This window comes from Aythya fuligula, chromosome 1 (assembly GCF_009819795.1).
Source record: "Aythya fuligula isolate bAytFul2 chromosome 1, bAytFul2.pri, whole genome shotgun sequence".
Lineage (NCBI taxonomy): Eukaryota > Metazoa > Chordata > Aves > Anseriformes > Anatidae > Aythya > Aythya fuligula.
This window is the reverse complement of record NC_045559.1, coordinates 82,245,266-82,389,444: the sequence shown is the minus strand read 5'-3', so window position 1 is coordinate 82,389,444 and position 144,179 is coordinate 82,245,266. Positions and strand designations below refer to the sequence as shown.

Below are 144,179 nucleotides of genomic sequence, written 5' to 3'. Positions count from 1 at the left end.
GTGCCCCTCCACGCTGCCTGCCTCTCTCACACAGCTCACAGTAACAGCTGCTTGGACAGCCTTGGTGCCGTGAACATCTGCCTACCCTTAAATCCACCCATGGCTGCTGGTAAGACCTACCTGCATGCTCAGTCCTAAGTGCTCCCACAGTTCAGTTCAGTATGGCGAGATACAGTTACCTGTAACAGTTTTTCCAGGCCACGAGTGTGTGACAACACAGAAAAATGTCAAGTCTGTGTTGCTGCACATTTTCCCCCTATGTTTGGGGCTGACAAGTTGCACGCACCTTGACAAATTGTTCTAGGCTCTTTAGAAGCAAGAGGCAGCAACAGTGAGCAGCAAAGAACTGAGCTAAGCATGCACCATATGATCCTGCATGGGAAAGGGACAAGAAAGAAGAGTAATAAAGTCTGTTCTTGATCCCTCTGATTGCTGGGAGTCAACTCCATCCAGCCTGCAGCTAGGGCTATCAAATCTATTAAAAAGACTTCTTGCCTTTCTTTAGAGACTTTCACAGATGAAGGCACTTAGATGTCTTGTGCTCCACGGTTTCGCTATGGCATAATGGACCACCCAGTATCATTCTACCAGAATTGGCTGTCTTATGTGCAGAACACCACAGTCGCAGTCATTTCTAATCATGATCCATACTGGGGTTAGCCAACACAGAGATTGTCTTGGGACACTGATTGCTTCATAAAATGTGCTGGCTTCACTACCAGCAGCTGCTGTCTCCCTGAACCCAAAGCAGCCCATTTCCCAGTATGCTATGTCACACTTAAGGCCCCTTGTGCTCAGGGCTGACTACATCCAGCAGCTGCCCCTGCTCATCCTCACTTCAATTTATCTGTCCACCCCCGCACAGATCAGACTGAGAAAGGCTGTCCTTGCTCAGTCCACTGCCCAGCCCTGCACTGCTGTTAATATCATCTAGACCTTACCAGGAACATGAAGCTTATGTGAGTCCTCTGGCACTGTTTGTAAAAGCTATTGGAAGAGGGAGTGTCAGACCAGCAGACCTAATCTTAGATCCTTCTCCTCCTCCTACGTTCCTTGAGGGGAGAGATTTTCTGCCTATTAACAGCAGTTAGATGACTCAAGTGGAACTGTGAAGAAAGATGTCCCCAAAGGATGCAGTGATGGTACTTGGTTGCCTAATACGTGGTTTCTCTCTAGCAGAGAGCAAAGTGTAGGACCAAGCAACACCTCACTCAGCAGCAGGGTCTCTTTCCAGAGGGTTGCATGGTGGGTCTGCCACCTGTTACATGCCCAGACAGCTTCCAGTTCTTTGGCCCCAAGACTGAACTTTCTAAAGCTCAGCTCCTTTCTTGAGTTAGTGGAAAAAAAAAGGAACACACGGAGGGAGAAAGCAGAATGTCATTTACCACCTATGCTGATAGAAAGCAGCTTAGCTTGAGCCACACAGGAGGCCCAGTAAAAGCTATTCCAGCATTGTGGTCTGACACACTGCACTTCCCCTGTTTGCCAACTTCCTTCCAACTGAAGAAGGAGTCAGAAAGAGAACTATAGAAGGAAAAAAAAAAAAAAAAAAAAGAGTCTGAACAGATTAAACAAATTTAGGAGTTGTTTTTATTTTCACTTTCTCTACAGGCTAATTCCAGAGAGTTCTCCCAGCCTGTCCCTGAACTACAAATGTTCGATGTGAGCAAAGTCCTATCAGCTATGCAAGCTGCAAGGTAGAGCCTGAAGAAAACCAGGATGGGGGAGGGGAGTATTCAGAGCTACAAGCTTTTTCCACATATGCTGGGCTTGTCTCCTCCCTGTGCAGAGGGAAAAAAAATCCCCAAAGCTATGCAAACATATTTAAAACGTTAGGAAGTTATGAATTTGCAATCACTTGCATCTTCACTTTCTCAGGGCACTCCCTGAGAGACAGAAGCTCATATATTAAACAAATTTAATGCGCCAAGAGTCCCAGATTCGTCTCTTAAACACATCTGGAAAAAGACTCCATAGGTGTCTCACTCTTCCATATGCACACAAAAGAGGGCTTGTCCCGACTGAAACCAGGCTACACCCCCCTCTCCCTTCCCCACTGCTAGAGTTATACAGGAGTATAGTTAAATGGAGTGTTCAGCTGACTCCATTTCACCAGGAGGGAAGAAAACTCACCAGATTCGCACACACACGAACCTCTTAAAATTGAACTGCTCCTATGCAGAGGAGGCACCCCCCCAAAAAAAAAAAAAAAAAAAAAAAAGGGAAAAGAAAAAAAGGGGGGGACCAAGACCTAAAGGAGCCAATCAGTCCTAAAGACACCAGGAGAATTCCCACAAGGCAAGCAACTCTCCCAGCCCAAGAGGGAGTGGGGGAAATCAGCATCCCCCAGACACCCACGAAACCCCCGGGGAGTGCCAGGAAACCAGCATCCCCCAGACACGCACGTCGCACACACGCTTCCTCGACGCCGGTTCACTCCTCCTGAGCGCAGAGCTGCTGGCAAAAGCTTCCCATTAAGCCGAGAGATGAGACTCACCTCTGGGGGAAGCGGGAAGGGGAAATTCCGGCCCAGGGCGAGGAGTCCCCGGGGACCGAGGGTGCGCAGCTGGGCGCTGCTGGAGGAGCCGGGGTCCGGCAGCTCCGTGACCGGCTCCTTGGCCCGCCCGGCAGGAAAGGCAGCAGAAATGAAAGGTGGGGGAGCTGCTGAGCCCAAACACTTCCTACCAACTCGCGAAAAAGGCCTCGCCCAGGCAAAGTTGTTTGACCATAAAAGGAGAGAGGCTGTGCGAACAGCTGAGCTCACTCGCTAGGGAATGTAGCAATGAGGTAACGGGGGAGTGAGCGCACCGAGACGGGGGCGGGTTTGCTCGGCAGCGGCGGGAGCCCCGCACTGACATCTTGTGTGCACGGAGAAGGGGCTTTATGTGCTTGCTTTGTCGGCGATGACGAAGAAGAAATGCTCGCTCGGGTGCCCCTTTCCGCTCCGCTCCCCTCCCGCCCCCTCGGGCGCCCACCCCGCGGCCCCTGCTCGCTTCCCTCCAGCCTGACAAAGGCCCGCTCAGCTCCGGAGCTGCCCCTGCCCGTGACCTCGCTTCCAGTCGCTGGGCTGGGGGTTAGGAAGAAATCCAGCAGCTCTGGTGAGGCAAGGTCCCCGCTGGGCTCTTCCGACCCAGCTGCGCGAGCATCTGACTCGCACTCTCCTTGTCTTCTAGAGATTAAAGCAAGATATCGGGTGACTGTACGGTACAGAAAAGGGACCCGTTCTTCTTGTACTGCCTGCAAGGCAAATACTAAACTTTTATATCAAAGACTAGCCAGTTGAATTGCTTTGTTGGATTGCCTGTGCTTTATTGCCATTGGCTTTATTTTTATCACAGTGCTGGCTGGGGAGTTCAGTCCTGCTTGATACTTGGGAGAGCCTGGCTTGGCGCAGCAAAGCATGCCCAAATCTTTTTTAATTCTCCTCACTTCAAAGCCCATTGGGAAAGAAGGATAGTAATGAAGACAGCATTCCTTTTTTTTTTTTTTTTTTCCCTTTTTTTTTTTTTTTCTTTTCAGTCATTATAATTTGTCTTTGGAATTCAGCCTTAATACTGGGGTTAATTCCTGTACTGTTGCAAATTCCTTGGAGAATTACAGTATTTTGTAATGCTCAGAAGATCTGAAGTTTGTCTGTTCCTAAGTGACCTACTAATAAAGATACCTTCCAGCATGGGTAATTCACTCACAGGTGGCTGAATAAGCCACAAGCCACACCAGCTGTACTCTGCCTGTGCATTACTGCAATATGCTCACATTAGAGAACTGTACAAAGAGATTCGACACGGCTTAAGAAATCCAGTGTAAACAAATCTTTAATTTTATAAGCAGGGTTTGCACAAAGAGGTAACATATTTTATTCAACTAGCTGATACTTTTGGAAAAAAATTGGCACTCTGTGAGCTTTTTCATTTTTACACACCATTTAAAAATCACCTATAGCAATGTATAGCACTGAGCATCTCACTGTTTCCATAGCTGCAACTGTTCACTATTGACTTATGACTGTTAAAAGCTTAGGGATATATAATTCTTACATGGGTGCAAAATACTGTTAGAATGCTACTTCAGTAGGCATGTCATCAGCCCTGTAACCTACCATGGTTAATACATGAAGTAATTGTGTAGTTTGAGGAAGGTTTCTCTGTGCTGTGCTGGATCTTCTAAGACTGTTACTTTTTTATTGCAGACAATCATTTCCCCTTTTGTTCAGGGAAAGATGTCAGTGCAGAACTAAAAAGATTTTGTTGTGGAATTGGTAACCAAATTCTGGAACATCACAGTACACCTAACAAGCAGCCTGACCTCAGAGAACTCTACCACTGTTCCCTGGGCTAGCCCCAACTCCAAAGAAAACAAAGAATGTCTCAGACTGAGATTAAAAAAGTGCTGAGGGAATATGAAAAAATTCTACCCTGTCATCGTTTCTGGTTACATCCCCATAAATCCAGATGCTTGTGTTTGATTGTCTCACCAATGCGGTGATGTTAAAAGCTCATGTAGGCAGATAAAGCGAAATGGGAATAAGAAAAAGAAAAGCAAGATGGCTTATTCATGTTGTGTTAACTCCTCACTATGAGGAAACAGATCTGAAACAGAGAAGTGTTTAGCAGGTTGGAGATGTGAAAGACAGAATTCTCAAATCTGAGTACATCAGAATACATAGAGAGAAACTTCAATCTGATTTCATGCTTGCCATATAGCTGATTTAAAGTTTGTGCTTCTGTAATCAGAAATGAAGCTTTCTCCAAAAATAAATAATTAAATAAATAAATCTTCTTATGCTAATAACATTCCTTCATGCAATTCTTTGCTTGGAAGAGTAGACATTTTTTCTGCTGCATATTCAAATTAGTGCCTTGAGATGTACACAGCTGCAGTAAATCTCATTACCTGAAGCAAAATATTAGTCCTGAACAGGAGTTTAGCTGCCTGGGTATAGACATGGATCAGCAGGTATACTCAGCTTGCTGTGCCAGAGGATATGTTTGACTTTCTCATTTTTGGAATTAGCATCAGTCCTCTGCATGTCCTTTGGCTGTCCTGTGCCATGAAAAATGCAATCTGGTGTTTTGGAATATATTGTGGTGTGAAAGCTAGTCTGCTCTGTAGATGTAGGGTGAAATGACAGCTGACTACAAAGCAGCTGTTGGAGGGATTTAGAGTATGCAGTTCTGGCAGGATGCTTCTTTGAGATCAGTGACAAGAAGCAAGGCCCAGTGTTGGCTGTCAAACCAAAGCTTAGAAATTCTCAGAGTTCAAGAAACCTACCTCAGAGAGACTAAGTTTTCATGGAAACAGACACAAAGAATCCTTACTGGCAATTTAGTTGTGCAATGCAGTGAGTAAGTAAAGATTAATGCAATACAGAACTGATGTGGCAAATTCATATACTGCACTGAAAAATGAGTATGCTGTCAGTGATTAGGTGGCTATAAAATGAAAACAATGTAAGAGAATAAAAAATAAGTTCCTGAATGCAAAAAGAAGGATTATTTTCAAGAACACTATTAGAGAATTAAACTCTCTTGGCAAAAAATCTTACCAAGATTCAAGAGGGTTCCAGGTAGCTGCATATCTTAGTATTAACAGCAGCTTAAAGGTCAGAGGAAAGCAATCTGGATGCTGGACAGGATGTATTAACTATGATAATAGTATTAAATATCTGAAGCTGTATTATTTTCATGCATATTTAAAGATCCAGTACTGCCGTTTTATTTTATCTCAGCATGAATTAGCCAACAATTAGTAGTGCTACTTAAAAGTCCATGTTTTTCTAACCAGTGAAAAATCCTGACTCATATCTGTGTTGCATCTCTGATACTTCTTTAATCATATAACTTCTGTTTAGTCTAAACACATTTTATTTATTTTTTCTAATCTAGTACTCATCAGCTTAGCCTGTGCTACGTTATCTTATTTAAATGCTGTGTCTGGACACTGAAAAATTGAAAATGTGTAATGGGTCCAATTTTCTCCCCAAGCCAAGAGGTACAGATGAAGTCAGGCCCACACTGTCCAGGACAGGCCACATGCATACAAACTAGTGCACATAATATAGCCTAGTAAGAGCTCTCATAGCACAGGCCCCCCCTAGTGTGTTCCCAACTCGCTCCCTCATGCACAGTGTGTGATAATCCCCCACTTAAAAGGTACATCTGACATCGGCTGACATCTGCTGTGGCATCGGGTTGGGCAAACTGCTACCACCACATAGGTGTAATTGTCCTGGCGGAGCCTGCCTCTATCTGCAGGAAAGGGAACAGGCATTGGCCAGGTCTCACTCTCCAAAAGGTAGTTTCAAGTTGGAACATCTCATTCTCATTGTGGGATGCATGTTGGCAGCTGGGTGCCAAAGGGTCAAATTCAGAGAGGTTCTGCTGCAGAGCCTCCACACCGTATGAGTCCAGTCATCCTCCTGCATCTGTGAAACTGGCATGCAGTCAGGAATGTTATTTGCAAAGGTCATGAATTCTTCCGGAGAAGTCCCTAAACAACAAACTACCCAGGACAGATAGTTAGTGTGTCTCTGCTGTTTCTCTTCAAAGCTGAGTGTCTGAGAGGAGGAAGCAATAAAGACATAGCCAGGCTATTTTCAGTGGTGCCCAGTGCCAGGACAAGAGGCAAAAGACACAAACAGGAACACAGGAGGTTCTGTCTAAACATCAGGAAGCACTTCTGTACTGTGTAGGTGATGGAGCACTGGCATGGGTTCCAGAGAGAGGCTGTGGAATCTCCTGCCTTGAAGATATTTAAAAGTTGCCTGGACATGGCAATTTTTTCACTATAAAAGCATTGCATGATACACACATATATGTACATACTTCAAAAGGACATTCTAACCATTAAGAAAGGTGTGTCACAAGCTGCTTGAGTGATCAGGCAGACAGGGGAGCAGGTGTCTGGGGTGGAGTCTGTACTGGGGAGAATTTCCATTTCCAGCAGAGCTTGCAGATCTTTCCTGGACAGAGTTGTGATAATGAGATTCAGCTCCCAAATAAGCTATCAGCCTCACTTCTGTTTCCTTGTCTCCTGACCCTAAGCCTTCCTGTTGAACTGCAGCCTCTCTCCCCTTCTTGTGAGGCTACAGGTGGCTGCCTTGGCCATAGGGGCCATGAGGTAGTTGTGTTTAAAATCTTTGTTGATAGGAGGAAAAATGCCACTAAAACTTCAACCCTGAATTGAGGGAGAGCAGACTTCAGATTGCTCAGGGAACTAGCCAGTAAGGTCCCCTGGGAAACTGCTTTTGGGGTCTAGCAGTGCTGGAGGGCACCACCTCCTAAGAGCATAGGAAACGGGCAGTTCCAAAATGTCGGAAGTCAGGCAGGAGGGTCAGAAGGCTGGCCTGGCTGAGCAGGGATCTTATTCAAGGGCTTAGGCTGAAAATGAAAGTGTGTGGTCACTGGAAGCAAGGTAGGGAGACATGGGAGGACTACAGGGACACTGCTCGCCTTTGTAGGGAGAGAATTCCTATGGCCAAGGCTCAATTAGAGTAGAAGCTGGCCAGCAGTGTGGGGGACAATAAAAAGACTTTTTAAAGTATGTTAACAGGAAAAGGTGGACCAGAGCAAACACTGGTCTGATACTTGATGAGCACAGTCATCTAACAGGCAGGGACATAGACAAAACAGAGATTAATGCATTTTTGCCTCTATCTTCAATGACAGTGATGGGCTCTGGAACCCCAGCTGCCCTGAGTTGGAGGACTGTGACTGCGGGAATAACTTCCCAGTTAGCCCCAAACTTGTGCAGGATTTGCTGCTCCACCTATAAGTCTATGGAGCCTGATGGGATTCATCCCAGGGTACTCAGAGAGCTGACTGATGTCACAGTGAGACCTCTCTCAATGATTTTTCAACAGTCTAGGGAATCTGGAGAGGTCCCAGTTGACTGGAAGCTGGCAAATATGGTCCCAGTTTTCAAGACGGGCAGGAAATAATATCCTGGCAATTACAGGCCTGTCAGTCTCACTTCAGTGCCTGGTAAAATTATGGAGAATATTATTCTGTGAGTTTTTGAAAAACACCTGAAGGACAATGCAATCATTGGTAACAGTGAACATGGGGTTGCAAGGGTATGATCATGTTTAACAAACTTAATTTCCTACTACAACAAGATAACCCATCTAGTTGACCAAAGGAAGCCAGGTGATGTGATCCTTCTGGATTTCAGCAAAGCTTGTGATACTGTCTCTCTCAGTATCCTTCTGGACAAAATGACCAGAATACAGTTAGATAAAAGCATAATAAGGTGGGTGAACAATTGGCTGACAGATTGGGCCCAAAGTGTTCTTGTAAATGGGGTTACATTGGGATGATGACCAGTAACTAGTGAGGTTCCGCAGGACTCCATTTTAAGACCTGTCCTCTTCGATGTTTTCATAAAGAATTTGGATGTAAGACTTGAAGGTGTTTTGAGCAAGTTCATGGAAATATCCAAATTGAGTGGAGCTGTTTACTCCATCGGGAGTCATGAGGCCTTGCAGAAAAATCTAGAAAAGCTAGAGAGCTGGGCGATCACCAACTGCATGAAGTTTAGCAGGAGCAAGTGTTGGATTCTGCATCTGGGAAGGGACAACCCTGGCTGTATGTACAGACTGGGGGATGAGATGCTGGAGAGCATCCCTGCAGAATGTGATCTGGGGGTTTTGGTTGACAGCAAGCTGAATATGAGCCAGCAGTGTGCTGTGGCAGCCAGGAAGGCTGACGTACCCTGGGGTGCATCAAGCACAGCATCGAGCACAGCATTGCTAGCCAGTCAAGGGAAGTGACTATCCAACTGTACTCTGCACTGCTGCAGCCTCACCTTGAGTACTGTGTGCAGGTTTGGGTGCCACAGTATAAAAAAGATATAAAACTATTTGCGAGTGTCCAAAGGAGGGCTATGAAGATGGTGAAGGGTCTGGAGGGCAAGATGTATAAGCAGTGGCTGAAGTCACTTGGTTTGTTCAGCCTGGAGAAGAGAAGAGTGATGGGAGGCCTCATCACGATCTACAGCTTCCTCAACAGGGAGAGTGGAGGGGTAGGCACTGATCTTCTCTCTGGTGACAGCAATAGGACCCAAGGAAACAGCTTGGAGCTACAACAGGGGAGGTTCAGGCTGGATATGAGGATAAGGTTCTTCACTGAGAGGTGGTAGGGCACTGGAATAGGCTCCCCAGGGAAGTCGTCACAGCACCAAGCCTGACAGAGTCAAGAAGCATTTGGACAATGCTCTCAGATACGTAGTCTGATTTTCTGAGTGGTCCTCTGGGGACCCAGGATTTGGACTCAACAATCCTTGGGGTTCCCTTCCAACTTGGGATACTCTATATTCTATGATACCTGGCAGGGCAGCAGACCTCCATGGCTCCAGCAACTCCATGGCTCCTGGGGCTTGCTTGCTGGCTTGCTTCCACACACTGCTCTCCCACACTGTCTCATTAATGCAGAGCTTGGTGCCTTAGAAGCAAACAGGCTGTCCTGGTGGAATATGAGCTGTTCTGTGACTCTGGAAAATCTCATCCAGTTACCTAAGGTCTAGAGAAGACAGTGGAATGCAGCTGAAACACGGATGAGTGACTGGGGCATGTCCATGTATGTGGTTGTATATGAATGTCTGCCAGAACCTTTCCTGCTTGGAAAGCAACAATACCCTTGCCATTTCCACAACCTTATGCCCCACCCTTTGCCACCAGCAAGAAAAACTCTGATGTGTTTGGTTACTCTGTGCAAATAGTGCTTGTCAGAACTGACTGTCAAAGACTCAGATGTGTCAGTCTGCTAATTAAGGAATCAACTCTTCCTGTGTGTGGTATAAGCCTCTTTCCGTACTGAATGCTGTACTCTAATAGTAGAAGCTTCCTTTCTTCTTTGTTACATAATGTTGCCTTGTAAGTATGGCATAAAAAAGCCATATTACTTCTTGAAAATGAGTGTGATCAAATAGATTTGTATACTCAACATTGTTGGGTCCACACCTTGTTGCACCCTTGACAAAAAACTTCAAGAAAGATTTAAGAATCTATATGTGTGTGTGGGGAGGGTGTCATGTCCTTGGAAGAGAGTTCCTCCCCTACATCTGTGGCATGGAGGGAAGAGTTCCTTCACCTCATCTGATCTCCTTCTCTGTGACAAAGCTAAAAGGCTAAAACAGGTCCTCAGCTCCCCTGGGTCACACTGAGCCTCCTAAGTCATATGATAGGAGAATTTCTGTGGTGACTTCCCAGAGAAGTATATGATGCTGCTCAGTGCTGCAGGGACAGCGATGCTGGTCTACAATCTCAGTCATATTATACTGGGAAAGGATCCTGCTCACTCCAGTTTCTGTTTCTACACCAGTGCCATTATTTTCAAGCATAAGAATTGAGAAGCCAAATCAGCAGGGTTGGCCTTTGGAGACTGATAAATTTGTCTTTTTGTAGCATGACTACAAATATGAGTCATGAATGTGCCAGGGCATGGCAAGAAAGTATATCAGGCTTGTGAGTACATTAGGGAAATAAGAAGATTGTTCTGGTAGGAAAAATGAAGCTTGGTGTAATCCACACCTGTATTACCTTTAGGGTGTGGATCTAGAAGCAAACTACTCTCTCTTTTGTGTCTCACAAAACTAAATAATTGTTTCAATCCAGATTGGAGTCCTGGCAAAAACTAATACATACACAGTGATCTACAGTGATTAAGAAACCAGGGCTCTGGATCAAAGTGATAAACAAACAAAATAGACAATGTAGGCATATGGTCCAACAGTCTGCTTGCAGACAATAATAGGCCAAATGCTATCTACAAACTGCACAGTAAAACCTAATTTGAGCACAGCTTTTATGTGGTGCTGCCCCTCAAGACCTTGCTTTCCCAAAGCAAAAAATATGGAGCTATGTAAGTTTTCTGCAGGTCCCAGCTTTAGTACATGTGGCTACTAGCATGTTTGCTAGTTATTTTATTGCCAGTATGAATAAGAGGATGATTACAAACCAGACAAAAATCCTTGACTGTTTCCTGGGGTAGTCAGGATAATTAGCAGGACCTTGCAGTGGAGCCAGTCCTCTCAGTAGCAGCTGGGAACGCGTGGCAAGTGACAATTTACTGGGAAAGAGCTGACTTTCAAGCCCAATATAACTTTCAATAGGTTAAAAATATAAAGGTGTGACAGGTGTTACTGAAGAGGTGTGCTAAGTACATTTTGTATCCAACAAAGTGGTGAAGCACTGTATGAGAGCCAATGACTGGGGGAATAGGACAGCAGTAGTAACAGGCCACCACTGACAGCGCTTTGTAGTTACGTGAAGTGATATTGAGAGATCAGTAGCCACAGCTATTGTTCAAAATGCCAAAAAGGTCCTAAAAAGTCTTTTATCTTGTATTACCAAGTCATTGACAATTTGCATGTCCAGTTCTCCAAAGGTATGCTGGGATGACAGAGGCACAGCCCAATTTCTGGATCAGTTGACTACCACCATTTTACACAGTTAGCTCTATTAACTATGAACCATCCCTGTCTCTCACTAGTTAGTGGTAAATGTGTTGGACAAGGGCTTAAGGGACAGCACTAGTGAACTCAGTGGTGGATGTACGTTTCTGGAGACACAATTGTTTCAACCAAGGCATTCTCGATTTGCCTTGTTGAAGGTGAAGATGATGACTATGTCCTAGGTACTTTGCAAAGCTCCTGACTCTTTACTTCCATGGCTCATAAAACAAGTTACTTGCAACCTTTATCCTTAACCAAAACACTTCAGTTTCCATATTGTGGTAGTTTAACCCCAGCATGCAGCTGAGCACCACACAGCCACTTTCTCTCTCCCCAGGTGGATGGGGGAGAGAATTGCAAGGGTAAAGGTGTGAAGACTCCTAAGATGAGGTAAAGAGAGTTTACTAGTGTCGTGGTTTAACCCGGCTGGCAGCTAAACACCACGCAGCCGTTCGCTCACCCTCCCCCCTCCCTCTCTGGGACGGGGGAGAGAAATGGAAAGTGAAGCCCGTGAGTTGAGATAAAGACAGTTTAATAAGACAGGAAAATAATAATAATAATAATAATAATGATGATACAATGGTGATAATACGAAAGTAATAATAGTATGTACAAACAAGTGATGCACAATGCAATTGCTCACCACCCGCTGACCGATGCCCAGCCTAACCCCGAGCAGTCCGGCCCCCTCCCCCCGGCTAGCCACCCCTATATATTGTTTAGCATGACGTCAGATGGTATGGAATACCCCTTTGGCTAGTTTGGGTCACCTGTCCTGGGTCTGTCCCCTCCCAGCTCTTACTGCACCCCCCAGCCTGCCCGTTGGCAGGACAGAGCAAAGGCTGAGATGTCCTTGGCTTAGTATAAGCACTGCTCTGCAACAATTAAAGCATCGGGGTGTTATCAGCACTCTTCTCATTCTAAGCCAAAACACAGCATTCCACCAGCTACTAGGAAGAAAATTAATTCTGTGCTAACTGAAACCAGGACAACTAGGTAAATCAAAAGCTGTGTGCCCAAACAAAGCAAAACAAGGAATTAATTTGCTACTTTCCATAGGCAGGCTGATGTTCATCCGTTTCAAGGAAAGCAGGGCTCATCATGTGTACAATTTCTTAGGAACACAAATGCCATCACTACAAAAGTTTCTCCTTCCCTCCTTCTTTACCCCAGCTTTTACTGCTAAGCATGACACCATGTGGTATGGACTATGTCCTTGGTCAGTCTAGATCTAGCTGTGATCCCTCCCAAATTCTTGTGCTTCCCAGCCTCTTCATTGACAGGGCAGCACAAGAAGTGGAAAAGTCCTTGACTCTGTGTAAGTATTGCTCTGCAACAACTGAAAGCATAGGTGTGTTATCACACTGATTTTCAATGACAATCCAAAACATAGCATCATACAAGCCTCTATGTAGAAAATTTACTCTATCTCTGCCAAAACCATGACACATGTAAACAGCTTTAAGTATGTGTTTGGTCAGTTGAAATCTACACGGAGATCATTTGTGTTCAGGCTTCGTATCGAAATACACTCTTTCACTGGGATTCTTGTGTCCCAGGTCATGTCTTCAACAGTGCTGGCTAATAGTTGGGACAAGCAGGTAGTGAAAGATGCTTGTGAAATTGAGCCAGCAGAATCTCCTGTCTGCTAATGAAAATAGGGTGGGTCAGGTTCCTAACCCTGAAAGCAATATTGAATCACTTTCTGCAGAGTAACTGATGGTTTCAGAGACATTATTGGACTTACTGCCGCCAAAAGAAGCAAATGTGATATTTAAAAATTTATTTCTCCAGATTGGGATTGTTTTTCCTAGGCCTTCCAACCAGGAAAACATGGGATTTCTTCCTGCCACTTTGGTACATGGTGTTCAACCTCATAAAAATAAATAAACAATAAATGAAATGCTGGGTCATACCAGCAATAATCCTTTTGCTTCTTGTTTGTTTGTCTTTTATGTTCTTAGTCACCAAAGCTGTGTCCTCCCAAGATGGTGTCCTGGTTTCAGTTAGCACAGAATTAATTTTCTTCCTAGTAGCTGGTGGAATGCTGTGTTTTGGCTTAGAATGAGAAGAGTGCTGATAACACCCCGATGCTTTAATTGTTGCAGAGCAGTGCTTATACTAAGCCAAGGACATCTCAGCCTTTGCTCTGTCCTGCCAACGGGCAGGCTGGGGGGTGCAGTAAGAGCTGGGAGGGGACAAACCCAGGACAGGTGACCCAAACTAGCCAAAGGGGTATTCCATACCATCTGACGTCATGCTAAACAATATATAGGGGTGGCTAGCCGGGGGGAGGGGGCCGGACTGCTCGGGGTTAGGCTGGGCATCGGTCAGCGGGTGGTGAGCAATTGCATTGTGCATCACTTGTTTGTACATACTATTATTACTTTCGTATTATCACCATTGTATCATCATTATTATTATTATTATTATTATTTTCCTGTCTTATTAAACTGTCTTTATCTCAACTCACGGGCTTCACTTTCCATTTCTCTCCCCCGTCCCAGAGAGGGAGGGGGGAGGGTGAGCGAACGGCTGCGTGGTGTTTAGCTGCCAGCCGGGTTAAACCACGACAGTCTTTTGGCGCCCAACGTGGGGCACGAAAGGTTGAGATAACGGCAGATCTGACCAGAGTGTGTTAAACTAAAATTGGTATAAGTATTAGACCTGCTTAATAGTCACTTGTCATAATGCTGATTGCTTTAATCTCAACTGTGCTGCGCCTGTTTTCCAAATTGAGTATTATAGCACGTTATTTTCCGTATGTGCTCTCTGTCATGTTGTTTATCCTCTCCGGGCCCTGGTTTCAGACCATTATGGTACTGTGTGTTGTATCAGTGGCTTATGAGATGATGAAATATCTGGCCATGACTCTAACCTGGTATTTGTACTCAGTAACATCTTCGATTCTATACTTTGGAAACTGTATTTTGGAAACTATTAGCAATTGTATCTGTTGCCTTTTTTCATTAGGGAGTCAATCTGTGGAGGGGAAAGGGGAAGATAATTTTTCTTACTTGATCACTCTCCCTTTCTCCTTCACCACCCCTGTACCCTCCTTGATCACTCTCCCTTCCTCCTTCACCACCCTCTTATCCTCCGAGTTTATTACAATAGCTCTCCAAGATATTGAATATCCTTGGGATACTCAGACCAGCATAGTCCTGTTGTTCTGCCTCCTGAATGCACTTCAGGTTCTGCTTAAAGTTAAACAACTACTTAGGAAGCTCATCCGGAGATCTGCCCGGAGGCCGTATAGTTGTGGGTGGCAGGGAGTATGGGAGGATATGGGCAGGCATCTAGACCAGTTGGCACCCCCAGTGTTTTGGAAATTCACCCCTGAACAAGTGCAAAATCCTCAAAAACTGGCAGAATGCTTGAATAAAAGGTGTCGCGATTCGGGAAGTTCCAAAGTAACACAAATCATTGTAACATGCTGGGGCCTGGCTTACGCCTATCGAGCTGCCATGGATACTGCTATCAACTTAGTGACAGACCCTGCGGCCACTCCAAGTCCCGTGACAGATCCAACGGCCACTGTGACCCCTACGGTGGACTCTGCAGCCGCTCCAGTCCCAGCTTCTGCAGATGCTCCAGTCCCAGCTCCTGCAGCCGCTCCAGTCCCAGCTCCTGCAGCCGCTCCAGTCCCAGCTCCTGCAGCCGCTCCAGTCCCAGCTCCTGCAGCCGCTCCAGTCCCAGCTCCTACAGCCGCTCCAGTCCCAGCTCCTGCAGCCGCTCCAGTCCCAGCTCCTGCAGCCGCTCCAGTCCCAGCTCCTGCAGCCGCCCCAGTCCCAGCTCCTGCAGCCGCCCCAGTCCCAGCTCCTGCAGTCGCTCCAGTTCCAGCTCCGGCCGCTACTCCAGTCCCAGTTCCTGCAACTGCTCCAGTCCCAGCTCCTGAAGCTGCTCCAGCTCCAGCTCCTGAAGCCGCTCCAGCTCCAGCTCCTGCAGCTGCTCCAGTCCCAGTTCCTGCAGTCGCTCCAGTTCCAGCTCCGGCCGCTACTCCAGTCCCAGTTCCTGCAACTGCTCCAGTCCCAGCTCCTGAAGTCGCTCCAGCTCCAGCTCCTGAAGCCGCTCCAGCTCCAGCTCCTACTGCTGCTCCAGTCCCAGCTCCTGCAACTGCTCCAGCTCCAACTCCAGCTCCTGTAGCCGCTACAGCTCCGGTTCCTGCAACTGCTCCAGCTCCAACTCCAGCTCCTGTAGCCGCTCCAGCTCCTGTGGCCGTGTCAGAGAAACGAGCTGTAGCAGTGCAAGTTGACCCTGCAGAGGGCATTCCAACCCCTGTGGCAGACCCTGTAACAAAGTCAGAGAAACGAGCAGTAGCAGTGCAAGCTGCCCCTGTAGAGAAGGTGAAAATATGGTACAGAAATTCAAGTCGTTTAGAACGCAGAGAGTCTTCTGCCAATCCAGGTAAGGCTTCTGCCAAAACTAAGTATAGAGATGACGAAGATGATGACGACGCTGGGCCGTCAAGGATTCAGGAGGAGGAAGATGAGGATGCCGAAAGAGCAACAGTAACTACCCGAAGCCTAAACGAGCGCGAGCTACGAGATGTGCGAAAAGATTTTGGTCGCTGTATAGGTGAGCAGCTTGTCACCTGGCTGCTCCGGTGCTGGGACTCTGGAGCCAATTGTGTGGAATTAGACGGCAGGGAAGCCAAGCGGCTGGGATCCCTTGCTCGAGACGCCGGCATTGACAAAGCAATTGCAGATGGAGCACGACCCACCAGCCTCTGGAGGCGTCTCCTCTCAGCTGTGAGGGAAAGGTATCCCTTCAAGGAAGATATTTTATGTCTACCAGGCAAGTGGACCACTATGGAGAAGGGAATCCAGTACCTGAGGGAATTAGCCGTACGGGAAGTGATTTATGAGGATCCAGACCTCAAACAAACATCCACAGATCCAGATGAAGTCAAGTGTACACGACCCATGTGGCGGAAGTTTGTACGGAGTGCACCATCATCATATGCCAGCTCATTGGCAATAATGGCCTGGAAAGAGGATGAGGAACCCACAGTGGGTGAAGCGGCTAAACAACTCCGGCAGTACGAAGAAAGTCTCTCCTCTTCCTTACAGGCCTGCGTCTCAGCTGTGGAGAAACTTTCTGAAAAGGTTCACCAACTTGAAGAGAATCTATTGTCCTCCCCACCTGAACCAACCAGTGCCCACCGACCAAAGGAGAACACTTGGGAGAAACTTTCTGAAAAGGTTCACCAACTTGAAGAGAGATTATTCTCCTTCGCACCTGTACAAAGCAGTGTCTCAGCTGTCAGGGGTAGGCGTTCACCCACACAAGGAAGACGATATGGTGGGTACTCACCCCGTGCCACCCTGTGGTTTTACTTACGAGACCATGGAGAGGACATGAGAAAGTGGGATGGAAAATCTACCGCGACCCTAGAGGCACGGGTACGTGAGTTGCAAAAGAAAACAATCAGGAAAAAGGGATTCTCCGAAAAGTTTGCTGCTCCAACTTCCAGCAGACAGTCCTTCAAACACAGAAACGAGGAAGATTCTGACCAGGATTAGGGGGGCCCTGCCTCCAGCCAGGGGGAGGAAAGGGACAATCGAGTTTATTGGACTGTGTGGATTCGATGGCCTGGCACATCACGCGCACAGAAGTATAAGGCTTTAGTAGACACCGGTGCACAATGTACTATAATGCCATCGAGCTATAAAGGACCAGAGCCCATCTATATTTGTGGAGTGACAGGGGGATCTCAGCAGTTGACTGTATTGGAGGCTGAAGTGAGTCTGACTGGGAATGAGTGGGAAAAGCACCGCATTGTGACTGGTCCGGATGCTCCATGTATCCTTGGCATAGACTATCTTAGAAGAGGATACTGCAAGGACCCAAAAGGGTTCCGGTGGGCTTTTGGTATTGCTGCCTTAGAGACAGAGGGCATTAAACAATTATCTACCTTGCCTGGTCTCTCAGAGGACCCTTCTGTTGTGGGGTTGCTGAGGGTCGAAGAACAGCAAGTGCCAATTGCTACCACAACTGTGCACCGGCGGCAATATCGCACCAACCGAGACTCCCTGATTCCCATCCATAAGCTAATTCGTCAATTGGAGAGCCAAGGAGTGATCAGCAAGACTCATTCACCTTTCAATAGTCCCATATGGCCAGTGCGAAAGTCTAATGGCGAGTGGAGACTAACAGTGGACTATCGCGGCCTGAACGAAGTCACGCCACCACTGAGTGCTGCAGTGCCGGACATGCTGGAACTTCAGTATGAACTTGAATCGAAGGCAGCCAAGTGGTACGCCACAATTGATATCGCTAATGCATTTTTCTCCATCCCTCTAGCAGCAGAGTGCAGGCCACAATTTGCCTTCACTTGGAGGGGAGTCCAATATACCTGGAATAGGCTGCCCCAGGGGTGGAAACACAGCCCTACCATTTGCCATGGGCTGATCCAGTCTGCACTAGAGCAGGGGGAAGCTCCTGAACACCTGCAGTACATCGATGACATTATTGTGTGGGGTGACACAGCAGAGGAAGTTTTCGAGAAAGGGAAGAAAATAGTCCAAATCCTTCTGAAAGCCGGTTTTGCCATAAAACAAAATAAAGTCAAAGGACCTGCACGGGAGATCCAGTTTTTAGGAATAAAATGGCAAGATGGACGTCGTCAAATCCCAATGGATGTGATCAACAAAATAACAGCTATGTCTCCACCAACTAACAAAAAAGAAACACAGACTTTCCTAGGTGTTGTGGGGTTTTGGAGAATGCACATCCCAAATTACAGTCTGATTGTAAACCCACTCTACCAAGTAACTCGTAAGAAGAATGAGTTTGAATGGGGCCCTGAACAACGACAAGCCTTTGAACAAATCAAGCAGGAAATAGTCCATGCAGTAGCCCTTGGGCCAGTTCGAACAGGACCAGATGTAAAGAATGTGCTCTACACTGCAGCCGGGGAGAACGGCCCCACCTGGAGCCTCTGGCAGAAAGAACCTGGGGAAACTCGAGGTCGGCCTCTGGGGTTTTGGAGTCGGGGATACAGAGGATCTGAGGCCCGCTATACTCCAACTGAAAAGGAGATATTAGCAGCATATGAAGGAGTTCGATCTGCTTCGGAGGTGGTCGGTACTGAAGCGCAGCTCCTCCTAGCACCCCGATTACCGGTACTAGGCTGGATGTTCAAGGGAAGGGTCCCCTCTACGCATCATGCAACTGATGCTACATGGAGCAAGTGGGTTGCACTGATTACTCAGCGGGCTCGAATAGGAAACCCCAGTCGCCCAGGAATATTGGAAGTGATCATGGACTGGCCAGAAGGCAAATACTTTGGGATATCATCAGAGGAGGAGGTGGGTCGTGCTGAAGAAGCCCCACTGTACAACCAGTTGCCAGAGAATGAAAAGAAATATGCCCTGTTCACTGATGGGTCCTGTCGTATTGTGGGGAAGCATCGGAGATGGAAGGCTGCTGTATGGAGTCCTACGCGACGAGTTGCAGAAGCTGCTGAGGGAGAAGGTGAATCGAGTCAGTTTGCAGAAGTGAAAGCCATTCAGCTGGCTTTAGACATTGCTGAACGAGAAAAATGGCCAGTTCTCTATCTCTACACCGATTCATGGATGGTAGCAAATGCCCTGTGGGGATGGTTACAGCAATGGAAGCAAAACAACTGGCAGCGTAGGGGCAAACCTATCTGGGCTGCTGCATTGTGGCAAGATATTGCTGCTCGGGTAGAGAACCTGGCTGTGAAAGTACGCCACGTAGATGCTCATGTGCCCAAGAATCGGGCTACTGAAGAACATCAAAACAACCAGCAGGTGGATCAGGCTGCTAAGATTGAAGTAGCTCAGGTGGACCTGGATTGGCAGCATAAAGGTGAATTATTTATAGCCCGATGGGCCCATGACACCTCAGGCCATCAAGGTAGAGATGCAACATACAGATGGGCTCGTGATCGAGGGGTGGACTTGACCATGGACGCTATAGCACAGGTTATTCATGACTGTGAAACATGTGCTGCAATCAAGCAAGCCAAACTGTCAAAGCCTCTTTGGTATGGAGGACGATGGCTGAAATATAAATATGGAGAGGCCTGGCAGATTGATTACATCACACTCCCTCAAACTCGCAATGGCAAGCGCCACGTACTTACAATGGTGGAAGCAACCACCGGATGGCTGGAAACATATCCTGTGCCTCATGCTACCGCCCGGAACACCATCCTGGGCCTTGAAAAGCAAGTCCTATGGCGACATGGCACCCCAGAAAGAATAGAATCAGACAATGGGACTCACTTCCGAAACAACCTTATAGACACTTGGGCCAAAGAACATGGTATTGAATGGGTGTATCACATCCCCTATCATGCACCAGCCTCCGGGAAAGTTGAACGATACAATGGCCTGTTAAAGACTACCTTGAAAGCAATGGGCGCTGGGACGTTCAAAAACTGGGATACGCATTTGGCAAAGGCCACCTGGTTAGTCAATACTAGGGGATCTACCAACCGAGCTGGACCTGCCCAATCAAACCTGTTACGTACTGTAGATGGGGATAAAGTTCCTGTAGTGCATGTAAAAAATATGCTGGGTAAAACAGTCTGGGCTGCTCCTGCCTCAGGAAAAGGCAAACCTATTCGTGGAATTGTTTTCGCTCAGGGACCTGGATATACTTGGTGGGTGATGCAAAAGAACGGAGAGGTCCGGTGTGTACCTCAAGGAGATTTAATACTGGGTGAGAATAGCCCATGAACTGAATTGCACCATGTTAAATAGTATATTATACTGTATGTTATCACTACCATGATTACTATAGGTGACTAATTAGAATGTATGGAAAAGAGTGTAACCTGAGCATGACATAAATGGTATGGAATAAGGGGTGGATAGATGTCCTGGTTTCAGTTAGCACAGAATTAATTTTCTTCCTAGTAGCTGGTGGAATGCTGTGTTTTGGCTTAGAATGAGAAGAGTGCTGATAACACCCCGATGCTTTAATTGTTGCAGAGCAGTGCTTATACTAAGCCAAGGACATCTCAGCCTTTGCTCTGTCCTGCCAACGGGCAGGCTGGGGGGTGCAGTAAGAGCTGGGAGGGGACAAACCCAGGACAGGTGACCCAAACTAGCCAAAGGGGTATTCCATACCATCTGACGTCATGCTAAACAATATATAGGGGTGGCTAGCCGGGGGGAGGGGGCCGGACTGCTCGGGGTTAGGCTGGGCATCGGTCAGCGGGTGGTGAGCAATTGCATTGTGCATCACTTGTTTGTACATACTATTATTACTTTCGTATTATCACCATTGTATCATCATTATTATTATTATTATTATTATTTTCCTGTCTTATTAAACTGTCTTTATCTCAACTCACGGGCTTCACTTTCCATTTCTCTCCCCCGTCCCAGAGAGGGAGGGGGGAGGGTGAGCGAACGGCTGCGTGGTGTTTAGCTGCCAGCCGGGTTAAACCACGACAATGGTCATCAAGACTCTCTTTTAATAATATAAAACGAAAATGAGATTTGATAAAAGAAAATAATATGTTTGTATTGAAAACAGGTTTTTGAAGTAATACAACAAAGATATGGATTTGTGCAAGGGTATGGTAAATTTAAAACAGTGCAAGAGCCACATATGGTATCCAAATAATGGCAGGCAGTGTATGGTAACATAACCACAGCATCTTCAAATGTAATGCCTTGAAAGGGAAGGAGCCCTCTTAGTTGTCTGCTTGCTTTGGAAAGCTGAACACAGCGATACAGTCTGCATTGCTCCAGTGCAGTCAAATAGCTGCAATTTTGAATGTATAAGTGAAATACAGTATCCATTCCCTCCTGAGTTAAAAAAAGGAGGCATTTAATTGCAGTGACACTACATACTGCAAATGAATCTACTTGAGGAACAGGACAGAGAAGGTACGGGACCTTGATTAGTACTGAGATGGAAAATGTTTTGAAGAACATGGACAAAGTTCTGGTCTGGTTTATGATTTTCATTCCATCTGACTCTTGAGACTTAGTATCACTGGAGACAAATATCTGAGCTCAGGTGCCAAAAGCTAAATTTAAATTTGTGAGTTTAGATTGTGGTCAAGATTAAAGGGACACTAAACTGTTGAATCTTTTTGACTCTTTCATGTTCCATATTTTCAGGCTCCTGGCTTGGTTCTGAGGCTGAAATGATTCCCTCAGACTCAGCATATGCTGCTGAAAGGCCTACAGTATGTTGCTTTGTTCTTTTACTGGTAGTTTGGTAGAGTCCATTTGTGTATGCTATTGACTCAAAAATTGCTCTTCACCAAATGCCTACACTGCCAAGCAAAGAATTCAAGTTATATAGTTGTTGCGCAGTGTCTGGTATTCCACTTTCCTAAACATAGCAATAATTTATCTGAGGGACCATGAGACCATAACTCATCTCATCTACTATTGTTTCAACTCTTTATTCTAGCTGACAGTAAACTGAAAAAGCAGTAGTAAATATGAAAGTATGATAAATATTCTCTTACATACTGCACATTAAAAAAAATAAATACAAAAATAAAAATAAATAAAAATTTGAGGAGATAGAAAGAACAACATTCTGTGGGAACAAAGAAAAGCTAATGTCCCTCAAAATTCAGAAGACAAGCTTTTGCATTAGCTGCATGTTATGCTTCATGGCCTGATTAGATGAGAATAGGCCTACTACATACAGAAATTTGAGAACTGGGAAGCTTTTTGAAACATCATGGTGGCTGATCACAGTATTACTCTGTGAGTAAAAATATATATATTGAATCAATATGTGTCTTGTTTCCATTTAAAACTGCTTTTCTATCTAAAAATACAGACAGGACAGGATTGGCTGAAGATTAAAGATGCTGAATAAGGACAAACAACCACCAGCAAGTACTTGCAGGCATTAAAAACACTATTGATTCATGGCAGCAGTACCCAATTGCAGTTACTGGCCAGCCACAGACTTAACCAGGTTTAAGAAAAAAAAACACATTACTGTCTGCCAGCATAAAGACACAGCAGTGTTAAAGAAAGCCCTCCTCAGCACTGGTCAGCAGTGCTGAGGAAGTCACATTGTTCTAAGGCAGCACTCCTTGATCGGTCTGAGAAGTGACAGGGTTATTGGCTAGTTTCTAGACATAACGTTGCCCCACATGGTGGCAATTGACCTTCCTGTACTTTTCTGTATATGGACTTCAGCGCCTTTGCCTTAGTCTGGTACTGATATATACGACTCCATACACTCTAAGGTGTGGTGGTAAACATTATTTGAGGTGTTTCTAGTAGTCTTCTCTTGAACTGCATTGGTGCCACAAAATACAGGAAGTCCAAGGATTTCTTCCAAGGGTCAGTTAGGATCACAATGGGTTGAGGACAGAATGCTCTCCTTTCCTGGTCGGCTTCTGGTTTGGAAGCACCTGAGGCACCAGAAGAACCTGAGCATCAGAAGCACCTGAGGGTATCATCTAAAGGTCTCACCAGTCTCTTCTATACCTGACAAAATCTTGTTCCTCAAATTTCAGTAGAGGACAAAGAAAGAAGAAAGGTCCAAATGTGATTATTAAGGAGATCATCAACAGATGAGTCACTGGACCTCAGAAGACTTGAAACACAGACAGGAATGGAAAGGTCACTTCCAAATCAGCACAGAGGCAAACATTCTGGATCCCATAAGATCTCTTATGGAGTACAGCATAGCAGAGAAGGAAGATTTGTTCAGAATCCACAGAAACAGCCACAGGCCTGACTTGATTCCAAAACCAGTTTGAGTCAATGTTGATGTGCCAGAGCCTACTCACAGCAGATGTGTGCTCAGTGTTATACGGCAGAGTTAAATGGCAGAAACTACTTTCTGGAGTTTGTTTATTTTTTAAAGATGAGGGCCATTCTATCATCATTAGTGAACAGTTTAAATTGATATTTTGCATTATACCATCATTAGTCCAGACATAACAATTTGGCAGTGAGGACAGAAACACTAGCTTTTAAAATAAGAATTACTTTCTTTGTTCTGACTCAGTTTTAAACCTTTGTGCATTTTTGTATGTTTTTATTAAGATTTGCATAACCATATTGCAGAAAAGCCCTTCCTTTTCAAGAGTTAAAATCTACAGTTTCTGAGAGCTTCTAGTTCCTCATTTCCAATAAACCAAAGGGACAGAGTGAGAAGATGACAACTGATATTTTGTAAGGCTAAAAATACTGCGCCTTTTTACATAACACTGGGAATTTAAAAAGCACATTTACTGCTCGCAGATTATTTTTAAAAATGCAGTTTGAGCAACACCACTAGTATAGATTCAACTGACATTTATGAGAAGTAGCTGCTGTATGTTTCACTGTTTGGGATGAGATATTCAGTAGAGAATGAAGTAAATGTTTTTAAAAAGGCCAAATAAGACTCAGACTGCATCAAAGATATTTGTATCTGGGTATACACCACATGTTTATGTCATTGGTGGTGTCTCTTCCTAGCACATACTGCATAGCCCTTTTGACCCTCCAGAGCTATTTCCTCTTACCTCCCTGCTTGGTACTAGCTACCTGATGGTGAGTGATGTGAGTTGCTCCATCAGTAACCATCAGTAACTACTACAGATTCACCAAGCTCCCTCTCTCTCACATTTCTGGAATTTTCTCTTTTTCTCTTCCCCTCTCCCCCAGCTCATTTATCCCTCCTGGGACACTCCATCAGTGTTCAGTTTCCAATAAATGATTCTAGGATATCCAAAGTGTGTGTCTTTACTCTGGCAGCATAGACCAATTTGAGAACTCACTGTGCAGAAGAAGGAGAAAAAATAATCTTTTAGCGCCACCATTATGTCTCTTCAACAATGTGGGAGAAAATAGTATTGAGCACCAGGAGGAATTTTTGATAAATACTAATGCTTTCTCATAAAGTTTTTTATGACTTCTAGGTGTAGGCAGAACAAGATGACATTTGCTTGGATGCGGATGTAGGTATGCATGAGCTTATATTGCAATATGTAATGCAAACATTACATGTGTAATGATTACATGATATCCTGTGTCTATACCTCCACCTATTGTTACTTCTAATCTTCAGCTGATTCACACAGCCTCAAATATTTTCCTAGCTTGAAAGGACCCAGCCTTCCATTTATGTCAGATATCATTCACCCCTCTCTGGTTCTGAACTATGCTGGTGCTTCTTTTTTTCATTTTTTTGAACCCCATAAGAAGTCTTTTTGTTTGTTTCCTGCACCGAAGGAGCTCTGAGCGAGAAGGGATGGTATGAGTCATTTTGTTATCTCATTTCCTTTTCAGTCCACATGAAAATCCTATCAGTAGCTAATACAGCTTGATGTAGAATTAACTCTTGTGGTATCTACTCCATTACTTCTGTGAAGCAATTACAGAGATCTCTGCCAGAAGAAGCATTTACTGGGGTATCCATGTTGTCAGTGGCAGAAGGCCAGCAGAGAAGCATATTGGAGCAACAGTTCCTGAAGGGCAATTCCTGTCTATATAGATCTAATACAGACACTATTTTTGTAAACATTTTCCACTCTAGAAGTTAGTAGGCCTCTGCACATTTTTCACAGCTGAATGCACATCTTGCAAGAAGCATGTATGAAGTTCCTCCATATCTTTCTGTGATCTAAGTTGGTCGTGACACAGGATTTTAAATAAGGATTTGAAAAAGGATCAGAGAAGGAAAGTGAGCAATCATTTTCCAGCCTTTTCATGGGAGGATTAGATGTGATTACCAGTGAGACCTTTGGAGATGGAAACTCATGTCAGGTTAAATGATAGAGAGAAGGAAAATATTTTGAATTATTTTGTGGTGTGCAATGTTTAGTTAAAAGTGGAACATTAGATGGCAAGATTTATATATATAATTTTTTTTTTCATTTGAACTGGTTTAAATGGCAGCTAAGGGAGAAGACAGGGGCACATTATTTATGGTAGTATAATCTGAATCCCTGATAACTAATTAATGAAATTAATACCTTTATTAAGCAGGTATGACAGTGACAATAGCTCTGTATTTTATGAACAGTATTTCTCAGGAAGATGCTGTTCCAGTATTTATAATTTACAAGATCATTATATTTTATTTATACAGAGCCATAGGGAACACATGGAAAAGTAGGTTTAATAGAAACAATTCATCAATGGCTCATAGGATGATAAACAATGCTAAGAGGCGTGTCTTAAAGAGCAAACACAAAATAATTAAGAAACAATTAACTGGAATAAGCTAGACTAGCCCAGAAGCTCTGCTTTGCAAACAGAAGTTCCTCAGGGCAACAACTGACATGGGAGCTAGAATATAGCAATGTTCTTCCTTCTGTGTTGCCTAGTGTGCCTCTTATAGCAGGGTATACGGAGGGGGAGGTCTTCAGCTCTACAAGAAACAGAGGGGCAGTTTCCTTCCAGTTTTGTGTCATCAGCAAACTTGCTGAGGGCATGCTCTACTCCATAAGCCAAATCATTCATGGAGACATTAAACAGGACTGGACCCTGGGGTACTCTGCTAGTTACTGGCAACCAACCAGACTTTGCACCACTGACTACTAGCCTCTCGCCCCATGCCTTCAGCCCATCTTCAACCCACCTGTTTTTCTCTCTAGATGCTTAAATGTCCCCATCTACAAACCCTGTGTGAACACTTAATGTTTATGAATACCTTTCAGATCAGCATTTAAATCAGCACTACACAAAACATATTTTGCATATGCTTTCCCACAAATTATAGCATTGTGGCATTAAGACATGTGAGACAGCTATGCAGCAGGCTAGTAGTTCTGTGGAGTGAAAGAACATACACACTGGTGCAATTTTGTGGGAGCAGTGGACATTCACCACCCTTGGAAGGGAGAGTTCCTCCTCTTTTCCAGTTCTTTCTCTGCTCTGTTTGCCTGACACTTACCTTGTAGCAGTGTAAGTGCTTGCCAGACCCCTGTGTAATCTACTACCACACTAAAGCAGAAGAAAACAAATCCATCAAGAACTAGAAAGCTGATTTTCAGGCAGGGTAAGCGCTAGGACTTGCTCACCTGCATGTGGAATCACAGCCTGAGGCAGAAGTCAGAACAGATTGATGTAGATTTTATTGTAGCTTAATGAAAGGAAAGACAAATGCACACTTATTAGGACCTGGGGTATGACACTGAGCTTGAGACAAAGTGATAGACAAGTTAAAGTGTTAAGGCCAGAGAATAAAATAAGGAGAGTCAATGTGACTCACCTGAAACCTTTACTGAAAAGGAACCAGTGCAGAGATCTCTCTCAGTACTGAAAGGAGGTTTGCGGAATACCAGCTTTATATTGGGGGTGGAGAGAAGGGGATTAAAATTAAAACATGAAACAGAGTAAAGACTTAAGAAATTGCCCACAGCTGTATTAGCAATACATCTCTATGCAAGGGTAGGACTGCAAAAACTGTTTGGTGGGGTTTGTGGTAAACCTCCTCAGGACAGCTATACTGATCAATCATAGAATTAGTAAGGTTGGAAAAGACCTCCATGAGACTGTGGAGGACAGTAGTTGGCTGGACAGTCACTAATTTAGAAAACACTTAGAGAAGCCTTGTTTCTTAATATACCATTTTTTTTCCCATTTCAATTTTCTTTCATTTCCCCTATTCTTGCATTTACACCAGGAAGTCAATATGGATCTCCTCTTCAGGGAGGCCTAAAGACCTCTGGGTAACATGAAGTTTCACAAGATCTATGGTTTCCCAGCATTTGTAAAACTTAGTTTTCAAGAGTTTGGACACATCAGGAAAATGTCTTTATGGAGTCATCCAAAACAATTCCAAGAAAGTTGACAGGTTTGGAAATATATGGGGGAGGGAGGAGAAAAATAGGGAAAGAATGCTGACTGTGGAGAAATTTCATCCTCAGCAAAGATATAATGTGCTGTATCCATTGAAGAACATTAAAGCACCAGATCATACTCCCAATGGCCTCAGGCACCCAGACAGGATGGGACTGCAATCTCTTATAATTCCTAAGAGTTATAGTTCACCATACTTGGTAAATCTTCAATACCATGGAATAGGGAAAAATAAATAATAGCTGCTTATATTCAAACATTGGCACTTTTTTTTTCTTCACTTTTTATTTTTATTTTTTTTTTCTGCACATGCCCTTTTTATTTAACTTTTACTTTGTAAGTTGACTTTGTGTAGGTAGATTTCCTTCTCTGAAGAGGCCCATGCAAAAACATAATCTTTTTGTATGAAATATTAAGCCTCCCCCCCCCCCCCCCTTTTCTTTCCTCCTCTTTCTTTAGGTTTAGTGTAAGCTGTATGTGGGAGAATGAGCTATTCCCCATTACTGCTGTTAATCGGGGCTGTTCAGCTGCTGTGAGCGACTTCTCAGCGATGTAGACAAAAAACTGAATTTCTCAAAGATGAGAACAAAATAATCCATTTGGGATCAGCAAAATTCAATTTTCTTTTAAGAGAGACTGGTGGAATGAAGCTGGTGAGATCAGAGAGGTTTTGGTGAAGGAAACACAAAGCAGCTGGGAGAAACCATGAGCATTTCAGAGCGTGCAGGTGGAAGGAGCAGAGTAGGGAGGGTCAGTGGTGCTGGGGAGGTGGGCTAGGGGGACACTGCCTGTTGTTATCAGGTGCAGACGAATTTGGGTTGTGAAAGGAGCCGACCTAACATCTTCATCTGGTGAGATGCGTCCCTGCGTCCCCCCCTGCCATGGTAGCAGGGAGCTTGAAGGAAAAGCCTTTTTATTCCACAGGGCTAAGCCTGCTCCTTTCACCGTTTCGCAGAGGGCTGGGAAGCGGGTACCGCTGCTGCAGATCTGCACCTGCACATCCACAGCCCTCCAGGGAGCCGCCGGCCGCTGGGGGGGGAGGAGAGCATCCTTTAATTGAATCAAACCTGCAAGTGTAGTTACCGGGAAACCGCGGCGAGCCGCCGAGGGCCCGTCCAGCCGCCTCCATCCACCCGCGGCATCTCCGCGCCCCTCGCTTCTCCTTCCGGGGGCGCTGCCGCTCCCCGCTCCCCCCCGCCCGCCGCTCACCTGTACCGGGCGCTGCCCCGGCAGCCAGGAGGGGCCCCCTCCGCCCACCCCTACTGCGGGCAGGCCCCGGTCCCACCCCGCCCCGCTCCGCCCCGCCGAGCCCGGTGCCGCTCTCCGCGGGGTGGACGCGCGGCCGCCCCCCGGCCCGGCTCGGCCCGGCACGGCCCGGCCCGGCTCGGCACGGCTCGGCACGGCCCTGCCTCCCCGGTCCTGCAGCCAATCGTTGCGGTGCTGCCGGGCCGGGGCTGTTTACCCAATCCGTCGGGGAGCGGGCGGAGGGGCGGCACGGCGGAGGCAGGCGCACGGCGGAGGCAGGGGCGCAGCCGCGGCGAGGGCTCGGCACGGGAAGCGGAGCCGGGGCAGATGACAGCCCGGCCGGCGGAGTCCCCTCCCGCCTGCGTCTCCCCGGCGGGGGCAGCCGGCGCTCGCACCTGACCATGACCCCGCGCCGGTCCCGGCTGGGCCGCCCCGGCGTTTGCCGCTGAAGGGACCGGCTCCTCTCCGACCTCCCCCGCCGCCTTCCTCCTCCTCCTCCACCTCCTTCTCCTCCTCCTCCCGGCTGCCGAGGCTGCCGCCTCTTCCCGGAGTGATGGGCTGCATCGGATCCCGCACCGTGGGTGAGGAAGGCGTTGGCGGGGACGGCGCTAGAGGATGCTCGGGCGGTCGCAGTCCCTCCCAGGTTATAACCGAGCGACGGTGGGACGCGGGTCGCCCTGCGCAGCGCCCATCCTGGCCGCCGAGGGCCCGCTCAGCGCCATTAGCTGCGCACGACGACCCCCCCCGCTCCCCCCTAGCCCGGTGCCCCGAGGGGCGAGGGGCGCCGCCGGCCTCGGTGCTGGGAGCGGGGCGAGCCCGGGGCTGCGGGGGCGGCGGGGGGCATCTCCCCGGTCACCCCCGGAGGAAGGTCGCGGAGCGTGCGGGGTCGGTGCGGTGCCCCCCAGGGGGTTGGGGGGGGTGCGGGGCGTGCCTCCCGACGCGGGATCAGGCAGCCGGAGGCTGCTTCCCTTGCACGGTAACGGGTTCTTGTTATCCGAGTGTACGTAACACTGCATGATCTGCACGTCTTCTCTCCCCCCCCCTTCCCCCTACGGAGACTTCAGTGGAGAACAGCAAACAAAACGGAATCCCTCCCTTCCTCCTTGCAGAGCCATGGCGAGGGGACACAGTGGGAGGAATAGCGTATTTCCACCCGGCCACGCTTATTTTTCAGGAGAGAATCCCAAGCCCTTAGGCTATGTAAACCTAGCTCTGTCTTCCTACACATATGTGAATACCAAAAAAATCCATGGATCTCTAAATGCAGGTCTCTGTAGATAAAAGCAGCGTCCAGTGGCACACTTTCCTCCCCACGGAAAAATTTCTTTCTATGCAAACCACATGTAAAGACATCAGACAGATGCATAGAGATATGCCATTTAACTCAACAAAACACTCTCTGAGACAAAAACAGCTCATTTGGTGGAAGACCTCAAGCCCATGAAGCACACAGGCACTGTGACATAAGTAGGAAAATGAAACTTTTGAGAGCAAACAAATTGAGCAAGATCCCCAAAATAAATCTGAGTGACTCTGTCAAAGCCTGATGCTGTGACACTTCTTGGATTGGTAGGAAAGTCCTCTGTGAGCACTTCCAGGGGGCCATATACTCCTCTAGAAGCAAACTTTAAACTAGAGACTACAGTTTCTACCTTGGGATATAATTCCCACATTTAGCCTATGTTTCTTACCGGTTGGATGTCCTCATGACCTGAAGAGATCTTTTATGTTTTCTGTAATGTTCACATGGCAAAGTTCACTGTTAAGATTTTTCAAAATCACCTGGGTCTGTATACTGTAATGTGTCAAAACATGTACTGCTTCCCTTTCCCATATCCTCTACATGTGCACACTGCTGAGGGTATTATTATCCTCTTGGCCAACAAATAATCTACACCACTTTTAACAGTGCATGTTGTACAGGTAGCTTTAATTCTTGGTCCATCTCCCCACAATGCTCTTCAAATAAATAATTAACACACAATCTGGTAGCATCCACTCAACTTCAGAATGATGCATGGCTTTCATACTTAACCATGAAGGTATTTGTTCCTGTGTGTGCCAGCATTTTTATGATTTCTGACCTGGTATCTGTTACACAAAGGCCGTATAACTAACCTATTTCAAGTATCATTCATATATATACATCGTAGATATATATTCATATATATCTTGTTGTAATCCTAGGATATGGTTGGAAAATAATGCCCTAGCATGAGTAGAACTTTGTGTTCTTGTTGTATGGTGTAACTGGTTAGATTTTTGCAGAACTAGTTTAATATACAAGCCCTGTATTGCCTTTCCAAGACCATGGAGATCCCAGAGGTAGGCGAAGCAAGGTACACTTCTGTTGGCTTTACCTTGGAATTTTCATGTAGCAGGTTTCTAATTCAGAATTAGTGCTAGAAAGCTCATAATCAGTCACATTTAGTTTATTCACCACATGGGGACCAGTGAAGGATTGTGCCCTGAGCTTGCTCTGGACCTTTTTCCGTTCCAGTTTTAAGCAAACCACATGATTTCTCTGTCTCCTGCAGGGACATATTGTTATGATCTAGCTACATGTCATAGTTTGCACATTTAATGATGTGAAACTTCATATTTTCTTTCCTAAACATGAGTTTTCCTGTTATTTCTCCCTGGGAAAAGTAATTGAGAGGTTCCTAGCAGAGCAGCTCCATACATATAAGACTGAAGTGGAAGTCATATAACATCTTTTAGTGTTATAGGGGACACCAGAAGTCACAAAGGTGATGATCAAATTTGGATTCCCTAAAGTATGAGGAAAGTTGAAAAGTCATCTTAAAGGCTAAGTGGATACCCATTCACCTTCTCCACAGATGCAGCCACTCACACACTGATGTCATACATGTGCTTTCTGTTACATGGCATTATGTCAACTACACAACAATCCAGAGCCCTTTTAAGCATCACAGTTGACTTCTGCCTCCGATATATGCCTCTGATATTCTGCCTCTGATACTGCCTAGAGGTCAGATCTGTATATTGGTGATAATTACTCGCTCCAGTGTAGTTCCCAGAGAGCTGCCTAGTGACTCTCACAATAACTGGGACTTAATTTCAGTGTATGTAAAAAAGGTTTTCACTGAGGTTGCTGGACAGTTAAAGTTGCAAAATCCAGCCAGAAACTTGTAGATATTTGAGTTCCAACTACATGCAAAGATCAGCTTGATTATTTTTAGTAACTGAATTAGATAAATGTAGGATATTTCAGACCTGAATGTCTGAATGTATTCCAATTCAATTCTGAATACATTGCAAGTGTACCTTTGACCATAGTTTAGACATTAAAAAAATTGATTGTTCTGACTAGTGTGACAAGATCTCTCTTATTTCCTTGAAGAGATTTAAATGAATGGAAAGCTCAAACCTATTATGCTCAGGAATACTCTCTGTTTTGCCCAGTGGTGTCTCTAATTTCTTTGACGTCTTTGAGTGAAAGCCTGCAACAAACATGTTTTGTGAAGTGACGTGAAATGGTGGAAAACTATTTAAAGAAATTAAAATCTAATAGTGCTTTTGGAGTGTGTGGGGAGAAAATAGAGATGCTCACACTGGATATCAGAAAACTTCTTGACCATGAAGAGTATCAAGCATAGGAACAGGTTTCCCAGATAGGTTGTGCAGTGTCCATTCTTTGAGGTTTTCAGACCAGATTGGGTAAAGCTCTGAGTAACCTGGCCTAAACTCATAGCTGACTCTGCTTTAAGCAGGAGTTTGTACCTCAAGAGGTGTCTTCTAATTGGAATTATCCCATGATCCTATGTTTAAGACTTAAAGCGTGGAGGGGTTGACTTTCTGAATCAGATTTGATCCAGTGCTTCAGTCATGTGCTGTCAGAGGACTGCAAGCTTCTACGTATTGTTAATACATTCCTACTATACTTTTCCCACCTATCACTGCTTTCCTTTAGCTGCTTAGAATACTATGTGACACAGACTCCCTTACCTCACTATAATAACCCCAGCTGTCGGCTGAAGTCCTCCCAATGTTTGCTTAGTATGGCAATTGTGCAAAAAAGCAGCTCGTGTTAGCTGGTTTAGGCTTGTGCACAGAGCATCAGTCAATGTATAGACCATGCAGATTGGAAAAGGTAGTGCTCTTAATTTGTTGGTCTCTGGGTCAAATCTGACATGCTAAATCTAGCTAGCTAGCTTGCTGCGCTTCCCTCTACACGGAAAGGTCAGTATACTGTCAGAGGGAGAAGCAATGCAGGTACTAGTTGAAGAAGCCTACACTTTTAACATTGCTTTCTCACTGGCTGTGCTGTACAAAGTGTAAATGAGTGGCTCATAGCATCCACGGTAGGAGAAATGAAGCCAAAGACCACACACTTCCAATCTGTCTACTTCAGATTCAGCAGAGTGGGAGCATGATAAGAGACTGACAAGAGTGGGGGTAAGCTGCTAGGGGAATCAGTGAACCCCCCCTTCATTTTCCTCCTCGTTCATCCCCCAACAGATCTGAAGGTTGTGTGGAGTGAGATCTGGTGTGGCAAGCGTAGTGTATACAGTACATATCAGGGAGAGCCAGTGTCTGGTTCCTTCGTCCTTCCTTCCCCTTCAACATACAAGTAAGCCAGCGAAAAGAAATAAAGAGAGGGAGAGGTCTAGGAGAGCAAAAGGTGATGCAGAAGGAAACTGAGTCATGACACTGGGGCAAAATACATTTGTTTACTTGCATGCAAAGAGGTGGAAGGAGCACAGGGCTCTGTGTAGAAACCTCTATATCAAAGGCAATGTGGTAAAAAGGGTGGGAATACATGAAGAAGGGCATCTGGGTATCTTGTTCCTCTCATAGCCAAGGGAGAGAAAAACAGAAAAGGGGGCAAAGGAACACCTTTCCTACCAGATCAGACTGCTTTGTGCTTGGTCTCACTTCATTAGTTCTGCTTCTTCCCAGTCTAACTTTTCTTCTTTTGAGCATTTCTCAATTTGATCACTGTAAAAAGTCAACCGAAGAGCTCTGGGATTAAGAGCTCATTTCTGCCAATAAGAATCTGAACAGAGACTCTGTCCCTGACCTAGCAGCCAGTTGTCATGATGTGTCTACAAAATGATCGTCTCTGAGACCTCTATCTCTCTTGTCAGGTTTAAGTTAGTGGTTTCAAAGTTGTTGGGAAAGAACTAACAAAGAGGCCAGTTGCATAAGACTAGTTTGAAAGCATTCTAAAGAACAAGTGTAAATTATATTTATCAGCAACAGTCACTAGTATAGGTAAACTGTATTCAGCATGTTGCTGATTGTCCTAAAACTCCTTTTGTGTGTGTGTGTGTGTGTATGTGTACAGTTCTACTGATGTGATCTTGGGGAGTAGAACTGAAGGACAACATACTGAGTCTGTTAACTCTTAGAGGCAGTAAGTTGGGAGAATTATGAGAGAAATTGCAAAGGAGCTGATGGGAAAACTGAAGTAATGAATTGTCTTGAGAGAGCTGGGAGTCAGTGACTTCTATAGACTGATGTGTATTGAAGCAGAAAAATTGACCCGCTCAATGCATATTTTTTGCCTGTTTTCTTGGGGCGAAGTAGGAGAAAAATAGTTTTCAGCTTATTTAATAAGTATGTTTTTCAACAACAAACAGTGATGATGTCAGACTGATACTTAAAACAGCTAGTTCTAGATAACTAGCACTTAAGAGTTTTTAGAGAGTCAAATAAAAAGGCAGAACTGTAGTATTTTTTTTTTCCTCCAATAAGTCTTGAAAGAGCGAGATAACCTAGGTACTTATTTTGTCAATCTGATATAATTCCCAGTAAAATATTAGAAGGACAACATGACAGACAAGAATGGCTTTATTCAAAACAGATCCCATTAAGCTGACTTTATATCATGACTTGTATGAGACTCTCTGCAGTCAAATACTCCAATGATAGAAGTAACTTCACCTATGATCATAGTAATAAATCTAAAATACTAGATTGGTAAAAGATAAAACAACGATCAGTTAGTAACCAACTTAGTACCGCATGATTCTTTTACTAATATTATATAAATGTGGTACATATGGTGCATCAAAATAGCAACAAATAATCATTTTTGAAAAAGTTGTGTTTCTTATGTGATTTTACATTTCTCAATATAGTTGTCAGTACCCTGTGATTTAACACAGAAATCTAAAATATTGATAAGCTTAACAGAATCTAAGAAGATTGGATGAATTGCCAAAAATACAAATACAAATGAAAAGGATAAATCACTGATATACATGTAGAACAGTTTAATTCATTTGTAATATCTTGACTAACAGTGTGCATTTGTCTGACTAAATATGAGTTCATACATCTATTGACAGAGTGTGAATAATATGTCCCGAACCAGAGCTCTATGTTAGAAAGCAGTCACACTGAAAAAAGATTAGAGATGTCTGAACAGATAATCAGTAGATCAACAGCTTCTATTGTGATGCTGCAGCCAAAGAAGCTAATGTGGTTCTTTGATCTATGAAGAGCTGAATATTGAACAGAAGAGAGAAAGTTATATTTTTTCTGTATTTGGCATTTGTGAAAAAAAAATCTAATTTCATTATTCTCACTTTGAGAAGTGCTGCAAAAATAATCATCAGAAAATAAATATGTGAGCCGTGAATAAAAACTTACAGGGGTAACTTGATGACAGTTTTTAAGTGTTTGAATGAAGAATAAGCATCAGAACAATGTGAGTCTTCAGCCTAGCAGAGAACAGTTAAGATGCAATGGAAAGACAGTGGACACATATAGACTGGAACTAAAGCAAAAAATCAAATAGTAAAAATACTTAACTATTGGAATAATTTACCAAGAATTGTGCTGAGTTCTCAGTCACCTAAACACATAAAAATAAAGACTTTTCTAATTTTTTTTTTACTGTATTTAAGTGCAGAAATGGAAAATATAATTAACAAAGGGAATACCTTTAGCCTCATTTACTTTAAGGAGGTCAGATTAGATACAGGGATGTTTCTTTGTGAGTTTAAGCTACAAGTTCTCAAGTCCAGGAGTGTACTAGATTTATGAAAGGACACATAGTTTCTATATCCTGGGAAGATGAGTTTGTAACTACAGATGCTGATCAGACAGTTTATGGGGAAAGTTGCAGTGCAAAAACTATTAGCTGAAGTAGAGAAAGTAATTTGGTGATCCAAATAGCTAGCATATGGATTAATGTTCCAGACCTAAATAGGGAAAAATAGTTTTAGGGATTGTACTACTAGCCACTTAATGTCACCGGTCAGGTTGGTGACAGGAAACAGTGACAGCTACAGGAAGATCAACGAGGCTGTCAAGGCAGTAAACTTAGTAGTAACATGGACTTCAGTTAACCATACATGTAGCCTGGTAAGAAATCTGAATGCGATGCAAAAATTAAATATTTGCTCTAGAAGCCAGTCAAAGAGCCTGTAAAAGTTAAGTAATTTGCCTTGTGCAATGATCAGTATTTAGTGCATAATGTTGTTACTAATGAGGCTTTAGGTGACTCAGAGAGATTAAGACCATAACAAAAAACAAGCATACAAATTAAAAAAAAAAAAAATCAAATAATACATATTTGCATCTGGTTGTTGTGGTGGAATTTATGGAGGCTTATCCTCTGGACTCTTTCCATGCTGCGGATACATCAGAAGATCAAATTGAAGCCTTGGTGAATATGGTTGTAAAGTAGGTAGACAAAAGAATAACAAGTCTTGGAGGAATTTGACTCCGAAAAAAGTGAACTACTGATTGTGATATGTAAAGTCTTGCAATTACTTTAGTACAAGAAGATTGGAAGTTAGGTGATGTGATGCCTGTTTGTAAACAGATTTTGAGATGTAGGAAACTATAAGCTAGTCAACAAGATATGCATGCCAGGCAAGCTAATAAATGTTGCTCTAAAGAACAGCACTAGTGCATGCATGGACAAGTAAGATATACTAAGGAAAAGCTAATGCTACTGTTGAGGCAAAACATGCCTTGTATGTCTTAGAAAGCCTCAACAAGCAATATATGTCTTAGAAAGCGTAAACAAAGGAGATCCAGTGGCTATAGTCTACTTGGATTTCCAAAGCACATTTGTAAGGGCTGCTAAAGACAGCCTTTCTGCTGTCGGATCAAAGGAAAGTTCCTAAACTTATTAATTACATGGGTAAAGATAGTATTAAAAAAAAAAAAAAAAAAGATTAGCAAGAAATGGCCAGTTTTCACAGGGATCTTTTTCAGATGTGCGTATCCATGAATGGTGTGAAACAGGGGGCAATTAATGAGATAAAATACCATAATGAGGGTAAATTATTTGGGGGAGCAATTGAAGCTGAGTGCAGAGATTTACAAAAGGATGTCACAATACTGAATAATTAGGGGTTAAAATTATGGGTGAAATTTGTTGTAGATGAATGTAAACTGATGCACAATAAAACAATTATAGTGTTACATTAGCAATGATGAAGGTTCTGAGTTGACTATTTCCATTCCAAAAAGAAATCTTGAAGTTATAATAGAAAACTTAATTCTTAGTAGCAGCGATAATGTCAATCAAATGTTAATAACTAGGAAAAAAGTAGAAAATAAAATGACAAACGGCATTATTCTACTATGTGTAAATCCATGCTGTGCCCATATTTTGAATACCATGTGTTGTTTTTGATTGTTCAATCCTGTTTCAGAAAGGATGTAACTGAACTGGAAAAGATTCAGAAAAGGCAGCAAAGACAATCAAGGTATGGTGTGGCTTATGTTTTGGGAGCCATATAGATAGGGATTTCTCAAGTCTGGAAAACAGATGATGAGGGCAAGTTATGACAGATATCTTTAAGGTCATGAATTTTCTCTACAATATGAATAACATGGAGAAAACAAACAGAGAAGAATATTTTATTATTCTTTTTAAAGATAGATACTACACATCAAATGAAACCAAAATGGCAAGTTTCAAACAAATAAGAGCTAGCATTTTTCACATAATGTATACTTAAAAAGAAGAACTATTGTTATAGGGTGCTATGGGTACAAAAAAGATTTCTTTGGTTTAGAAAATGAATAGATTAATAGAAGAAAAATCCCTTAAAGGTGACTAAATACAGAGACAAAATCTGTTTCAGGAACTACTGGAGGTATAAATTACTTGGAAGTTAAGAGAAGTATTGTAGGAAAAAATCACTACTGTTTCTCCTTTTCTTTTATTATTTCTTATATATCCACTCCCATCTGAGGGACGAACTAATACTGATACCAAACAATTACTAAATGCTTACTTTCCCCCCCTGATTCTCCTCCCCCCCCCAAAAAAAAAAAAAAAAAAATAAAGACAGTGAAGGAAAGAAACCAGGAGGAATAAAAAGAGAATTGTTGGTGGCAAAAAAGGAGGGATAAAATTAGAACAGAGTAAAGACTAACAGACTAAAAATAGAAAAATATAGAACCAGAGCAGAGCAATGAGTAGAGCTCTTCTGTACTTCCATGGTATACAGCGACTAGTGGATACTTCCTAGTGATGTCCTACCTAGAACAAGGGAATAGAAGTAGGACTCCTAGTTGCTCTAGTTGCTGGGGTCCTGGGTTTTCCTCCTCCTGCAGCTGCAGATAGCCAGCTTGGTGAGAAACAGAGGAAAGTTGATTAAGAAGGATCAGAATTCAGTATGGCTTGAGATGGGAGCTGTACAACAAATTTGTTAAGAAGAGCATCCAGAATCTAAGTAACAAGTTCTGGAGGGGTCCAAAGACTTACATGCCTGGTATACACTGGTGCCAGTCTGTCTCTCATTGCAGAAGAAACAGGAGGTGGGGGATCCTGTGAATAAACTTAGGTGCTTGATGCAGGGTGTTCCCTCTGATGTTCCAAGTGGGCCATAGAATTAGACAGACTAGAAACTAGCTACTGGGGTTTCTCATCCTCTCCTGACAAGGAGTTGTTCTACAACCATATATCTGTATGGGATGTGACAGTAAGAAAGTGAAGCAGTTGAAGCATGAATGCATAGAAGTGTTCTCAAGGGAGGTCATCTGGTTTTCAAAGCTTACTAGAGTGATGTGTAGGCTGGACAGGGAGTCAAGGGCCAAGGCTTCAGAAGGAGCTCGATGGAAGTAGGAGTTGGAGGGGGCTACCCTCCTGTGGGACTTGCCTGAGGTTGGAGTTGTTGATATAATCCGGGTGTTTGATGCCGCATACCAGGCAAACAATGTGGGGTTGACCCAGTCTCACTGACCATAGACCCAGTGCTCCTCAGTTTTGCTGATGCTGCAGGAGCCATGCTTCTATGCAGTGAGGAGGTTTCTGCCTACATGTGGAGGTGGGTTTTATGAAGCAGGGACTCAACAAAGACATTCCTCCTTGTTGGTGATCATGAGGGACCTGATTGCACCAGAGAGCTTCTGGGTTCTGAGGAGGGCCTTGTAAAAGTCAAGAAGGCTTTGCAAGAGGCCTCTTGTATCAGTGGTGTAGAATGACAGACATCTCAGTTGTATGCCAGCAAGTTCTGTAGAGAGAACTATGGTCCCTAGGTTACAGGGAAGCACTCTGCTGCCTGGCTCCCCTTCCCTCCTTGAACACGGTCCTCATTGATGAAGATGAGGTTGTTGTCTGCCATGGCAAGGGTCAGCTGCATCTTCTTCCTAGAGCAGTTAATCTTCAGCAGTTAGCAAAGGTAGTGGCTTGTTCCCCCACTGGCTAAGGATGCTAGATTCAGTGCTAACTGGAGTGACTGAAGATGCAAAGAGGGGGAACCATTCTGAGATCCTGTAGAAGGGCTGTCACAGAGGAATGACAGCAATGGCCTTGTTCACCTCAGCCAGCTGTGGCCAGCTCTGCCCTCTTGGCTGTCTTTGAGGGTCCAACTGTGACCTGAAGTGGCCTCCTCTGGAAGAGATCTGTCTCCTCTTAAGGGATGGGAGATATCAGGCCCACAGAGATACTATCCATATGCTTTTCCAGGCATTAAAGCACAGAGGTAGGCGGCATGAAAGGAAATGATTTTTCCCTGTAAACAACTCTCTGCCTCCCTGTGTGGGATTCCCCACAGCTAGAGTGGGTATCTGCTTATGTTGTGACCACTTCCATTTCTCACTGGCCAGTGATCCATTTCTGGGCCAGAAAGCAGCCAATGCATAAGTGTCCCAGGCTCTGCAGGGAAAGCCCTAAATGTCCCTGGAGGAGCTGTGGATGTACAAGAAGATTCCTGATGTTAAATGATAAAAGATTCTGCAGCTCTCCATCATGCCATGTCCAGCCACCAGCATCTGGATGGATCACTGGCAGAGAGAGATACCCTTTGCAGGAAGGGGCTGATGAGAAACACCACCTTCTTCAGGGCAAAGAATAGGAGCGTGAGGAGAGCAGCATTGGGAGGAGGGGAGAGACAAAGTTAGGATCACCTCTACACCCAGGATTTACAGAAGCTTGAGGAGGAAGAAGAGCCTCCAACTGAAGTCCTTTGCCTGTTGCTTCCCACAGAGTGGCTTCTGTTGGCAGAAAGAAAATCTGCTATGCTTTGGTGGCCATTGTCATGGCATGCCTGCCTCTAGCAACTCCCACACTTTGTTTTGGCAGGAGAGAGTGATAAGAGGGAGGCAGCAGTCTTCATGCCTCCTGTCTGTAGAAGGAAGTGGTTCTGACCAATACAGCTGTTCCAAAATGAGGTGGTTGATGAGGACTGTGGCTAAGTGTGTGGTGGCTGTGGTGGAGAAGGATGTAGCCACCTGGCTGTATACTTTGGAGTTTCCAAAGTGATACCCCCAAACTGAGCAGGGACAGGTAGGGAGAAAGGAGCCTGAAACTGTTAGGTGGCAGTTGCCCCTGTGTGCTGGTGTTTTAAGCAAACTCTTGTTCTGCTTCTTCATCTAACTTGTCTTGCTGACTGGAGAATGATAGTGGGCCTGAAGATTCAGCAGTGGAGTCTTGTCTTGGGCTTGTTGACATCATATTGGCAGTGGTGCTGCCTACCCCACCGGCTGAGGGGAAAAAGAAGGTCTGGGAGAAGTCCCTGGGGTCAACAACCACCCTTTCTCAGTCTGTCCTATCTTCTCCACACAGGCAGGGCAATGGGGTTGGGTATCTGGGTGTTTGTAATAATATTTGGGAGAGGGTCCAGAAGGGTGCAGAAAGGCTGGAAGTTGGGAAGAGAGGAGTGGACTGTGCAAGGGGAAAAGGCCTGGGCTCCACAGGTAGTGCTGGAGGGCAGAGCATGGATCAGGGCTGTCCTGGAGACAGGTAGGGGCAGAAAAACAGAACACAAAGAATGCACAGAGGTGCTAAGGAGGAAAAGAGAGCCTGGGGAAGGCTATGGTGTGAATGGGAGAGCCTATAGGAAAAGAAAGGGCAGGGGGGCTCACATGTGTTTTTCATATGTAAAATGGTAACATCAGGGTGAGGGGAGAAAAGGGTAAAGGGGACAGTTGGGTAGCGGAAAGGTTCTGTGCTGTCCCTTCTCCAAGTCCTTCTGTGTGTTGCAGAACCTGAGATGGTAGTGAAACCTTTCTTTCTCTTCCTGCTCCAGAGTGCAGGGAGAAAGGTGCATTGCGATTTGCCAGTTGACTCCTGGTGAGTAGCTGGGATGGTCCGTCTTTCTCACTGGTAGAGATGAAGCTACAGAACATAGATGTCACAACTAATGATATTCTTATTCTCTAAGACAGTGCTCAGTGTCATGTGACAATCACAGAGATTAAAATTTAAATACATAGGGAGAGCAAGATATGAAATTGCCTGCTGCATATTACTTCTGCAATGTTGGCTACAGGCCCGCCAAAAAAAAGAAAAAAATAAAAAAGGCTGTTACCTTTGTTCATATTGACGTTTTCATACTTACTGTGCTGAATGAGGCCCCTGGGGACACATTCTCTGCACTTCAGAGAAGCACTGAAGAATGAGGATAAATCCATCGCTGCTGTTCATGCTGGCTGATACTTGTTCTGCAAATGAGACAGGTCTTTGAGATTTTTTGTTGTTGTTGTGTTAATTGGATGTGTTCCATTTTGCAGTATCTCCTTAGCTTAAATGACATGACTGCTTCTCAGAACAGAGCTGTATGTGTGTAACATTAGGCTCAGTGTTCAGCTCTTTTTAGTTGCAAGGACATGGTGTACAGTAACCTTTAGAATTGGTTTGAAAATGCTTCCAGTCAAGAAGGAAAATGTTGGTCTTGGAGCTTTGTTCCTTAATTCTATTTCCTAAACAGCTCTGAAAAGGGACCTACCTGCAGAAGGAATCAGAATGGTCTGGGAAATAATTTAGGTTACCCAAATTCAAAGCAAAGATCCTGAAGAAGAACTGCCTGTCTGATGCCTAATCCTACAGACATCTCAGAACTGTAGATGTTTTCATTTTTGATCAAAAATTTCTGAGACATCTGTTTTGTGGAGACCAAGATGCTTTGAAGAGCACTACACTGCTCAACCCACTCTCATCCATGAAAACAGGCATTTTAATATTCACCTTCCACAAGTGGTTCAGTTGCTATCTACATTCTGAAAAAGCCAACAGCTAACCACTTTCTATGTTTCCTTATCCATGCTCATAGAGTTGTGCAAATAACTCAGTTTGATTTCTGAGCTTTATCTGGGAGAATCTGAATGCTTTCATCTGAGGTTCAGCTCAGGAACACTTCACTTGGCACAGAGGCTTATTCCTTTCCTCTATGTTGCCCTTTAGGCTAGCTTTCAACAGCTTTCTGTAAAGCACACAGGGAAGAAAAAGGGTCCTGTGATACACTATCTGTCCATCTGTCAGTACTTTCCAGTAGCTTCCACTTATTTCATTTCAACCACGTTTGACAGGACATGAAGGTGTTCTATTAGACAAAGATATTACACTTCCACGAGTATAATGAAAATTCAGAGAATCATAGAATATACTGAGTTGGAAGGGACCCACAGGGATCATGGAGTCTAGCTCCTGGCTCCACACAGGACCACCCAAAAATCAAACCATATGTCTGAGAGCATTGTCCAAATGATTCTTGAACTCTGACAGGCTTGCTGCTGTGACCACTTCCCAGGGGAGCCTGTTCCAGCATCCAACCACCCTCTCGGTGAAGAAACTTTTCCTGATATCCAGCCTGTTGCAGCTTGTTGTCATTCCCTCTGATCCTGTTGCTGGTCACCACAGAAAAGAGATTGCTGCCTGCCCCTCTGCTCCCCTCATGAGGAAAGCTGTAGGCCACCATGAAGTTGCCCCTCAGTCTCCTCTTCTATAGGCTGAACAAACCAAGTGACTTCTGCCACTCCTCATATGACTTGCCCTCCAGACCCTTCTCCAACTTCATAGCCTTCCTTTGGACACTCTCTAAGAGTTTTATGTATTATATTGTGGCACCCAAAACTGCACATGGTATTTGAGGTGAGGCTGCACCAGTGCAGAGTACAGCATGACAGTGACTTCCCTGAACCAGCTAGCAATGTCGTGCTTGATGGACCCCAGCATACACTGTTGACTCATATTCAACTTGCCATTGATCAAAACCCTCTGGTGGGGCTGCTCCCCAGCCTCTCATCTCCCAGTCTGTACTTATATCCAGGGTTGCTGAGTCCCATGTGCAGAATCTGTCACTTGCTTTTGTTAAACTCCATATTGCTGATGATTGCCCATCCCTCTAATTTGTCAAGATCTCTCTGCAAGGCCTCTGTACCCTCAAGGGAGTTAACAGCTCCTCCAAAATTGATATTGGGGAAAGTACAATTTAAATACTGATCATAATTACTGCAATTACATTTGTTGCTTTCTTAGTCATTCAGGGTAAAGAAAGGAGTGGAAAGAAATAATTGAACCATTTACTCTAAATATTGGTGTTTACCAACATTAAAGTTGCCTACCAATATCGAATGATAATGTTTCTGCTCTCTGCGGAAAGTAAAACTTGAAAAACAGAAGATGGTTTGCTAACAGTGGATAATAACAGCGCTGGAAACTCATTGTATAATTAATGTGTTTCTTATGTTAATTGACAACACATCTGAAAGCGATTGACACAAATATATGTTTAGTATATAGTGTGTATCTTCACCAGCATTGCATTGGAAAAAAAAGAAGAAAATTTAGGACTCTAAAGCTATATTGTTCTATTCAGTGCAAAACAAAACATAGAAGACAAATTAGAGATTTTGAGCATTCAACACAGAAGTTGCAACAAAATAGGTTATTAAAGGCTTCTGCATAGATGCAGGTGTGCAATTCAAGCAAGTACCTTGTTAAATGAACAAAATACAGGCATACATATCAAATACACTGTCAATGAATGCACAGTAGTAATAGGATTGAGAAATTGCAAAAGGAAACCCAAATATAATAGACTTTTTAACATTACAATAGATAAGTAATTCAAAACCAGATGAATTTCCTATGATCACAGAAATAAAAAGAAACTGAAATATGTTCAAGATATTTTATGTCTCCATGAGAAGTCGAAGTATTCATCAAAATGGGCTCCAAATAAGAAAAAAAAAAAAAAAAAAGTAATAATTAATATTACATCAGCAACGTGGGATACAGTCATCCAGATGGATTCTTGGAGTTTTCCAGTGCATTCTTAAAAATAGTTGCTATTTCATATTACTTGTGAATTTTAGAAAATACATTTTCTAATTTGTGAGTCCATAGTTACCATGCTTAAAAAAGCAGGGGGAGGCATCTTGGTATTTTGTTTCCCTCATCTATTTTTTTCCTTTTAAAATGTTTTTCATATTTATTATTTAGAAATGTCTGACTTAAAATTAAATCTTTATTTTTACTTAAGCAGTGCTGTAAAGAGCAGAGGGATTGTCTTTCCCCCAAAGGCTTAGAGGGCTAGAGTAGAAACATTTCTTCAGTTGTGATGGATACAGCTTTCTAGATATGCGTCTGTCAGATTTTTTTTAAATTAAATTTGTGTTAAAAATACAAAGCAACTTTGATCTGTAAACACTGTCACTTAGTATATTTATGTATTTCAACTGTGTTGGTTTCATTTTACTGCTTCTTATATTTAGCTTCCTACTTATTCTTCAGTCATCTACTGAGTCTTTCAGGGAAAAGATGGAATTTATGATGTTAAAAACAAAACAAAACAAAAAAAGCAACAACTTTTAAAAGTGCAAGGAAAAACAAAATTCCTCTGTGCTTTTTCTATACACACTGTACAAAAATGGAAACTATCAGTGTGCTACCAGTATTGAGATCAAAAATTGAATGTCTTTTGCCAAACTTTGCGGCTGTCGAGTTGCCTGTATTGAGCACCTGTCTGCCTGAGGTTAGTCTCTCTCTATCTCTGTGTCAAGGGGTCCTTGCAGAGCATTTTCAGAACAGTGCTGCAGCCTGTTTTACTCTGTGTGCCAGGATGTGTAGACTTACAGTAGTGTCACAGCACTATGTTCAGAAACAACTGAGAGTACAGGAATGAAACAGGATAAATGGAAATAAAACAGCTATGGCACTGCTGTTGAAGTCTGTAATGAAGGCTTCTGTACTTTTGCCTTCTGCTTTGGAGTGGTAGCACCTCTTCTGCCTCTCCAGCATCATTGTCTATATCAGCTCTGCAGCAGGAACGCCTCAGCTCTCCCCTTCTGGTGTGACAGAGAGTTATTGATGGAGTGAAGGAGCAGGAGCTGCCTCTACAACAAGAGGCAACCGAATCCCAATAAGCAGAAGTAGGCACCCACTCCTACACCTAACTCCAATTTCAACCTTCCACTGACCTCTGTTGAATTCATTGGCTCACTTTGATGACATTCAGCCCCCGCACTCCTTCCTTTATGTGCACTCTCCAGATTTGCACTTCCTTGTGGTTCCCCTTTCTTGCCCTCCACCAGCTTCTACCCTCTACCCTTTCCCAGCTCAAGGAAGATCAAATACATTTATTTTAAGCCAACAGCAAAACTTATAGCTGATGCACCTGGGACTCGCAGCTGGGCTTCTCAAGGCTCTATCAGAGACTTTCCTTTGCTAGAGATGTTTCTAGCTTTGATTTTAATGCCAAACCTAATAGCTCTTCAGCCACATTAGGAATGAGCAGCCCATGAGTGGGCCCACTATGGCCTTGTCCCTCTCACTTGAATCCAAGCACACACCAGAGCACCCTCTCTTGCTTTGACAAATTCAAGATTGCTCAGTCTTGCAGGGAGTAGTGCTGTCTGCCACAAAACAAAACAGAAAAATGAAACTGCTGCCAAATAGGAAGGACAAAGCATAATAAAAGCTTGTGTAGAAGGTAGCAATGATGTATCAAAGCTTTATGTAACGATACAAGAACTGACTGCTTGGGGTGAGCTAGTTGCAGCTGTACTCCACAGCCAGAGAAAAGTGAGGTAACTGTCCCATACAGGCACTGCACACCAGGATTTAGAGGAAGTTTTGGCAGCCTGGCCTTGGGGACCTGCCAAGGCCTGAGTGGAGATACCTCCAGATCCGCTGGAAAGCTCGTGCACAACCTCAAGTGCCCTTATAAATGGGCACTTGAAGCCCATGAGCAGAGATGAATCCAGTAGCGGCAAGGTTGCTGTAGCTCCATGTCACCAGCTGCAGTGAGTAGCAAGGCTGAGTAGCATACACACAAGCATGCATACGCAACATATATACATACATTCCTCCCCAAGCCACCTCGATCCCACGCTTTCCCTGCCATTGGTTCTACCCCTAAACATCTCATAAATCTACTGCAATCCTTAAATGCTCTTCTCCTACATCCAATAGTAGGTCCCATATTCCATGGCATATGAACACCTCCCTCAGTTTCAAAGTTGCTTTAGAGAACCTTTTCCCCTGCCTTATCTTCATGGGCACTGTTTCTGAACCATGGGGCTGAGGCTGTCTATGCAACAACCCTTGTGAGGGGTCCAGACAGGGTGTCCCTTCGTGTGAGTGCACAACTTGGGTTTCCACCTGCTGTTGTCACCCTATGAGCCTCTGGGTGTATTGAGACATGACTTTGATAGGATGATGGTTCCTGTTCTGTGCCTGGGAGCAGCCTGCCAGGGTACTATTTGGATCCCACCTTCTGCCATTGTCTCTCTGTGCTTCTTTGTGGGTGTGCAGATAAGCTTGTATCAAATGATGTGACATACCCTGCAAAGGAGGGAGGGTGACTGTGGATAGATGCTGAATGATCCAATCAGAATTGAAAACAATTTCAGCTGTATACTTCTAGCTCATGAATTGATCATGGTTAATGGTAATCACAATTAGAAGTAAATAATGGAGCTCAGTAAGGACAAATACATGCATGTACTTGATAGGAAAATCAGTCAAGATGATCACAACCTTGAAAGGTAGTCTTTGTCATGTTCATTAATGCCAAATCCTGCTACCTCCTGAAATCAGGCTATGTTTGACTTCTAATGCTTGGCTTTGTAGCAGACACTATGGATTTTTTTTTTCTTTTAAGTTCCATGAATAGTTTCTGTTTTACTTAGCCAATCAGAAGCACATTGGGGATGCTATTAAAGCACTCAGTTACAATTATCCCAATGAACAGAAACATATTTAATGTGTGGAGGAGAAAGTATGACTTGATCCTTTGAGAAGGAGATTTTCTTACACAGCAGAAAGTGATGAGGTGTGAAGATGTGGTGGACACTAAATCAAATAATACTTGCTTTCTGCTGTTTTCTGACTTACCAAGCTTAGCCTTTTTTAAAAGACCAAATTAACTTATTTGCATTTTGAATTCTAGCTGATGAATGCCTCAGGCTTCCCACCCATAAATGCCTACATGCCTCCTACAGGCCTGTGTAGGGCAGAGGATTGCACAATACCTCTTGCCTGTCAGAAAATCTCTACCCAGGTAGTGACAAACCAGTGTAAATGTGCCAGATGCTAGAAAAAGCAACAGGGTTTTCATGTGTCTGTGGCAAAGAAATTTGCGACAAAGAGCAAATAAAAAGCAAAATGCTAATGAAAATAGCACCATTCACATTTAGTAATATATATTTTAAATAGACTAGAGATTACACAATTGATCCAGGAATCAATGATCATTATTGGAGCTCTGTTTCTTGCTAGATTGCAAAAGGCTGTTTTAAGCACAGTATAACCTTCTCCTCCATGACATGGATGCAGAAATAAAATGTTTTTTAGTTTGAGATGGAACAAGGATTGAAGGCACAGTAAATAGCTATATGGACAGAGAGGTCATACAGAACAGTCTTGATACTTGGCTATATGAAGTTTGCATTTAGTTTCACTTATATTAAAATTTAGTATTAATCATTTTGGTTTTTATATTTATTCTTTCAATTTTATCATTCCTATTTTACGTTATTAACATTTATTTTTATTTAATCCTTTAAGTTGTATTAAAATGCATCTAAAATCAAACAGCACAGATTCTGCTTTTGAATGGGTGCCAATCCCAGAAAACTGTGCTGAATGCATAGGGATCTCAGTGAACAAACAGCTGAACATGAGAGTCTACTGCAAGGTTATGGCACAATGGGTTAATATGATGAGGAGCAGCCAGTCGTTTTTACCTTTATTAGCAGAATGGGTTATAGGAGTCCTGTATTACTATGCATGGTTTCATGTCTTCATTTTGAAGAACTAAAAAAATTTAGATGTCAAATTTAGATGTCTTTAAAAATAATAAACAATTTATTAAGGGGGATGGAAAAATGCTATACAATAAGAAACCTAAGGATCTCAGTCTATTTGATACGTCAAGAAGAAAGTCAAATGTATGAATAACTTTTCTGAAACGTAACAGCAGGTATTAAAAAACTCTTTAATCTTTCTGAGAAAGGCAAAGCAAGGACCAGCACCTCTAAGCTGAAGCCAAACCATTTCAAATTAAAAAGAAGAAATGCCTTTTAAGTAATGATGCTTAATATTGAACAGGATATCAAAAGAATTGGTTATTTCTGTCACACATCATGACTAGATTCTTTTCTTCTGGGAAGCTATGCTTTAGCCAAGCATACATTCTGCTTTAGAGCAACACAAATGACTGGTCTTCATATGGAGATATCCTTGTGAAATGTAACAGTTAATGATGTACAGATGGTTTGATAAAAATCAGGTTTGGTTTAAGGCCATTATGGCCTTAAAGTCAGTGATTCTTCTGTATGCTAAGCTGACTTGGCTTTTAAGACTCTTAAAACACATTTAAGTCAGTGGCATTTGGAAGCCTGACTAGATATGTTCCTGCAGGAAATGAGGTGATTGCAGTAGACTGGAAAGGACTGAAAGATGTGGACCAAATCAATATGGACAGCACCAGTTCACTGCATGGCAGCAGCTTCCACCGTCCTTCCACTGAGGTGAGTGCTTGTCCCAGACACACTTATCCAGGGGAATCAGAAATATATGATTCTTTCTGAGTTTAGAAATGCATGTTGTTTATCACTGGGGCATCATGTGGGAGGGGACTAGGATGTCAGTGTGCACCCAAGGATCAGACCTCCGTATCTGTGCAGTTTGGCTTGTGTTGAGTAGAGTTGAGTCACTCTTTTGAATATCCAGAGTGAGTAAGAGTTTGCACGTAAAGATGTTTTTAACCACTCACAACAGAGGCAGAACAGAACATGAATAAGACTGTGGCAGTTCTGACAAGCCTGTAGGTCTGCATTCCTTGAATAATGGATTCACTGAAATATCCAGCACTATGTCCCAGCTTCTGCAGTATAGCCATAGAATCTTCTGAAGAAACATTTGTCTCCATTTTGATTTTTAGGAATGCATTCACTAGTAACTCACTGCCAATTGATTTAGTGTTTAGTCAAGGGCTGATTCATTTCCTGCTCTGAATTATTGCAGTTTAGATACCTGAATTTTCAGCTTTGTAAGGTTCAGAATATGCAGTCCTGGTTAATAAAAATATCAACAAATAACATTTGGGAAATCACAAAGAATGTTCACAAATAACATACAATTTGCCTAATCTTACAAAGTACTAATGTATTGGTATTTTATTTCCTTTTAATACTTTATTTCCTTATTACACTTTGCTGGCTTGGCATGTAACTCTAAGAATCTTGGAGTTTCACAAAATCATGACAGAAATAGTGGAGCCTAACCTTGTATGAAAAACTCAGTTAAAATCAAATACAGATTTTAAAGCCAATGAGTATAAACCATATCTCATGAAACATTTTGATTTATGTAAATTACCATAGCTGTAATCAATTCATCTAAATTTTCCTGAGCGTTCACATCCCCAAGCCAAGATGTTGAGATGCGAGTCCTCCCAGCTGAAGGAAATGCACTATGAATTGTTGCTGTAATGACTGGTATGGGCAAGGGATCTGTTTTGCAAAGGGAAAGTGGGTCAGAGTGGACAAACTGAAAGACTACAAGCAAAAATAATTTTGGAAGAAAATCATTCTGTAACTTGCTATCATACAGTAAAAATAGATAGGTAGTGTAGCTCCTCCTTGTGTTAGCCTGAGGGATGCACCTCCCATACAGAGATTCCAGCTGCAGTATTTAGCAACGAAAAGTTGTAAGAAGGGGAGTCTTAAAGGTGTTTGTATTTCTCCCTCTCGTACTTTTTTATCTTCATATTTACTTGCATACTTCCAAATACCATTGTACCTACAGTCACCACATCCAGCAAAAGGGAATAAGCCAGCTTGAAAGACACAAGTTTTTTTAATCTATCAGCTAGAGTACCGGCTGTTGATTATGGCAAACTACTTGGAGAGATGCATAGCTGTTTGCAACTTGTTCATTACACTAACATCATGTCCATTTTTGGTTTCTTTAGCAAACACGGACAGATTTCTCCTGGGATGGTATCAATGTGAGTATGCACCACACTACTGTTCATATTCTAGTCATAGAAAGCCCAGGATTTGTCTTTTATTAGATATAGTGGCAATCAGAATGGAAACATGAATGAAAGTCTTCACTGCCACTGAAATTCTGAGCATTGTCTAAGATTCAGAGGATGCTGATGAATTTTGATGTGCTTCTGTCTCACAAGATATTTAGATCTGCAGGTGGCTTTTAAGTTGCCTTTATCCCTCTGGGATAAATGTGTGTAATTTCTGATATTTTCTTTGTGATATTTCTTGGCACTGTTAGATAAAGAAGAAGTATATCCAACAAGTTTAAAAAATCAGTAGTCTTTGATCTTTTCCAGGACTTTGGAAGAAATGTATCTTATAATTTTCAGCTACATACAGAAGTAAAGACATTTTTTACAGTCCCCTGAGGAAGATGGTCAGCACAACTTAACTTTAGCTAATAAGTGGAAGAAGAAACAAACAAATATTTTAATAACATATGTTCCTTGTTGCTCTTAACACCTATGCCATGATTTATTTTTTTTTTCCACTAGCGCAAAAAGAGTATCCTGAAAAGGGAATAATTTCTATTAGTGCTACCAAACTATTCTTTCTGGCCGAGATACTTAAGATACTTAAAAAAGATACTTAAAAGTATCTTCCCATAAATTAGTGTTGATAGTTTTATACATTTTGAAAGGTAGGATTAGAAGCCAAGTTTTTGGCAGTTGTAAGCAATTTCAGGTTTCAGATACTTTTTAAATGTGTGTCATTTTCTGGTTCTCTGTGATTTGAGAGCACTTGGGTCACTGAGTGCCGAGGGGATTTGCCTTTTTAACCAATTGTGGTGTTTTTACCCTGCTGAGCAGCTAAACTCCACCACAACTGCTCTCTCACTCCCCCTCCTTAAAAGAAGAGGGGGAGAAAATACAATAGAAAAGGGTTCAAGGATTGAGATTTTAGATTGCTCACTAATTTAGATTGCTCACTAATTACTGTCACTGGCAAAACAGACTCAACACAGGGAGATTAATATAACTTATTGCATATCACTAGCAGACTAGAACAGTGAGAAACTGAAAGCAAACTAAAAACAGCTTCCCACCCACTCCCATCAGCGCTCTTCTACCTCCTCCCCCTGAGTGGTGTAGGGGAAGAGGGAATGGGGCCTGTGGTCAGTCCATGACACTTCATCTCTGCCACTCCACTCCTTCAGGTCACTCTCTTCCCCTGCTGCAGTGTGGGGTCCCTCCCATGAGATACAGTCCTCTATGTGGGCATTCCACAGGCTTCAGCTCTTCAAGAACTGCTCCCATATGGGTCTGTACCATGGGGAGAGGTCCTTCAGGAGCAGAGTGCTCCAACACGGGTCCCCCATGGGTGGCAGCTCCCCCCAGACCCCCTGCTCCTGTGTGGGCTCCTCTCCACAGGTTGCCGCTCTGGCCCGGAGCCTGCTCCTGCGGAGGCTCTCCATGGGCCGCAGCTTCCTCCAGGCCACATCCACCTGCTCCACCAGGGGCTCCTCCATGGGCTGCAGAGGAACTTCTGCTATGACACCTGGAGCACCTCCTCCCCCTCCTTCACTGACCTTGGTGTCTGCAGGGCTGTTTCTCATTTCTCTCTCTCCCAGCTGCTGTTGTGCAGCAGTTTTTTTCCCCTTTCTTAAATATGCTCTCCCAGAGGCACAACTAGCATTGCTTGTGGGGTCAGCTCTGCCAGCAGCAGGTCCTTTTCAGAGCTGACTGCAACTGTCTTTTATCTAACACGGGGCAACTTTGGGGCTCTTCTTACAGATGTCACCCCTGTAACACCTCTGCTACCAAACCCTTGCCACATAAACCCAATACACCAACCCTTACTACTGACATCTCATCCATTGTGGCACTTATGGCTTGGGATGTTTTGCTTAGTCTCTTTTGCTTAGAGAAACACATTGAGCAGGAAAATTACACAGCATACAGCAGTTTACTAGAAGAACTTTACCACTTTTTTTTTTTTCCTCATTGCATTTCTGTCTACCTGAAAGCAAGGTACACAAGGTCATGTTTCCTTAAAGACAGTAGAAGATAGTTTTCTTACTTGCAATTTCCAATTTTCTAGCCCATTCTGAATCCGTCAAGTCCTTTCTCAATGTGTCTCTTTCTCTTTCTCAGTGTAATTCTGTATATCTTTGGCATCAATGCTGGCTCATGAATTTCCTTCTCTTCCTATTCATTCCTGCCTTTCTGCCATAGCTGTTCAGCCTTGGAGTGGCAGAGACCTCCTGCAGATGCTTTCTGTTCTAGGTCATTTTCATTAGGTTTATCATAGCAGAGTCCTCAGGCTGTTTTGATACAAATGGACAGATACTGAACAGCAGTGCCCAGGCAAGAATGACCAGTGGGGGCATAGACTGGCATTCTTTAACCAGCTTCATCATCAAAGGAAGTGCACAATGGAACAAGCTGTGTTCTAAGCTACACCTTACCTTTTTTATTGTTCTTCCCTGCTTTCTGATAGCTTCAGGTTATGTGTCACACACACTCATTCCTGGCTGCTAAGTTACAGAATGCCTCACTCACTACATTTACACTCAGTTTTCAGAGAAACTCATCTCTCTTAGATTGGCAATTGACTGGGATTATATGCAGTTTGATATCAATGCTTGTCTTTGCCTCCAATTATTTGACTGTCTGAGATTATTTGACTTCCTGCTCCTCTCAGCTTTCATGAGGTCTATACCTATGGCCAAATGGTTGCTTCAGATCAGGTTTTAAAATTTCCACTGTCATGGTCACTACTTTTGAGTATCTTTGTGTTTGGATGCTGAGTATGAACATGGTGGACTTGAGTTTTAGAGGCTGAAATGAAGAGCAAAAGCAATGCTTCTGTAGCCCTTATGAAAATTTAGCCTCAAATGCAATGCCTGGCATCTTTGAAGAAGCCTGATGAATTCATCTTGAGAAACTGTGTTTTATTGTGTTTATGACTGCTGCCTGTCCTTGTTATTCAGGGATTTAGGATGAAGAAAGAGAATAGAGTGAAATTTACTGGAATTGACCTCATTTCTTTACTAGTAGTTGTAGGTGCTTGAATGAAACAAGATGCACCACTGATATAGTCATGTTCATTTTAAGACCATGTAAAATATGAGAGGAAATTAACACCAAAAGCAACATATAAAATAATATCTGTAGTGCAATGCATATTGGTGTGTCTTGCCTATCACATTGTCAGCTCCTCACTGTAAGCTCCCTGGTTGTCCATCAGCCATGCTTTGCCTCTCTGACGAAGAGCAAGAACAGTGCAGCATGTCCATAGAGGACTGGCAGCAGCCAAAGGGAGGCCTCTCACAGCCTGCTTCTGTCTCTGCCACTGACCTTGCCTCACTCAGTCCCACAGCTATGCACTATCAAATGTTGGTTAAATAGCTTCTAATTTTTTCATCTCCTCTTTTGCCCTTTCTTGTTGCTTGCTTCTGCTCTTCATCTTCCCTCTACCTTCTGGAATTCTTAAACTGATATCTTACTTCCATTCACTTTCTTTTCATCTTCCTCTATATATTTCTTCATATTCTCTCTCTTTTCAGCTCTCCATGGAAGATACGACCTCCATCCTCCCCAAGCTGAAACGCAACTCCAATGCTTATGGGATTGGGGCTTTGGCTAAATCGTCTTTCTCTGGTGAGGTCCTTAAAACCTGGGTTTATCCTTGGCAGCTTCTTTCCACAAGCCTTCAAGGCCTCTTCTTATAGCTCCCTGTTGCTTTCCCAACTGCTCCCTTCTTACTCATGCCTTTTCTAGGCCTTAGAGCAGCCTCTACCACCATGGTTAGAGATATAGAAATCTCTTAGCTTTTGCACTTTCCAAGAAACAGATTTTGCTTCTCACCACGCACCCCAGCTCAGACATCCTCAATTGTTTCCCCTCAAACTGTCTTGGGTTTAACCCCATTTTCTATTTCTTAGTTTGTTCACTTCCAGGTTTCATCACTCATGCCCAACTCTGTCCCAAATGGATTCTAGGCAAGGAAGGAAATGGTCTTTCATATTTGGGGTTTCCTCTTTTTCCCCCTCCTGAGAACCAGTCCAAGGACAGATGGAGAAACTCTCCTGGAGAGGGATACAGTGAAAGGTGGGAGACGCCCAACCCAAGGCCTGAACCCTGTCAGGAAAGGAGGGGAGAAACCCCACTTCCAAGAGAGGTAAACAGAGAGGCAAACAACCTTGGAGCTGTGTAATAGCCCCTCCTTGTTTTCTAATGTCTGGCCCCTTAGGGATATCCCGCAGCATGAAGGACCATGTCACAAAGCCAACGGCTATGGGCCAAGGCCGTGTGGCTCACATGATTGAATGGCAAGGCTGGGGTAAAGGTAACAGCCAGCAGCAGCAGCACACGCATGAGACAGCACGCAAAGATGCTGATGCCTACTCAGACCTGAGTGACGGTGAAAAGGAGGCCCGATTCCTTGCAGGTAGTTCTGACTTTTTTGCATGTGAATTGGGTTGGTTGGGATGGCCCAGAGCAGAATCACTGGGATACCAATGTGCAGGATCCTCAAAAAACACACTTAGGAATGTCTCTGGGTGGTTCAGGTGGCAGAAGGAGATGAGAGACTGTGGTTGGAGTATTGTCAATGGCATGCAAAGTGTAGACAGCAAGGGCCAACTATGGGTGATGGGCATTGCTGATATTGGACCATAGTGGGACAGAGGGACCAAGAGGTAAGATTTAAGAGGGTGGTGAAAGGTGGAGGCATTCATGCATCACTGCTCCCCCTCCACGTCTCTTTTGGTACAGGAGTGATGGAGCAATTTGCTATATCAGAGGCGACTCTCATGGCCTGGTCCTCTATGGATGGTGAGGATGTGAGTGTAAACTCAAATCAGGAGAATCCAGCAGGCAACTACTCTGAGAACTATCAGGAGCTAATGGAGAGCCAAGGTGAGCTCCAGCACCTCTTGCTAATCTTGAAAGACCCCTTTTCTGCTCTTGGTGTCATGTCACTGTACTTCCATCTGCCCTGTTTTATTCTGCAGTGTCAAATTCCAGGGTTGGAATCTAGCAGAGGCATCACCTATTTGCACCCCAAGGAATCTGACATTAGCAGAGAGGCTCCAAAGCCCAGTTCCTTTGGCTTTTTGGGCACAACTGTGGAGAGCCACTAGCTCTTGCAGTTGCTTGTGGGTATAGTCATGTTCATATGCCTACTGCCTAGTACTGCCTCTCCTCTTCACCCTCCTCTCCTCAAAACGATTTATCAACCCTGTCCAATACAGTACCATTTACAGACATCCAAGCTATCTGAATGAACCAGCTTGGATTACCGTGTCTAACTGTCTGTTGTTTCCTTCCTTTTCCTGCAGAGCATATGGCCCAGACACAGTATGATAGCTGGCCTCATTCCTATGTCTCACAGGGCATGTATTGCTTAGGTTCATCTGATGCCTGGGAGACCAGTGACCAGTCCCTCATCGCTTCTCCAGCAACTGGCTCCTACCTAGGCCAGAATTTCGATGAGTCTCAGACAAACCTTCAGGAAAGTATTTTGATCCAGAGCGGTCTTCTCCAGCAGCAACAGCTGCAGCCACAGCAGCAGGAGCAAAACTTCATCCAGAGCACAGGGCTGGTCCATGTGTGGCCCCTGCAGACTGCTCAGGGTGGGGATGGGGCTGAGTCCAGCACCTACATGGAGGACCATGTTGAGGACGAAGGGCACCCACAGCTGGAGAAGGCTCCTCTCATAAACAAGAAGCCCTCTCCAGAGGAGGATGATGTAGTATGCCGGGACCTGGAATCTCTGTCTCCTCGAGAGGAGCTGGAACATGCTGCTCTGAGCCGCAAAGTCTCAGATGTCACCTCCTCTGGGGTTCAATCCTTTGATGAGGAAGAGGGAGAAACAAACAACTGATGCTTTTTGTGAAATTTTCATTAATGCTGAACAAAGAGATGGGTGACGAGGAATGAAACGACAGAAATTCTTCTCTCCAGCTCCCTGTACTTCCGAGCAGACACACCTTACATTCCTACATTTAATTATTTTTTTAAACAAAAGGAAAATCTCAGAGTGATTGACACATGAAGACCTTTCCCTCTGGTGTGGACATACATGTATATTTTCTATTTTCATTGCTCTGGGCAATGCACGTGAGGTGCTTGGAGAGATCTGGATTGGTAAATCATGTTTAAATGTTATAAATACAAAGTCTTGGCTCTGGATACAAACTTCTGGTACTGGGGATATGGCTGATAAGACAGGCTTGATATAGGGAGTGGCTATGGGGCTAGAATCCAGCCTGGCCAAATGGATGTTGCTTTGTGGACTTGATGCCCTTTGATAGAATATATGAATATAGACTGTTTTAAATGAAGATATGGCTTTACAAATATAGATTGCACTAGTATAGTGATTATGGCTGACGCAGAGAATAAGGCTGTATTCAATATAGACTGTACTGAGATGAAGGATTTGCTGTGTAACCAGATCCTCAATAGCACCTTGATATGAAATCGTAGGCTCAATGGATACAGACTGCGCTCCGTGGGCACACACTGTGTTGCAGTACAGATGGTGTGGATCTGTGGGCATGGCTCTACTGTGGCATGAAAGAATGGATGCAGATACGAATCTAACCCTGCTCTGAGATACTCACGCTTTGGTTTCTTTCTTTCTAGTCTTTCATTTATTTGTTTCTGTCTTTGACATTCCTACCTTCCTAGGAGCTGGCAAGAGTGGTGTGTCCTTTTGGCACTGAGCACTGGATGCCAGTGGAAAGAACATTTTCAGCTACGGAGACAGTCATAAAAAGCTGACTCTTGCAGAGGGCTTGAGAACATGTCCATCTTGGTGCTGCTGCTGCATCCTTCTGTCTTTTCCTTTGCCAGAAGCATGGGGAGGCAGCAGATCCAGGAATAGTGTGTACAACTATGAGATCACAGATATCCAGTTTACAGTGGAATTTTCAGTTGTTGCTTTTTTAAAAAACTTTTTATATTGCTGGTTAAGTGTTCCTAAAAAAGCAGTTAATAGTGGTAAAAGCCTGTACTCCAGTATCAGAAATACTGCACCTCTCCCATTTCTGCCACTCCTTCTGCAGTGCCAAATGTAGATGGAGGAAAGAGGCTAGAGAGGATGTTTCTTCCTCTTTCTTCTTCCTGACTATATTCCTGACTTCTTTTGTTTTCCTGCCCCCAAGAAATGTAAATAGTGCTCAACCCTTGATCTGTTTCTTTTCACATTCCATCTCTTTTTCAGGAGTGGAAAAAGCTGATTTTAGGAGTTTTTTCCTATTTGTATGGGTTACTTTTTTTTTGTTGTTGTTGTTGTTTTTGTTTTGTTCGTTTGTTTTGTTAAAAAAAATGGTTCATTGACTTGTGGGAGTTCAGTCTCTTGCAATTGCTCACCATGTTTCTACAGACCTCTTTTTGCAGGGGAGGGACTTTGAAAGGAAATTGAAAACCTGTCTCAAGGTAGAAATTTACCCTACCCTGAAACTGTCTCCTCTCAGGTGGAACTTTACCCTACTCAGCTTTCTCCCACTTACACAGGCAGCTGCATGAAGAGGGAACTCCTCTATGAACTCCCAAGTCTTTCTAGCCAAGACCATGTCAAGAAGATCTGTCTTCCCTCTCCATTGCTCCTCTAAAGGAAAAGACCTTTGGATATTAAAGTAAGATTGATAATTTGGTATAGGTAAGAGATAAAATCTTTTGTGACCTTTTTTCCTTTTTTTTTTTTTTTTTTTACCCATTTCCTTGGGCTTGCTTACATCTGTCTTAGGAGGTAGCTCTTCTCCTGAATGATGAACTTTCAGTATCTTTGTACAAATGTTTACACATTCAGGTGCTAACCTCTCCTGGGCAGCAGCACTTCATAAAGATGAATCTACAGGTTTTGCAGGATCAATGCTAGTTCATTTTCCTGAACTATCTTGAGCCTAGTCAGGGATCAGGGCCTATGAAACGACATAAACCAGAACAGGTGACAAGGCAAGTGCCAAGGACACTTAATCAGGTGTCAAATGAGCAAGTGTTAATTATTTCTGTTTCTAAAAACCTTCAGGGATACAGAATGGTCTAGTATGTTTCTTTGTGGGAGAAAATTTGGGTTTATTGCTTTTTTCTCACAGTTTTGTTCCCATGTGCCTCTCCAGGACCAATCTGGATGTTTATGGTAGCTTTCAGAATAGCTTCAAATGATCTCTCTGTGTTATTTATAGGACTAAGGTGAGAGGGCCAACTTGTCCAGGACTTTTTTCTTTTAATGTGGACATGTGATACACTTACTAAGGTGTTTGATCAATGTCTAAAAGATGTACATTTTCTCCATGCAAGGGAGTGAGAGGGAAAGATCTACACAGTAAAAAATGCAAAAAAATATATAAATATATATATATATAAAATATTGAATTTGTAGAAAAATTCTGTGGAGTTCAATACCAGGGGAAAACTTGTTGAGTTTTCCGGTTTTCTATGGAATGGGATAGAGAATCATACCCTGCTTTATAATTTCATAATCTTATGTCTAGCAACCTGTAGATACACTTATTCTCTGTGAAGTCTGACAGGTTTCAAGACTACTCTCTGTAAAAACTTTAAAGTTTTCTAAATTCTATAAAGCTTTTTCATAAAGACCATGACTTTCTGTGAATAAAATTTCATGACCTCTTCCACAATCCAAAAGAGAAATGTATCTTCCTCTCCAGTTGCAAGGAGCTTGACTAGAGATAGCAGGCCTACCCATAATCAGTTGCAACCTGAGTGAGCATCCAGAGCTGGACTGGAAAGGCAGTTTGAATATAATTTGAAAATGGTTTGTATAACCTGGCCTTTTCTTAGGTAACAAGCCTGCTGCTTCTGTGTATCCAGTATCAGAGAGAGGGACCTGGAACTTACTGTACATTTTCCAGAAAAGCCACTATTATATAGCTATACCTATTGAAGCATATGGAGGGCACAGGTGCTCTGTGAGAAAAATTTGGCCTGCAGTTCTTTATGCTGGTAAGGGTAAATGAGTTGGAGGGAGTCCAGCCAAATACTCAGAGTGCAAATTGAACCCATGAGGCTGAAAATAAGAAGGAGAGGTAAGCTGAGTATGCTTGATCTGGGGTTACTAAGAAACTGAGCTCTACTGTTTGTTTATACAGGTCCTTTTCAGACCAGAGCTGCACTACATAGTTTTTGGATATTTCTTGAAGCAGTAAAGATAGATTTTTTTTTTTTTTCTCCTTACCAGCATCTCAAAGCCTTTGACTTCAACAGGAGCTACTGCTGTTATTATAGTGAATATGAATGAAGGGTTAAACATGTGACCCTATCTGAAAGAAAACTCAGATTCCACTGTAAGAAAATTCTATCTTCCTTTTCCCTTGATTGCCTATTTTTGGCCAGCTATACTACTTCATTTAAACCCAGAGACTGGATTGGAGGAAGGAATAGGAAAATAAGATTGGCAAAATCTTGGCAGAAAATATGTTAAGATTTGGAGCAAGCACTGGGCCAGCACCTTTGGGCCAGCAGTTTGAGTATGCCCTAATAATGTATGGGTAATGATTGCCTCATAGCAGACTAAACATAGGACAGGAACATGTTTCATCTCTAAGGCATAGTGTCTAGCTTACCCAAATGTAGAGCAGCTGGGTGAGTTAGGGAATTGCTGAATGGCACATGAACATTGTATCCCACAGACCTTGATAAAAAAAAAAAATAAAAGAAAAAAGGGGCTAGGGAACTGTGGCATGTTAGGACCACCAAGACATTGGTTTGAGCCTCTGCTTATCTACCAGTAGCTGTAACTCTTTCCTGTATGACCATTTATGTAATTTGATGAATATCAAATGATTGTTTAATTGCCCCCCTTGCTCTTTTTCCAGTGCTGGTGTTAGGAATGTCACAGTGCTAGTGCTTCTGTTGCTGTGGTTGTATGACTTAGGGGGAGGGCAGATCTTATTTTCTCCACTTAAAATCCAGTAGAGTCCACCATGTTTGGGCACACTGGGTTGCACCCTTCCTATTCATCAGTCACATGAGGTCTACGGGCCCTGCTGGGTTTTACAGTGTGGGATCCTTTCCTTCAGGGCCCTAGGATTACAATGACTCAAAGAATCATTTTGCTTGCGCAGTCCAAACCTCAAAGTCAAGGACCATACAAGAGAAGCTTACGTAAGTTATTCTTTATATAAGTTTTAGGCTTTCTTGACAAGCCTTGTGAATTTTTTCAACCCCATTACCTTAGGCTTTGGGGTTGAGAAGTCAATCTGCTGCTTTAGTTTCTGTGTCTCTAAATCAGCAGCTTCTGTGAAGCCACTGACAAGTCACCACTTCCACTTTCCCTCTTCTGCCCCCACCCCCCTTACCTCTCTAAGACTTTAACATCACCTTTCGTGATAAACTTGCAGCAGAGAACAAAATTTAACCATACCTCTGAGATGATCAAAATGGGATGCTGTTGTGAAGGAGGTAGCCCTCTACCCTAACTGTACCCATCTCCCACAGTTCTTGTACAGACGCTAGCATGCTGCTGACCTCATAACAAGTCAGGTCGCTTATACCTTTCTAAAATAAGCAAGAGGGAACAGGTGTGAGCAGAGGGAGAGTGAGCATTATTCTCAGTAGCTGGCCTTTATATTAGGCTAGGAAAACTGTGAAAGTGCACTTTGAAATGGCATTGCTGTGATAAGTCGAAGCTGACAAAAGAAGCTGTCATGCTTCCTCCCTTCTCTCATCACCAGCTGTATACTTCTGCTGCCTAAAAAGCACAAGTACTAACACTCATTTGGCTGCTCAGGAACTGGCACCATTGAAAACTAACCACATCTCCTACCAAAATAAGTTTCAGTGGGATCAGCAACCTGTATTTTTTACATGGTGAGGCATGCATCACTGAGGTCCTGTGAAATGTGCAGATGGTTATGTTGAATGATGTTTCTCTGGCTGCAGATGAAACTTAAATTGTTTTAAGCTGAACGTGAAATTTCTGTCAAAGAAAAAGAAACCCACCTGGGAAACCTGAGAGGATATACCGCCCCTATTCTCCTTCCCTAGCATTTTCCTTAGAATTTTTAGTGCTGTAATCTGATTTTGGGTTCCCTCCTCTTCCACAGGATCCTTTGAAATAATCCCTTGCAATCAGGCAGGAGGCCTTGAGTAACTTGACATACCCTTGAAATTCATAAAACTGATACGCACAAATCACTGATGTACTCAGTGATTACACTCCACAGCAGCTAAAGATACTGAGGTGTCTTTTCCTGTAATTATAAGAGGAAGAGCCTTGTGCAGGACTGAAACACAGATATTGGAGGTGAGGTTTGTCCCTGTCTTTAAGCCAGTTCCAATCTAGTGTGAGATTCAGAATGGCTTTTCATACCTAGGCAGAGTCTGTGCATGATGTACTATGTCCAGCAAAAACAGTTAGTTGAAGGCCTGAAGACGATTGAAGAGAAGGAAACTGTTCTCTTTGTTTGACAGGTGTGAGGTATGGTGGTGGGGAAAGGCAGGGTGCAACAGGCCAAACTTGTAGACGACTATGTGTGCTTGGTGCAATGGCAAGAAGTGTAGCCAGTGAGGGGAAGAAGTTGAGAGAGAGGCTTGGGAAAAAGATCAAGAAAAACTTGAAGTTTATTTTTATAAAACAGAAGTAGGAAGTTCTGTGCCAGACTACAGGCAGAAGGGAACCAGGTAGAGAACTGCTACACTAGCCGTAGCTCCAGGACTGGCACAACTCATGGCAGTCCTTATTATAGGCCACACTTTTTGTCAGAGAGAAAGGAAAGACACCTTTCTGAACTAGGCCAGCTGCTGGCTTCTTTTTCATTGTCTTTGAAAAATGGTTCACCACATGCTTAATTCTTCAGGGGAACCATTAAGAAATACTCCAGATAAGAACTTACTTATTGTCCAAATAAAGTCAATGTGAATTTTGTCTCTAGCAGAAAAGCAAAATACCTAAATTTGGCTCAGTTTACCTTTACTGTTGCATTGGTAATTGCCTAGAAAGAGAAACAAACTGAAATAAATCCACCTCTAACAATTGTGGAGAGCAGGGGGGGCAAGGTTATTAATTGTAACTCTGATCTGTGCAACATCAATCTATTCAGTTTGCCTAAGTCCCTACTATCTTGCAGTCTAAACCTCTTCCTTCTAATTCCTTCTGGATAGAAGTTCCTTGTTCCGATAACTCTAAACAATCTAGTATTTCCCTTAAACTAGCTTTGAATTTTTTCAAAGGGAAATAAAAGGAATGGAAAGAAAAAATAAATCCATTCCTATACAGAGCTTTGATTCCTCTCCCCTATAGCAATTTTATGGGGAAAGATTGCTATGCCATGGCTCAGGGAAAGGAAAAAATAGGAAATATGTTAGTAAAGTGGTGTCTATTAGAACTAAATGTATATGTAGCACAGCCTATAGTCATTAAAGTACAGTCTCAAATATGAATGCAAGCGGAAAAGTCAATGTCAGGTGCCTCTTCTATATCACAGGTTTTTCCCACACTAAATAGTAGTAAATCTGCACAGGAACGGAAGAGAGCAGCTGGACATCTGTGACAGAGGGATGTCTCACCTCATCTCAGAAAGAGTCTTGAACCTCCAAGAGTTGACTGGGGTAGGGATGAAGACAAATGGTTATTATGTTATCAAATGGACATAGAATACCTGTGCTAGAACGTTAGGGCCTGTTTGCATACTTGTACTTACTTTTTTCCCCTGCATAGGGAACAAAGTAGTAATCTTTTCCTTGGCAATCAAAAGAAGCTCCATGAATGTCAGTGTAGGTCTACTCATATATAATATAGACCAACAGAAAAAGGAATTATGATTTTTGCCAGTACAGATACACATTGCTGGAAGAGGAAAAATTTAGTCAGGCCAGGACTCCCTGTGAAAGACTATTTTTACTAAAACTGTAGACTTGTTTTGTGAAATTATGAAAACTTGTTCAAGTGAGAATGTTCTCTGCAGACATCAAGGGAGTTACCTACTGATACCTGTCTTCTCAAAAGAAAGGGGTTGCAGTGTTCTGTGGAAAGAATGTTAGTGAGCATTTGCCTCATCTCTTTTGATTGGGGACATTCTGAATGTATTAGCCTTGTTTCTGCTTTCCTCTAAGGGAACAAATGTCCATCCTGGTCAGACAAACAATCTAAAAAGGATTTTTTCCATTACTGAAACAAGATTGTGCACCAAGATTTACTTTTAATGAGATAAAAGCATCTAGTATAGATTCATTAGCTTTCTGGATTCATTTTCATTGGACATGGAAATCCAATCCTGTTGGAGGTCAGAAGGTTAAGAACCCTTTCCTAGAGCTCTGCTGAGCTTCCATGGAGCAAGTACAGGTGGACTTCCCTTCTTTTCAGATATTGCATGTTTGAGCAATGTAGCAAGCCAAAAGCTCTTTTGCAGATATATATTCTTGTTTGACTTCAATTTCTCTTCTCTGATTTGTGGATGTTGTGCATGATTGGAGGCCTCTGGGAATCCCTATGCTATAAAGTTGGGACTCAAAAGTAATTTCACAGAGAATAGGGTTTATCTTGTTTCAGCTTTTTTTCACGTATGGGAGGGTCCAGACTGAGGATTTGAGACATACAGGGGTGGTGGATGGGAATCTCAGTAGTGGTGTGGGGAATGGATTCCTGAAGCACGTTTAAAAGTAACTAAGGTTTGGGGTTTCAAATGTTGTATTCTCAGTGTCTGAAACTGCTTTATCATAAGTGTATGGGACAGTGGAGGTTGCAGCAAAGCAATTTTAAGACTTTTGCTCCAATCCATACACATTTTCTGTAGGGGGAGGCTGCATGGTGATTATCTGTATTCTTTCAAGCTAGTGTTTACAGAAGTGCATTAATGTCTGGGGTGAAAGTACTGAATGGAAGTAAAACAAAAAAGAGAAAGGGGTCCACTATTGTAAGCTTTCATCCCTACCTTGTCCCACACTAGCCCTTAATAACTAAAATGAGTCTGATTTGCCTTTGGTCTTCCAGCTCCAAAACATGTTTGCCTGAAAATTTTTGTTGAATATACTTCGCATGTTTTGATAATGTGACTTCTAAGATAACACTTCTACAAAGTTATATATAAATACATGCAAGTACAAACACATACATACATGTACACACACTACATATAGACTTAGGAAACTATATGGCACTCTACACCTCCATGCCTGTATGTGGCAGCAACCACATTAAATAGGGGGAGGTAGCTCAAAATAGCATGTACAGTCCTTTATGGAGTTGTTATTAAACAGAATGTGGTCTTGCCATCCTGGCTGGTGGAAGTGTTTTATTTCTGTGGGACTGGTTCCATGGGAGTTGCGTCTGAGAAAAGAGAATCATAGGAACAGGGGTGGGTCTCAATGAGGTTGTCTGATTAAGGGCCTTGAAAAGAATCCATGGTGGCTTGGAGAAACATCCCATAATAAGAAATATACTATTTCTCAACGTGAAGATAAGAACATCATCTGTTCAACTATGCAGGGTTAAAATCTCGCTTGGCTACCATGAAACAAATCCCAGGCCATTGTGACAGATTTGATGATAGACAGCATCACATTGACAGGATCCTCTTGTTTAGCACAAAGTGAGTTTTCCTGTTGCACTGGAAAAGCATTTACCAGATGATGCGTGTAAGTTTTATCCTGGTACTGGTGATGTGCAGACACAACTGGTACAGTTGGTACAGTTTCACAACAGCAGGTTAGAATGAGACACAAAGAGAAATCTGATGGTGGGGTGGCATATGCATTTACCATTAGTAGCAAGACTCTGGTTTCATGGTTTATTTTTAAATCAGCACTTCTCAGCCTGGTGTCCTCATAACAGTTCAGGGAATTGGTTGGAAAAGGAAATACCTTTTTCCTGGAAAGGAGCAACTCTGCAATTCCAATATTATTGTGTCATCTGCCTCTTCCTAGAGGGATTTAGGATGTTAGGCCAGATCCAGTAGCACTTTGTTAATCATATGAGAATTCTAAGTTCTAGACATGAAAGATGTTTATTTCCTTGTGAAGATATTTATTTGCACTTTTCCACTGGTTCTTTCAGGGACTAAACAGTGTCACTCGACCTGCGTAAGGCATACTGTATTTCACAATCAGGACTTAGCAGATCTTTGCTTTTTGTGTTCTATTTGAAATTAATCTTCTCCCAGTTTACCTGCTGAATAGATTCTCATCCATCCTTTGTTATGTATATCTGCATAATTCTGTTAATTACGTTCATATATTTAATTGTGTTTTAACTCCTTTAATTCCCCCCCCTCCACTCCTGAAAGTCCCGTTGTATTCACTCTCATTGTTTTTTGTTGTTGTTTTCCCTCCCCTACCTCCAAATGGCATCTAAATTGTCACTGTATTTTTTTTTTTAATGTAATGTCTTGAATTAAATCACTTATTCCACATACATTTAAGACTTGAGTCCTTGGGAAAAAAAAAAAAAAAAAAAAAAAAAACAACAAACAACTCTGAGCTTGGAAGGGGTACTTTCAGTATAGGAATATTTTTTTTTCTTCTTAATTTCACATTATGCTACAAAGATAGTGTGAAACTGCTGAATGTTTTACCTAACAGAACTCTTTTATCATCGTTCTAGTCTAGATTTATCCCTCAGTTAAATGCTTCTCTGGATTTAGCTGCTTAGCACCAGCATGAATCTCACTCTGTGGTATCTGTCCCAGACTTTCATTTCCACTTCCCTCGCATTTTTCTGCTTAGACTAGATGGCAAATCTACTATATGCTTCTCTCATCTTACAGTCTTACAAGCTCTCTTAAGTTACTTTTTCAAGTAATTAATGAAAAGAGTAAATAAAAAGGGCACAATTCTTACTGTACACCTCACTGGCTCTGCACTTTGCCAGCTGCAAGGTTATTTTCTGTATAGTCCTTCAGACAGTTCATAGTTTCTGTGCCATATTATTATCAACAAAAGGAGGTCCAGAGACAGCACTGGTCTGCTACACTATGAGGATACTCGCCTCACAAATAGCAACATAAACTAAGCAGAGATGCTTAATGCCTTGTTCACCTCTGTCTTCAGCACCTGGGATGGGCCCTGGGACCCCTGGAGCCTGAGTTGGAGGACTGTGACTGTGGTAATTAAAAAGTCCAATCCGACTCTGAACTTGTGTGGGATCTGCTGATCCAGCTGGATGCATATAAGTCTATGAGGCCCAGTGGGAGTCAATATCATCACAAGACCTTTCTCAATTATTTTTCTGTGCTTTGGGAAATCTGGAGAGCTCCCAGTTGACTGACAACTGGCAAATACTATCCTAGTTTTCAAGATGGGCAAGGAAGAAGACCCTGACAGGCCTGTCAGTCTCACTTCAGTGCTTGGTAAAATTATGGAGAAGATTATTCTGGGAGTTATTGAAAAACACCTGAAAGACAATGCAGTCACTGGTTATAGTCAACACAGGTTCATGAAGGGAAAGTCCTGTTTAACGAACTTAGTATCCTTTTATGAAAAGGTTACCTGACTACTTGACCAAGGGAAGGCAGCTGAGGTAATCTTTTTGGATTTCAGCAATATTTTTGATACAGTTTCTTACAGTATCCTTCTGTACAGAAAGTTCAGCACGTTGACTAGACAAAAACATAATCTGATGGGTGAATAATTGGCTGATGGGTCAGACTCAAAGGGCTATAGTAAATGGGGTTACCTGAGGCTGGCAACAAGTTACTAGTGGGGTTCCCCAGGGCTCCATTTTAGGGCCATCTGTTTTTCATTGTTTTCATAAATTATTTGGATGCAGGACTTGAAGTAACACTAAGCGGGTTTGTAAATCATAGATGTTACTAAATTGGGAGGATCTGTTGAATCCCTTGAGGGTAGAGAGGCCTTGCAGAGAGATCTTGACAAATTAGAGGGATGGCAATCACCAACAATATGGAGTTTAACAAAAGCAAGTGACAGATTCTGCACATGGGACTCAGCAACCCTGGATATAAGTACAGACTGGGAGATGAGAGGCTGGGGAGCAGCCCCACCAGAGGGTTTTGATCAATGGCAAGTTGAATATGAGTCAACAGTGTATGCTGGGGTCCATCAAGCACGACATTGCTAGCTGGTTGAGGGAAGTCACTGTCATGCTGTACTCTGCACTGGTGCAGCCTCACCTCAAGTACCAGGTGCAGTTTTGGGTGCCACAATATAATACATAAAACTCTTAGAGAGTGTCCAAAGGAAGGCTATGAAGTTGGAGAAGGGTCTGGAGGGCAAGTCATATGAGGAGTGGCAGAAGTCACTTGGTTTGTTCAGCCTACAGAAGAGGAGACTGAGGGGCAACCTCATGGTGGCCTACAGCTTTCCTCATGAGGGGAGCAGAGGGGCAGGCAGCAATCTCTTTTCTGTGGTGACCAACAACAGGACCAGAGGGAATGCCAACAAGCTGCAACAAGCATGATTCAGGCTGGGTATCAGGAAAAGTTTCTTCACCGAGAGGGTGGTTGGAGGCTGGAACAGGCTCCCCTGGGAAGTGGTCACAGCAGCAAGCCTGTCGGAGTTCAAGAATCATTTGGACAATGCTCTCAGACATATGGTTTGATTTTTGGGTGGTCCTGTGTGGAGCTAGGAGTTGGACTCCATGATCCCTGTGGGTCCCTTCCAACTCAGGATATTCTATGATTCTAACTGCAAAATTGATTTAAGCATAAGATTCAGTGGTAAAGTTGGTCATAATCCAGCCATCTCACAACTCCCATTTCTTTTCACAGCCCATTTTTTTAAATGCACTGTAGAAGTTTGAGAAGGGCAAAAAAAAAGCAGATTTTTTTTTTTATTTTTGGCAGTTGTATTTTCTCATAATCCTCCCATTAGTGTCTTTTGAATTTGTTTCTGTGAGGAATAACTGAGAACTTTCTAACTTAAGCTTGTGTGACTTTAATCCAGATGCCATTTTAGTAAGTCTTGTATTTTATCATTTGTCCTTCGAATCCAATAAGTAGCTATTCAGTAAACAGCCAGATATTATCAGCTTTTAGATTTTTGTTCATATAAAGCAAACAGTACTGTACATCACGTAGGTTCTCTACAAGCATTTCCTCTACACTGTTTCCTTATCGATTTGCTACTGGATTTCTCAGCATTCTTTGTCCTCCATATCAGGTCCAGTCCTTCAAGTTGGCTAGATATGGAGCATACAGTGTTTGCACAAGCAGAACTGCTGGAATGTGAGCAAATGTTCATCTGAAAGATCAGTGCTTGAACTCGTAGTAAATTTGTCTGAGACTGGCTTCATTATCCAGCAACCTAATCACAGTGGGTGTCCACTGCGTTGGCTTTAGCACTATGAGTTTGCATCAGGACTTCCTGACTTCTAGCAAGCTGAGGGAGGAAGAGATGTGGCTCAAAGCACAGGCAACCCAGTTGCAGAGCTGCCTAGTATTTCACACCCTTGATTTGAAAAAGGTGATGTTTGTGCGTCTGTGTATATTTGTTGGCTGGTTGACTGGCCTGTACGGGAAGGGGACAGAGTGAGAACTTGCAGTTATGGTCAAGACTAGCTTAAGCTTGTCTCCCATGAATAAAGCCTTAAAATATTGCATCATGTGGCTTAAAATTAAAATATAAACCAAAATGTTTTTTATCTGTTTCAGAATGCTAATGCTCTGTCATGGCTTTTACGCAGACATATTAATTACTGGTCTCTAGCATTGACTAAGTTGTAGAGTTGTGCCCAAATCCTCTTTTATGTGGCCAGGAACAACTTAGTGCTTATTGTGACAGTATATTTAATAGTGTATTTTTAATTGTACCACTACCAGGATTGAACTAATTTGGCAGAGTGATCTTTATTTACTTAGCTAGTTATTGCCCTGGCTTGTATTGTCAGGCTACAAAACATGCACTTCTATACAGTGTTTGCATATCTGGTGTGTTTGTGTGTGTGTGTAGTTATTTTTTATGAACTCTTTGTTCTGTTTGTCTCTTTTTTTGTGTGTATATTAAGTGGTTTTGTCCATAGGGTTAGCAAACTAGATTTATTTTTTTATAGACTGAAATAATATGCCAACCAAAAACAGTTACATGTTTTTTTTTTTTTCAAGCACTTTTTTTTTTTTTTTTTGGTTGTCTGATAGTTCATCACCTTGTGTTTTCTCCTTTATTGAAGTCATGACAAAGTCTCTTAGCCTTGTCATAACCACCCAAAGCCCAATCTGTTTTCTTGTTAATCCTGCTTTCCTTATTTTTAATGTATTCATATTTATGACTTTAAAAACAGGACTTCTGCTTTCAAATGTAAATGCCATGTAAAAGGAAGAGTTCAAATTCTTGCTAGATTAGAATTTCATAGATAACTTCTTGCACTTGTTAACTGAAAATCGGTAATCTGGCAATTAGTTGAGATTAGGACTACATTTTTTGTTGAAGATAGAAGGCAGAAGGGTGGTGGGTTTTTGTGTGTGTGTAGTGGTGGTGGTGATTTCCCAAAAATTTCTGCTCTGATAGGGATTTTTAACTATCGTGTTCTTCACAGAGTATTTCCTTATAAGTTAGATACCAAATGTAGTTCAGCAGGTGGTTGGAGCAGAAAATGCTGAACAAGATCAGCTCTATTTTAGTGCTTTGAGTGTTAGTGACTAGCTTAGTGTTACACGAATCTTTGCCCAATAGGAGTGATTCTAAGCAACTGCATAGGTTATTTAAGACAAAAGCAAGTTTTTGTGATTCAAAACAGTCTTAGAGCTTCTTGTTTCTCAAAGCTTGTGCTTGGATTTTTTTTTTTTTTGTGTAGAGCTGAGGTTTGATTTTCTAAATAAGTAGGAAGGTCTTATTGATGACACAAAATCTGGGGGGGAGTTTGGTTGGGGAGAAGAATGATTTTTTGTAGGTAGGTAGCCAAGCCTCGTACTTTGATAGGATGAGGGATGCAGGTTTTATAGTGACTGATCAATGTCACTTTGTATTTAGGACAAAGGTTTCAAGTTAAAACTTGGGGTGGGAGGCAGAGGATAGGAGTACTGGGTTGCTTGAGGGGGTGCAGGCTTAGAGAGTTCTCGACAAAAGTCAGCTAACTGCACATTTCACACTTACTAAACTACTTGGCATCAACTCAGTTAAGATTTTATTAGTAAAAATGGAGGCGGAAACATCTCCACACATCACAAGCTATCTTTGCAGTACTTTTTTTTTTTTTTTTTTTTTTTTTTGTCTCCTTCTGGCTCCCTGTACACATTCATGTATGCATACTTTTTCTCTGGTGAGAAAGTGGCACAGATGAATACTGCTTCTGCTTGAAGGGTGGGGACAGGGCATACCTGTAATGGATCTTGAATGATGTCTTAAAAAAGCAGCAGTAACAACAACCATCTTTCTTCTTCCCCACAAAAAGAAGTCCAATTCATAATATTTCCTCTGGGACAGCTAAGGGCAATAGGAGCAGAGGAGATATGTGTGTGTGCATGTGCTTTCATGCATGTTTGTATCCTTATACCTTCAGGTGACAAAACATGAAATTTTCCAGGTTAGCTTGTGGCTTCCTGTGAGCTTCCCAAGCCCTTCCATGTGAATCATTTTTGTTCGAGCTTCATTTCTCCCAGCCCACAATCTGTCTGTCATGACTCACACACTCTCTGGCTTTGATTTAGACTCCATCTGCTTTCTCATCCAGTCAAATCTCTGTTCTTCTGTAACACACCATAAGAGAAGTGAGGAACTTGAGCAGAACATATATCTTTATTCAGGCTAGAGTTGGGGGACGTGTATTGATTCTAGCCTCTAAGTTTCTTCCCATCTTATCTGTTTCATTCCAATTGTTTGGCTAAGCTGCAAAATGTGGCAGAACCAAGTCTGTACTTGCTGGTAATAAGGTAGGGGCAGACTTGGAGAAACTTATCCAGGGTGTGTGGACCCTCAGGTCAGATTTGGTCTTGGAGTATTGTCACTCACTGTGCATTTATGGGTATATAAAAGAAATGTTGTTTCTCTGCTTATACATAGGAATATCACAGTTACCTGGGAAAAATAGAAGTTGTGTTGTCTCTTCTTTGCAGGCAGGGGTAAGTGACACAAAGGTAACAGGAAGGCTGTGTTCTAATGCCTGGCAATCACATACGTGCCCCAAACCACTGGGGGGGGGGGGGGCAGGCAGCTGCTGTGAATGAGAGATTTGCCCTCAGATTGCCACTGTCTTCTCACAAGGACAGGGTGAGCCTCAGAGAAGTGAAGATCACTTTGGCAGGGAAAGGCTGTCCCTAGATAGCTTAAACAAAGGAACCGTGTGTAAAAGAATACACAGTAGGCTGGTGGGCTGTGAATTTCAGAGAACAAAAGCAAATCTCCCCCCTCTCGAAGAGACCAGCTATGTAGATTTCCCTCTACCATCACTTGGTTACAGATTTCCCCATCCATGACTACCGTAAAAATGAATTTGGTAAAAGGTCAGTCCTTGGAATTAAAGCCAAAAGAGAATTTTCCTAGGGAGACTGGGCTAGATGTAACTATTTTTGACTTTCTTCTGAGACAGCCTTTGGAAAACCATCTGTTAAGGTAAACTGGTCACTCTGAATAAGATAAACTTTTATAAATATCAGGGAAGAGGATGTGACTCACTGTCCAAGGCAATACTCCCAAGAACATAGTCTCAGACCCTAATTTTCTCCCCTGATCCTGATAAATGGAAACATATCCAAGGGACTGCTTGGGACTGTGTCTAAGCGTCTAGACCAAAAACATAATTGAAAGAGAAGTAGAATGCTAGAGGAAAGCTGCAGAATAGACAAAATCAAATTCTGTATACTTACTGAGAAAACCCCACAAGGACATTGAGTTAAAGCAGCATCTTATCTTTGAATGCAAAGGTTTTGCATCTATGAAATGAAGTGACGAGACATCTCTTTGCAGGAAACAGATCAAAATCTCCTCCAGATCTAAATGTGGAATAGAGAGGGATGCTGCAGACAAGAGTTGAAGTCCCTACTTTTAGTACTTGTGGAGACATTGACAAAAGCGAGAGCTGGAATTCTCAGATCTGAGCTATGCAGAAATATGTGGAAAGTAGGTAGGGTTGAATTACCAGCAAAAAGAGCATACTTGAGAGATAACTTGTTTTCAAAGTGTAGAAAATGTGGCTTGCCTCTGCTGTATTTCTTGTCAGCCTGCTAACACTCCATAGTTCTTTATTTTTTATTTTATTTTAAGTTCTTGTATTTTAAGACTATAACTCTGTAAAAATTTTGAACAGTGCTTTAGAGAGACAAACACAGATATTGAAATACAGGCACATACATGCTGTTTTACTCCTCTTCTTCCAAGACAGAGGATGCTCCCACGTACAATTTAAAAATTAGAGAGATAGGAAAGCAAAGAGTCTTTCTTCCCTTCCAGTGCTTTTCTCAAAGCTGTGGCTGAATTCAAGACATGAGATGTAGACCGAATATATTTCCTCCCACCTGTTTTTAGGGCTTGGTTCAGCTAAAGGACAGAGGAGAAGCTCCTAACTGCACTTCCACCCAGGAAAATCCCAGAGTAAAAATTAAGAAAGAGGAAGAATGTTCTTGATGGGAATGTTTTGGGGAGTGCAAGGTAAGAGCTATCCCAAAGGATCTGTGGCAACATGGACAGAATTGCAGACCGAAGCAGCAATATGCTTTTTGGCTGGAGGTCTGGTTTGCACTGGTGTATGCAGGCCAGGTGTGACTGGAAGGATAACACCAATGGAGAATGAGAAGAGCTGCTACTCCTCCACTTTTTACATAGCAGATTGACCCAGAACATGCTGATTGTGTCCAGCAATATTCATGTCCTCTTCTGATCCTTTGTGACACATTGTGTAGACACCTCACCTCAACTGAAAGCAGAGGCCTTAAACATTATGAGTCTGCCCCTTAACCACCTTGCAGTCCACATCTGACTCCTGTGCACACCCATACAGTCCAATAACCCAACTGGTATTTACACATAAAATAGCAAAAAAGGGCCAGTGCTGTGTTTCTTCCCCCAGCTGAATCAATCCTCTGTGGTTACCAAGAGCATCCAAAAGCTTCTGTTTGAGGAGCGTGCACGAGAAGACTGGCTCAACGGAAGATCATGATGGGCTCACAGCAGTTATAAAGGGACATCTTCATCCTCATCTTCATCCTCATACAGATCAGTGGAGCGTAGGCTTATGTCCTTGAGGATGTCTGAGATGTCTTCAGCAACTGGTCTTGTCAGCTCCATCTCTTCCAAATCGGTATCAGTGGCATAATTGGAGCACAGGCCTTCCCCTTCATCATGCAAGTGAGAGGGCTGTGGGGAGTTTGAGTAGGGAGGCAGTGGGCTTTCTGTCCCCAAGTCTGCTGCATTCTGTGCTGCCACCATGCAGCTGTCCTGCTGGTTCCATGCCTGAGTAGCCTGGCTGATCTTCTCACTGCTGATTGAAGTCCGGTTTGTATCACGGAAACTGGCAAGGGGAGGGCGGAGGCGAACTCCAGAGCGTGTAGAGCCCTCTATTGCCTTCTGAAGCTATTAGAAGAGAAAAAATTCAGAGAAAAATGGATGAGAGGGAGACTGACTCAGCCCTACACTGCAGAAGTTCATCAGCTCTCAAGAATAAAGGGCTTTAAAAATGGAGTCACATCTCCACCTCTGGGGCCTTTTACACAGGTATTGTAATTTTTGTTCTGTGGTAAATAACAAATTCTGCACCACTGAGATAGTAATAGCCACTCAGTTAAGAGCTCTAGTTTCAGGAAAAAGACAAAACATTTAACATGCCTGTAGATCCCTGCTGCCTTCTCTGGAAGTCATCCATTCCACTACATGGCTTCCAAAGTGTTGGGGTTGTTTAGCTTGGAGAAAACAAGGCTCAGGGGAGACCTTACCATGCTCTACAATTACCTTAAAGGAGGTTGTAGCAAGGAGGGGATTGGGCTCTTCTCACAAGCACTAAGTGATAAAACAAGGGGAAATGCCCTTAAGTTGCTCCAGAGGAGGTTTAAGTTGGGTATTAGGAAAAATTTCTTCACTGAAAGGGTTGTGAAGTATTAGAACAGGCTGCCCAGGAAAGTGGTTGAATCACTATCCATGGAGGTCTTCAAAAAACATGTAGAGCTAAGTGACACGGTTTAACAGCAGACTTGGCAGTGCTGGGTTAACGGTTGGACTTGGTGATCTCTGAAGTCTTTTCCAACCTAAATGATTCTGTGATTCAGAACTCAGCTGAAAACATAGCAATCACAGTCCTATTCCTAGATCATATTCCTAGCTGGATCCACAACCTGTGTTTCACAATGATTCACAGGATGATTGCAGTTGATTAGGAGATGAGAGAATGCGTACTTACCTCTTCCAAAGCCAACACTCCCTTCAGCTTCCCCATACTGGTTATGTAGGCATGGCTGAGTCCCAATAATGAGAACAATGTATGTGTCTAAGGAAAAACACACACACAAAAACATTTTAGAGACCTTGGAAACAGGTAATGTGATATCTGGTGCTAGACCTGTGATTTAGAAATGGGAATCCCAAAGGTGTACAATACTGAAGTTACCCCAGTGAGAACTACTACTTCCATTCTCCTTTTGTAGATAGCAAATACTACCCTTTGGTCCTTCTGCTAAGCTGTGAGTTGGGAGAGTGTTCATGATGTAGAGCACATTCTGTTCCTATCCTCTGTCTCCTTGTACACTTAGGGACTTGTGGAGATCCTTCTTCATTTTGGTGCTGGAAGTTGAATATCACACGCACTGTCAGAACATACTTAGGTTATTTATTCCAGTACTTTCCTTACCACCAGAAGCCTTTTTTTTTTTTTTTTCTTTTTCTTTTTGTCCAGAATACTTCCTGTCAAAACTTCAGCTTCTTGCTTTTTACCCAGTGCAGTGGGAACACTGGAAACAAGTTACTCCCTTTCTCTTACAAAGACTTCTGAAAAAGACAGGTATCGCACTACTATCACCCTTCTGTTCTTCAGCCTAAATATACTCCATGCTTTCTGAAACTTTCAGCATTCTCAGTGCTCATCTGTGGAATATTTTTAACCTCTAGTTTCTTTAAACTGAGCTGTACTCTACCTGTGGCCTTACATGAAGTGATTCTTTCAGAGCTGTTATTTGCCTTTTTCTTTAGCATCACATGAGATGCTGAATGTCATGTTCAAGTGTAAATTAAGGAAAATGTCAGTCTTCTGGCAGAAGACATTTTATCCTAGCATGAAAGAAAATCAGGCTGGTTAAATACAATTTGATCACCATAAGCTGTGCTTTTGATTTTCAGCATTGTTACACTTAGCTCTAACTATGCATACCTCAAGTAGCTTTTTTATTTCTTTATCATTTATTTATTCCTGCGGTTTTTTTTGTGCATCCAAGTCAAATTATGTCTGTTATTTCAGAGTTTATTTGAAAAAGAGCAAATTGCTCTTTTTAAAAAGAGGTATGGAACCTTCTTCATTTGCACTCTTCAGGTATCCTTTCTTGTAACCCCTAAACTCTCAAATGCTAGTATTTTTCAGATTGCTTCAATCAGTCCTTTAGAAAACACCAAACTCATCTTAAGTATATGCTAGACTGTTCTTATTTTGCTAAAGACTGGGATAATAGTAATTAATTTAATGCAAGGCACCAGCTGACAGTTCACATTAAATAAATATTAATTAAAAACTTGCAGTGTGCACTTTTGCTTCAGTAGACCAATTTCCTTTTCCATTTAGTGAACCCCCAATCATCTCTTACTCCTGATATACTTATGTAATGATTGTTTTTCCTCCAGTCATTCTGCACTGACTCTAGAAGTCTTATCACAGAATACCCAAAGTTGGAAGGGGCCAGCAAGGATCAGAGTCCAACTCCTGCCTCCACACTCAGGAGTTAAGTCATTCGTCTGAGAGTGTTGTCCAAATACTTATTGAACTCCAGCAAGCTTGGTGCCATGATCACTTCCCTGGGGAGCCTGTTCCAGTGCTCAGCCACCCTCTTGGTGAAAACCTTTTTCCTAATATCCAGGTTGAACCTCCCCTCTTGCAGCTTCATGTCGTTCCCTTGGGTCCTATCATTGGACATCAGTATGACCTAGCTTCCTCTTTCCTTGTGCTTCAGGTTGATGAAGAGCCTATAATATAGGCTGGTTTGAAGAAACTTTTCTCACACGCTGAGGCAGACTCCACACCCTGACAGAAACACTCTGAGAAATTCAGGAGTGTTCATTCCAGTCTTATGCACCAACAAACCAGGGTGTATTTCTCCAGCTAATATTCCTAGCACTATAGTAGCGTATACTGCTTCTGTTGGTGTAATGTCTGGAAAATCCTAAGTTGTGTCCAAAAGCTATTTTAATAAATGTACTCAAATGTCTTAACCTCTAACCTTTCATTTTCCAGGAGACTAGTATCACACAGATACTGTATCACACAGAAAGGTATGGGAACAAAATTACTTCTGTGTCTGGATGTTCAAGTAGCTGGTGGTAATTATAATTGGATGAGGAAAAAGTGAGTCAGTTGGAGGTGAAGAAAAGGAGAAGAAATGTCATAGACTAGTCTTGCAATGATAGATGGGGTGGAGAAAAACAGACGATGCCTCAGAGAGAGTTCTGCACCCACCTTGTGCAGGGAAGTTCTCTCCACCAGTTGGAAAGGGGAAGGGTCTATGCGGCAGCAGTCAAAGCATACATCCTTATTCAGCTCCTCCTGTTCCCAAGCATCTATCTGACACAAGAAAGAAAGAGTATCACTCTTACAATAATTAGCAGTGTTGCTGGTTATGTATCCAAACCAGGTCCATTTACCTGTTAATCATTCCTCCACTCCATGTAGATTGTTTACCTGTTTTGCCCATTATATTACCCCTTTCATGTTTCCCACCCCTTCCTTGGCAGTATCAAGTCCCTATGTGAATAGACCAATTCCAGTACCTCTGAGGTTTTCTTGGAAGGTGAAGTTTTGCTCTTTCCTACTTAGAGAGAGTGAACATCTTAGCTTTCTTTTCTGAGTTGACATTTCCCTCATCATTACAACATAATACTTCCTTTGTGCAAAGAATAAAGGAACAACAAAGACCCATAGATTTAAGTGAGAAGGGAAATATGGAGGTCTCTAGCCCAACACCCTGCTCACAACAGAGTTGACTTCAAAGCTAGATCAGATTACTTGGAGCCTTACTCAGTACATCTAGCAGAACAATCTCTTATTGTGTGAGACTTGCCCAGTGTACAAGTCTCAGAAGAAGAAAATGGCTTTATCTTTGGCTTTATGTGGTAATTGCTGATGTTGTAAGAAAGAATTGCAAATGATAAGGAATGGGCAAAAGGAGCACTCACTTGACATCAATCCCACTCAGCATCCAGTCTTACCTCTTCTGGTGTCATTGTATCAATGACTTCCACTGGCTCCTGTAGGAGAAAACGCTGGTCAGGATAGATGAAGTACACAGTTTCACAGGGTACAGAAGGAAAAGATGTACACAGTCTCCTTACCCATTGTGGTCCCCTTTTTATTCCAAATAATGACTTACTAAGTTATTAGGTTTTCTTCATACTGGTATATTAAAAGGTGCACTCTATACTTGCTCTTCTTCCCTTGCCAAAGAACACTGGTGGAGCAATTCAGGTGCCTAAACATGGTCATGTAATACTGCTTTAGATGCTCTCAGACATTCCACATGGGTTCCAACTACTGCCCTAGAGAGGATGGGTCTCCCATAGGCTCTATATGATATCTACCAACCCTGTACAGACATTTCAAATACATAAGGGCATCTAACATGGCACAAGACAAAAGCATCTTTTCACTTTTAAATACCTAAAACTGTTTGCCAAATGGACTAGAATTGCACTTTGTTCCAGGTTAGCCAAATTATGATTACTTGGAAAAAGATGCCCAGTCTCAGTCATGATGGTAGCCTTGACACCTGAGCACAAATGGCTCATTAGCAAGATGCACACTCTTTTACAGTAATTACATCCTTTCTTCTTGGAGGGAGCTCCCCACTGACACTGTTAGAATTCAGGACCATAAGTATGTACGCTCTTTGGCCAGATTCTGAATGGCTCTGTGTAGAGAGTTCTCTTCCTATTACATCCCTTCTCTCTTCAGGGTATTGCTAGGCTTTCTGTATCCCTAACCTGGACATCACTCTCTCTTTCAAGTGGACGGTTGAAAGGGCACAAGAGCTGCTGGATCAGTTGCCTCAAATTCCAGAAATTGCCTGAAGGATAAAAACAAATGTGGATAAGAGACAAGAATGAATGAGAGACAAAAATACAAAGCACCATGCCCATCTCCTTGCCCAAGGCAGGCTGGGAAATAGTATGAAGGACATGTTAACTGTGAATGACAGGGTTCAGCCAGCCACAGTCTAGCATTCAGTTTGTAAAACGGTGGCTAGGACATGCCAGAATAAACATTTCCATGCAATATCTTTTCCTCAAGGAGAGGAAAGAAACCATTTACAAAATAGCCCTTGTGGATGATAGTCATAGATCAGTGACCCTGAGGAAGAAACAGAAGCAAGACTACCAGGACAGTAAACAATGTGATACAAGGGAGAAACTGCTGTGAGTAGAGGTTTCTGCAATCTATAAGGAAAATGTGATTCAGAGGATGAGTATGAAAAGGAAATTTGAAAATTATTTCAAAGACAAAACATGTCAAAAGGACAGAACGTGACAGGTACAAAAGGGTGAGAAGTGTGCACTGGGCTAACAGTGTAATGGCTGAAATGAAAATGACTGCAGAACTATTCTCTTAGGAAGGGCAGTCAGGAATTAGAAAAGGGAAGAAGATAGGGTTTGGTGCTATTGTGAAGTGAACAAGATTGTGGAGGAAAATCAGTCAGAAAAAATAACAGTTCTGAGCCAAACTAAAAATGATGGTAGGGAAAGCCTTTTGAAGTCACCCCTTGCTACTTTTCCTCTCGTCACTCCTTGATCCCTCAGCACTAGCTTCACTTAAAGTGTCTCACACAATGTCCTTGTTTTGATGTGATTATCTTTATGATTTGGTCAGGAGGGTGAATGGCTGTTCCACCACTCTACTGCCATGGTAGCATAATACAGATTTTTCTGTGCCTTAAAAGTTTGGTCATACATGAGTGGTGTTAAGAATCCAGAATGTGCTATATGGTACATTATATGTTAACCTTTAGGTGTCTAAAAGCATGAGCCAGAGCACTATTCTCTGTATTTGTTCTCAAGATTTGGCTACACCGCTGTGCTTACTCACTGTCTGCATATTTCAAGACACATAAAGGAAAACAAACAAACAAACAAACACAAATTAAAAAAAAAAAAAAAAAAAAACAACACCATCCTGTATCAAATGTACATGATATAGGAATCATAAATGAGATATGAGTACAGTCTTGGAAACATAGGTCATAAAGGTAGAGCAGCACAAAAAGAACACAATACATCAGTATTTGTCCATCAAATTAATGTAGCTGAAACAAAGAGATGTGCATCCAAGGGAGGAGTTGTTCAGTTTTGGAGATGGGTGAGCAACTCCAAAAATAAGTACATCTGGTTAGCTCTCAGGCTTCTTTTCCCAGGAAGATTAATTCACAGGGTGAAGAGATGGGACCCTTCCATGCAGAACCTTCAGAAAAAGTCAAAGGATATGTTATGGCAAATGATGGAGTTGGGAATACTGACAGGGAGAGAGCAGCCTGAGTGGACCTACTTTTGCCATGCTCTCTGGGGGATCACAAACAGAAGATAATTTCAGGTATGTTACACTGACGGTGAGGTACATTAACAAAGTGCCTTTAATATATGAAAAATAAAGAAAGCTGAAAGACCAATTCCTTCTCTCAGTGTCTGGGAAGCCAGCACCTTGCACAGACACCTACACACAGCAAGCTTTAAAGTTTCCATAATCTAACTGACATATGGCTGGGGCATGCCAGAAGTTACCATACCTGGGGGTTGCTGTGGCTCCAAAATTTCGTGTGTTTGTTTAACAGGACTTGTTGGGCCGTTGGGCTCCTCTGGGTAACTACAAGTGGGAGTTGGTGGCGGGGGCAGCTGTTATTGAAAGGAGAGAAAATTAGATCCACCCTATGTCATTTCTTTCTCCGTCTCTCCAAATGCCTTGCTGCTTCTTAAGCAGTCTTTATCAAGTCTCTTCTCTTTTCCCTCACCTCTGCCTTCTCATCTGTATCCTCATCCTCATCAACATAAGCAAAAGACTCATGCTTCAGCTTTGGCAGGGTTGCCCCTGACCCCTTACTGTGTCCATTGTAAGGTGCCTCAGCTAGCTTCTGCTGCATTTCTCTGTTGAGGCACCGTCGCCGTTCTGGGCTGATATGTCTCTGGAGGAGTGCCTGCAGTTCAGAGCGCTCCACAGACCCCAGTAGGATCATGGTCTCTGCATAACAGAATAGAGAAACAGTTAAACCCCCTCAAGGTTTTGAATGTCTCATGCTACATGCTGCCCCTTCCTCCTTCCAACCTTTTCAGAGTGCTCTGACTAGCACTATCACGAGCTATAAAGGAGGCATTGACCAGCCCTGTTAATTGCTGCTAGTATGCTGTGAGGCTCTGGGAGGCTAACCATCAAGCTATGCTACTTCTCAGCACCACATCAGGCTCTTTACTTATACAAGATCCCTCCCCATTGTCAAAGTTCCCCTACACCTCTTTTACCTGCTATATCTTCTTCACTCCCCACACTCCAGCCTCCCTTGCTGACAAAGCTGAAACAACCTTCTGTCATACATGATACATAGTGGAAGATATTTAGGATTATTATTATTATTTTTTTTTTTTATGTAGTAGGTCACACTATCTTCTTCAAAGTGTATAATTTGAGAGCTAGTTTCTTTGATTCTGAGTTGAGACAGTGTTCAGGAAGGACTAGTTTCTCCACTTTGCTGACCTGGTGAGTCCACCAAAGGCAAAGTCTTAACAGTGGTGCTTTGGAGCAGAGTTTGCAAGTCTCGGTATTTACAGTTGGAGGAGACAAACTTCACATCTTGGACCATAATATCTTCAACAAAGACATTGTATTTGCTGTGAATTTATGGACAACAAAGTTAAGAGTTAGCGTATTAAAAATGTCTAGCAGATAAATTCCTCAAAGAAACACATAAAATGATGACTTCTTTAAAAAGTGTTCCCTATACAGTTGCTAAATATTATTCTGTAAGAGTAACCAAGGAGGACTTTGCAACAGGATCAATACATTAACTAGATTTTCATTACAGTTGTATTTCACTCCATTACTCCCCATGATAAAATTACATGCCTTTCTATGCACATACATATATGTTTTATATATACATACCTATGTATATTATATATACCATATAGAGAAACATGTATGTGAATAACTGAACTTTGTTTTAAGCTAAACATCTAAATAAAATACTTAAAACATTTTTGGAGAAAAGTATCCCAAACACCAAAACTTCCAAACTGACGCAATTTGGTAATATCTACAGAAATTCAGTAGTATTGCAGATTATTCAAACCTGTGCTTTCTGTGAAAAAAGAACTTTTCTCCATTTCTGTGTATGAACCTTACTTTTACTACACCTTTTTTTTCTTTTTTCTCCTCACCTCAGGTCTATTCTGCTTTTTTATTTGCTTTGTAGCTCAATCTCTCTGTCTCCTTTTCATGACCTTTTCTTCTGCCATGATCTCACTGTTTTGTTTTACTTCTTTACCACTCCCTACATCCACCTCAGTTTTTCTACTATACCTTATATGATTCCAGCCCAGGTCTGGCAGGTAAGGCAACTTCTTCACCTGGATGATGCTGTCATAGAGGCTGGGTTGCAGACTCTGGGCCACCATGTTGGCAAGAATGACAGCTACCATCATGGGCAGGATGTGAGAAATTTGACCTGTCAGTTCAAAGCAGATCACAGCAGTGGAGACAGTGTGGCTGACTGCTCCCGTCAGAGCTGCTGCACCTTTCCCATGTAGGGTAGAAAAGAAAGTGGGAGAGAAGAGGAAAGACTGTCATATAGAAACAGAATATCAAGTCAGCCAGAAAAGACACAGAGATGAGACCAGGTGAAGAAAGAGAAAGACATAAAGACTCACCAATGACAGCATACCCTCCAGGTAAGATTTTATAAACAATACCATCAAAGAGGATCCCATCAGGAAAGAGTGATGCCATGATTTCCCCTATAAGACGTCCAAATGCAGCACCTGGAAAATATCACCAGCAATTATGGAATTAACATATAAGGAACACCCAGTCTGTGCTATGCAGAGATGCTGGGCAAGCACTGGAGTACTTTCTAACAGAAACAAAATAAAAACTTACATTAAAATGACACCAGGGATTAAAGAGTAGCTTTCTGTTACAAAATATGGAATTTAAACTCCATAAACTCCTCATAAACTCCAAGGGGAAAAAAAAATACTAAGATAAGTAAATACAGTTGAACCCTCATTTTTCTGTAGACACATCAAGTGTGATGGTATTTGTGATTCCCTGCCAGGAGGAAAGATTTTTTAAAAGGTGGTGTATTTTGTGTCGTGTCAGTTAAGATCACAGTTGGGGATCTTCATATACTCATTCTATGAATGTCTAAACACTAAAATAATAGGTTACAGAAAGGTTTAAGTGGGAAGGGACCTCTGGAGGTCTTTGATCTGATCCCTGCTCAAAACAGGGCTAATTTAAAAGTGGTAACAGGTCACCCAGGACATTGGCCAGACCAGCTTTAAAAGCCTCTAAGGATGGTGATTCCCCATCCTCTTTCTGGAAACCTTAACCAGGGAAACATTCTTTTTCTCCCTATGCCTCTTAGAATTTCCCTTATTACTTGTGCCTTTTACCTCCTGTTTACTATGTGCCTCTGAGAAGTGTATTTCTATCCTCTGTATACCTTGCTGCATTAGATGGTGAATTAGATGGTGAAACCTAGAGTCAGACTTCATCTTGGCCTTCTCTTCTACACGTTGATTAAGCACAATTTCTTCACACTGTCCTTCATTTTGTGCTCCAGCTCCTCAGCAATCTCAGTGGCCCTACACTAGACTCACTGCACTTCATCAAAATTTCCTGCATAAGTGGACACAAAATAACATAATATTCCAGAATTGTCCCAAAAATACTGATTGCTGGGAAAAAAACATTTTCTTTGTCTTGCTCTCTGGACTTTTCCTAGTAAACTCTTACTTGTTGTTAGCCTTTATTACTGCAAGGGCATGCTACTGACAGGTTCAGTTGTTGCCTTCAGGAACCCAGAGGCTGTTAACATAGTTCATTTCATTTAATAGCTATGAATATTAATGCTGATCATTATGAGTTTGTGTTTCTTAGTCTTTTTTTTTTTTTTCTTTCTTTTTTTTTTTTTTTTTGTCTTGGAATTAAAAACTGTTAAAAAACAACAAACCCCCATACGTCACCATGTCACCATACTCCAGTCAGAAGAAAGATAAAAAGGATTATGTGGTATTGCAGGTACTAATTTTGAGGTTGTCTCTTCTCACTGGGCTTCAGGAGCAAAAGGAGCAACTATTACTAATTGTACTATGAAAGTTTCTTCGTAGGTAGAAAGGCAGAGAAATGAGAAGGCCATGATACAGCATGCCTTTCCACAGCTTGGTTTCCCTTATGTAAAAGGACAGGAAAGTCCTCCTCAGCATTTGGATTTGAGGGCATGGGAAAGGACCCCTTCAGCAGAGGCTCAGAGACTGGTATATGAACTACTAACTGAGCTTATCATAGGCAGTGATAAGTAGACTCCTCATCCCCTAAAAGAAATCTGCCAGGTACCTCTGCAGTATCTCTCTCATCCTTTTCACCTATCAGACCTATACACTACAACACAAACTCACCCAGAACAAAAACAGGCATGAAGCCTCCACAGGGGATTGGCATTGTAGTAGCAATGACAGACATCCAGAACTAGAAGAGAGGTAGAGAGGATGCAGTTGTTAGCGAGCAGCAATAGCATTTTCAGCAATCCCACTCTACTGCCAAGCTGGTGAATCCATAAGGAGACACATTCTGGGGGATGTGGCAGTTTAGCCAGGAAGTGAAAGGTAAAGGGTCTGTGAGGTGTGAAGGGTAGCTGGAAGAACTCTGACAACACACCAAAACTGATGTAAAAGACCTCTGGGTACTGCTATGGTGACAGGGAAGGCAAATCACCAGGAGAATGAACATGAGAATTCCTTTGCCATGGACCTTTGAAGGTGAGATTTCCTACTGCTTGGTTTTGTTTGTTTGTTTTTGTTTTGATGTTTTATAATAAATAAATACATTTTATTTTATAGAACAAGGTTGTCCACATTTCACAGACTCAGAAAATTTTCAGTGTGAGGGAACTTTAGAGGTCTCTCACTCAACTCCCTGCTTCCAGAAGGGCTAAATCCTAAGTTAGATCAGTTTTCTCAGGACCTTGTCCAATTGAATTCTGACCATTTTGAATGATGGAGATTCCCCAGCTTTTCTGAGCAGTTGTGTCACTCCTGACTCACACTAAAGGGAGATTTTTTTCCTGAAGTCAACCTGCCATATGTTTCCCTTTTTATAGCTTGTGCTGTTGCCTCTTGTCCTTTCACTATGTTGGGCAAAACAATGAAAATCTGTCTGGATAGAATAGAATAGTTTATTTGGAAGGGTCCTATAAAATTGAGTCCAACTGCCTGAATAGTCTCAGGACTAACCAAAATTTAAAGCATGTTAAAGGCATTATCCAGATGCCTCTTAAACTCTGACAGGCATGGGGTATCAAATACCTCACTAGGAAGCCTGTTCCAGTGTTTGAACAACCTCACGGTAACGAAATTTTTCCTAATATCCAGTCCAAACCTCCTCTGGTGCAGCTTTGTGTGGTTTCCTTATGTTCTATCATCTGTTATCAGGGAGAAGAGACCAACAGCTTCCCCCTCTACTTCCGCTCCTCAGGAAGTTGCACAGAGCAATGAGGTCACCTCTTATCCTCCTTTTCTCCAAACTAGACAAACCAAGAGTCCTCAGCATAGGACATGACATCCAGCCCTTTTACCAGTTGGTTGCCCTCCTCTGCATGTATTTAAGTAACTTAAAATCATTTTTACATTGTGGAGCCCGGTACTGTACACAATATTCAAGGTGAGGCCACACCAATGCTAAATATCAATCACTTCTTTTGACTGGCTGGCCATGCTGTGTCAAATGCACCCTAAAATGTGGTTTGCTTTCTTGGCTGACAGTTAGTGCTGAGGCTGATCCAAATGCTGTCTTAGACCAGCACATACAGTCTTCTTCTGGAGGCAACAGCCTAAATGGGACTCAGGATAGATATACCACATAGTCCATCCTTCTTTTATTCAAGTAAATGAGACCTTATCTGTTTGGTACACCATAATCAGAATTACAACAGAAGCAGAACCCTCAGTTGCCTGTCAGAAATTTGATACAGTGTTTTACTTTAGATGGAATCAGTTTTGACAAACATTAATGCCCATTTCTGATCTACTGAAATATTCAACTGATACTTCAAGGTGGCATCAGCTCTTTTTGTTCTTAAGAAAAATCAGCATTTCTATGATATTTTTACACACACACACACACTGGCCTGGAAAACCTCTTTTTTTTTTTTTTTTTTCTTTTTTTTCCAGGATTTGGAATATAATTACTTGGATTTTGGAATATAATGACTACTTTCAAATCTCTTCTCTTGCTCTGTGATGTATCTGTTACACAGTTAATCCTTTCAAAGTCTGAACAAATGCAATTTCTATGGGCAATGTTAGGTCAGAACATTGAATCTGCTGCTGCTTTCCTAGAATTGAGCAAAGCAGGTCTCAGCTACATTTCTCCACTATGCTACAGTACTATTAACAAATCCTTGAGCCTCATTCACATATAGATAATTTTTGTCTCCTGTCTGGAGTCAGGAATATGAAGTAGACAGTATCACACTTTATTTAGGCCAAATATAAATTATCTGAGAATATTTTTTACTCAATTACTTGTTTTACCAAATCTTGTGAGACTTGTCCTGATGTAGTCTTTCATGGCCAGCCACTACACAGTGGCTCCTGAAACTCATTCAGCAGGATGCTTGAGGATGATAAACTAGGGAGCAGTCAAGGAGGTAAGTGTAGTAAGGCCAGGAAATTATTCCCTAATGACACTGTTAATTTTGCACTCATGGTGGGCAAACATCATATCAAAAGTGTAAGAAGACCCCATTTCAGTTGCAGTGTTTCATTCAATGCCAAGCAGCTCCCCATTGTCAGATAACATAATTTTACAAATTACAAGGAACACTCACTCTGACTGGAAAAGGCTTAGTGAGCTAGATTTCCTTACCTTCATGAGAAAGAAAAGCAGGATGATGATGAAGACACTGACTTTGGGGTGGATCCAGGCAGCAGATTTACCTAGGATCTGTGGGTCTCCTGTGTGTTTTGCCCAGGTATAGTTATCAAAGAGAGAGCTGATGGCTTCCCGTGGCATCAACTAGAGAGCAAAAAAAAACACAAAAAAAACAGGGATAAACTGTGAGATTAGACAGAATAAATATTCTACCTCTGTTCCAAGAAAGTGGAGATGTTTACTTCAGTAATTCATGATTATGAGACTTAATTCACATTTTTAATCTTCAGGAAGAGAAGAGTGACTGGAACTGGTGAAAGGATAACTAATTCTGCACATGGGGTAACATCTTTCTAATTACTTGCTTAGAAGAGTGGACCTTTTGCAAGTTTTATACAAAGGGGATAGCAGAGATCACAAGTCTCAGAGTACAGTCCCTCTTCAGTCCGAAGTTCTCCCAAGTTTTTCTTCCCCTTTCCAGGATGTAAGGTTATTGGGGCATAGGGGAAGGGGACACTGCTCTACAGAATTACACAGAAGTGAAAATATACTTCCCACTCTCACCTCTCCTGCCATGAACTGTCCAAACCCTGGAGGAAAGGTCACAGTTGCTATAAGGAAGGATATAACCCCAGGGTATATGAGGCGGCTGGAAAGAAAGAAAAGTCTGTTAAAATATAATGTCACATTTTTTTTCTTGTAGCAGTATCACTTCAGGATTATAAATGCTATTCCCATGAAAACTCTCTCTCGCATTTGTATCCATTACTTTGGAATTGCGTAACTGACAATTTAATGCCCTGCTCCACTGATCATCATCATTCATAGAGAGTTCAACTGACAGCAAAGCCATTTTTCCCATCGGGATTATTGTTAAGGGGAATAAGGGAGGGATGTACAAAATGCATAGCGTTGAATGTACAGTGGTGATGTGTTTTTACAATTGTGTGGTGACCCATTATCAAAAGTCAGCCTCTTCTCCAGTTGTGTCCTGATTCAGCTTTGCTTATTCATCCCTCATGCAATATATCCTGTCCTAGTGTGTTTAAATATGTTTCCCCTTCCCCCCATACATTTTGGCATGAATCCTTTGTTATATTAATTCTTATGGGAAAATAGTGCTTTACTTTCCTTTGAATTCCTGACCAACACACTTTTTGGGAAGTCTCTGTAAGGCCTTTGCTGCTAAGTGCTTTATTTCATTTTGTATTTATCTTCCATATTGCAATTCACACCTTTCAGTTGCTATCATTTTCTCCTTCTGTTTATTAAGTATGCAGTGATTGCAATACTGTAGTACATTCTTTACATTGTCTACATTTTGATTTTAAAAGTATTTCAGATTTTAAAGATGCAGTTATATTTCAGTTAAGTTTCTTAAAATATAAATGTTAACTCTTTCTTTTGCAAAAAGAAAAAGATTAAAAACAAACAAACAAACAAACACAAAAAACAGTGCCTCTTAAGAAACACAATTATTGATTTTCTGATTGATTGGACATTTCCTGTCCAATCAGTAGTTTTCTTTGTCATCTTAATAAATATTACAGAATCCCTTTTCAAACAAGATGCTCTTTGAAATTATTGGGGCTGATCTAGAAGAAAATCCAGATCAGAATATCTTCTTTTGATATTTGCAGATATCTTACTGTGATATAAATTCAGTTTCTCTTAGTTTTACTATCTTACATTTGAAATAGTTCCACTAGCTTCCAGAAAGTATTTGTTACTATCCTATATCAGTAGAGTATCCAAATCTGGTCTCTAAAAGACAGCATCTTCAAAGGCACTCACTATTTGGTGAGAAACTGGCTTAGAGCTGTATGACGCCGGATGCATAGGACCACTTGACGATTAAGATAAACAAAAAATGCTCCAAGGAATCCAGAACATATCCTAAAGTGGAAAAAAATGAAACAAAATCATACCAAACAACAGAAAACAAATAAACAGCCAACCAAAAACTGAGTTTAAATATTTTTCATCTTCATCTGTTATGACATCTTTTAACTTCATAATCTGCAGTAACTCATTTGAAGACTGACTCCCTGATGAAAGGAGAGAGGTGGTTTTGGATTTCTTTGTCACATACTGAGATTTTTCTCTCGAATTTCCTCTTAGATGGAGAAATCTCATGTCAGGATGTGATGTCCAATTCCAAGACATGGCAAGGTTGCTACTTATTTCTAGCTGTTCCCTTCCTTTTCTATGCTGTGGCCTAGAAAGGCTTCCAAAGATGCCTTGTACAGATGCACATGTACACAGATACACACGAATACATACAAACAGCTGTATCAGTGAAGAACAGTGAATAAACCATGACTCTGTAGGCAATATAGTGTGGTAATGTTTTTATCTCAGCTACAATTTGTTGAATAGAGGGTTTCTTAGTAGTTCAAGTGAGAATGAATGTACAAAGAACTGATTAGTACTTGTGTTTCTGTGGCTGTCTCTAATTTTAACTGTTCAAATACTTGGATGACAGGAACAGTATTAGGATCTACAAAGAAAGACTGATAGATTTTAGTGTGGCCTGGAAAAGAACAGCTCATTGAAGACATGTATTGTCAGAACTTAAACATCAGGTTGGAATGGGAAATAGTAAAAAAGAAAAGGAGTTTGACTGATTCAGCAAAATTGTACACCTACATCAAATATAAGAAGTAACACACAGTAGGAGTTGGGGTGGGAATGGGGGTGAGGTGGTGTCCAAAACCATGACATTTAGATGCAACAGGGCAGATGAGTGCCACTACTAGGGTATTGAGCACACCAATTCTCTCCATAGGCAAGAAACCTAAGCCCAGCCACCTCAAGAGCATGCATACCAATGCACATATTTTGGGCAACAAACAGAGGAACTGGAGTTCTATGTTGAGTCTGAGATTTATGATGTTATAGGAATCACACAAACTTGATGGGAAAACTCACTTGACTGGAAGACCACTATGCATGGCCACTATCCTTTGGAAAGACAGGATGGGAAGAGGAGGCGAAGTTGAACTTTATGTAAAAGATGTTTGAGTGTATGGAGGTAAGCTATGGAGACCATGAAATTGGTCTATTCTTAAATTTTTTGGTCTATTGGTCTATTCTTTAATTTTTTTGAAATTGGTCTATTCTATTATTAGAACTCTATTGAGTTCTTTGGATCAGGATTAGAGGGACTGTTACCAAGGCTGATCTTACTTTAGGTATATTGGCTGTAGATGTGCTCTACCTAGACTTCAGTAAGGCTTTTGACACCATTTCACACAGCATTCTCCTGAAGAAGGTGGCTGCTCAAGGCTTGGACATGTATTCGATTCGTTGGATGAAAAACTGGCAGAGTGACTGGGCCCAGAGAGTCTTGGTGAATGGAGATAAATCCAGTTGGATGCTGGTCACTAGTGGTGACCCCAGGGCTCAGTATTGGGGCCAGTCCTTTCCATACCTTTATCAATGACCTGGATGAGTAATGCACTCTGCACTTTTCCTCATTGAACTTCATGAAATTATTATCAGTCCACCTCTCCAGCCTGTTGAGATCCCTCTGGGTGGCTGCATGGCCCTTAGGTGAATCATTCACTCCCCCCAGTTTTTGTGTCATCCAGGAATTTACTGCTGGTCCGCTCTACCCCATCATTGAGATCATTAATGAAGGTGATCAAAGGGCTGGAGAGCCTGCCTTATGAGAAAAAACTCAAGGAGTTAGGTCTTTACATCCTGGAGAAGAGAAGGCTGTGGTGGAATCTCATCACTATATTTCAGTATTTAAGGGTTGGCTACAAAGAGGACAAAGGTTCTCTCTTCACCAGGAGACACATTGAGAAGACAAGGGACAATGAGTACAAGCTGCAGTGAGATAGACTTCATCTTGATATATGAAAGAAATTTTTTACAGTGAGATCAATCACTGGAACAGGCTCCTCAGGGACATGGTAGAATCCCCATCAGTGAAGGTTTTCAAGGTGCAAGTGGACAGGGTGTTAAATAATCCCACCTAGGCTCCGTTTTCACACAGAAGGTTGGACCAGATGATCCCTTTGAGGGATTCAAGGTCCCTTCCAAGCTGGGTTATTCTATGATTCAGTGATCGTATGATTCTTGTGCCTATGATCCTAATTCCTTAAGCCTACGTTCCTGATCCTAATAGAGCCAAAAATGTATAGCATTCTATGATTCCTATACTCTAATTTAATTAGACCTGGGTAAATAGGACATAATACTCAACAGTGAAGTAAAAAAAAAAAAAAAAAGAGTGCATTTAAATTTGGTAAGAGGAAGTGTTATTTTATGTGGCAAATAATTAAGCCACAGAATACTGACACACAAGTAACATATTCATTCTATTCATTTTAAAAATGAATGGAATTTTTCATTGTTTTATGGCCTGCAGTTTTTTACTAAATCTCATTCAAAGATGATTTTAGCTTATATAAAAAATAATAATTGTATTTTGAAGAATTCCTGCTTGGTTACTTGAAATTGCATAGGAACAAGCTAAAACTAAATATAAAACTGCTCACAGGAAAACATTTGTTTAATGAGCTTCTCAAATAGTTCAAGCCTGCACTATCTAGCATTCCTGTTAAAATATGCCTTCTGCAACTGCAGAGTGAATTGAGTTTCTTTATAATACACTATTTTAAAAAGTACATTACTCCATTCCTGGCTATCAATTTGTCAATAAAATAGAGGTGCTCCTTCTGCATGCATTTTGCAACTTATCAACATTTGCTGACACAGAAGAACAGAAGAACAAGATCTACCTTTTTATAGTGCTTAGTCTGCCTCTTTTTTTTTTTTTTTTTTTTTTTGTGTGTGTGTGTGTGTGTGTGCTACTTGAAAGTGAAGAAGTATGTTGAATAGAAAGGGAGCTCGACTTTGAGAATGAATGTTAAGAGAATTTAGAACATTCCAAGTTGGCATCAGGACTTCATCCAAGACTGTACAAGTGTCTCTCTTTCTCTCTTTGTTTTTAATAGCACATTGGACACCTAGATATTTGAAAGCATTTCACAACCATCTCATACACCTTTCATAGCCTGTGTGCAGTACTGCAAAAAACAAACAAATACCACCACCACCACCAAAAACAAACAAACAAAGCAAAGCAAAGCAAACCAAACCACCACCACCAAAAACTGAATGGCTGATCTTAACAATTTATCTGTTATCACTGGATCCGATTACAGTTAAGCTATCTTTGTCAGCATATCAAGTGTACCAACTTCTCTTGGAAAGGATACCATTTCTGATCTTGTAGAAAGGAAACTCCCTGGATAAATGTTTTGTCCCATTCCCCCCTATATTCTCTGAGTTTTTTTCTTCTCTGTTTTTCCTGTATGCTTTCAGAGCATTCCATTGGCATGTACTAACTGACCAGGTCTTAACAAACTAAATATAACTTTCTAGATATCAAAACTAAAGAAGTCTAGACCTTGGTTTCAAAACTAAGCAAGTTTTGACCTTGGCAGAGCTGTTCCCAAAAGGTAGAAAATAAAGATGCAAATTATTCTTGACATTTCAAGCAATTCCTTTTATTCGCCGACACAGGCTCTCATAGTATTTCTGCTTGGAGATTGCAGAAACCTAAGTTGCTGTTTTGTTTCTTCACAAATAGACTTAGAATCATAGAATCATAGAATATCCTGGGTTGGAAGGGACACATAAGGATCATCAAGTCCAACTCCTGGCTTCATCTCATCAAGGTCTGGACCCATAAGCTCAAGCTCAAGAAGATAACTGTCAAGTGAAAAGGCCATACTTGGATCAGGTCATTTGGCCATGCCCTCAAAATGGCTAGAGGGCCATTCAGTAAATTTATACCCATGATATATATACTCATTTTTATACACATTTATACCGTAGACCAAATTAGACTTCCTCTTTTATTTTAATCTTTAATTTTATTTCCTGTGGAACTTAATTTTTGATAAAGATACATGGGAACAAAATGTAATGTGGGTAATATCCATGTTTCATTCCTTACCTATTGTGCTACATGGCCACCATTGCTGAAGGAAGAATCCCAGCAAGAAGAGGTCTTTTCAGTGAAAATGAAAGAGCAGTTATTCTGTTATGCAAAAGAATTCCTATCAGAGCTTACTTGAAATCCTTTGGGAACTTACCCTATTACAGCAAATGCTGGCAGCTCTTGCAGATCAAAGGGAAAATCCATGCGAAAGTTAGTTCTGAACAGGGCTGTGATGGTAACTGTGTGAGAAGAAAGAGGTAGAAAAGGAAAGGGAACAATGATGTGAAAAGTTAAATACCATGAAAACTGGGAGTAGAGACAGGAGAACTAGTTGTATATGTGCCCTTGTATGGTTTCATGACATTATATACAATATTACAGATATACAGACTGCTCTGATTTTGTTAGTCTCTATTTTTAAACACTTGCAACTGTAGCACTCTGTAGCACTCTTGATGGTATAGATTTGTTTTCAGAGAATGTACATATATTTTTAGCTACAACACCAGATTTGTAAAGGGCTTTCTATTTCTTCTTTTCTTCTGCCAACCATTCTTTAGGCAGTAAAAGCTCTTAGTGCACTCACTGATTTAAAAACTCTTTACAGAGGCAGGCAGTGCTCACTTATCTGGAGAAGCTTTGTCACAGACAATTGTGATTGCCTTCTAGAAACAAAACTCGTATCGTCTCCAAAGTCTTATATGCACAATTTTTGCCTGGTGCCAAAAGAATAAATGTCTTAGGAGTCCCAGGGAAAAGATCAACTATGCTCCATTTTTTCCATCTCACTTCCACTGGTTGTGTTTCACTCCTAAAATTACTCAGATGTCGAAAGCTGTCCTGCTTTTACCTGGAGGTATGAGTGTGGAAATAATAAATAACTATATGCTAATAGGTAAAGTTCAAATGGCCATCCAGTGCAGAATGGAAATGCAGCTCAATGAGTATTGATATAAATAATAACATGTCTGGAATCAAGAAATTATTTGCACAATCAGAAAAACAAACAAACAGCAAAATTCTAGCATAATATGGTAATTAAGAGAGACATTCATATATATATATATATATATATATATATATATATTTTTTTTTTTTTTTTTCCCAAACAAGACCAGGCTTAGAGCAATGATTTAATCAGATCTCTGTGGGTTAGCAAGATTAACAGGAATTGTGTTTATTTATATTATTATTAAGATAAAGATTTTTAATTTAGATTATTAAGAGTCTCTGGAGCCATATGATCAAATGGTGAAAGGGAAAATATTATCATGGATCAGAAACTATCTCAGAGAGAGAAAAAAAAAAAAAGGTTTATCTTGTTAGATATGTAATGATACATGTCACAATAGACCTGTAATGGGCTGCAAACTGTCGTGTTAGGGCTCTGTGGTGTTGAATGGATTTCTTTAGAGATCAATATTGGATGTGATTATGTTTAACATCTTCATCAGTCTCCTGGATGATAGGGTGGAACTCACTCACCAGTGAGTTTGCTGACCACATCAAACTGGGAAGGGAGAGAAGGGAATGGTTGATAACCTGGAGGACTGGACAGCTGTTCATTCAGAATGGCCTCAGTCATGGAGGAGCTGACAGGTTGGAAGATCACAAATACAACAAAGACAAATATTTAGTCCTGCATCTGTAATGGCAGGTGGATCAGTACAGTCTGGGAACCTAGTCAACAAAAAGAGCTCTGCACAAAAAGACCAGTAGGTCCTGGTGGGAACTAGTGTTCAATGTGTGTCCCTGTGTCAATGAAGGCTAACAACATATTGGGTCACATCAGCAAAAGCACAACCAGAAAATTGAGGTATTCCCTTTTATATGGCACTGATGAGGCCACATCTAGAAAACCTGGAACAAAAGAAATGTTTCAAAACTGGAGACAGTCCAGTGATGAGCCCCAAGATGGTCCAGGACATGGGGCACATGATGCATAGGAAGAGACTGCAGGAACTAGGTATATTCAGCCTGAAAATGAGAAGGCCAAAGGAAGCTCCAATAGCTAACTCTTGCTACCTCATGGGGAAGTTGTAAACACACAGTGAAAGGAAAAGAGGCATTGGTCACAACTTATGTATTAGCCTACCTCACACAAAGGCATTCTAACTGAGTCATCATAGTATTCACACAGGAAACTAGTGCCAAGTCATCATGCCAAGTGCATAACTTTTGACAGCAGACAAGACTAGAGATTATGAAAACGCATGAGAGGGCCCTAATAAAAACTGTTGCATGAACAATGACTGAAAAGACTGGGCTTGTAACTTTCAGAAGAAAATGAGAAAGAGAAGACATGAAAGATAAATCAGAGCAGGCATGATGAAAGACCATAAAAATAACAGATTTCTGGTATAGACAAAAGTTTCTAATTCTCTAATATGAGGACAAAGATACTGACCATATAGACAATGAAAATTCAGAACCTTGAAAAGGAATCATTTTCCATACACAATTTGATCATGGAAATTTTTAACCCAGTCAGCTACTGAAGCAGAACGTAAGGAGCCATTCATATTGGTGTTAAAGCTGCTTGGATGATTTTGAAGAAGGGACAATAAGTAAGATGCTCCAGGATCAAGTTAATTTCTAATGATTTAAGAGATCAGCAGGGGAGTTAGAGTAGATGAAGTGAAGGATAGGGCATCCTGTCATCTGGCTTCAAATTTCTTACATCTTTCTCTGCAAAGAACAGAGAGAGGTGTTCTTCTGACAGATCTGATAGTTGAATACGCCTTAATATGAGGCAGTATTTCACAGACAAAGACATAGGCACTTTCTATAATCAAGAGAGTAGAGTATTCAAGCCAAAAAAATGTTTTAGCACAGAAAAAATCCAACTCTGTGAAGTCATTAAGTTTCAAGAAAGGAAAGTGACCACATAAAGCTCATACCAGAAAAACAGAAGTGTAAGAACAAAGGAGTTATATATGTTATTAAAACATTTACAAAGTTTACAAAGAGATAGCAGTCTTCTACATCAGCTGGAACTTCATTCAGTTTTCTGAACAAACTTCTTCTATGCTTTCTGTCTGCACAAGTATTGCACTCATCCCTTTCAGCTGAGACACTTATTTTTTTTCTACCAGAGCTACAGTTGAAACAAGTACTGTTTGACCTTTCAGTACTCAGGAACTTCAGTCAGACCCCAACAGTTTTGCAGCCTCCTAATCATTCTATCATCCCAGTGTTTGAGACTACTTTTTGCTTTGTTTGCTTCTAGTCAAGAGATGACTAAGGCAGACCATGGTGTTTCCAGTGGACCACAGCAACATATACTGCAATAGGTATTACCTCCTCTGTGATGAGATACCTCTATGTTTGCAACCTCGATGTTATGCTGACTAGATGCAAAAATCCCACCTCAGACACTCTCTTACTTGATGGGAAATCATATTCAGTCATTTTTTCAGTCATATACCCAACACACTGGAATAGGTTATAGTTATAATCTTGATGATATATCATGCTTCTCTTTCTCTTTCCTTCTATACTGCTAGACATTATATGTCATGGCAGAAGTTTCAAACATCCTAAAAGTTTATGGTTTTGAGAAAGATGGAAAATAATAAATTTATAGAACAGCATTTGTACAAAGAGACTAAGAATGATTTTTAGCTTACCTGCATCCTTGTTCCAAACAGCAAGGACTCGGAAAATGAAGGCACTAAAGGTAGCTGCAAAGAAACCTCTCCAATAGTTACGCACAGCAAAGTAAGTGGAAGTGACCTCAATGCTGAAAAGGACCCCTAGAAAGAGTTGGAAAGGGAGAAAAGTTAAAAAGTTAAAATCAGAAGTGTAATGCCAAAAGCACAAGAGAGACTTCTAAATAAGTCTTCTAAAGCTGTGATATCCAAACTTCTTTGATCACGTATCCTATCAGTAAAATATTTTTGAGTATGTACCTCGGTATATGTATATTTATTTATAAATTATAAACATGTCCTACTGTACTAACATATTGGGTACATTATAAAGCATACACAAAAATAATAAAAAAAGGGATAAGATGATGAAATAGAGAATATTTTAAGAAAAATTTATTTCATTCATTAATGGTACAAAAAGCTTTTTGTTCTCACAAAAGCTTTTTGTTCCTGGTTTAACTCTTTGTGATACAGTGATTCAAAGGTCTAGTTCTAAGTTCAGTTTATTTCAGTACTTGGTTTTAATGGTTGTCAGAGCTGAAAAATATGCTGCTGAAGATTGAAAGGGAAGAAGGGCATCCTTCACTGCACTTACTAAATCATGATATTCATTTTTTTCAATTCCATTTACCACTTAAGCAAAGGTTTGTGCTGAAATCTGGCTAGTATATTTCCATCTTCCCTGATGTCAATCAGTTGTTGCAAACTAATTGGAAGATGTTGCATTTTTATATCTTTAACAAATGAGTTCAAAATCCACTGAAATGTTCCTTTGGAAGACTTTAAAATGTGTTAGAAAATTTCGTTTCCAAGTTTTTTACATATATAGTATAAGAATTTTTATAGGTGACCCAAATAATTTTCAACAAGAAAACCACAAAATCTCCACAATGGTACAATATTCTTTTGAAAAGCACTTCTTTCTCACTCATGGTTAAAATGTCACTTTCACCTTGAAGGGACAGATTAGGTGTGTTTATTTTTCCAAAATTATGTGCTAGGTAGCATAAAACTGACAGCCACTTCTCATCACAGAAAAGGCCAGCAAATTCAGAACACCATTTTTTTTTTTTTTAATAAAATAAAAATGTGTGACTAGTCTTTAAATTTGACAACTCTTTTAAACCCTTTTCCATGAGATAACCAGTGAACCTTTATGTGGTGTAGAAGATTTTTGTGGTCATTCCCCATCTCACTGCAAACTATTGTAAAGATTCTACTATTTTAAGGTCTTGTTTTTATGATATTAACCACATTTAACCACATCGATGACAGGTCGTGCACTTCTAGCTCCCATTTCTATGCACCCATTTGTGTAGTCTGGCTCTCATTTCTTTGCTGCAATAGCTTGCCTCTGAACCATGCGGTGAATGAATTTTGTGTGGAGTACTGTCTTTGTAAACGCACAGTAGAATCCTTTTCTTATTCCAGTCAAGGCAGCTGCTCCATCAGTGGTTACATAGAGTTCTTCCATAAAATATTGCTTTTATGAAAGAAGTCTTTTACTGTTGAGAATATATCTTCTCTAGTAGATCTTTTCTTCATGTATTTCACTGTTGAAACAGAATCTAGCAAATACCATAAACAGACACATTAGAAACATCTGTACTTTTATCAAGCTGCATAGCAAGCCTCCCACACTCCATAATTTGTTCTGATACTTGTTGTTTCAAATCTTCAGCAATGTTTTCTGTGTCTTTCAACAGTATTTGCTGACAAAGGAGTGCATTTTAATTTCTTGTGATATTGCTTTCTGTGCATTATGCCAGACATTTTTTACTCTGGCAGGAAGAACGTGTTTCCCCAGTGGGATGTGGCTTTTCATCTTTCACTATGAAGTCAGAAACCTCAAAAAAAGACTTCTAAAAATTATCATTAAGTTTAGTGAGATTTTGTGAAGTACTGGAGCGAGTAATGCATAGCCTGAAAAATCGTTGAAAAAACAGTAGAGGTTTGTCTTCACATTCTGGATGCTTAGTTTTTAAATGTCTTGCTAATTCTGATAGCTTCATGCTGTTGATAGCTTACATGTCAATGCACAAAATACATCATTAACAATGGTGGATTTAAAGCCATATTTCAAATAGTTTTCTTGATAATTTAATTTCTTTATTATTTATTTACTTATTTTGGTCAGCTTCTTGTCAGACCTGATGAGATTGTGACCATTTTTACCTCATAATGTGGCATATGAAGAGGCCACTCTGGGGGTGGAGGTGCCTACTCTGCCATTTTCTCCGAATTTGCCTATAGTCACATTATAGGTATTGTCTTCAATCTGCAATTTTTTTGCAGGAATCTTTTAAAGGCACTTGTCCATTTTGTGAGGGTTATTTTAGTTAACTTAGACAATATAACCCATACATCCATCAACCATGCGCACATAGACTGAAATACATTGCAATACACTGAATGCAAATGAACAAATGAGGGCATTACTGTCAGCCCTCTGCATTAAGCAACAACTGTTCTTCACCCAGAACACCTCACATGCTGTATGTGATGTGGCCATCTGATATATGGATCAAGTGAGGCCACCAGTGTCAATATGTATATTGAATATTAGCAAAGTTTTTTTTTTTTAATTTTAATTTTAATTCATTTATTTAGATAGAAAATAAATACAAATAGACTTTTCAGTATTATCTTTCCATAACCTAATGGACTGTCTATCACACCCCCTGGGGTGTGCACATGTCAATTTGGAAACTACTGTTCTAGAGTATCTTCCCCTCTTGACCTTCAGAAGGCTGAAAATGTGGAGAAAAGACTGTGTCAGAGAAACTGGAGAGATTGGTGACATTAATGGCAAGCCTTTTTGCTCCAAGTAAATGAAAAATCAAAAATAGGGTGCAGGAAAGGAGAAGAGGACTAGGCAGGAGAGGATTTAGGTACCTGAGAAAAAGGAAACAGAACAGCCACTTGCCTCCAAGTGGTGTCCCAAAGCAGCAGCCAACACCCACAGCACAACCCACAGTCAGGACATCCGTGTAATAATATGGCTGCTACTGGTGGAAGAGACAGAGAAACAGAAGAAAAAAAAAAAAAAAGAAAAAAAGAAAAAAGGAAAGAAAGCAATGAGCAACAGAATTAGCAGTTATGGACACATGCTGTCAACCAACTCTGCCACCAATATTACATCTTAATTCTTCATTCTGGACAGCTTCAAAATATTCAAGGACTGATTCTATGTTGCACAAGACAGGCATATACATTGAGTCACATATTCAAGACACAAGGAGAAGTCAGCATCTCATCTTTCATTGAAACATGCACACTACATTTCACTGTAGAATAAACGTCTCATGAAAAATTCTTCAGAGGGTGGACTACATGTGTGTACTTTATTCCATCTCTTTTACTTTGGAAGGGAATCTCAGGTTGCACATGTGCCAGACAGTGCCTCAAAAAAACCCTACCCTCTGAGTTTGTATGCACAAGACACATGCATATCCACAACAGAATGTGGACAGCTGAAGGGTCTATCATCCTGGGTAGATGAATAGGTAGCAGCTCATGTAGTAAAGGATTGTGCTTTGCTGGTGAAGACAATCACTAAAATTATAAATTTACAAGCCATCAGTGAAGTTATGAAATATAGGGTCTCTCCTGAGACAATTTTGGAGGACATGGGAAGGAGAAAATCTCCTACTTCCTCCAATATTTGGAAGAGTGGCTGAGAGCCCTGACATGCCTGAGAATGGTGAAGAGCCTTAGGGAGCAGATAGCTTTTTTTCAAGTTGTTGAAATCCTAGTTGGTGTCTAATATAAAGAACAGGAGGGTTAAACAACTGCATATTTGGTACTTTCTGGTATTACATGTCCCTAAAGCAGCCTGTTATATCTTCCATGAGACTGAAGTTTTGAGAGAGGGCAGGCTTGTGTTACATCGGGATTCTGTGTCCAGGCAGAATTCTTAGGGCTAAAGGCCATGAATTCCCACTTACCTGAGCAGGTATTTGAGCCTCAACCAAGAAGTATATCAAGGCTGTGACTGTGCACCCAACAAAGGGGCATGGAACATTCTCTGAGCCTTAAGAATCTTTCCATAATCACAACTTTGCCTCAGGTCACCTCTAAGTCCTTTGTGGTCTTAAGATGTAATCATGTCCAGAATGGGGATGGGTTTCAGTTCAAAGTATCTGAGATAGTATGAGGGTTATATTATAGCCTACCAACATGATGATTAACAGCCTGAAACATACGGTATTTATTACATGGCCTGCATTATGGCAAGAGGTAAGTAGAGCTTAGAGCTGTTTGAAAGTGCAAAGCCTGATGAGAACAGTGTTGAAGAAACGGTATGAGATGGAGAGATCCTAGCACAGTATGGTATTATTCATACCGACTGCTGAGAAAAGTCCATAGCATACGGTATCCCCCAAAACCCAGCACCATGTCAGAGTGCTGATGCTGTGCAGCAACATAGAAATAGCTGAAAAGACCAACAGGAACAAACAAAGAGTACCAGAGTGCACTCAGAAAAAGCAGGGCTGAGCACCTTTTGCTTTTAGAGGGCCAGACTGGATTTTCAAATGCATTTTGAAGATTTCTCTTTAAATACACAGGGTGGTGTTCACCAGTAACAACATCAAAAAGTTATATTCCTTTGGCAATATGATGTATAGTAGCAAATCATATCCTGGACTAAGGTCAGATAAAGATTACATGACTCCCAGGTAATGGAAATCAAATTCTGCAATTTGGTGTGATTCTACTAAAAGGAACCCAACTATGGCTGCAAAAATTCACACACTGAATTGTCACAGACTCACAGCAAATTTTAGCCTGGAAGGTATCTCTAGAAGATTCTCCAACTCCCTGCTCAGTGATGTCCTAACTCCAAGAGTCAGTCAGAATGCTCAGGATCTTGTCTAGGTAAGTCCTGAACATCTCCAAAGGTGTAGATTCTCTAGACCCCATGGGCATCCATGCCATTGGTGAACCACCCTTGGGGGAGGGGAACATCTTCCTTATACATGGTCAGAATTTCCCTTGTTGCAAGTTGTACCCCTTTCCGCTTCCACTGTGCCCCTCTGAAAAGAGCCTGGCTTAATCTTATTTAAAATCCCCCTTTAGGTGGTTGATGACACCAGTGAGACAACCCCCCTTTAGCCTTTTCTCCTTTACACTGAGCAAAAACAGCTTCCTTAGCCTTCCTCATACATCATTACTCCAGCCTCCCAACCATCTTCTTGGCCATCCAAGCTTCTTCTACATGGGGAGCCCCAGATTTTCTACACTGATATATTTTTTCTCCAGTCCACAGTTGAAGGTAGTTTTCTTTTCATCTTATCACTCCCTGTCACAGTTGTCATCATCTCCTGCTGTTAGATGATGCCACTTATGGGAAGTTTTTTTCATTTCTGTTCTCTACAGCATCTTTATTATTTTCTGGATAGAGTGTGGGGCTCTCCAACTTGAACAACGTCCATGGTAGAAATGACTGAACAAGATGGACAAGAGGATCAGGTGCACTCTTAGTAAGTTTGCAGACAACACCAAGTTGGGCGCAAGTGTTGATCTGCTCGAGGGTAGGAAGGATCTACAGAGGGATCTAGATAGGCTGGACTGATGGGCTGAGGCCAACTGTATGAAGCTCAACAAGGCTAAGTGCCAGGTCCTGCACTTGGGGCACAAGAATCCCATGCAGCGCTACAGGCTGGGGAGGAGAGTGTCTGGAAAGCTGCCTGGCTGAAAGGGACCTGGAGCTACTGGTTGATAGCAAGCTGAATATGAGCCAGCAGTATGCTCAAGTGGCCAAGAAGGCCAACAGCATCCTGGCTTGTATCAGAAATAGCATGGCTAGCAGGATTAGGGAAGTGACTGTCCCTTTGTACTTGGCTCTGGTGAGGCCACACCTTGAATACAGTGTTCAGTTTTGGGCCTCTCATTACAAGGACATCAAGGTTCTGGAGTTTGTCCAAAGAAGGGCAATGAGGCTGGTGAGAGGTCTAGAGAACAAGTCTTATAAGGAGCAGTTGGGGTTATTTACCCTAGAGAAAAGAATACTCAGGGGAAACCTTATTGCTCTCTACAACTACCTCAGAGGAGGTTGTAGTGGGGTGGGCGTCAATCTCTTCTCCCAAGCACTAAGTGGTAAGACAAGGGGAAACGGCCTCAAATTGCTCCAGGAAAGGTTTAGGTTGGATATTAGGGAAAAATTCTTCACTGAAAGGGTTGTGAAGCAAAAGAATAGACTGCCCACGGAAGTGGTTGAGTCACTATCCCTGGAGTTATTCAAAAAATGTGTTGATGTGTTGCTTACAGACATGGTTTAGTGGTAGACTTGGCAGTGCTATGTTAACGGTTGGACTTGGTGATCTCTGAAGTCTTTTTCAACCTAAATGATTTTATGATTCTGTGATTCAAAGATGTTTTATTAGAAAAGTTAAAGTTGTCACTTTTCTTGTGGCCTTTGCAAGATCATGCTCTTCCTTTCTTTCACTGCCACCAGTTACATGAGAAAAGAAAGAACTTGTGATGCTAGAGAAATGAAGAACCTGCTTGAGAGCAAGAGATCTCACAGCAAGAGACTGAGTTTTACATTAAATGTCACATACAGGAAGTCAACTTGCCTCCAAGAGGAGCCCCGAAGCAACATCCAACTCCAACTGCGCAAGCCGCCACCAGGAGTTCGAGCTGCCTGTGCACATTCTGGAACAGAGAGTGCAGCCAGAGAAAGGCATGCTGGGATTAGAGGTAGCAAAGCCAAAGAGTTAGGATCCAGAACAATGAAACAAAGCAACAGCCAGCAGCAAATTCAGCCGTTACAAATAGCAGGCCCTGTACATTTTAGTCCAGTCTTTAGTGACTCCGTTGGTCTCCAAAAGTGAGATTTGGTCCTTATGCATAGACGAGATCAAGTAAAACAGCACCTGCTATTGTATTACAAAGCCAGTTACTGCTAGGAGTTTGTAGGTAAAGCAATTCCTAAATGTATTATTTTTTTGCAACTAGTCAATACATCATTCAGCCTCCAGAGGCCGTTCTGCAATAGCAAAAGCCTACAGGCAGTGTCAGTGGCTATAATTAGTAATGCTTTACACATTCTATCTTAAAGACAAATTGATCTTTGTCTATAGCTACTTAAGAAGGTTTTTTTTTTTTTTTTTTTTTTATTTTTTTTTTTTACACAGATGTTGGTCACAGTGGAAACATATCAGCATTGTGAGACTGAAAACTTGTAAAATGAGTATTCTTTATCAGCCTCTGTGTAATGTGGTAGGTAACACACCTGGTTGGGCCTGCACAGTTGTTTGACTGTATATTTGTCCTCCCACTACCACTTTTTTTTTTGTCTGTTCTCTTACTGCTCTATAACAGCATGTTGCATTTCAATTCATATGTTCCCTCTGTGGTTTGTCGCCTGCCAATGTGTCTTAGGAGTTCAGCCTGTGGAAGAGCTATATGCAGAAACATGTGCCTTACCTCATACACACCACAGAAGATTGACATAAACTTGCTGAGTACTGCTGCACAGATACTGGCAATATGCACGAAAGGACCCTGCAAGAGAAGAGGAAGAGAAAATAAGAGAGGGTTATCCTCTGTCACTGATAACCAGATGCAGATCTCATAATTTTTCTTTGGCCACCACAGACAGTTCTTCAGTATTTTTTTTTTCCTCTTGAAAGCTACCTGACTTGAGTGCTTTGATTTTTTCTATATGAAGTCTTTCAAATGGCCAGAGGAAAGTAGGTGTTGCTTGGAAGAGCAGAGCTTTGTGAAGAGGAAAGGTGCCAATGAAAAGTCTGTACTCTTCTTGTACAGACAACTCCTCCCACTGCCTAGACCCTACCCTGGCCACTACTGCATATGAAGATAGCAATATTTACCTCTTTCCCCACAGGCAGGCCACTTCCAAGTCCAGCTGTGAGGCCCACAACTTTGGCCACAAAAGCTTTGAGAGTGAGATATTCTTTGAGGACCACTCCCCTCATAATTGTCTTGAGCTCTGGGATCCCAGACCCTGAAAACAGCAACAGAGCAGAGGATGTAGAAAACACACAAGCAAATGGAGTAAGAAAAAGAGACAGACATAAACCAATTATGCCATGCCTTCTGCCCTCACCAACAGCCTGTGGAGAGACGAGGTGGCAGAAAATGGCCGCAAACAGAATGAGAACAAGTGGGTATGTGACCCATGCCAGATACTGCATAGGAATATTCGGGTGTAGCTCTTTGTACATCCACTTGTAGGCTGTAGATAAACAAACAAAAAAGTTGTCATTAACCACAGCTGCTCCAAGCAGGCTGATAAACATTAAAGAATCACAATCAAAAGCACACACCTGCCAAACCTGTCCAATCTATTTTTTTTTTTTCTGAGAAATGCTATCTATAAATCCTAATTTTATAGGTTAGGTGGGGTAAAGCCTTATTGCATTTTAAGTACAAGATCCCAAATAATATACGCATTCTGCAGGAATGAATAGAAGTGGTCCTCTGCTCTTAGACACTATTAATACCTGTGCCATGATGTGGCATTAGAAGAGGTGCATTACTTTGCACTTGTGAGGGTGAATTTCCATGCAGGGTCTTCTCATTTTGCAGCTGGGGGACCATAAGTGGTCCACTAACAGCTAGTGTCCTCTCCTCCATCTCAGTCCCAGGAAAATTTGTTCCTTCTTAAAATCTACCTTAGAAGTCGTGCTTATGCTTTGCCTTCTAGAGCATCAGCATGAAGGGAATGGTGCCAACTGTTAAAACAGCAGTGGTACTGCTGCATAGTTGGGTCCAACAGCGTGAACTGCCCAGGGAGAAAACAAAGAATCCAAATAATTCACTTGCAGGAAGTATAAAGGGCAAGGGGCCTCTGAGATCAACAGGGTAAGCCTGGTATGTGGGGAAGACATAAAGGAAGGAACACTGGGCTGAGGAGATGTTGGGAGCTTTGTCGAAGTACAGTGTCTGGTGGACACCAGCAGCAAAGAGCACTGAGAGGAAAGGATTTGGTGTGTGTGTGCAGGTTGGGACTAGGGCACTAAGGCTAAGGACAAAGGAACACTGGAATTAAAAGGATGAGGGCAATGTTGTATGTGTGTGCACAGATATGGGGGGAAGGGACACTGAAAGATCATGTAATTGTTATAGCTGGCAAAGGGGACAGGAACAACAGGACAGTTGCAGAGAAGGAATATTACCCAGTGATTAGGAAATCTTTGTGAAAAAAAATACCTAAGAAAAGAGCACTATGGGACCAGGTAGTAGAAAACTGCAGAACACCATATAAATAAAAATTGGGAACAATAATCAAGTTAAAAACGGGAAAAAAAAATAACAACACAAAAACACAGTATCAGGTGGGCATCTAAGGACCCCTTTCCCTTCCCACCCACACATGCTCAGCAGACCTGAGGAAGATGGGAGCCAGTATAACAGAAGTAGAGTTGACATCTCCCTGTGCCCCTACACATACAAGAGAGCAGGAAGGAAAGGGAGTAAGAATAATGGGTTGTCTTTTGCTCATACACATATCTTTTGTTCCCTTCCCACTTACACTTCCAAATTTTTGCCTATGATCCCTTTAAAGAAGCTTTTCCTAGCTAACCTTTTCTCTACTGTGTTGCAAGTAACTTCCTAGGCAGCTGGGGGGTGAAGATGGGACACTGATGTTAAAGGAGGAGGAATGTTGGTCACAAGGCTTTGTAAAACATTCATACCATTTATACTTTTGCAACACCTGAATGAGACCCACCCTGTAGGCTCTTTGCACTGGCATAGTCCATTCCCCAGCTCACCAACGCCATGACCAGTCCCAACAGAACCAAGAAAATCCAGTCCTCTCCAAGCTTCCTGGTGATGTATTTCTGGATGCGTCTAGCACAGGCTGTGTAGGGAAGAGTGAACCAGAAAAACTGAGGCAACATAGATGAAGCCTGTATCTCCTATGCAAAGAACTCTTTTCTCCTATGCTGAAAAATGTCTATGGTAATGATTTGTTTGGGCTTGGTGTTGAAGGACCATTACAGTCTTACAGTCTTGCAAAATTCTTTGAACTTTCAAATACTAAAAATGAGGGGGGGAGGAGTGCTTAATTTAACATCTTGTACACTAGCAGCTAAAGTCCTTTTCCTCCTGTTATAGAGATCTGTTGTCGGAGAAAAGATTAAATTTGGAACTGGTCTTTTTTCCAAAGAGATCTTGGTTAATCCTAGGGTGAAAGTTGACATGCAAATCTCTTTTAAATCCAATGTGATTCCTTTTCCTTTCTTCTCTACTTCTCTCCTGTCAAAGTTTCCTTGTCTTTTTGCCTTGCTTAAATTCCATCTCTCTGGCTGGTCCTCCCAATATCTGTTCACAGAGTAATCACGGATAAATTGTTCCCACCTTGACATTTGGAATAGTGCTCTTCTTTTATATCTACTTGACTCTGACGTTTCAGGGGTCTTTCCTTGTTCTTTTGGCTCTGCCTCGTATTCAGTAGTTTTGCTGCCTCCTTCTCTGCAAAGTCAGTTATCTGGTCTGTGTATTGGCCATAAAGCTAGAAGAGCAGAAAGCAAGAGAGACGAAAAGGTAAGGCAAATGCTCCTTCACAAATATCATTAAAGATGAAAAGACATACCTACTAACAGTCGTAGGTGCAGACTTAAATGAACCCAGGCAGGGAGACAGAGACACAGAAAGTGTCAGACAGAGCAGACAGAGGCAGCTTCTTTTCTTTATATATACATATTTCTTTATTTTTTTCCTTTTCTCATTGCATCTTTTTTTTTTTTTTTTTTTTTTTTTTTTTTTTTTTCTGGGGGGGGTGGCGAAAAGCTGTGATCACAATACTAGTTGCTTTGTAACACCATCAGAAAGAGCAGGCTTGGGTCTGAAGGGAAAGAGATTGATCAGACTTTCTGGAAGCAAAAAAGAAGGTCAAAATAGTTCACATGAGGCTGCCAGCCTTTGAGTTATCTCATATACTTCAGCAGCACTGCAAAACAACTCTGAAGGTTTAGAGAGGTATCACACTACCAAATAGGTTGCAGGAATGGCCTGCATCTGTTCATCCTGCTGCCAAGGAATGCTTAGCAGGGCATGCAGCCACTAATGATGCCTGCAGTAGAAAAGCAGCAGCAGTAGCTCAGAAATATCAGACGGTACCACATACATCCCATTATTTACCCAAACCATCCTACCAAATCCCCAGGTATCTCCAACTCATGTGAATTTTATAACTACCTAATCTAGTCTTTGTCATAAAATACTAATCTTGAAATGCATTTGGTAATATGCAATGCATAAGTAGCTACATGAGCTTACCAATGACATTTCATACATGGATCTGTAGTAAACTTGACAGTTGTGCCAGCTTGTCAAAAAAGAAAACTCAAGGAAATGTGAAAGATACTGGCAATGCCCACTTCTTTGTTTATCAGATTCACCCAGGAGCAGCTATTCTCCCTCATTCTTTCATGGTGTAGATGGGAAAGATGTGCATTTGAAAAGCTGAGAATATCTCTCCTCTTCATATGTCATTCAATGAGCAAACTTTGACTTTTCTAGAGCTCAGGTTCCTACCTGATGCTGGGCCTGTGATCTAGGCACTTCCCACCTGCTAGAACATGACTTTCTGCTTCCTACCCAGCATAACATCTGCTTCTCAAAGATTTTTGGTGGCAGGAGGAAAGTCAGCAAAATTAGACACTTCAGCTGGAGAATGACTGTGCATATGAGAGATATGGAGCACTACCATGTGCTTAGGAGGTACTTCTATTTGACAGCTTTGCTTCTCCTCCTTTCTAAGTAACATAGGAGATATTTCTCCTATTCATTTGGGATTTCCATGAACTGAAACTTCATCCGTAGAATGGGGATAATGCAGCTGACTTATTTGTAAGAGAATTTGAGATCAGATAGACTCAGAGACTCACAGAAAGGTTAAAGCCGTAAGGCACCTCTGGGGGTTTCTCATCCAGTCCTCAACTCATAGCAAGCTAACTCCAAAGACAGATCAGGCTGCTGGTGACCTTGTTTGGGCAAGTCCTAAGCATCTCAAAGGATAGAAATTCCCCAGCTTCTCTGAGTTACTGTATTTCTAGATATCAAATATGACTGAAAATCCTGAGTAGTTTATTGCCTACAATCTGAAATAGTGCCAGAGTCCCAGAGAAACAAAGCATATGTATCAAGCATTCTTTAAGTGAGTTGAGACTAATTTGTTTTCCAGGACAAAACCTTCTTCTTTGTGTCTCAATAGACACTTGAATCATGTGCAATAACTCCCTTTAAAATCTGTAGTGTTTTTTTTTTTTTTTTTTTTTTTTCCACAGAACACACATCTAGGCTTTCTAAATTATCCTGTAACTGTAACTGGATTGGAAACTGATATATTTTAATGTAATTATTAACCCCATTATTATCAAAGCAGCATAGACAAATAAAGTGATACATACTCTTACCACTGAAGTATGGCCATGCTCTGATCCCCATAATATACACAGGAAAGTGAAACACCAGTTTGAAGGACTTGCCAGCCATCATATACAGGGTAAGCTATCACATATAGAATCCAGTCCTAAATAGCAGACTTCTTGTTTCTCTAACTGTGTCTATTTCAGCCAGCAATGCCAAGCACTAACAGATTTTAGTTAAATGCATCATTATATCACCTTAACTAATGTTTCATTTCCTTTACATGCTCATGAGGGATGAGTTTACACCAAACAGTGCTTAATCCAAACTGTGAATTTAAACCAAACTATGAACTACCCTGCCAAGTATCATGTTCAAATTAGAGTCTTCGACCTGCCCAGATGGAACACAGCATAACAATATAGTAGTATGAATGGTAAAAGTCCTCATATCATCTCCTAGTTTACTGATCCTTTCTGGCTGGAAAATGACAGACTCAGGATGTGGAAGAAAAGGAACTAGTCTCAGGACACAAAACTGAAAGTTTTGTCCTGGAGAACAGATTAGTCTCAACTCACTTAAAGAGTGCTTGAAACATATGCTTTGTTTCTCTGGGACTCTGGCACTATTTCAGATTGTAGGCAATTATGGGACAGAGAAAGAATCAAAATAATCAGAGGATGACCTTTTAGAAAAATGACATTAGGCAAGAAATATTCTTTCCATTAGTAGACATATAAAACTAAAACTGCAACATGGTAGTGCTTACACTGTCCTGTTCTTCTGATGCTACCTCTCCGACACAAGGAACATGGGGTTTCTGAGCACCACAAAAACTGGAAAGAATTTTAAAAGATATCAATTATCACCTAGACAGTTGAGCCAGAAAAGGTACTATTATGTCTAGATTGGCTAAATTCTGAGTGAGAACATGAGAATGGTGAAAAAACAAAAACAAAACAAAACAAACAAACAAACAAAAAAAAACAACAACAAAAAAAAAACAACAGAAGGTGTAAATACTGTTGGGAGAGAGAGAGAGAGAGAGAGAGAGGAACAACAAAAAACAATCCAGGGAGAAAGCACAACACAGATATCATTCATTTTCAGGGAGGAAGGTTTTACATAAAAACAGCAGGTTTCTCTTCCCCAAAAAGATGGAGAAGTTTCATTGCCTACATAACTGAGGAAAAGATACACAGAATCTCAGAGGAAAAATATGTACAACACCAGTCTCAAAAATTTTCTGTGAGCTATTCTGATGCTCAGCACCCACTTAAAACTGCACTCCCCTCTCGGTCCAAAGCCTAAGTTATTTCTCATGCCATTCAGACTCAACAATATGTTCTCCACAGCATACTCCAGTCCTAGAATCCCATATCTTCCTTCTTGGAGATTTTCAGAACTTGCTTGGACAACCTGCAACCTTGTAGTGAGCCCTGCAGTGAGCAGGGTATTGTCCTAGAGACCTCCAGAAGTCCCTTCCCACCCACATCTTTCTGCAGGTCTGTGTCTGAGAAGTCGGGTAGAGGTCTCAGTGGTAGGTTCAGTAAGATCTGTGTTTGGGGAAGGGAAACTGAAATTAGCAACCCACCAAGGACCGCCTCCAGAGATCCTTTCCCACCTACATCTTTATGTAAGTCTGTTACTCTGTAATACTGCATTGCCAAAATAATCATTACACACCCCTCTTACCACACCCGTCTGTGTATTGCTGAGGGCACTCTCTGCCATTAACACCCTTTCTACAGGCACAAATAATGTATCTTCTAAATACTTCACTGGTTTGAACTGCTTGAGGAAAGGCTCTTATTTCTCATGCAGAAAGAAAACAAAACCCTACAATGTACAAGAATGTAATTTTTCATCACTGTGTATTATATCATCTAATATATATCTACTGTTATCTTATTTGCACCAAACTGTGTATATATTATAATTACCAATTATTATTTTATGTTATCTACTATATTATTTTTGACTATCTATTATCAGAAGATCCCAGGCCGAAGACCAAGTTTCCACTGTTCTTTGCCCTGAGAAAGCCCAATCAAATCACAAATCCTGTCTGAAACAGCTTCCATCCTACGTATAAAACAGAAGGCAATAGCTAGCACCAGAAATTGACACAACAGAACCAAAATCTCTCTCTACCATTTTTTCACATCATAGTGAGGAAAAAAGTCTTTGTGGGTATTCTACATGGAAATGGATGGAAGCATGCACAGCTTGTTGCTTGTCATGTTAATAACGTGTGCATGTTTTTACAAGATGTGTACAATAGTATGAATGTTTATACTTTAGTTGCATGTGCATTAATAGCTAGCAAAATACACATATGCACAGGAAGTCTTGTTTTACAGCAATATACCTGCATACAAAGTTTCGTACATAAACCTACATGTGTAAATATGTGTTTATCCTGTTTATATAACAGGATTTTTAGGGCATATTTTCAGTAAAATGGTGAATGTCTGTCTTCCTGAAGACAGATAGTAACTGATTCCTGTATACAAGGTTTCATACTTAAATCTATATGCGTAAATACGTGATTGTTTATATAACCGTATTTTAGAGCATATTTCAGTAAAACTATAAATATGGCATTCTATTTTCAAGATTGAAAATTCTGTTCACAAATGCATAATTGTTGGGGATGTTACTTCCTGAAGACAAGTATGGGAATGCATTTGATGGTCTGCTTGTTTGTGCTGGAGATTGTCTACATGCATTGATTGGCATGTCTCTGGAGATGAATACAAAGAAACCCTAGTGCCAGGCAGCAAGAGCATGGAGGTAGGTTTTATTGCCTCACTATGTCATCTGTGCCAGCTTGTGAGACTGGTGTTAGTCATATGGGAATAGTGTGTGGGGTGGATACATATAAATTGGTATATTTTTGTGTATGCCAACTGAGGAATGAGATACATCTATGGGTCCTGAGGGAACTGGCAGATGTTGTTGCTAAGACACTGTCCATTGTAAGAATTAAAGTTGTGTTTTTGCAGCGGAAAATTCCACTAACACTGCATATTCAAAAGTGACTGTGCAGGCATAACAGTGGGGGGTATGTTAAGCAGATAAGGGGACAGTGGAAGGTTCCACTGTCTCAAAATAAGGAGGATGGCTAAGAAAATCAAGACAAGCAGTTGCGGAATCAGCAAAATCAAGAAGCTACAAAATCACGGGCCCCTCCAGTCTCCCCCCTCCCTTTACCTCCCCCAAAGAAAGGAGAAATTAAAGGTTGGACAAATAAAATTGTACATACAGGGCATAGTAACAAGCATCAGGTAGTCTGTGAACCTGTAGTACTCAGCCAATGAGGAAACAGGGGAGGAATCAAGCTTCAGGTAATAGGGGACCTAGGGCTATGAGATGCTTCTGCTGTGTGCTCCTGCTTGCAGGATGCCCACCACTGCAATCGTGAATAAAAATGCTGCTTCACTGAGCCTGGATTATTGGCTGCAGATTTTTTCTCACACTATCATATTTGTGAAGTCATGGCAGTCTGGTGAAGTTGCCACTGACTGGAAGAGGGGAAACATAACACCCATTTTTAAAAAGGGAAAAAAAGAAGACACGTGGAACTACATGCCAGACAGTCTCACACCTGTGCCTGGCAAGATCATGGAGCAGATCCTCATGGAAGCTATGCTAAGGCACATGGAAAATAAGGAGGTGACCGGTGACAGCCAACACAGCTTCACTAAGGGCAGATCATGCCTGACAAATCTGGTGGCCCTCTATGACAGGGTTACAGCATTGGTGCATAGAGGAAGAGCAAATGACATCATTTACCTGGACTTGTGTAAAGCATTTGACACTGCCCTCCATGATATCCTTGTCTCTAAATTGGATAGACATGATTTGATGAACCACTTGGTGGGTAAGGAGTTGGCTGTATGGTTACATTCAAAGAGTTGTTTGTGGTCAATGGCTCAATGTCCAGGTGGAGATCAGTAACTAGTGGTGCTCCTTAGGGGTCAGTATTGGGTCTGGCACTATTTAACATCTTTGTTGGTGACATGGACAGTGAAATTAAGTGCACCCTCAGCAAGTTTGACAATGACACCAAGCTGTGTGGTGCAGATGACATGCTGGAGGGAATGGATACCACCCAGAGGGACCTGGACAGGCATGAGGTTCGCACAGGTGGGCCTGTGCGAACCTCTTGAAGTTCAACAAGGCCAAGTGCAAGGACCCACATCTCAGTCAGGGCAAACCCAAGCGCAAATACAGGCTGGGTGGGAAATTGATTGAGAGCAGACCTGAGGAGAAGAACGGGGTGGGTAGGGGAGTGGATGTTGGTTGATGAGAATCTTGATATGTGCTGGTGATGTGCACTTGCAGCCCAGAAAGCCAACTGTATCCTGGGCTGCATCAAAAGAAGTGCAGCCAACACATTGAGGGAGGTGATTCTCCCCCTCTACTTTGCTCTCATGAGACCCCACCTGGAGTACTGCATTCAGCTCTGAGGCCTCCAGCACAAGAAGAACATGGGTCTATTAGAACGAGTCCAGAGGAGGGCCACAAAGATGATCAAGGAGCTGGAGTGCCTATCCTATGGAGACAGGCTGAGAGAGTTGGGGCTGTTCAGCCTGGAGAAGGCTCCAGGGAGACTTTATAGGGGCTTTCCAATACCTAAAAGGGGCCTATAGGAAAGCTGCAGAGGGACTCTATCAGGCAGTGTTGTGATAAGACGAGGGGAAATGGCTTTAAACTAAAAAGGGGTACATTTATACTAGATATAAGGAAGAAGGTCTTTACTATGAGGGTGGTGAGCCAGTGGAACAGGCTGCCCAGAAAAACTGTGCATGCCCCATCTGTGGAGGCTTTCACAGCCAGGTTGGATGGGGCTTTGAGCAACCTGGCCTAGTGGAAGGGAGCTGGAACTACATGATCTTTAAGGTCCCTTCCAATTCAAACCGTTCTATGATTCTGATTCTGTAATGGTTCCTGTAACGAAATGGGCATATTTCTTAGACTCGGTGTCCTGGCATAATCCACTCACCAGCGGGAGCTCAGCTCTAGCGGGGCGCATGCACCTCTCTATCACATCATGTCCCCATTCTTACCCTGCTAGGGTGATTACTGCACCAAACCATTGCTTTGTGTTAATGTAAATAAAGCATGAATTACTCAAGTCAGGCCTCCGTCCGGACACCTACCAGTTTGGGGTGTTGCATCTGAATCAGACAAGGAATGGTTTTGGAACAGTTTGGTAGAGGAAACATTTGCAAACTTTCAGATGTTTTAGACAGTTTCAGAAGAGAAATTCTTGGGTATGGCCATGGCACTGATTTCCGTCTTTTGCAACATGGCATATGCAATCCTTGTCAGGATGCTAATCTATTGGAAGAGATTTTCTTGGTGACAAATGTGTCTTTTGTCCTATCACTGGCTCACAAAATTATTAGGGATATTAATCATATTAATGATATTAATCAGTTATCTCTACCATCCCTCAGTCACTGACCTAATTATTTGTGTAGGGGTATTTGAGAAACTTCCACTCATATTTTCCCTGTATGAGTTTCACATTCACACATTCTCTCTCCCTCTCGTCACTGGACCAAATCCTACATTGCTCCAAGACCTTTTATGTCAGCTTAGTCTGAGTAGACTGGTAGGAAATAAGACACCAGGACTCTGCTGTAAAACCTCCTCTTTGCAGAAGGCTGTCCCAAATGGAGAGGTAAAGGAGATACAGAGGGCAATGAAACAAGAAGTCTTAACCAGAGTACATCAATGTAATAGATATTTTTCTGAGCCACTATCTGTATGAACCAGAGTGAGAGTCAGATCAAGCTTAAAGGTTAGAAAATCCCTCACAGCTCCTAGAGGGGCTACTGAAACTACCATTATACATGCATGGGTCTGCAAGCTTGATTTACTCTCTGTTCAAAACAGAGCTCTGCATGACTGTCCATACAGCTGTGCAAATGGATACCCATCTATATACATCACTGTTCTCTTTGTTTTTATTTCTTCTCCTGCTCTACTTAATATCACTATGCATCTGAAGGCAGGTGCAGTTTCTCTTTGCATTTACATGTACATTACTGATCTGACTGATTTTCCCCATCCCAGCTTGCCCATTCTAACTTTGTGGTCATAGCAGATGGAAATAATCCGTGACTTGAAATGCTGATTTCATTCAAAATTCTAAGCAAGACCTTGAAAATCAATGCCTTATCTGGAAGTCAACAAGAAAAAGGGAGAGTTGGTAGGATTGGGAATAGAGAGGGACATGATCTCTACAGCACCATTCTAGGAGCCCCAGGAGCCTATGTGATCCCAGTGAGACCTGAGCTGCCACAAATATCCCAGATGTCCAGCCCTACCTGTGGGTGGCTGAGGGAGTTCTCCAGGTAGTGCAGGTCGTCCCCTGTCCCCCCGGCCTCGCGTCCTGCCTCCAAGGGTATCCCGTAATGGGTGCATTTCTCAAAGCAGACATAGTCGTATTGCGGTGTGCCCCCCCACAAAGCTGACTTCGATCTGGATTCCTGCGTCATACTGTCTGAGCTCTCCATGTCTCTACTCTTTCTCATGCTCAGCTGCCTCTCTGGTCCTTACCTAGAACCACCTCATGGTCTAGCCAGAGAATAGCCTCTGTACTTTCTTCTGTTCCTTTCTTCCTTTCTTTATCTCATCAGACCACTCTGACTTGTTCTGTTCCTGCTCTCCCTTTTTCTCTGGCCCTCCTTCTCTTCCTCCTCCTCCTCCTCCTCCTCCTCGAATCTCTCTCACTTTCTCCTCCTCCTGACCAAAGGCAGTGATTGCAGGGTTTAACTATATTTATAGCAACCTTCCTCTGTCACATGATTCCCCAGTGCCAGGTCTGATCTCAGCAAAAGGCACTAACTCTACCAGGATTGAATATCAGGTGTGGGTAAGAGGGGAACTCCTGAAGGAGAAGGAAGGGGAAGGGGGAGGGGAAGAGGAGAAAAGAAGGTTGTAAGAAAGAGATAGAAATACAGACGCAGAAATAGACGGGAGGAAGCCGGAATGATTATCCAGAGGATCTCTTCCTTCATATCTGCCCATCCTGAGCAAGCCATATTTGTAATGAAAACAATATTCAATGGGCTTCTCTTTCTCTCTCAGGGTAATAGTTGTCCAAAAGACTAAGGAACAGTCATAAAGATGACAATGCTATTAACTATGATGAGATAAAAAAAGATGGGTGTACAGTCTGTGTCGCAAGACACTTTTGCTAAGTCAATAGTCCCCAAGAGAACCTGCAAGCCCTAAGGGACAACTCCAGAATCCATTTAAACTACAGAGCATTAGAACTTAATCTCAGGATGATATGCTCCTGAGCCTTTAAGATTTCCTTCTTGAGGAGTGCCCAGCCTTCCTGGACTCCTCTGCCCTTCAGGACTGCCTCCCAAGAGACTCTGCCAACCAGTGTCCTGAACAGCTCAAAGTCTGCTCTCCAGAAGTCCAAGATAGCGGTTTTACTGATCCCTCTCCTGAGTTCACCAAGAATAGAGAACTCTACCTTGCCGTGGTCACTCTGACCAAGAAGACCTCATGACCACCACATCTCCCACCAGTCCTTCTCTGTTTGTGAACAGCAGGTCTAGTGGGGCACCTCCCCTGGTAGGCTCACTAACCAGCTGTGTCTGGAAGCTATCTTTCACACTCTCCAGGAACCTCCTAGACTACTTCCTCTGAGCTGTACTGTATTTCCAGCAGGTATCTGGGAAGTTGAAGGCCCCTACAAGAACAAGTGCTGATGGGGCTGGTCACTACACTTCTCTGGCTGAGCCCTGCACCTAATCACCACAGTTTGTCCTATCATCTTATTTTTCTAATTTAGTCTTATTTTAATGGTGTATTTTATTTTACACTATGTATTAACACTCTCCTGTGTGTGTGTGCACTGCAAGGCAGGCCTAAGTTCTGGGCAGGACTGCTGGATGGACATATGGGCTATTCCAGGTAGTCAGAGGATCTGTGAATGTGTGTTCTTGTGAACCTGGAGAGTGCTCTGTGTGTGTGTGTCTTAACTAATGAACTTGTATCTCTATCAGTCAGAGAGGTGGAAAGGGTCTTGGCTGTTTGTATCTGTTTTACTTGAGTCCTGTGCATAAGCGCTGTTGAAGGAAGCCCTTGACCAGGGCAGTATTTATGACTGATTGTGTCAGTGTCCTGTCTCTGGGATGCATGCTCAGCTTTGCTACCAGCTGAACCTGAAAGACAAAAGTGGCAGCCGCATTCCCAAGGTCCCTGGGCACTTGTCTGAGCCACAGTGTCTGGACAGGAATGGTCCTGGGCCAAAGCAGCTATTGGAGGCAACCACTCTCTTGTCACTCTTTACCTCTCATAACACAGGGTAGCTACTCTCAACTTGTTCTGAAATCTTCTTCTGTTTCGGACTCAAAGAAGAACTTGTAGGTCCAATGGCTTGTTTACTTTATCCAGATGGCACAGTTGATCTAATGTAACATACTGCTCCAGCTCTACCCATTGTCTTGCCCATGTTTTCAGATTACTGGAGTCCCAAAAGAACAGAGTACCGAGCATACCACCAAAAAATCTGCCTTTGCACTGCTGCTGCGTAGTAACTGCTGCCAAATCTCGCATCACATCACTTGTAATTTCATGCCACATTTGCTCTTTATATATTTTCTTTATTGCTCATAAATCCTAGTTTCCATTGCCAAAGCCTAGCACTACCTTTCTAGCAGGACACAGCAATGTAGTACTACTATTGTTCAGGAGGTTACCAACAGATTCAGGAGACTTATCACAGAAATGTCAGAAGATGTTAAAGAAAAAAAAAAAAAAAGAAAAAAAAGAAAAAAGAAAGAGGAAGATATAATAAGCACCTTGTACTAGTCGCAAATACAGCTAACCTGTAGATGTAGCTTCTCTCAATTCCCTATGTGCATCTAAGCATGCTGAAAGGACTAACAAAGGCTTTGAAGGCCTTAGTAGGACAGTTTCTAGATTGCCCCATAGCAAGGGGACACATTTTCAGCCTGCTCAAATACTACTTTCTTCTTCATGTATAACAGGCCCTACAGGTACTCCAAAGTGTATTTCTGTGGTAATTCCTTCAAGCATGACACTTGCCTGATGGACAAACCTACAGCTACAGCCCAAAGGATGGTCTAGGTGAAGAAAAAGAAAAGAATATGTTAGAAGAACTCTCACCCCAGACAGGTTTCTCCTCCAGTCAGCCATCTATCTCCCTCCTCTTCCCAGTTTTCTCTTAGGTCTCCTTGTCTTTCTCTGCCTTTATTCCTTTCTTCTGCAGGCTTTTCATGATGTAGAAATTTAGTCCCCAGCCTTTATAGCTAATGCTCTGACATTATGGGGGAAGGGATGATTGAAGACCCACACTTCTCTAATGGTCCTGTCTCAGGGAGATTTATCACCTGAAATCCCAGTGCTATTAATCAACAGTGACAAGGTTAACATTTTCCCCTGTGCCCTGCCCACAGAGATATTATAATAACTTCTAAGATTTCTCCTTACACTAGAACTTTTTTTGTTTCTCTAGTAGATCTACCCAGATCACAGCCTCACTGTATATGAACCTCATGGCCCACCAACAGACTGCACCTTCACAGAATCACAGAATCACATTCCTCTGGAATGAAAGATCACACCTCTTGTTTGGTTACCATCAATACTATGTGTATAGAAATTATAGGAGATGGTGATGTAGAACACTCTAGCAACCCAGACTGAGAGAAGATGACTTTGCGGAAGCAGAGTTATTGTTCCTCAGAACTGTCCATGCAGAATAGAAAAGCAGTCATTTATGAATAAAAGAAAAATAATATTCTGTGCTTCAGTCAACTTAGTCCATGAGGTCCATACGGCTGTGAAGCAGACGATATAAAAGATAGGTTATAAGACAAAATAAACTGTAAAGGTGAAAGGAAAAAAAGTAGTTTTAAAAGAGGAAGAAGAGGAATGTGACAAAAGGATTACTACTTAACAGTAACAAAATCTACAAGAGATAAACCTGGAGGCAATAGGAGACAAAGAAAGCATGGAAAGACATGAAGGATGAGATGAGGGATAGGAAGTTAGCCACAGCAAATGTACATTGCCTCAAACAGTAGCAACAGATGAAGAAAAAAAAAAAAAAGAGTGAGAAGGTAGGAAAAAGACTACAGTGGCCTTAAGACTTGTATGTGAGAGCAAGGTGTTTAAATGGGACATTTTATTAGAGAAGACACTTGTGGAGGCTTTAAAATTGCAGTTTGCAGTTGGAACTCCGGGAGAGAAAGAATGTTTTGAGTTAGGAAGAGAGAGGGAGATGGAGAAAAGATGCTTTTATAGTGAAAGAAAGAAATATACTATGGACTAGGGCTTGAACAGCAGAAAAAGTGAGACATTTAAGCTGTGCAACAACACATTGTAAACAAGACTGAATATGGAGAAATGATGACAGGGAACTCTCAAAGATAATTGGAAAGACAGGTTCAGTTTATAGTGAAAAGTAAAAAGAAGTTGTCCAGAAAGTTTATGGGCTTTTATCACTGAGAGGTGACAAGCTAATATGAAGATATTTAAGAGGACATGGACTGACTAATACCAGACTGAACAGAACAGAATTGACAGAAACAGGGCAGATCTTGAGAATTATCATGTGATAACTTAAATAGGGGAATGATGGAGTTACCAGAAAAGAGGCAGAATTTAAAAAAGATCTCATGATTGTAACCAGGTAAACATTTAAAGGAAAACAGGGACATGAAAGTCCCACTAAAGTAAATGTTGAAATAGATGAACCTGGAAGGAAACTTGAACAGATCATGATATGCCATGACTTGGCAAAAATGAAGTGAGATGGGTAGATAACTTGTTAATTTGGGATTGTCTTATCTTACGTTGCAGTATGGTCACAGTTTGGACCTGAGTGTGAAAAGAACAAGTAGAGAGAAATTAAACAAACCCAGAAGCAAGAGTGAGACACAGAAAACCAGAAGAAAGAGAAGACAGCAAAATTAGGTTTCATAAACTGACCCGAACTCACCCAGAATTTAAAGACAGATCTGTCTAGATGTCCTGGTGAGCTCTCCAGTTAGGCTCAGCAGGGTTCAAAATTCAAAAAACACACTAGTCTTTACTAGAATAAAAACAAGATTATTTGATTTTTTTTTTTTTTTTTTTAATAGAGAAAATTCCAAGGATATATGTCATGCAGTATAGCAATAAACTTATAGCTTATACAAAACACTTCCCCACCCACTATGACTTTGCAGGGTACATTCTTGCTTCCAGGTCCAGCTTGGTTGCAATTAACATGGTGACTTTCTGAGCTGCTAAAATTTTGTGCTCCCACTCTGTTGCCTAGGAGATTGTTTTCACACTTCTAAGGCTGGGCTCCTTTCTAGGGCTCTTCCCCTACAGCTGCTCCTCTTAAATTGCAACCCTCAGTTCTGTCTGAGACTCTTTACCCTACAGCACCATATAGCTTCTATTAAATCAAAATGGCTCTCCAAAACAAGAGGTACTTTGCTGATGGGGGAAGATCTGATTGCCTTGCCTTAGAATAAACTGAGAACAAGTATGCATAGCATGTATGCAAATATCAAAGAGGTATATCAAAAATAAGAGATTAAAATTAAAAATAGACTACATGGTGGTGAGAAGCACAAAACTTTTTACAACTGTATTATGCATTCGACAGTGGCTAGTCAGTTAGAATGCTCAATGCACGGTTTGAAGTGGGTTCAATGGATCTCTGCTTATTTTCTAGAATAATGCTGCATTAACAAACATGATCCGAAGTATCAGCTTGAAGGCATTTTATGAGAAGAGACTAAGGAATGTCTAGGAAATGCAGGTTCATCTCCAGTGATCAAAACTCATTAGGAATGTTTCCAAGCCTGTGAATTTATTGTTCTAGGATGGAGAGTCTACAAACTCTGGGCAATCGCTCTTTACATCTCCATCTAGATGACAAGCTCTGATTCCAAATAGTGAATATTCCCTAATAAGCCACCTGCATCATGTCCTGTATTTTATTGCCAGAAAAAAAAAAAAATCCTTCAGAGGTGAGAGGCAGGCCATGCTCCCATAGATAATTTATGCCTTTCTTCCCCTCTTCCCTGCAGATTGCTTATTGCACAAGTAAAATTAATAGACACACATTTAATCTGACAGTCATGCAGTTATACTGGTTGAAAGCAGCATGACTGACATCATAAGGGTGGGAAGAAAATGCAGTGATGAGCTGTATAGAAATGGGCTGGCACAGGCTGTGCTAGGACTCTTGATTCTGTATAGGACTTGGCTAGTTGCAAGAGAAGACTTCTGCCTCCTCCATCAACCACAAACAACTAGGAAAAAGTGTGATCATAGCTGAAAGGTTTAGGAGGAAGACAGACTTATAAAATAAAATTATTTGGACTTTGTGAAAAGGTCCAAATAAAAATAAATACATGTTAAATATAAAATTAAAAAAATAATAAAAAAAAAAAACATGTTAGGAGAACATTGAGATGTGTTTGGGCAGGAAGAAGAGGTCTTAAGTATGGACAGACATCTCTGGGAGGCCATGGCTAGGATTAGAGGTATACAAGAATAGATTTAATTTTCCTGATTCTTGTTCAAATTTGAAATGCTTGAAAAGACATTGCCATGAGCTCCAAGAATCTGTTAATGTCTCTGAGAATGTGATCACACTACTGGCATAGGGGACCTAAGGAACAGGCTGGTTGAAAAGGACAGTTTGACTTTGTTAGATACTGGAACTAATGATCAAGAAGCTTATGCAAGAAAAAAAAAAAAAAAAAAAAAACAACAACAAAATAATTTTCAGGCAGGCCAGCTCTTTGATCTAGCTGATGCATGGCCACAGGAATGCTAGGAAAGAAAGAGGCAGGAATGCATCTAGAAATGAGGAAAGGGGCTGTCTAAAGCAACTATGAACCTTTTCTTTGTAATACTAGTGTCTTGCATACATTTCAGAATTTTCCCACTTTTATTGTATTACTTGTGCAAGTGATATAAATTATTCATGAATTCCATGGATGTCAAGTACTATTTGCTTTGACTGTACTAGTGTGTCCTGTCCTGTCTCAGCTGAGATAAATGATGTCAATATAGAAGTCATAGCTGAGATAAATGATGTCAATATAGAACACATAGCACAGACATATTATGACTACCATTTAACATTTTTAAATACCATTTATTATAAAAGCTAGTCTTTTAAATCTTGTACAATTTTGACTATGCTTCCCGTTTCTGTTGTCCTTCTTCCGTCCAAATGCAGCTACCGATAAAAGCACACATAAGCTTCCTGCACACAAGTAGTCTTGTAGCCTCAAAGCAACAAGTCTTCCCTGTTTCCCATACAACAATCCTTGATAATAATATGAGATAAGGATGAAGATAAACAGAAGGAAGAGAGTAGTTCTTTTGATAGCCAAAACAACAACAACAAAAAAATAATCCATCACAAACAAGGACAAAGCAATTCCACTGTGGAAATAACCTTTCTTGTTATCACTGGCTGTTGTTACAGGGATGACAGTGAGAGCCAGCATGACAGTCACTGGACTCCCTCCCTCTTTTATCAGCCCTGTACTTTGATTTTTAAGAAATTGTTGATGAAAGGGAAGAACTGCATGTAGCAAGTGCACCCAGGTTGAAGTGCTGAGTCACTGTCATGAAGGCTGCAGAAATTTCTGTGGAACTCATTAGAACAAAGCTGCTGTATGCTTACCAGTAAGAATCAATTTTGACTGTCACAAGTGGGAAGAAACAATATGAAGGGTGCAGAGATCAGAAAGTGTTGTTGCTACTCACAAAGAACCCAGAAGACATGATGATCATATGTTGTCCTTTGTGGCAGGACCACTTGGACACTTAGGTTTCATATTGAATTTTGCCACAGTGATCATTACAGTCCTATCTCCTCTCTTGACCTATAGTCTTGAGTTTTGGGGAACATGATCATTCTACTAAATCAGCTACTGCACATTCAGATCTGATTGGAAGTGCGCTAAAGCCTTTAGCGCCTGTGTTCTGATCCCAGGTCTGCAATGTTATTTTTATGAAGAGGCCTTCGACGGAAGTATCAATACTAAGGAATGTCTGGCCCTGGCTGTGAATTTTACTTCTGTCCTACACCAAAGAGTTGCATTGGAAATGTGAGGCTGATATCATGATGAAGGCAGGAGGTCAGCCCTCCCTAATAGATACCTGGTACCATCTCCAACCATTCAACAGTATTTCTTTCACCTGACATCCAGAGGAAGGAGATCAGGTTGAGCCATTCCTGACTAGATAGCGTCTGTATCTTACACTGCAACTTCTCATGGACAGCCTCTGACACTGGACTGTTGTCCTTCCCATACAACCATCTACTCTCTGTGAGGGCTGCTGTCACTTCTTGTTGGCCTATTGCCCATTCTAACATGGAAACTGTAGTTCCTGTGGGAAGACTAAAGAGAAACTTTACTCTCAAAAGTAAACAGTCAGCTGTTGTACTGTTATGGAATTGGCTGTGTCAATCCCATAGTCCTCAAGATTCAATACAAAAATGTCATCAGTTAACGATTGCCTATTCTCTTTAAATAATACCCATTACTACAGACCCAAACACACTGATCTGGGAAATTGAGAAGGAGATAGAAGACTACACTCACAGAAAGGGGTTGTGTTAGAAATAAAAACAACTAAAGGTTGTGAAAGAGTCAAAAATCTTTGGGAAATGATTTGAAAATGGTGTGCCAGAGTATCTAAGGGTGTTTTGTTACCACATTATACTAAATTGTACTACATACTTGCTAAGATGATGCCATGTTTTGTAAGGTATCAGAAATTAGATGGTTGAATAGAATATAAAACCAACAAGGCTGGAAGAAATATCACATCAGGAAATAATAAGCAGGTTATATTTATTGAATATCTTGCTGCCAACTGAGGAAATATGAATTCCTTCCTTTTCTTTCCCAGGACTAGCTCTTTGGAATGAACGAGGTCAATCCAGTACCTGCCTCACCCCTGGCATTCTGTTCCTTAAGATATTGCTGATAAAAGAGTAGAGCAGGGCTCACAGATGTAGACCCAAGGGGGTACACTGGGCAGTTCTTGTTACTGCCTCACAAATTTAAACTGTTGTGATTGATTGGCTCTTCAAGAGTGGTGTTTCTTTGACACAGTTATGCCTGCGGGTAGCTTTATAGCCTATGTAGTATTGGAACAGTTTCCCACAGTGATAAAGCAGTTTGTAAAGAGTGAGGGTGACACGGATTGGTTCAAGGCTAGTGATGGAGAGTGAAAGATGCCTAATTATTGCAGATATTTTGACTCTTCCTGTGGGCCTGTGTTAAAGGGCTACCAGTTGGGCTTGAATAACCCACACTACCTGAGCCCTAAGCAGTAAAAATGCTGCTTGACACACTGTGCATTTGCCTAATCAAAAGTCAGTAATGTGTAGGATCTTGGACCTAATCTCCCTTATTCTTTCTCCCTTTCTCCTTTCCTGTTTGGAAAGGTCTTCCCTTTCCAGACAATCTGAAGTCTGGTCATTTATCGTTCTGTATAAGGGCAGTATATATAAAGTATATATATAAGCTGTATGTATAACATAAGGTGTAAGTCAAAAGGAAAAAGGAACTCTTTAAGGGTCACAGGGGTAAGAGTAATCCAGACAACTTGTGAAAGATAGAGAAGAGAGAGAACACACAGCAGTTCAAGATTTTTCAGAGTTGACCTGAACCTTCACAGCTGACTCACAGCTGTGAGTGGCATAAAAGGCCAGTCACATTCTCTTCCTTGCACCAGCTCTGATATGTGTGGCCTTAGCATTCTGGAAGGTAAACTGATAGAAAACATTCATGTCTTTATGTGGTTAACTTCTCAAGTGTCATGCTTAGAATGTGTTCACAACAGGTCAGGGAAGCAGCATTAAGAAGCTCCTACATGTGCTAGTCAATAGATCATCTCAGCTATAATACACCCTCAAATGAAGAATTAAAACACATGCTTAGGCAAGAGAAGAACTTCACCTTTAATTAACCCTTGCTTTCTATTCCCAACAGAAAGCTTTTCATGTAACTATGGACTAAACCTCTTTTACTACACTGGCTGTTTTCTTTAGTCACTAGTATGTAGCAGAGCTGAGATCTGTTTAATATTGCATTTGACTTTACCATTCATGCAAAGTTTAGGTGAATCTGCAGTTCTTTTACTCTATGGGCCTGGGGCATTTATGTATTTCTAATTAATAGGAATGAGCTTCCCAACATGCTTTATTTCTGTATGGAATCAGAACTAAAAGCAGAGTACACAAAGTGTACTGTCCTGTACTACTGATTATAAACTTGATGGCAGCAAATTCAGTTTCCTAATAAGTCATTTAGAATTAGAATAGTTCAGTTGGAAGGGATCTGAAAAGAGTTGAACTGCCTGACCACCTAAGGGCTAACCAAAAGTTAAAGCATATTATTAAGGGCATTATCCAAAAGCCTCTTGAACATCATCAGGCATGGGGCATCAACCACCTCACTGGGAAACCTGTTCCAGTCCTTGACCACCCTAACTGTAAAAATTTTTTACCTAATATCTAGTCTGAACCTTCACTGGTGCACATTTCTGCCATTCCTTCATGTTCTATCATTGGTTATCAGGGAGGAGAGATCAACACCTCCCTTTCCATTTCCCCTGCTCAGGAAGTTGCAGAGAGCAATGAGGTCACCACTTAGACTCTGTTTTTCCAGATTAGTCAACCTAAGCATCCTCAGCCTAGGACATGCCTTCCAGCCCTTTCCAACCAAAGACTGTAAGTCTTTGCTGCCTTCTTCTGCATGCATTCAAGTATTTTAATATCCTTTTTATATTGTGCAGCCCAGAACTGCACACAATATTCAAGGAGAGGCCACACTAATGTTAAATACAGTGGGAAAATCACTTCTTTTGACAAGCTGGCTATGCTGCGTTTAAGGCAATCCAAAATGTTTGCTCGCTTGGCTGCCTGGGCTCACTCATGCCTCATGTTAAGCCTACTGTCAGCTATCAGCCCCTTTCTGCTGAGCCAGCCACTTGTCTCCCAGCCTGTGCCTGGGTTTGGTATTACTATGTCCCAGGTGCAGAACCCATCACTTTCCTTTGCTGAACTTCACGCTGCTGATGATTGCCCAATGCTCCAATTTATCTAGATTGGAGGCCTCTTTAAGGTCTCTTGCAAGCCCTCTGTAAGGCCTCTTGTTTCTCCACAGAGTCAACAGCATCTCCCAATTTAATATCAGTGAACTTGCTAAGGATGCGTTCAGCTTGCCAGGTGATCAGCTCCAAGGCAGTGCTGTCCTACAGCACAGTGGGGGATTGCAGTGGGCAGGTACTTTTCTGGCATCGAGGCCACTTGAGGCAGCCAAGGGAGCCGCCAGGACCCAGCAGCCCTTGTGAGGGCAGCTGACGAGGCACTGGTGGAGCCAGAAGCCTCCCTCCTTGTGCAAAGGCAGCCCCTGGGGAGCATGGGTGGCCAGGGCAGGCAAACAGGGCATGGTGTGGCAGTTTGTGCAAAGAGGGTGCCACACCCCAAAAAGTGATGGACCTACTGCCCTGTCAGGCAAAGGGAGGGGACTTGAGAGGTGCAGAAGAATGGAAACAGGTCCCTGCTTGGTGTCACAGGTGACTCCCTCATTACATGCCTTGCCTTTCCAGCTGCCCTTACACAATAGGTTTGAGGCCCTGGAGCTCAAGGGACAGGGTGGTGAGGATGCAGGGGAAAGTCCACCCAGGATGTTGTCTAGGGCAAGGAAGTCGACTCCACTCCTCAAGACTTCCTCCACCAAGGAAGACAGAAGGGTAATGGTCATAGGTGACTCCCTTCTGAGGGGCACAGAGCACCCCATATGTCAGCCAGACCCTACCCATAGGGAAGTCTGCTGCTTCCCTGGGGCCTGGGTCAGGGACATTAATGGGAAACTTCTTGACCTTGTTCACCCCTCTGATTATTACCCCTTAGTGATAATTCAGGCTGGAGTACTGAGCTTCCTGACCTGGAAGTCTGGGATGGGGAGCAGAAGATACCCCTGCAGTTCATCTGGAAACAGTTAGAGACCTGCTGCTCCACCTGGACTGTCACAAGTCCATGGGGCCAGATGGGATCCAGCTGAGGGTGTTGAGGAAGCTGGCGGATGTGATTGCCAAGCCACTTTCCATCACCTATCAGCGGTCATGGTCATCAGGGGAGGTCCCAGATGACTGGGGACTTGCTAATATGAAGTCCATGTATAAGAAGGGTCGTAAGGAGGACCCAGGGAACTACAGGCCTGTCAGCCTAACCTCGGTGCCAGGAAAGGTAATGGAACAGGTCATCTTGAATGCAATCATGCAACGTACGTGGGACAAGCAGGGGATCAGGCCCAATGAGCATGGCTTCATGAAAAGAAAGTCCTGCCTGGCCAACCTTATCTCCTATGACTGGGTGACCTGCCTGGTGGATGAGGGAAAGGCTCTTGGTGTAGTCTACCTAGACTTCAGCAAGGCCTTTGATGTGGTCTCCCATAATATTCTCCTGGAGAAGCTGGCAGCCCATGGTTTAGACAGGTACACTCTTTGCTGAGTTAAAAACTGGCTGGACAGCTGGGCCCAGAGAGTAGTGGTGAGTGGAGTGAAATGCAGCTGGTGACCAGTCATGAGTGGTGTTCCTCAGGGGTCGGTGTTCAGGCTCATCCTCTTTAGTATCTTTAATGATGAGTTGGATGAGGGAATTGAGTGCACCCTCAGTAATTTTGCAGATGACAGCAAATTGGGGGAAAGTATTGAGCCCTGCAGAGGGATCTGGACAGGATGGGTCAATGGGCAGAGGCCAATGGGATGGGATTCAACATGGCTAAGTGCTGGTTCCTGCACTTTGGCGACAACAACCCTATACAGTGCTACAGGCTTGGGGCTTTGTGGCTGGAAAGCTATGCAGAGGAAAAAGATCTGGGGGTGCTGGTTGATGCTTGCCTGAACATACATGTAAGTAGGCAGTGTGCCCAGATGGCCAAGAAGGCCAATGGCATCCTGGCTTGTATAAGAAGCAGTGTGGCCAGCAGGGCTAGGTAGGGAAGTGATTGTCCCCCTGTACTATGCTCTGGTGAGGCCGCACCTTGAGTACTGTCTTGAGCTTTGGGCACCTCAGTACAAGAAGGACATCGGGACCCTGGAGCATGTCCAGAGAAACTGGTGAAGAGCCTGGAACACAGGTCTTATGAGGAGTGCCTGAGGAAACTGGGGTTGTTTAGTCTGGAGAACAGGAGGCTCAGGTGAGACCTTATTGCTCTCTATAGCTACCTGAAAAGCAGTTGTGGGGGGCTGGGTGTCAGCCTCACCAAAAAAGGCTAGTAGGCTGTGGGTGGTCAAGAGGAGGGGAGGGGACATAGCCAGCACAGCTGACCTAAACTGACCAAAAGGATATTCCATACCCTATGATGTCATGCTCACCAATAATGGCTGGGGGAAAATAAGGAGGGAGGGGCACACACTTGTTATGAAACTGTTTGTCTTCCCAAGAAACTGCTAAACATATTGAGGCCTTGCATCCCAAGAAGTTGGTGAACATCATTTGCTGATGGGAAGTAGAGAATATTTTTCTTTCTCCTTTTGCTTCCATGTGGCCTTTGCTTGTTTTTCTTTTCCTTAATTAAACCTCTCCTTATCTCAAACCTGCAAGTTTTTTTTTCTTTCATTTTTTTCCCATGTTTTCCCCTCCCCCCTTCCCCCCACTCCCAGTCCTACTGAGGATGGGGAGTGAGAGAGCAGCTGTGTGGTACTTAGCTGCCTACCAGTTTTAAACAAAACAAGAACAAGAAATAAATTGTCAGTCAGACAAAATGCATCTTGTTATATTTAAGTCACAGCTTCTTGGAGTTTAGATGCAAACAGTTTTAATTTGTTGTTCTGTAACAGAAGTAAATAGTTTTTTTGTGAGTCCTTTAAAAATAAGGGTACATAAGACAGTCTGCTACAGATGAGGAATGCAAAAAAAATCTGTGTCATATTTAGAAGACAGTAATGTTGCTGACTATTAGGTAATTTGCACTACCGATCCTCTGAGCACTTTAATTAATCACAAAATATTTGAGCTTGGAGGGGTCATCTGGTGTCTTGTCCAACACAAGGATGATGCCTGGTTAGGCGATCAGGCCCAATCAGCATGGGTTTATGAAAGGCAGGTCCTGATTTATAAGCCTGATCTTCTATGACAAAGTGGTGTGCTTAGTGGATGAGGGAAAGGCTGTGGATGTGATCTAAATGACTTCAGTAAGGCAACCCCAAGCAGAGCTACAGGCTGGGAGATGAGAGGTTAGAAAGCTGCCAGGCAGAGAAGGACCTGGGAGTATTGATTGATAGTTGGCTGAATATGAGCCAGCAGTGTGCTCAGGTGGCCAAGAAGGCCAACAGCATCCTGGCTTGTATAAGAAGCAGTGTGACCAGCAGGTCTAGGGAAGTGACCGTACCCCTGTTCTTGGCTCTGGTGAGGCCGCACCTCGAGTACTGTGTTCAGTTTTGGGCCCCTCGCTACAAGAAGGACATGAAGGTGCTCGAAAGAGTCCAGAGAAGGGCAACGAAGCTGGTGAGGGGTCTGGAGAATAAGTCCTACGAGGAGCGGCTGAGGGAGCTGGGTTTGTTCAGCCTGGAGAAAAGGAGGCTCAGGGGCGACCTTATTGCTCTCTACAGGTACCTTAAAGGAGGCTGTAGCGAGGTGGGGGTTGGTCTTTTCTCCCATGTGCCCAGTGATAGGATGAGAGGAAATGGGCTAAAGTTGCACCAGGGGAGGTTTAGGTTGGATATTAGGAAGAACTTCTTTACTGAAAGGGTTGTTAGGCATTGGAATGGGCTGCCCAGGGAAGTGGTTGAGTCACCATCCCTGAAGGTCTTTAAAAGGCGTTTAGATGTAGAGCTTATTGATATGGTTTAGTGGAGGACTTGTTAGTGTTAGGTCAGAGGTTGGACTAAGTCACCTTGGAGGTCTCTTCTAACCTAAATGATTCTGTGATTCTGTGACAATGCTCAAGCACTGTCAGCTGGAACTAGTTGCCCTGGACTATGTTCAGACAGCTTTTGAATATCTATAAGGATATAGATTCCACAAGCACCCTGGGCTACTTGTTCCAGTGCTCAGTCACCCTCACAGTAAAAAATTCCTTTCTTATATTGAAACAGAATTTCCCATGTTTCAGTTTGCTTCCATTCCCTCTTGTCATGTCACTGGCCACCACTGAGGAGAGTCTGCCTTGGTCTGTTTCAGCCTCCCATCAGACAATAAGAGTTCTCTAGGCTAAACAATGCCAGCTCTCATCATTTCCTTATACCAGAAATGCTCCAGTATGTTCATTATCTTTGTGGTCTTTTGTTGGACTCACTCCAGTAAGTCTATAATTTTTTGTGCTGGAGAGGACACAGTACTCCAGGTGTGGCCTCACCATTGCTGAACAGAGGGGAAGGACTACCTCCCTTGATTTGGTGGCATCCTTCCTCCTTAAGTAGCCCAGGTTACCATCAGCTTTCTTGCAGCAAGGGAATATCGATGGCTCATGTTCAACTGGGTGACCAATGGGACCCTTACATCATTTTCTGCTGGGCTGCTTTCCAGATGACCAGTCTCCAGCATGTACTAAGGCATTGGGTCATTCCTACCAAGGTGCAGGAGTCTACATTTCCTTTTTTCAAACATCATGAGGTTCTTCCCTGCCCATTCCTCAAGCCTATTGGGGTCTGAATGGCTGTTCAACCATCTGATGTATCAACTACTTTCTGCAAATTTATTGAGGATTTACTCAGCCCCATCATCTAGATCATTAATGATGAGGCTGCCATAACTTGAGGGTCCACAAAGTAATTGTCTTAAACACTGGTAATGTTTTTACACATAAGGTAATATTCTTAAACACCATGCTTCCTTGTATCAGCAAATTAGAAAAAAATATACTACCTATAATTTATTGTAGTTTTCAGAGCTGCAGGTGGTCACTTTCTTTGAAAAGATCTAGGTGCCACACACACTTGCATTAACCCTGTGCAATAAATAAAGTGAAGTTGCTGTGTATTCTTAACCACTTTTAGAATCTACTCTCATGCTCATGACTGAACATGACTCAAACATTCCTGAACCTTTTATAAATAAAAACATTCTATAAATATACATATTCTCTTGAAGTGAATGACTGTCAATCTCAACAGTCATTTGGTTCCTTTAAGGTCACATAAGAATCAATTACTTCACCAGGCAGCAGAAATTTGTTGTACAGATGAGTGGTTTAGTTGTAACAATGCAAGCAAATCCATTAGTCGAGTTATATCCTTAGTAGTGTCCACAGACTATGTGTTGCTATAACAACTTGTCGAGGATCTCTTTGCTACTCATATGTAAAATGTGGAGATTTGTATCACTTGCATCATTATCAAATCCAAAAGCATAATATGCCATCATGTGCAGAGAACCAGCAATGAAGTTTGGTTCCCCAGGTCACTTAAGAGTAAATCACTTAGTGATTAGTGGGTTACTCAGTGGTAAATTAAAACAGTGTGAGTAAGCAGACTCAGATAACTTAGTCTCCAACATTAATAGTCTGTGCCTGTCCTCCCTCTGCATTAACAAGACAAGAGAGTTATCATTGCATCATGGAGGTATCTGGGAACTGTTCTATCAATACTAACAACAGCAACTTAAGTGGCAACTTCTTGCTGCTTCACTATATGAAGTATTAACACAATAACTTATTTTTATTCAGTATTTACCTCCAGAACACCCAAGTTGTTTGCTGATTTATATAGATTCACAACAGTAGCCAAGCTTACCTGGAAAATTTTGTATTTACTGTGCATTTCTGTATTGGGGAATTACTTCTCATGTACTGTACCTCTTATGCCATCTGCTGTACAGCTTGGGTAGTAGTATCTGTATTCCAATTTCACCAGTTACTATTGTTGACGGTTTTACTAGAAACTGGTCTAACTTTTTGAAATACTGGGAATGCTAATAAAAGTGGCCTTTCACTCAGCCCCATAAACTTGTCTGAAATACTTTAATCTGCTATATTGCTAAATTTTTATGCAAGTCTCAGCTGTCAAAACAATGATGCATTTTCTTTGACCATGTAAAAGAGCTTATAGCACGTAGCTACCATATAGAGATGTCAAACAAATGTGGGATGCCCTCTTATGTCATTTACATACAAACAGGTTATTTTACTTTTGGTAACAAAAGATCAGTGTAAAGGATTAGATTGATCAGCATCCTGCCAGCCTGTGACATTTATTTTCTTGGGCTGGAGGTCTGTACAGTTCTTGGATAAGCTTAACTTTCATAGCATTATAAGCGAAGAACATGTAGCCTGTGAAAAGAAAATGAAAAATCTGTTTGTTTGTTTGTTTGTTTGTTTTTTCACCTTGGAGGAGGATGATGGGGCTTTCTTTGCTCTGACTCCACCTAGAGAGAGCGTACAGAGAAGATGGAACCAGACTCTTCTCAGAGGGGCACAGGGAATGCCCGAGAGGTAACAGACATGGATTGCAACAGGGGAGATCTGTGACGGAGCAGGGGTGTGGACTGTATACTGCAAGAGGCCCCTTCCCATCTAAATCTTTCTGTTACTTTTTTTTTTCTTCTTGGATGGAGATAAAAAAAATACTGCCAGACTTATTACTAAAACTGTAAAGGTTAGGTCTGCTAGCAATGTAAACTGGAAAAGATAAATTCTTCAAGAAGCACCTGCTTGGTCTCACAGTGGAGCTTATAGCCACAGCGAAGTATATGAGAATTTCCTATCCCTGTATTTTACACAGGTGGGGGCAGATCTAAGTATCTCTTCCATGCTGAGATAGACAGAGCACTATTTTGTTGTTTGTGGAAGAGGTTCAAACCGTGTGGATAGGAGAGCTATAAACAGTGTCTCATGATATGTCTCTAGGGTCTGGCACTGTAGAGAAATAAATCTGCACTCCGACCAAGCTTGAGCCTGCTAATAATCCAGGATCAGTGAATGCCATGTGTATTCTGCCTTATTAAAATCTTAAAAATAAAGTCTGTGTTATTTTAAGAAAAAGCCAGTTGTTTCTGGGCCTGTTCTCATTTGTGTCTTCCTCAGCCTTCCTACTGGGATGTCAGGTCACACTGGAATCATTCTGTTACTTGCAGGGGTTCTGAAAATTAACCCATCCCTCGTATAGAAGATGTCCAGGCACAATCCTACAGCACAAAAAGAGGAGATCTGTTTTTCCAGCAACTGACTGACAGTTAAGTATAGAGGAACACTAGTATGTCTACATTGCAGGGGAATGTTTTTTAACTCCCCAGGCATTTGTACCATGCAGCCTGGAAAAGATCTTACCATGTATTTCTGTAGCAAATTTCTGATAAGGCAAGATTTGTGATCCCATGAATGGGACGTAGGGAGAGAAATGAATGCCAACCTTCAAACATACCTATAGAACTGATTCAGTAGATGCTGAAACAAGTGGAAGTAGAGGGCAAGGTGGATATTGTGGATAAGTGAATAGGAAGCTCTTAGCTTCAGTAGATATTAAATTCCAGTCTCACGGGAAGATGACAAATGGACCTCTTCTGTCCACCTCTATTAATTTCAGTAGAGGCTGCCCTGTGAGCCAACAAGTACTGCCAACATACAAGAGGTAAGAAGTTAAAAATTGTTTCCTTATAACAGTAGGTGATACCTCTCTAAATGCCTGCATTTTTAATCATGCAGCAAGTAATTAAACACTTTATTTTTCCTTTTTCTTTTTTTTCTTTTCTTTTTTACTGTCATTGTCAGGAGCTTATGTCTTGCCTGGTAGAGCATGACCCTATATTCATCTGCCATCTCCAGCTTTGGAATTAGCAGTACAAATCTGCACAAGTGATCTTTCTCATGACCTCAGATCTCCAGGTCTCCTCTTCCTTCTAACATTACTTTGTGTATGATTGACAATAACTTCAGAAAGCAAAAGAGGAGGAGGGGCTGTGGAGGATCCCCCCACAGCCTTGGGACAGCACAGGGGAAGAGTCACAGGGGATATTTTTAGAAAAGAATCTAATGGCAGTGACGCGGGGAAGGCACAGAGAAAAACACAGCTGTGAAACCTAACACTTGGCTTCATATATACTGAGAGCAGGAGCATCAGAGAAACAAACTGAGGAGACACAGCAGAAGACAAAAGTGGGAGAAAGGTACGTGAAGATAACAAGAGAATGACAAAAGAGTAAATTACAAAAAAGTAATAAAAACAGAGGAAAGAAAACTCTTAAAGGGAACATGGGAGATAAATGGCTAAAGGACTGAGCCAGTATGTGAGAAATTGAATACAGTGGCCATGTTACATAAATGAACAGAGATGCTTTAGTCACAGATGGACAGGAATTGGTCAGTTGACTTATCAGATCTGTTATTTAGATGATTTGTGACCTGGAATGCTCACCAGCAAGTACCCTGTCTACTGTCTCACCTCTTCCCAAGGTATAACGACTTAAATATTGGACTGTGACACTGCATTAGATTTTATAAATCAGAGGAAAATAGCAGCCATTTCCAGTCTTTAAAGCCAGGTGATGACCTACTCTCTGACTACAGGCCAGTGTGCTCAGAGAGCAGTGTTTTATGTATGAAAACTAATGTCTGTAGTATTAGTTTTGCAGCAATCATACGCCTTCTGCTACTCTCTCTTCACTAAACAAGAAAGAACTAACAGAACTGACTATGTGGAGTCGATAGTGATAATGATGATCCTTTATAAGAGTATGTTGCTAAAGGTAGAATTCTCAAACATAAATTGCTAAGACACTCAAGTCCCCAAAGTGTCTAGGATCCACTTGAAATGACTACATCCAGAATTATAGTCTCATGTTCAACTGCTACCTAAGCCTTATGACTGTTCTTCATTTCTCTTGTTTTGAGTAATACTTTATCCTTCATCATAGTGATTGAGCATCTACCTTGCACTGATGCCTGAATAGATCCAGTAACTAGCTGCTCCTCTTGATCCTAAAAGAATCAAATATATGATCATTCTCAAAGAATGCCTATATTTATAGCCCACTCTTAAATGAAATAGATTGTAGTATAGTCACCTTCTGATCCTAAAGCTTATCTGAGGTGTGGGTGACTTGAATTCAACTAATATACTAAGTTATTTGAGTTTATCCATGCAGACAATTGAAAGATCAAACAGCTACCATTTACTACACAATCCTATCCTGTTGAGACAATGAAAGCTCTCATTGACAAATGTTTGAGTCACATTTATGAATAAATGCAGACCTATAAATATACTGGCTTGCTTTCTCTCTTGAATAGCTGCTTAGTAACCTACAAATGTTTTGCCAAAGGAGACTTGCCTTTTCTCGAATTATACAGATTATGTTCTTTGAACTCAGGAAGTCTAGTAGCAGTTGTGTCTTTCCACAAGCTTTCAGGAAAACTAGCACAAGTGTGAACACTCTGAATAGTCTCCTTCTAAATTAATGAATATAAAAGTGAGAAGTCCAAAGGTTCATGAGTTTGTTACAGTTACAGAAGAAATATAGCTATTTTCCCCAAGTAGCATGCTCTCTGTTTCTGGATCTTTTGCTATCTCATGCTCCCTTCTTTACTAATGCTTTTGTTCAATTTTGTAGCATTTCCTTACAGTTCAATACCTCGTGCAATTTGATCAGCTCAGAAACCAACGCAGTTTGAATTTTTTATCTCAGAACTCAACTCTTGTTCTCCTTCCACAAATCTTACAAGTTTGTATACTGTGCGGGTAGGCCACTGCAATCCCATTGTGTTGTACATTAGGTCCACAGTCTCAGTGTTCTAGTATTCATGCAATTTAATCATGACACTGAGGAAGCTACTTTCAGTGTTGAGCTACAGAAACACGACGACGGACATGAAATCCATCCCTTCCACTGTAATAACTGGCTTCTTCAGAAATGTTAGCACTCAAAAAGTGATAAGCAGCATTCTTAGTAAAACATAGTTGAGCTGAAATACCAAGAGACTGGGTGCTTGTGGTGTGCCTATGCACAGCACTGAGAAACTTAGATCCATTATGTAAGACAGGATTTAAAATCAAGCTTTCAGTCTTAAAGGGCTTTAGGGTCACATTAAAGATCATAACATTCTTCATTCATCTGCAAAGCACTAGGTTATGCACAAAAGCAGGGTCACTTAACAGCATAAAAAAAAAAGGTACTATCTTGATCTTTGCCTCAGCCTTCTGTTCCCACAAGCAACTGTACAACTCCCTTAATACACCAGGTGTGCTATCTTCTATGAAGAGGGTCTCCGCGTTTCTTTTAGTAGCTCAAAAAAAGTGAGATTTCATGCTTGGTGCAGCCCCAATAGAGTCTAATTGCTCTCCAAACATTGCTACAAAAACTATGGATGCTCAGGTAGGAACAGGTCACCATCATACATTTTTAGAGGCTGGGATTTCCACTCATGCTGTTCATGAGATGATTTGTACTTTTTGATGCTAATTTTCATTTCAAACACCACTTCCTTGAATAGAGGATGTGGTTTCTTAGATGCTGTACAAACTGCTTCCTCAACTTGTCCAGAAAAGTCCGAGAAGACATGAGGGGATGCAGTAATTCTTAGTACCACAGTTGGCAGGTACTTAAACCAGGAAAAGGAGCAACAATCTCCATCTAAATATCCATAAAGCAAAGCTGTGCAAGACCCCACTGGGATGTGCCTAAAAGATGCAAATGAGAGCAATATGGTCTTTGCTCTCACAGCATGCATTAACACTTAGCATGGCAGAATTCTAACCACCTCTTCTGAGAGCCATAACAGAGGACAATGAAAGGTTTCAGTGGTTCTCTGAAAAAAAGGAAACCAATTTGCAATGAACAGATGCATTTCTATGAAGCTCTGCAAATCAGGTATCCCCATGGACTCAGCCCTGAGTCTCTCCAGCACATTTTTCCTCATCTGGTGAATTCAACGATGTACATTTTTCACCCATGGGGATTAGAAGCTATTCCTAATTTCATAATGAGAAAAAGAGAATATATTCCTGTTTTCTCTTGGCACTTCTGGGGCATGTGCTCATGCAGAACTTTCACAAATTTTACCTAATACAAGCAGGGAAGGATATTTGTAAGCAAAGAAAGCATTTAGCCCCTTTAGCAGAGAAGGGAACAGCTATTATGTAGGAAATATTCTGTCCTTCTGCAGGTATTGTACTCACCAGAGTTTGTTGGTATCGGAATGCTTTTGTTGGAGAGGCATCCCTAGTCATGTCCCCAGAGACAACCTTTTGTGGAGCAGGGGTTGTTCAGGGCAATGTCTTCCCTTCTGATCTCCACTGCAAAATCATGGAGCGAAGCAGACACGAGGCTTCAGCTAAAATCCCACAGAGCACCCTGAGAGAGAAGGTTACTGGTGAGGGAAAAGACGGAGAGGGAGAGTGTAACCAGAGACTCCCTGCCCCCTCCTGTTCAATCTGTGCTTGGAAATGGCAGGCATTTCCCTGCTTTAATATCTCTGCTGCCCTGGCACTGGGACAGCTTAGTAAATTAACAGGAGGTAAGGTTTCCCTCTCCTTTCTCAGGCAGTATCACTCTTCACTACATTTAGAAGGGGTCAACAGTGGGACCATTCAAAGAATGGGGGCTGATGACACAGACTTGAGAAGAAGAGAATGGAAATAAAAAATGACCAAAATTAGACAAGAGAACCTTCCTGCAACTTGATCAGAATTATTACTGTGATTTCCTTTAGAAGCAACTTTGTGAAGTGTTAAGCATCTAAGAGGGCAAGTTCTCTTAGCATTATTTGGAAGACTATTCCTTACATAAATTACATACTGTCCTTACATTTAACATAGTTTACCTTCAAGCATACACATTATTGCTGGTTTCCTGGCCATGATACCTCACCACAGATAAACCATGTTCCTCCTACTGTTTGAACATCCCTTCATGAATATTCATTCACTGATATAACCAGCACTCAGTATTATTTCAACTACTGAAAGTTCTCCTCTCCATTTTTCTTCCTTTTAAAAAATTTTGCCCATCATCCTCTGAAGTGAATTTCAAGTTTTGAAACACTTAGTGATAGATGGATAGACAAAAAGAATGCACATTCTAACATCTAAATATGTCATCTAATTTCAGAGAACTACCTTTAAAAGAGTTCATATTTTTCTTCTCTTAGTGGATTTTCCTCTTAATCTCTGACTAGAAATGGCTTTAGAATATAAAGACAACCAAAAAATTATGCTGACGAAACACAATTCATTATATTCAAAATCAGTCCAAAGCTACTCAGCAGTCTGGAAGGGTTGATAGGATACTGAGAATGCAAGAACTTCAGCAGGGGTGTTAAAAAGGGAGGTCCTCCTTTCTGTGTTTGCTGTGTTTACTGTGCCTTTACACCCCCCACCCCACAAAGGAAAAATAATAATGGAGGGAGGAACTAATAAGGTAGAATCTAGTGTCTCCCATAACCTGAGGCAGCAGCAAGCCCAGAGCTCTGTAGGGAATGGGACAGGTGCGGTGCTTTCACACTGATGGCTAGCTAAACTCTACCACATTGCCTCTCAATCCTCCTCCTCAGAGAAAGAAGGGGAGAAAATGAAAAAGGGCTCAAGATGTGAGATAGGACAGAGAGATCACTCACCAATTACTGTCACAAGCAAAACAGACTCAGCATAGGGAGAGTAATACAGTTTACTGCCTATTACTAGCAGACTAGAGAGGTGAGAAATTAAAAGCAAACTAAAACCACCTTCTCCCCAGCCACCCACTTTTTCATCTTCCCCCTGAGCAGCACAAGGGAACAGGGAATGGGGGATGCTGTCAGTCCCCAGCACTTCATCTCTGCCACTCTCTCACGGTCACTTTCTGCCCCCTGCTCCACATGGGGTCCCTCCCACGGGATGCCATTCTTCCTGAACTGAGCCTGCGGGGGCTGCCCACAGGCAGTAGCTCTCCAAGAACTGCTCCCACACGGCTCTGTACCACAGGATCCATCCCCCAGTAGCAAACTGCTCCAGCACGGGTCCCCCACGGGTGGGCGGCAGCTCCCCCCAGACTCCCTGCTCCTGCGTGGTCTCCTCTCCATGGGCTGCAGGTCTGGCCCAGGGCCTGCTCCTGCGGGAGCTCTCCATGGGCCGCAGCCTCCTCCAGGCCACATCCACCTGCTCCACCGGCGGCTCCTCCATGGACTGCAGCGTGGAGATCTGCTCCATGTGGGACCCATGGGCTGCAGGGGGACAGCCTGCTCCACCAGGGGCCTCTTCACAGGCCACAGGGGAACCACTGCCGTGTGCCTGGTGCACCTCCTGCCCTCCTGCTGCACTGGCCTTGGTGTCTGCAGGGCTTTTTCTTACTCCTCTCTCTCCCAGCTGCTGTCACACTGCATTTTATTTTCCCTTTCTTAAATATGCTCTCCCAGGGGTGCAACTAGTGTTGCTCAGTGGTGGGTCCCTTTTGGAGCTGGCTGCAACTGGCTTTTATCTAACCTGGGACAGGTTCTGGATTCTTCTCAGAGGCCACTCCTGCAGACCCCCACAACCAAACCTTGTCATGGAAGCCCAGTGCAACAGGTCACAGCTTTTTTCACAGATACCTGCTGTTTTTTTCCACTGCTATCTGTAAAGTTTTTCAGGGAAATTTATGAATTCTATATAACTAGACAAAGCACAGTTACTTAGGGCAACACCATGACTTTCCAAGCTATTTCTCCTACCAAATAAAGATACGTTTTGTAAGGCTATGTCAAATGTGAAAACACTTAGTTCATTAAGGTTATTCAGTCAAAGATCTTTCTAGTGAAGAAGGTGAAGCCACAAACAAAACTACATAGACTATCAAACCTGACAGAGAAGGGATAATGGAGATGATGAAACTGTCCAAAAGAGTCTAGTCACTTAATTGATTGGCCATTAAGAAACTACATAGATAGCTTATGGAGAGAGCCAGCCTAGACTTTGTAACTGATAAGAAGGACCATGGGACACAGCCCACGTGTCAGATGCTGGCTGCTGAGGGGGAGCATCAGTACCTTCCTCATACCTGGGCTGCTTGGGGGTGTGTGTATGTAATTTGGTGGTGAACTTTAAATTGGACTAGTCAGTGAGTAGGAGGACCTGTGTCCAGTTAGGGGTACCAGGAGAGCAGAGGGGCTGTGTTGGTGTTCAAGGAGACCCATGAGTGTGAATTGCCTGTGAAAGTGTCTGAGTGCATCTGTTTGCAAACAAGTATTAAGCTGGACTAGCCAGCAAATAGCAGACTCACGGAATAGTTAAGGCCAGGGATGGGACTGGCTAGTTTGTGTACATTTGTTAACCTGAAAATAACAAACCGTAATCTATATATTTTCTCAATGCAGCACAATATTTACCTTTGTTAAAGCACTGTATCAATGAAAGGTGATTTCTAAGCTGATTTCCACTTATCTTGCTTCTGAAGATCAGAATTTTCAGTAGTGACAAAAAGTCAATAGCCTAAACACAGTAATTCCAGTCATGTTTCATAAATTATGTAAGTCTGAATGTAACTGAGGTCTTCAAAAGATGCACTGAATTACACAGGAGGTTTCTACTTAACAGTTCATGCAAAAATGTGGTCTGGAGACTTCAAGTGATACATAACAGCAACTATAAACAAGGTACGAAATGCAGATGAATGAAAAAAAACAACCCACAACCTAGAGCTTTACAAGAAAGTTCTACAAGTAGAATTGGCAATAGCAGCAGCAGTAGGCCAAACAGCACCATGTAGGGCTTATTACTTGTTGCCAGTGAAGCCCAGCCTCACCAAGACTACTCCTGTGACAGTTTGATTATAACTTCTCTGGAGATTTTTTCATTCTTCTCCTTTAAAAGAAACCATTTTCTGTATACATACTCTGATAATATCATCACTTCATAATGAATATTGTTATTACATAACAATATTATCTTTACTTGCTTTTCCTTCTCCTAAACTTAGTAATTTAGTGATGTAATGTAGTGAAAAACATTCTTAGCTTTTTCTTCAGGGTTATGAGCATACTGCTCCCTGCAACGTGTACAGTGTATGTTAGGAATCTCAGATTGGTGAAAATTTTATTTTACAAGATGTTTTACGTATTTTCAGCCACATCTTTTGATGTTTTGAAAAGCATGTTTTCTTACAATATCATTCTGTACATCCTAATTTTTAAGGAAAGAACTATGACTTTTTACAAAGTCAGATACTTTGAGCATCTATCACTTTTTATAAAGGCAAATAGGGGAACAAAAACACTTTAGAATTATTATAACTGTAATAATTTAATGAATTATTCCACAAATTAAAATGTAACTTCAAAATTTTCATGTAACTTAGATTTGTATATATACCTTACCTACATCTCATTCACTGTTTTTACTCCCCTTCCCACATAACAGAACAAAACTTTTGACCTTATTTTTTTGGTTTTAAGCCAAAATATGAACCAGTCAACACTTTCTTGCTAACCCAAATATTAGTCATTCATTAAACTATGCCAGTAGCTTATATTTATTTCTCTAAAAATACAAATATTATATTTAGTTAATCTCTTGTATTACTAGAAACATTTTCTGCACAGATAGATGTTAATAATTCCACTGAATTCCTACTGGATTTTCTGTATCAGAATTAGGTACTATTGAAAAAAAAGTATACTCTTTTCATAAAAAGATACCTTGGCCTTCTAGATGTCACAGCTGAGAGAGTGAAACTACAAACTTTCATAGAATCATAGAATATCCTGAGTTGGAAGGGACCCTTAAGGATCATCAAGTCCAACTCTCGACACCGCACAGGTCTACCCAAAAGTTCAGACCATGTGCCTAAGTTCACAGTCCAATCTCTTCTTAAATTCAGACAGGCTCGGTGCAGTGACCACTTCCCTGGGGAGCCTGTTCCAGTGTGCAACCACCCTCTCTGTGAAGAACCCCCTCCTGACGTCCAGCCTAAATTTCCCCTGCCTCAGCTTAACCCCGTTCCCGCGGGTCCTGTCACTAGTGTTAATGGAGAAAAGGTCTCCTGCCTCTTGACAACCCCTTACGAGGAAGTTGTAGACTGCGATGAGGTCTCCCCTCAGCCTCCTCTTCTCCAGGCTGAACAGGCCCAGTGACCTCAGCCGTTCCTCGTACGTCTTCCCCTCAAGGCCTTTCACCATCTTCGTAGCCCTCCTCTGGACACTTTCCAACAGTTTCATGTCCTTTTTATACTGTGGTGCCCAGAACTGCACACAGTACTCGAGGTGAGGCCGCACCAGCGCAGAGTAGAGCGGGACAATCACCTCCCTTGACCTACTAGCGATGCCGTGCTTGATGCACCCCAGGATACGATTGGCCCTCCTGGCTGCCAGGGCACACTGCTGGCTCATATTCAACTTGCTGTCTATCACGACCCCCAGATCCCTCTCTTCTAGGCTGCTCTCCAGCGTCTCATCGCCCAGTCTGTACGTGCAGCCAGGGTTTCCCCGTCCCAGGTGCAGGACCCGGCACTTGCTCTTATTGAACTTCATGCGGTTGGTGATCGCCCAGCTCTCCAACCTGTCCAGATCCCTCTGTAAGGCCTTTACGCCCTCACTTGAGTCCACAACTCCTCCAAGTTTGGTGTCATCAGCAAACTTGCTCAAAATACCCTCTATTCCTACATCCAGATCATTTATAAAAATATTGAAAAGTACCGGCCCTAAAATGGAGCCTTGAGGGACCCCACTGGTGACCGCCCGCCAGCCTGACGCAGCTCCATTTACCATAACCCTTTGGGCCCTGCCCGTTAGCCAATTGCTCACCCATCGTATGATGTTTTTATTTAGCTCTATGGTGGACATTTTGTCCAGTAGGATCCTATGGGAAACCGTGTCAAAAGCCTTGCTGAAGTCCAAAAAAATCACATCAGCTGGTTTCCCTTGGTCCACCATACGGGTGATCTTATCATAAAAGGAAATCAGGTTAGTTAGGCAGGACCTACCCTTCACAAACCCATGCTGGCTGGGACCAATAACTGCTTTGTCCCCCAGGTGCGCCTCAATGAGTCCAAGAACCAACTTCTCCATGATTTTACCAGGCACTGACGTGAGACTGACAGGCCTGTAATTGCTAGGGTCTTCTTTCTGACCCTTCTTGAAAATTGGCACAACATTTGCCAGCTTCCAGTCTACTGGGACCTCTCCAAATTCCCAGGATCGTTGAAAAATAATTGATAGAGGTTCCGCAATGACATCCGCCAGCTCTTTCAGCACCCGGGGATGAATCCCATCCGGACCCATGGACTTGTAGGGATCCAGGTGGAGTAGCAAATCCCGCACACGTTCAGGGTCAGTTGGGAGTTTGTCATCCCCACCGTCCCGGTCCTCCAGCTCAGGGCACCCTGGGTCCCGAAGCCCATCATCGGCATTGAAGACAGAGGCAAAGAAGGCGTTAAGCGTCTCTGCTTTGCCTACGTCATCGTCTGTGAGGAGACCTTCCCTATCAAGGAGCGGCCCTATGTTTTCTTTAGTTCTCCTTTTTCCATTTACATATCTAAAAAAACCCTTTTTATTTTCTCTCACAGACACAGCCAGCTTCAACTCTAGCTGTGCTTTGGCCACTCGAACTTTCTCCCTACAAACACGAACAGCATCCCTGTATTCTTTCCATGACGCCTGGCCCTCCTTCCAGTAGCGAAACACTCTCTGTTTCCGCCTAATCTCCATTAGAATGTTCCTGGTCAGCCACGCCGGCCTCCTGCCCCGCCTGCCTGACTTGCGATATTTTGGAATTGCCTTATCTTGTGCTTCTAGGAGGCATCGCTTAAAGAGTGACCAGCACTGGTGGACATCGAGGCCTTCAAGAGCAGTTTCCCAGGGGACCTTACTGACTAGTTCCCTGAGCAGCCTGAAGTCCGCTTTCCCCATATCTAGGGATGAGGTTTTGGTGGCACTTTTCCTTCTGTCACCATAAATTTTGAACTCAACCACTTCATGGTCGCTATGACCGAGGCGGCCACCAATCACCACATCTCCCACCAGACCCTCTCTGTTTTCTAGCAACAGGTCTAGGAGGGCACCTTTCCTAGTTGGCTCCGTTAGCACCTGTACCAAGAAGTTATCATCTAGGTGCTTCATGAACCTCCTGGACTTGCTCGTGTCAGCCGTGTGGCACTCCCAGTTAACGTCCGGCAAGTTGAAGTCCCCCATAAGGACAAGGGGAGTTAATCTCGAGGCCTCTCTTAGTTCTGTAAAGAATAATTTATCGGCGCTATCGTCCTGGCCAGGCGGTCTGTAATAGACTCCCACGACATCCCCTTTATTCGTTCGTCCCTTGATCCTTACCCAGAGGCTCTCAACTTTGCCATCGCCGACCTGAAGTTCCACACAGTCCAGCCCCTGCTTCACATACATCGCCACCCCACCACCTCGCCTACCCTGCCTGTCCCTCCTGAAGAGCCTGTAACCATCTATCGCAACACCCCAGTCACAGGACTCATCCCACCAGGTTTCGCTTATGCCGATGATGTCATAGTTGCGGGACTGGGCCAGGACTTCTAGCTCATCTATTTTATTCCTCATACTGCGTGCGTTTGTGTAAAAGCACTTCAGGTGCGTCTCCTTACACTCAGCACCTTGTGGATCTGACCAAAGGACCCCACTGGCACACAGCCCCTCTGATTCTAGCATACCATCCCTTAGGTCTTCACCGGCTCGCCTGGTTTTAGCCCCTTCCCCCTTCGACTCTAGTTTAAAGCCCTATCTATCAGCCCTGCCAACTCCTGACCTAAGATCCTTACCCCTCTCCGAGAGAGGCGCATCCCATCCGGTGCCATCAGGCCTGGTGTAGCATAGACCTTCCCATGATCAAAGAAACCGAAATTCTGCCGGTCACACCAGTCTCGAAGCCACGAGTTTATGCGAACAGTACGTCTTTCAGCTTCGATCCCCCCTATCGGAAGGACAGAGGCAAACACCACCTGCGCCCCTGATCCTCTAAGTAGTCGCCCCAAATCCCTAAAGTCTCTTTTGA

At 42.2% G+C, this 144,179-nt stretch overlaps 3 protein-coding genes across 4 annotated transcripts in view; 1 reads left to right on the top strand and 2 right to left on the bottom strand.

Annotated features, from left to right (window-relative positions):
- ZYX (zyxin) overlaps window positions 1-2,739 on the bottom strand; it is an 11,215-nt gene extending 8,476 nt beyond the window's left edge. The window contains exon 1 of the mRNA XM_032208213.1: window positions 2,498-2,739. The gene's annotated coding sequence lies outside the window, so the exon portion shown is untranslated. The remainder of the gene's footprint in view (window positions 1-2,497) is intronic.
- Window positions 2,740-28,658: 25,919 nt separating this feature from the next.
- Window positions 28,659-76,374, top strand: FAM131B (family with sequence similarity 131 member B). Of its 2 annotated transcripts, XR_004254557.1 has the most exons (8): window positions 28,659-29,038; window positions 48,541-48,650; window positions 50,096-50,131; window positions 53,686-53,779; window positions 54,363-54,569; window positions 54,896-55,039; window positions 55,462-57,765; window positions 76,120-76,374. XR_004254557.1 is itself a non-coding variant. In XM_032208216.1 (7 exons), the coding sequence occupies exons 1-7, from the start codon at window positions 29,011-29,013 to the stop codon at window positions 56,004-56,006; spliced, it is 1,155 nt and encodes a 384-aa protein (XP_032064107.1). In that variant the 5' UTR covers window positions 28,660-29,010; the 3' UTR covers window positions 56,007-56,466. The 2 variants fall into 2 exon arrangements, 1 of the variants encoding a protein (XP_032064107.1); XM_032208216.1 differs by lacking the exon at window positions 76,120-76,374 and having other exon boundaries at window positions 28,660-29,038; window positions 54,372-54,569; window positions 55,462-56,466.
- Window positions 72,960-136,448, bottom strand: CLCN1 (chloride voltage-gated channel 1). Its single transcript, XM_032190247.1, has 23 exons — window positions 136,398-136,448; window positions 106,236-106,389; window positions 105,604-105,735; window positions 103,978-104,106; window positions 103,742-103,875; window positions 103,335-103,412; window positions 98,830-98,908; window positions 95,880-96,005; window positions 92,405-92,489; window positions 88,086-88,187; window positions 86,856-86,940; window positions 86,286-86,435; window positions 83,819-83,888; window positions 82,067-82,177; window positions 81,720-81,933; window positions 80,895-81,028; window positions 80,158-80,384; window positions 79,936-80,041; window positions 78,143-78,225; window positions 77,372-77,410; window positions 76,623-76,727; window positions 74,367-74,453; window positions 72,960-73,546 (listed from the first exon to the last, which is right to left on the bottom strand). Exons 1-23 carry the CDS (start codon window positions 136,446-136,448, stop codon window positions 73,148-73,150), a joined length of 2,880 nt encoding a protein of 959 aa, XP_032046138.1. The 3' UTR covers window positions 72,960-73,147.
- Between the last annotated feature and the right edge of the window lie 7,731 nt (window positions 136,449-144,179).

Bases quoted from the DNA above. Each gene is read 5' to 3' on its own strand.
- CLCN1 (XM_032190247.1), bottom strand. From the start codon at position 136,448: ATGACTAGGGATGCCTCTCCAACAAAAGCATTCCGATACCAACAAACT. The intron at 103,876-103,977 runs GTGAGGGCAGAA...TGCTGTTTTCAG, and splicing joins CGTCTCTCCACAGGCTGTTG to GGTCTGGGATCCCAGAGCTC. The intron at 98,909-103,334 runs GTAAGGCACATG...TTCCACCAGTAG, and splicing joins TCTTCTGTGGTGTGTATGAG to CAGCCATATTATTACACGGA.
- FAM131B (XM_032208216.1), top strand. From the start codon at position 29,011: ATGGGCTGCATCGGATCCCGCACCGTGG. The intron at 48,651-50,095 runs GTGAGTGCTTGT...TGGTTTCTTTAG, and splicing joins TCCACCGTCCTTCCACTGAG to CAAACACGGACAGATTTCTC. The intron at 55,040-55,461 runs GTGAGCTCCAGC...CTTTTCCTGCAG, and splicing joins GGAGCTAATGGAGAGCCAAG to AGCATATGGCCCAGACACAG.